This window comes from Mirounga leonina, unplaced genomic scaffold, assembly GCF_011800145.1.
Source record: "Mirounga leonina isolate KUSES-001 unplaced genomic scaffold, KU_Mleo_1.0 Mir_115, whole genome shotgun sequence".
NCBI lineage: Eukaryota > Metazoa > Chordata > Mammalia > Carnivora > Phocidae > Mirounga > Mirounga leonina.
In genome coordinates, this window is record NW_023270268.1 from 2,557,044 (window position 1) to 2,701,222 (window position 144,179).

General features: G+C 40.3%; 1 protein-coding gene and 1 pseudogene across 2 annotated transcripts; one reads left to right on the forward strand and one right to left on the reverse strand.

Annotated features, from left to right (window-relative positions):
• Positions 1–8,563, reverse strand: part of LOC117999204 — a 9,403-nt pseudogene extending 840 nt beyond the window's left edge.
• A 12,165-nt stretch (positions 8,564–20,728) lies between these two features.
• Positions 20,729–113,935, forward strand: PDCD6IP (programmed cell death 6 interacting protein). 2 transcript variants are annotated; one of them, XM_034991692.1, is made up of 18 exons: positions 20,729–21,074; positions 39,679–39,733; positions 41,403–41,472; positions 45,067–45,194; positions 47,581–47,734; positions 49,351–49,451; positions 51,913–52,044; positions 59,059–59,281; positions 60,313–60,436; positions 62,502–62,679; positions 77,735–77,846; positions 79,317–79,486; positions 88,424–88,672; positions 89,029–89,163; positions 90,782–90,876; positions 100,566–100,689; positions 109,254–109,444; positions 110,343–113,935. In XM_034991692.1, exons 1-18 carry the CDS (start codon positions 20,866–20,868, stop codon positions 110,515–110,517), a joined length of 2,625 nt encoding a protein of 874 aa, XP_034847583.1. In that variant the 5' UTR covers positions 20,729–20,865; the 3' UTR covers positions 110,518–113,935. The 2 variants fall into 2 exon arrangements, with proteins under 2 accessions (XP_034847583.1, XP_034847592.1); XM_034991701.1 differs by having other exon boundaries at positions 20,730–21,074; positions 51,928–52,044.
• The last annotated feature ends 30,244 nt before the right edge of the window (positions 113,936–144,179 follow it).

The window sequence follows — 144,179 nt, forward strand, 5'->3', positions numbered from 1 at the left end:
AGAGGTAGTTATACAAGAGGTGTAGCCACAGGGGTAGCAGAAATAAAGGTATTTTGGTTCCCTTCTGCCAGCATATCCGTAGGAACATGTTTTCCTTCTGTCGTGAGAGGCCTGTAGGCTCCACTCTCTTTTTTGACATTGGGGAACCACAGAAGTATGGAAACCCAATGTCATATTTCCTCTTTTGGTGCCAGTAATCTAATTCCATAGTTGACCAAGGAATCACAGCCATTAGGATGTGTGGTATCTACTTTACTTCCAGCCGTGTCACCTTAGATAGGTGACCAGGATTGTCCTGAGAATATAGCTGTTCTAAGGCAATCCACGTATCAACCAATCTGAACTGAGTCTATGGTTTGAGAAACATCTTTCTTGTCATTTTTTAGTATTAGCATTTTTCTCCTGCTTTATATCGAATTTCCATTGCTCTGTTACTTTTTTTTTTTTTTAAGATTTTATTTATTTGACAGAGACACAGTGAGAGAGGGAACACAAGCAGGGGGAGTGGGAGAGGGAGAAGCAGGCCTCCCGCGGAGCAGGGAGCCCGATGCGGGGCTCGATCCCAGGACTTTGGGATCATGACCTGAGCCGAAGGCAGACACCCAACGACTGAGCCACCCAGGCGCCCCGTTTGCTCTGTTACTTCTGTGTGAAAATTATGGTTTGTAATATATTGCTTTTTTTTTTTAAGACAGGGGAGAGAGAGAGGGAGAGGGAGAATTATAAGCAGGCTCCATACCCAGAAGCAGAGCTTGATGTGGGACTGAATCGCACCACCCTGAGATCATGACCCTGAGATCATGAACTGAGCCAAAATCAAGAGTCCAGTGCTTAACTGACTGAGCCACCCAGATGCCGCATATTGTTTCCTTTTTTAGTGATGAGCTATTTCTACTTCCAGACTTTGAGGGGATACAAAGAAGGGCTTTCAATAATGACAACAAAATAATTACAGCAGTAGCTAGCATTGAGTACTTACTGTGTGCCAAGGAACCTGTCAAGTATTTAACATATTTTATTTAATTTCCACAGTAACCCTTCGGGGTAGGTAGTTTTACTTACCTTTAGATGTGAAGAGTGATACTTGGAGATGTTGAATAAATGGCCCAAAGTCATGCAGATAACACATGTTGAAGTTAGAATTTAAAATTTGTTAGTCAGGTTTTATACTGCATGTTTGAGTTCCCCCACAAGTTCATTTGTTGGAACCAAATTCCCAGTGTGATGGCATTTGGAGGTGGGGCCTTTGGGAAGTAATTAGAGCATGATGGGATTAGTGCCCTTAAAGAAGAGACAGGAGAGAACTGCTTCTCTGCTTTCTACCATGTGAGGATACGGGAAGGCCATCTGCAAACTAGGAAGAGGGCCCTTACCTCACCAAGTACCAAATCAGCCCACACTTCCATGTTGGACTTTCCAGCCCTCAGAACTGTGAGGAAAAAATGTTTGTTGTTTAAGCCACCCAGTTTGTGGTATTTTTGTCATAGAAGTTGGAGTAGACTAAGACATTGGGATTCTAGACATTCTTATCCACTGGATAATACCTCAAGTAAAGAAAATCAACTTAAAACAGTGTGTGTGGTAAAATTCAATTTTTGTTGTTGTTGTTGTTGGCAGAATCTTTTCAAAACAAAACGGGCGACTGGGTGGCTCAGTCGGGTAAGTGTCTGCCTTCAGCTCAGGTCATGATTTCAGCGTTCTGGGATCAAGCATCATTGGGGAGTCTGCCTCTCCCTCTGCCTCTGCCCGCCACTCATGCTCGCTTGCTCTCTCTCTCTCAAATAAATAAACAAATCTTAAAAAAAAAAACAAAAAAAACCCAAATAAAAACTTTTGCAATCACACACAGGAGGGGTATGGGTAGGAGGAAGTGTCTGTCCATCCAGCCCCAGCCCCCAGTCCATATGGTTTTGGCAGCAACAACGGGTGTGGGGTAATAGCCCCCAAAATAAAAATGGTGTGTGTATGGGAAGGGTGCAAAAGCAGTGGGATGTGGTGGGGGGAAAGGGGCAGCCCAGGTCAGTAACTGGGAACGCTGCAGGTGGGAGGCCATTTCATAACATTTCTTATTGATTTCCCCACCGTGGACACCTTCTTTGCCCATCAACAGGACTAGCGTCTTGGCAGTCATGGTGACAGTGATGTTGAAAGTGGGGGCTCCACTGGTGCTCTTGGTACGAAGATTCAGGGTAAATGCCTGGTCGGTCCTGCAGCAGTGAGTCCCGCTTAACAGAACATTTCGGGCTCCCAAGTGTCAGCCCATTCACGAAAAACTTGACGGGTCTTTGCCAACCTGGACACCAACCTCAGCTGGCATGATGTTGACGAAGGTTTTCCTGGGAAGGCGGTCCAGACTGAGGGCGAGTCCTTAGAGGGCACGGTGGCCGCGTCCTGACAGGTCCCGCCCGCCAGGAGGTGGTGGATGAGGGGTCCCCCCCCCGCCCCGGGGGTGGTGACGGGCTGAGCTGGGGGCCTCCGCGGGCCCAGCCGCCGGGAGAGGCGGAGAACTCCGGGCCGGGTGGACCTCCGGACCGGCCCTGCTAGCTGTGCAGCAGCCCCCCCACCGCCACCGAAATCCCGTTTCTGTATGTCCTAAGCTGCTCAGCAAGGTAGAATTTTGCATTTTTATTAGTAGAGACGCTACCATTAAAAAAAAATTTTTTTTTTAAAGATTTTATTTACTTATATGTCAGAGAGAGAGAGAGAGAGAGAGCACAAGCAGGGGTTGCTACAGGCAGAGGGAGAAGCAGGCTCCCCGCTGAGCAAGGAGCCCAATGCTAACTCGATCCCAGAGTCCTGGGATCATGACCCAAGCCGAAGGCAGACGCTCAGCCAACTGAGCCACCTAGGCGTCCCAGACTACCATTTAAAACTGACAGCTATTGGGGCGCCTGGGTGGCTCAGTCGGTTAAGCCTCTGCCTTCAGCTCAAGTCATGATCCCAGGGTCCTGGGATCAAGCCCCAGGTCGAACTCCTTCCTCTGCCTCTCCCCTGGCTTGTGCTCTCTCTTCTCTCACTCTCTCAAATAAATAAATAAAATCTTAAAAAAAAATAAGAAAATTGACAGTTGTGGGCCACCTGTTTGGCTCAATCGGAAGACCATGCAAATCCTGATCTCTGGGTCCTGAGTTCAATCCTTTCTACACTAGCTATAGAAATTACTCGCTAACTAACTAACTTTAAAAAATTGACAGTTGTGTCTCTGTTAGTCGAGCTCCCCCGCTAATCCTTTGTTCTGGAAGAGGGATTCCTTTTAATTAGGTAGGAATAAGGCAAGCAGGGGAAGGGTGTAACGGGGCACTTTGTTAGGTTCTTTGGGAGAAAGTCAGCAATTTTCCAAAGACTAAGGAGACTTCTGGGAGGTCTCCTGGGAAGAAGGAAATTCTGAGAAGGAAGTGATTGAGACCCTGGCCACTTTCTTCAGGAGGGTTAGTGTTACTACAGCACCTTTGATGCCCTCAAGTGGCCCCGACCTGAGATGGCAGCAAGACACAAGGGCATACCCAGGAGAAAGTCACCATAAAGGAGAGGGGAGCTTGGACCTAACATCGCTGGCGGGGAGGACAGGCTTCCAGCTCAGTCTTTATAAATTTCCCCCTTGTGTGTCCTAGGAGAAAGAGCCCTTGGTATTTGTAACGGTGGAACTGCAGACTGTCAGAGTACTTGTTTCAATAATAGCTCCATCTTGTGAGCGTTGGTGACATAGCCGATTTTCCGTGTTTCAACAGTGACACCTTGTGGGACAGAGGTAGAAGACACTGGGGTCTGTGAGAACTAGAGCAGTTTTCTTTCATTATTTTGTACAAATAAATATACAAATAAATTTGCAATATATTTAAATTGTGCAATGTTTTGATATACATTGTGAAAGAATTCCCACCTCCCATCACTTTTGTGTGCGTGAGAACACTTAAGTTCTCCCTTAGCCAATTTCAATGACTATAGTCACCATGCTATCATTTAGATCCTCACATGTTTTTCATCTTATAACTGAAAGTTTGTACCCTTTAACCAACCTGCCCTTATCCCTCCTCTCCAGCCTCTGGCAACCACTATCCTACTATGTTTCTAATGAGTTTGACTTTTTTTGTTGTTGTTTTTTTTCCCCTCTGAATCTACATATAAATGATACAATGCAGTATTTGTCCTCCTCTGTCTGGCTTATTTCACTTAGCATAATGCCCTCCATGTTCATTCATGTTGTTGCAAATGACAGGGTTACCTTCTTTTTATGGCTGAACTTATATATACATAAAATCATATTTTCTGTCAGCAGATACTTAGGCTGTTTCCATACCATGGCTATTGTGAATAGTGCTACAATGAATAGTGGGGTACAGATATCTCTAATTATTTTGTTACTTTGGATATATAACCAGAAGTAGGATTGCTGGATCATATGGTAGTTCTATGTTTAATTTCTTTTTTTTTTTTTAAAGATTTTATTTATTTATTTGAGAGAGAGAATGAGAGACAGAGAGCACGAGAGGGAAGAGGATCAGAGGGAGAAGCAGACCCCCCGCCGAGCAGGGAGCCCGATGTGGGACTCGATCCTGGGACTCCAGGATCATGACCTGAGCTGAAGGCAGTCGCTTAACCAACTGAGCCACCCAGGTGCCCCTCTATGTTTGATTTCTTGACAAAACTTCATTCTGTATTCCAGAGTGGCTGTACCAGTTTACATTCCCACCAAATGTACAAGGGTTCCCTTTTCTCCACTTCCTTGCTAGCATTTAATATTTGTCTTTTGATAATGGCTGTTCTAACAGGTGTGAGGTGATAACTCATTGTAGTTTTGATTTGCATTTCCCTGATGATTAGTGAGCATCTTTTCTTTATAAAGATTTTATTTCTTAGAGAGAGATATATGGAGAGAGAGCTCGCACAAGCAGGGGGAGTGGCGGAGGGAGAGGGAGAGGCAGGCTCCCCGAAGAGCAGGGGGAGCCTGATGCGGGACTCCATCCCAGGACCCTGTGATCATGACCTGAGCCAAAGGCAGTCGCTTAACCCACTAAGCACCACCTAGTGAGCATCTTTTCATGTACTTGTTGGTCATTTGTATGTCTTCTTTGGAAAAATGTCTATTCAGGTCCTTTGCCTGTTTTTTTTTAATTGGGTTATTTGTTTTGTTTGTTTTTGCTTTGAGTTGATGAGTTCCTTATACATTTTGGATATTAACCCCTTATTGGACATATGGTTTGTATTTTCTCTCATTCCATAGGTTGTCTTTTTGCTGTGTTGATGGGTTTTTCTGTTTTGTTTTTTTGCTGTGCTTTTTAGTTTGATGTAGTCCCACTTCTATATTTTTACTTTTGTTGCTTTTGCTCTTGGTGTCAAGTCCAAAAAACCATTGCCAAGACTAATGTCAAGGAGCTTATCTCCTATGTTTTCTTCTAAGAGTTCTTCTTAAATTCAAGTCTTTAATCCATTTTGAGTTGATGTTTGGGTATAGTGTAAGATAGGGGTCCAGTTTTATTCTTTTGCAGGTGGATAGACACACAATTGTTCCAACACCATTTACTGAAGGGACTATCCTTTCCCCATTTTATATTCTTGGCTCCTTCATCAAAAATTAATTGACCAAATATGCATGGATTTATTTCTGAGCTCTCTATTCTATTCCATTGACCTATGTATGTTTTTATGCCAATACCACACTGGTTTGATTATTATAGCTTTGTAATATAGCTTGAAAGCAGAAAAAGTGATGCCTCCAGCTTTGTTCTTTCTCCAGATTTTTTTTTTTTTTTTTTGCTATTTGGGGTCTTTTGTAATTTCATATGAATTTTAGGATTGTTTTTCTATTTCTGTAAAAAATGCCATTGGAAGTTTGATAGGGATTGCATTCAATCTATGGATGGCTCTGAATAGTATGGACATTTTAACAATACAACTCTTCCAATCCAGGAACACAGGCTAGCTTTACATTCTTGTGTATCTTCTTCAGTTTCTTTCATCAGGGTTTCTAGTTTTGAGTGTATAGATCTTTCATCTCTTTGGTTAAATTTATTCCTAAGTATTTTATTTTATTTTTTTAAAGATTTTATTTATTTGACAGAGAGAGAGAAAGAGAGAGAGAGTGCACAAGCAGTGGGGAGCAGCAGAGGGAGAGGGAGAAGCAGATTCCCTGCTGAGCAGGGAGACCGACGCGGGGCTTGATCCCAGGACCCTGAGATCATGACCTGAGCCGAAGGCAGAGGCTTAACCTACTGAGCCATCCAGGCACCTCCAACCTGGTGCTTTTAAATTCCATAAATCAGGGGCACCTGGGTGGCTCAGTCGGTTAAGCAGCTGCCTTCGGCTCAGGTCATGATCCCAGGATCCTGGGATCGAGTCCCACATCGGGCTCCCTGCTCGATAGGGAGCCTACTTCTCCCTCTCCCTCTGCCTGCCTCTCTGCCTACTTGTGCTCTCTCTCTCTGTCAAATAAATAAATAAAAATCTTTAAAAAAAATAAACTCCATAAATCAAATTTAAAAGCAAAAAACAAACTGGGGAATAAGGTTATCATCCTTATAACTGAAGGTATTCGGAGGGTAGGAGGACCTTGACATTTACCAGACGGAGGAACTGGTCCTAAACCCCTTAGTTGTACTCTGTACCCTGCTCTCACATGTGTATTCCTCTTTGGTGCTCTCATTTCCGTGTGAACACTTGTCATGTTGCTGCTGGTCACCACCTAGAACTTCTGGACATAGTCACCATGATAGGAGGTAGCTTCTTCTTCCTGGGTCAGTAGAGGGTTCCTTCATTCTCCATTTAGTAAGAATTGGGGCAACAACAATAAAAGTGACTATGCTTTTTTCCTTAGTTTAATGGAAAAGTCCTTATGAAATTCAACCCTCACTGTTATACTCCACTTCCTAATTTTTCTCCCCTATTCTTTTCTTTTTTAAAGATTTTATTCATTTATTTGACAGAGAGAGACACAGTGAGAGAGGGAACACAAGCAGGGGGAATGGGGGAGCGAGAAGTAGGCTTCCCTCGGAGCAGGGAGCCCGATGCGGGGCTTGATGTAGGGCTCGATTTGGGGCTCGATGTGGGGCTTGATGTGGGGCTCAATCCCAGGACCCTGGGACCATGACCTGAGCCGAAGGCAGATGCTTAACAACTGAGCCACCCAGGTGCCTCCTTTTCTCCCCTATTCTTAAGCACCAATCTCTAAACAATGCTTCTTTCTCACCTCTCAAAGAAAGTCTTCATTCATTCTTTGGAACAACCTACCCCTTCCAACAGATTGGACTATACTCACAGCAGTATAGTCCTCAAAATTTGGAGCCCGTTCTGAACAGGACATTTCTCCAGAGTGACTCTCACCCTTGGTACTATTGACATTTTGAGCTGGATGAGTTTTTGTTGTGGGGCAGTGTATTGTGCGTTGTAGGTAGCGTCACTGGCTTCTAACCACTAGATGCCAGGGACATCCCTCCCCCATCATCCTCTGCCCCCTCAAATTGTGAAAACCAAAAATGTCCCCAGACATTTCTAAATGTCTCCCTCTGGGGGACAGAATTACCTCTCACTGAGAACCACTAGATCAATACCCTGGGGGAAGAGTGTGGTAAGAGCAGTAAAGTCCCCTCATAGTCCAAGTTTGGGTGGGGAACTTTGACTATCCAGGCCACAAAGAGTAGGTAGATGAGTCACTTTGTTCTGTTAAAGGTGCTGCAGGTTACTGTTGAATCATCAACTCCCAAAGACAAATACTAATATTCATAGAGTGCACCCTAACAACAAAGTAAAATATACTTTCTCATCTGCCTTATAATTTGCATGGCCACATCTCTCATAATGAGGTTAGTATTATACATTATTACTTTTAATCCACCTACCTTGCTTCCACATGTATCTTCCTTGGATCATCATCCCTGAGCAATGTTTCTTTTAATTCCTTTAGCTACTCATAGACTTGGCCCAAAGATTTGAAATTATTACTTGGAAATTTAATCTTGTAGCTTTTTTGTGATGGCAGTTGTTGTGTTATTTGGTACATGGTACATACATATTTGGTACATGGATTTTAGGTTGTCTGATACAGTTATTAAAAACTTCTACTTGTAGTCTTTAGTTACAATTTTTTTTTTTTCTGGAAAATTTTATCCTTTAGGATTATGAAGTGTCCTTAATCATATTTAAGTCTTTTTGGCTTGAATTGTCTGATGTCAAGATAACAACCTTTGCATTCTTTTTTTTTTTTTTTAAAGATTTTATTTATTTATTTGACAGAGAGAGAGAGAGAATAAGCACAAGCAGGGGGAGCTGCAGAGGGAGCGGGAGAAGTATACTCCCCACTGAGCAGGGAGCCCAACCTGGGGCTCAATCCCAGGACCCTGGGACCATGACCCCAGTTGAAGGCAGACGCTTAACCAGTTGAGCCACCCAGGACCTCAGGATCATGACCTGAGGTGAAGCAGATGCTTAAGCAACTGAGCCACCCAGGTGCCCCAACCTTTGCTTTCTTACTGTTTCCACTTGTCTGGTGTATATTTGTCTGTTCCTTTCTATTTACCCTTTCTGAACCACTTACTTTAGGTGTAACTCCTGTATGCACCACAGTGGCCATGTGTCAGTTAATGTTTACATAATGAACCATATCGAAACTTAGTGTTTTAGAACAAGAGTCATTTATTTATGATAAATGATCCTGTTCGTTGGCTGGCATACACATGTTGTCTGGGCTGGCTCAGCCAATCTCTGATGGGCTTGCTCATGTGTATGATATCAGCTGGGGTCTGGCTGGTGGCTGGTAAGATAGCCTCACTCACATGTCTGATGATTAGCAGATTGTTGGCTAGGGCTGGGAGAATGACTGGGCCATGTGTCTTTCATAATTCAGCAAGCTAGACTGCACACACAGAGGTCACAGGGTTTCAAGTGCAGCAAGAGGGGACCAGCCCTGATGAGTGAAGTGTGCATTTGCATCACAATTGCTAATGCCCACTGGCCAAAGCAATTCAAATCAACAACCCAGACTTGAGAGGTGGAGAAAAAGACTCCACCTCTTAATGGAAAGATCTATAATGTCACACTGCAAAGTCAGAGATGAAGGGAGGGGAAGAATTTGTGGCCAATTTTATAATCTATCACATTTGGGTTTTCCTTTGTGAGTCAATTAAAAGTCTTCTTCCTTCAGTGGTTGATTTAAACCCAGTTACATTTATTATATGATTGTTATGTTTGATCTCAATTTCATCATACCTTTCTGTGCTTTATTTGTTGTTATCATTATTTTTACTGTTTTTCCCCACATGGCCTACTTGCTCTTTTTAATTTTCTTTTGGTGTTTGTGGAGAGTTTATATATATATTTTAATGTTTACCTTTATACTAATGCTTTTTCTTAATTATTTGGTCTCCCTTTTCCTTACTTCCTTCTGCTATTTATCAGCTTTAACTGACATTTGATGGTATCACTTAAACATCTTTTGATTCTCATCACCCATTCACCAAATTACTTATTCTACTTTTCCTTTCTGATGTTTGCAATGTACCCTGAAATATATCCCAAAAGTAAGATAGATTAATGGATACATGGATAGAGGGATAATTAGATGTGTTTAGATAAAGATAGACACATGTGATAATAAAATGTTACTGTTAGAACCTAGGTGGTGGATATGTTGGTGTTCGCTTTAAAATTCTTTTTTTTTTTTTTTAAAGATTTTTATTTATTTATTTGACAGAGAGAGACAAAGTGAAAGGGGGAACACAAGCAGAAGGAGTGGGAGAGGGAGAAGCAGGCTTCTCGCGGAGCAGGGAGCCCGATGCGGGGCTCAATCCCAGGACACTGGGATCATGACCTGAGCCGAAGGCAGACGCTTAACGACTGAGCCACTCAGGCGCCCCCGCTTTAAAATTCTATACTGTGTTTGACATTTTATTTTATTTTTTTTAAAGATTTTATTTATTTGACAGAGAGAGACACAGTGAGAGAGGGAACACAAGCAGGGGGAGTGGGGGAGGGAGGAGCAGGCTTCCCACAGAGCAGGGAGCCCAATGTGGGGCTCGATCCCAGGACCCTGGGATCATGACCTGAGCCAAAGGCAGACGTTAAATGACTGAGCTACCCAGGCGCCCCTGAAATTTTATTTTTTTCACTTCTTAAAAAAAGATTTATTTAAGGGTGCCTGGGTGGCTCAGTTGTTAAGCAGCTGCCTTCAGTTCAGGTCATGATCACAGGGTTTCTGGATTGAGCCTCATGTCGGGCTCCCTGCTCAGCAAGGAGTCTGCTTCTCCTCCCTCTGCCTTTCCCCCTGGCTCATGCTCTACTTTTTTCTCTCTGTCAAATAAATAAAATCTTAAAAAAAAAAAAAGATTTATGTATTTGAGAGAGAAAGCGCAAACAGGCAGGGGGAGGGGCAGAGGGAGAGGGAGAGAAGCAGATTCCCTGCTGAGCCCCACGCAGGGCTCAATCCCAGGGTCCTGAAATCATGACCTGAGCTAAACCAAGAGTCTGATGCTCAACAGACTGAGTCAACCAGGTGCCCCTGAAATTTTAAATTCAAATGTTGGGGGTAAAAGAACATAGGAGGGGTGCCTGGGTGGCTCAGTCAGTTAAGCGTCTGCCTTGGGCCCAGGTCATGATCCCCAGGTTCTCGGATCAGGGCTCATATTGGGAGCCTGCTTCTCCCTTGCCCTCTGCTGCTCCCCCTACTTGTGCTGTCTCTCAAAGAAATAAATAAAATCTTTAAAAAAAAAAAAGGAATGTAGGAACCAGCCTGAAGGTGCATCCATTGACAAAATAGAGTATCAAAATACATCATGATAGGAGTAGATTACGATCTACTGAATAAAAATCCATGAGTCCATGCTGATATAAATAAATATATAACTGAATGAATAAATAAATGGGAGAAAAAGGAAAACTCTTCCTTACAAAATAATGCCAACTAATATAGGAGGAATGGTGGATAAGAAATATCCATTTTGCAACCTTACAATACACAACATGTGTATGCCAGTATTTATGGAAAATATCCATTTTGCAACCTTAAAAATAATGCCAACATAATATAGGATGAATGGTGGATAAGAAATATCCATTTTGCGGGTGCCTGGGTGGCTCAGTTGGTTAAGCGACTGCCTTCGGCTCAGGTCATGATCCTGGAGTCCCGGGATCAAGTCCCGCATGGGGCTACCTGCTCAGCAGGGAGTCTGCTTCTCCCTCTGACCCTCCTCCCTCTCATGCTCTCTGTTTCTCATTCTCTCTGTCTCAAATAAATAAAATCTTAAAAAAAAAAAAAAAAGAAATATCCATTTTGCAACCATCATAGCAATAATAGGTTCAGGCAAGAATCAAAGCATGAAAAAATAGTGGAAAAAATTTTTTTTTTTAAAGATTTTATTTATTTGACAGAGAGACACACAGCGAGAGAGGGAACACAAGCAGGGAGAGTGGGAGAGGGAGAAGCAGGCTTCCCGCCGAGCAGGGAGCCCAATGTGGGGCTTGATCCCAGGACTCTGGGATCATGACCTGAGCCGAAGGCAGACGCTTAACGACTGAGCCACCCAGGCGCCCCAGTGGAAAATGTTTAATGAGAAGCAATATATTTATACAGTCTCACAGGATATTATCGCAAATTACTTGTTCATTACAAAGAGAAAATAGTAATTTTTCCAGGAAGAAAACTGGTAGACATGACCTTAAAAAATTAGTGTTTAGGGGCACCTGGCTGCCTCAGTCAGTAGGGCATGCGACTCTTGATCTCAGGGTCGTAAGTTTGAGCCCCATGTTGGGTATAGAGATTACTTAAAAATAAAATCTTAAAAAAATAGCGTTTATATGACTGTATAGTTTGTTAATAGCATACTAGGCTATATACTAAGATTTATTTCTTTACTTGCTCAGTCTTTTTTCTTAGAGTATCACTGTCATTCTTTCCTTCTTCCTGATAATATTTTTTTCCTGAAACCTCCATCATATCAGGAAGTGTATCTAATCCCACCAATCTTTTTTTTTTCTCTTTGGGACCTTCCTTCTGGAGCCCTTCATCCTTTTGCTTTAATCTGGGCTGGCTACTTTTTAGGTCTGTTGCACAGCTGTTGTTTTAGGATTTCCCTTAACTGTTCTCCTAGACCTCTTCCTATGAACTATCTCCCAAACTGTCCTCTGTGAGGGTAGAATCAGGACCTCTGTAAGTATACACAATAGATTGGTAGGTTAGTTACAGAATTCTCTTGATTTAAATTTTGGTTGGCATACAGTGGGAACTCAGAGATATTTGCTGAATAACTTAGTATGGTCATCCAAATGTTACTGATGCTTTGTACCATGAAGCTTATAGGGTTTGTTTTTTAGCACAAGGTCATAAATATTAAATAAGCAAAGATAAATGAAATTACACGTACTCTGTATATGCATAATTTTCTTACAGAGAAACTCAAGTGTGTTTAATATGAAGAGACACTAATAACACTTACTGACTGCTCCCTGAATCTGAAACAGAGCCAACAGAGCCTCAGGGAACAGACTAAAGACACATTCTTATATAGCTGTAAAAGCAAATTAATAACAAAAGTCACGGTGAGAGGGTGAGGGTGCCCCTCTTTCACCTTGAAATACTTAAACAAATATTGGATTATACTGAAAATAAGTCTTGAAACATGCCCTCAATGTTGAGATGCTCACCAGATAATTTTCAGCTCTCTAGAAATATTTATTTCTATTCTATAAAGCATTTAAAAATAATTCTGATACTTTATTCTTAGAAGTGACTCATTTAGGAGAGACTCTGGTGGCAAGGGGCAGTAGTTATTTCAATAGCTGTGAATGGTATTAGAGAACTGGCAACTGATGGAAATATGAGCAGTAGTATATAGGATGAGAGTGGGCTTACCTAGGGAGTAATTCTAGATAAAAGGCTTAATGGTTTCCCTATTTCTCTCCTTTTTTTTTTTTTTAAGATTTTTTTATTTATTTGACAGAGAGAGACACAGTGAAAGGGGGAACACAAGCAGAGGGAGTGGGAGTGGGAGAAGCAGGCTTCCCGCGGAGCAGGGAGCCAATGCAGGGCTCAATCCCAGGACCCTGGGATCATGACCTGAGCCGAAGGCAGATGCTTAACGACTGAGCCACTCAGGCGCCCCTCCCCATTTCTCTTTAAAAATTTTGGTGCTATAATAATGAGACAGAAGAAAGAGAAATTAGGGAGTTGATCCCATTTACAATTGCACCAAAACCCATAAGATACCTAGGAATAAACCTAACGAAAGAGGCAAAGTATCTGTAGTCAGAAAACTATAGGATACTCATGAAAGAAATTGCAGAAGACACAAATAAATGGAAAAAGATTCCATGCTCATGGATTGGAAGAATAAATATTGTTAAAATGTCCATGCTACCTACAGCAATCTACACATTCAATGCAATCCCTTTCAAAATACCATCAACTTTTCAAAGAGCTGGAACAAATAATCCTAAAATTTGTATGGAACCAGAAAAGACCCCGAATAGCCAAAAGAATGTTGAAAAAGAAAACCGGGCACCTGGGTGGCTCAGTGGTTAAGCGGCTGCCTTCAGCTCAGGTCGTGATCCCAGAGTCCTGGGATCAAGTCCCACATCGGGCTCCCTGCTCAGCGGGAAGCCTGCTTCTCCCTCTCCCACTCCCCCTGCTTGTGTTCCTGCTCTTGCTGTCTCTGTCTCTGTCAAATAAATAAATAAAATCTTTAAAAAAAAAAAAGAAAGAAAAAGAAAACCAAAACTGGTGGCATCACAATTCCGGACTTCAAGCTGTATTACAAAGCTGTAATCACCAAGATAGTATGGTACTGGCACAAAAACAGAAACATAGGCCAGTGGAACAGAATAGAGACTATAGAAATGGACCCTAAACTCTATGGTTAACTAATCTTTGCAGAGCAGGAATGGATATCCAGTGGAAAAAAGACAGTCTCTTCAACAAATAGTGTTGGGAAAATTGGACAGCCACATGCAGAAGAATGAAACTGGACCATTCTCTTACACCATACACAAATACAGACTCAAAATGGATAAAAGACCTAAATGTGAGACAGGAATCCATCAAAATCCTAGAGGAGAACACAGGCAGCAACTCCTGTGACCTCAGCCACAGCAACTTCTTACTAGACACGTCTCTAGAGGCAAGGGAAACAAAGGCAAAATGAACTATTGGAACTTCATCAAGATACAAAGCTTTTGCACAGCAAAGGAAACAGTCGACAAAACCAAAAGACAACCAACTGAATGGGATAAGGTATTTGCAAATGTCTGATCAGATAAAGGGTTAATATCCAAAATCTATAAAGAACTTATCAAATTCAGCACCCAAAGTATAATCCAGTCAAGAAATGGGCAGAAGACACGAACAGACATTTCTGCAAAGAAGACATACAAATGGCTAACAGACATGAAAAAATGCTCCACATCACTGGGCATCAGGGAAATACAAATGAAAACCACAAAGAGATACCACCTCACACCGTCAAAATGGCTAAAATTAACAAGCCAGGAAACGACAGATGTTGGCGAGGATGTGGAGAAAGGGGAACCCTCTTACACTGTTGGTGGGAATGAAAGCTGGTAGAGCCACTCCAGAAAACAGTATGGAGTTTCCTCAAAAAGTTGAAAATAGAGCACTCTATGACCCAAAAATTGCACTACTGGGTATTTACCCCAAAGATACAAATGTAGTGATTCCAAAGGAGCAATTGCACCCCAATGTTTATAGCAGCAATGTCCACAATAGCCAAACTATGGAAAGAGCCAAGATGTCCATCAACAGATGAATGGATAAAGAAGATGTGGTGTGTGTGTAATGGAATATTAGCCATCAAAAAAAAAAAGAGATCTTGGCATTTGCAATGACGTGGATGGAACTAGAGGGTATTATGCTAAGGGAAATAAGTCAATCAGAGAAAGGCAATTATCATATGATCTCACTCATATGTGGAATTTAAGAAACAAAACAGAGATCATAGGGCAAGGGAGAGAAAAATAAAACAACACAAAACCAGAGAGGGATACAAACCATAAGAGACTCTTTTTTTTTTTTTTTAGAGATTTTATTTTTTTGACAGAGAGAGACACAGCAAGAGAGGGAACAAAAGCACGGGGAGTGGGAGAGGGAGAAGCAGGCTTCCCACTGAGCAGGAAGCCTGATGCGTGGCTCGATCCCAGGACCCTGGGATCATGACCTGAGCCGAACGCAGATGCTTAATGACTGAGCCACCCAGGCGCCCCCATAAGAGACTCTTAATCATAGGAAACAAACTGAGGGTTGCTGGAGGGAAAGGAAAGGAGGATGGAGTACTGGGTACTGGACATTAAGGAGGGCAAGTGATGTAATGAGCACTGGGTATTATATAAGACTGATGAATCACTGAACTCTATCTCTAAAACTAATAATATACTGTATGTTCATTGAATTTAAATAAAAAAATTTTGGTGCCATGTGGACAAAATTTACACACCCATATGTGAAAAATGACTTTTTTTTTGCATACATTTTTTACTTTTTTGGAAATTAAATATGTAAAAAGATTAAAGAGACAAATAGTTCTCTATTGCATGTTGCAAAAAACCCAGTGTCCCTGCCCCACACCATTCCCCACTTTCCATTCCTTACACAGGATGTGTCTCCCCAGGAGACATGGGGGTACCATTCTTGCTGTTCTTGATTATATTGTTTCTTTGTTTCTACTCATCTCCTTCCCTTGGGGCCCTCCCCTGTACCCTATCTATCTACCCAACGCTATGGAGTGTGGAGTAAGGAAGTGAGGACACCTCATTTACCTTCTGCCCTTCACTCTCTCTCTGACCCTTCCTTCTCAGCACCCAAAGGCCTTTCTATTTCTTATATTGCAGGAACTTTCCTTCCATCAAACCCTTGTCCTATTTACTCTCTCATTCATTTAAAGAACTCTGTATTGTGGTCTTCTGGGCTTGGATTTTATAAGCCTCTTTCCTCAACAAAGCTTGACTCCAGGGGCGCCTGGGTGGCTCAGTCGGTTAAGTGTCCCACTCTTGATTTCAGCTTAGGTCAGGTTCCTGGGATTGAGCCCATCAGGGAGTCTCCTTCTCTCCCTCTCCCTCTGCCCCTCCCCCTGCTCACTCTCTTTGTCTCTCAAATAAATAAATAAATAAATAAATAAATCTTAAAAAACAAGAACAACAGCAGCAACAACAACAACAACAACAAAGCTTGACTCCTCCAAAAATCACAAGTGCTTACTTTCAGGCTGTTGTCTCAATATGGACTTCAAAAACTCTGTTTTGAAACTTACCCATTTTCAGCGGGGTTCTATCCGTCCAAAGAGGCATTTATTTCCATTGATTCAATCAGTGGGGGTAATGATGGGCCTACCAGAACTACGGATTATCAGGGAGGAAAATCTACTGATTTAGTATCTCCCCAAACATTACACTGAGATTACTATACTCTAAGAATGTATTTTATGGAGTTTGATTACACAGATAGAAAATCAATGTTACCACTAAGTAAGTCTGGAAGCAGTGAAACTCATCCTTGGAATGCATCACTGGTGCGCCTTATTATCCAGCCCACCCCTTCTTCCTGGGCACGAAGATCACCCTTCCCAGTCCTACTGTAGGGGCCAAGTGAGAGGTTCTAGCCAGTGGAATGCAAGTGGAAGTGAAGGCTGAGGTAGTGAATAGCTGCTGCATGATGCCATAGATTTCCTATTCCCCTTTGAAAGTGGCATCTCATGTTGAGATAATTAGCTGCCTGTCTTATACAAGACTTTGTGTGCATAAGGGACAAATGTTTACTATGTTAAGATACTGAGATTTTGAAATTGTTTATTATCAGAACACAAAGCTAGCTTATCCTAATATGCCATCCTTCTTTGGCCATTGACCTATTGCCTAGTTATTATTACTTTTTTTTTTAAAGATTTTATTTATTTATTTATTTGACAGAAGAGAGACACAGTGAGAGAGGGAACACAAGCAGGGGGAATGGGAGAGGGAGAAGCAGGCTTCCCACTGAGCAGGGAGCCCACCCGATGCAGAGCTCGATCCCAGGACCCTGGGATCATGACCTGAGCCGAAGGTGACGCCTAACGACTGAGCCACCCAGGCACCGCCAGTACTGCTTTACTGATTAGTGCCTAATTAACTATACTGGCTTATTGCCAAATTAATGAGGGTATCTGTTATTGAGAAAGGTGTGTTACTATGACAGTAGAAATCTAAAATTTTTTTTTACAAGCAATGAAACCCATTTACTCATTTAAAAATATTTACTGAGTGCCTATCATGCTGGATATAACAGTATTTAAAAAAACACAATTTTGCCCTTATAGAGCTTATATTCTAGTGCGGAAGTCAGACAAAAATTCAATCAACAACCACAAAAATCCTTGCTAGTTAGGATAAGTGTTTGGAAGGCAATAAACAATGGCTGAGTTAGACATTAACAAGGGGGGAATCTAAATGGTATGATGGGGAGGAAACATTTCAACTTATATATGAATAAAGTGAGGGGGGAAGTATTCTAAGTCACATGTGGAAAGAAAGATCTTAGTGAATTCGAGAAACTGAAATAAGACCAATGTGACTTAGAGAACAAGTGGCAGAATATGAAATCGAAGAGATATGCAGAAACAGATCATGCTATGGTAAGGGGTTTGGATTTTATTTTAAGTTCCATCAGACAGGATCACCTTAATCTTCCCTTGGCCAATGCCATACAGTTAGCCACATCTATGTTCATTCCCCATCTGCTTCAACAAATGATTTATTCTACATCTTTTTGACAGTTAATTCCTCCCTTCTACCGTCCCAGTTATGGTTACCCTTTCCTGTCCTCTTTTCATGTGCTTTACTCCTCAGGATCTTCTGAAAGTACATCAGTTCTGTCAACCAACCTACAAGATACTCCATCATCTTCTGCCTTAAAAATACACCTAATCTGATCCTATCTTATCTAATTGATAGCTTCTGATCTATTTCTATTTCTTTGTGTTCCTTTATAGTCTTGGGTTTAAAAATAATTTGCACGCTGACTGCTGATTCCCAAACAAGACCTCTCTCTGAAGCTCTAATCCCATAAACCCAATTGTCAATTTATTGACTTCACTTGAATAGCTGGATACAAACACTCCCCACCCCCTGCCCCCATCAGTGGATGATACATCAGTTTTCTTCGTATCAGTAAGTGATTCTACTGGCCATTCAGAAGTTCAGGCACCCAAACCAGGAGCCTCCTTGATCACTCCCTTCTTTTCACCTTCCTATCCTGATTATCAGTAAATTCTTCAATTTGTAACTCAAAAACACATCAACTTAGCTCACTCCTGCTAATGTTAGCTTTCATGATTTCTTGCCTGGATTTCTGACATGATCTCATGACTTGCCTCCTTACTTCCACCTTGCCTTTCTTTAATGCATTCTCTGCATAGCAGCCAAGTGGCTATTTTATTTTAACCTAGAATCTTTTATTAAAAAATTAAAATTTGGTAAAATAAACTTTTATAACAAAAGTAGAATATGCGCTGTAAAAAAATTACACAGAAAAGATAGGCAAAACCCATAAATACAGAGAACTGATGGTTGTCAGGGGAGGGGTGTGGGGGATGGGCAAAATCGGGGAAGGGGAGTGGGAGACAGGCTTCCAGTTATGGAATGAATAAGTCACGGGGATAAAAGGTACAACCTAGGGGATAGAGTCAATGGTATTGTAACAGCACTGTGTGGTGACAGATGGTAGCTACACTTGTGGTGAGCATAGCATAATTTTTTTTTTTTTAAAGATTTTATTTATTTGACAGAGAGAGACACAGCGAGAGAGGGAACACAAGCAGGGGGAGTGGGAGAGGGAGAAGCAGGCTTCCCGCAGAGCAGGGAGCTCAATGCGGGACTCCATCCCAGGACCTTGGGATCATGACCTGAGCCGAAGGCATACGCTTAACGACTGAGCCACCCAGGCGCCCCGAACATAGCATAATTTGCAGACTTGTCAAATCATTATATTGTACACCTGCAACTAATGTAATATTGTGTTTAAGCTATACTTCAATAAAAAATTAATTAAAAAAACTAAGCAAAATTCAACGATTATTAAAAAAAAGGTAGGCAAAAATAAAGAAAAAAAATATATTTCCACTTCCAAAGATTACAACTGCTAACACCCTTATGGTATAATCCTAGATTTTTTTTTTTTTTGTAGTACACAAATACACATATTTTGCATCTGTAACCAAAGTGAGATACTGTAACATATATACTGTGCTGTGACTTGCTCTTTTCAGTTAATAATCTCCATTTTTCAATGGCAATACATTTTTATCTTACACTCAATCTATATTGAAATTTCTTTAACTGTCCTGAAAATGCATTTTATAAGGTGGTCTGTTCATACCAGGATTCAATCCACTCTTGGTATACCTTAAAGTTCTTTTCATACTAGCAGTGGCTTTTTTCATAACAATTCATTGTTGAAGAGATGGGGCCAGTTATTCTGCAGAATGTTCTACCTCCTGGATGTTTGGTTGCTTCCTATGGATCATTTAATTGGCTCCTTTATCCCCTGTATTTCTTCTTCTTCTTTTTTAAACATTTTATTTATTTATTTGACAGAGAGACGGAGAGCGAGCAAGAGAGTGAGAGAGAGGGAGAGCACAAGCAGGTAGAGCAGCAGGGAGAGGGAGAAGCAGGTTCCCTGTGGAGCAGGGAGCCCGAGTTGGGGCTTCATTCCAGGACCCTGGGATCATGACCAGAGCCGAAGGCAGATGCTTAACTGACTAAGCCACCTGTATTCTAATAAATTGTGTTGGATGCAAAGGTTTGATAGACTCAAGTTAAACATTTTTGCTTGGGATACATAATAGATGATATTGTATACTTCATACTACATCCCATCAAGAGATACAATATCAGATTGATGCACAGGGTGGCCTTTTAAAAATGTAAATTCTATCATGTCAATATTGCTTAAATCCCATTTATCGCTTCCTTTGCATTTATTCTATAATACAAATTCTCTAACTTGGTCTGTAAGGTTCTTAATGATTAATGCCTGCTTACTCCTCCAACTTTATTTCATTTCATTCCCCGTGTGGTTTTTAAGTTCTTGCCATGGTTTGCTTCAACTCCCAGAACAAGGGAAGTGCTTGCCTCCTAGGGCCTTTGCACTTGCACTCCCTCGGTCTGGGAGGCTCTCCCTTGCCACTCTTCTAACGTCAAGCACTTCTCAAACTGCAGGTCATTTTAAGTTAACCTTCTCAGAGACGCCTTCTCTATTTACCTTGTTTAAATCAGGTTCTTCCATGGGACCCTAATATCCTACATTCCAAGCACCCTGTTGTTTGCATGCTTTGTCCACCTTAACATCTGTGTCCTTACCTGACTGTAAGCTGCACAATGGCAGGGACTTTGCCTATAAGGCTCACAGTACACTCAGTCCTTGTATATAGCAATCCGTTGAATGAACTACCATAGGTCACAGTAACCCTGAGGCTGCAAGGTCTTGGAGGTCGCGGAAAACTCTCCTAGATGGCAGTAACAGTACTTAACCAGTTGTTCGGACGGAGGAATAGTTACTTTTAGTGAGAGCGCTCGGTCCACCCGCTACGACAGTGAGCAGAAAAGGGAGAGTTCCACTTGCGAAAAAAGCCAGCTCCTTACCACGCAGCCCAAGCGGAGCTGCCCAGGCGAGCTGCACTGGGCACCCCCCACCCCAGGGCCGACTGCCTCACGTGACTTCAGGCTGCGCGCCGAGTGCGCCTGCGCGGGAGCTCCCGGAAGTGGCCGGACCCAAAGCACCGACGGAGACCCCGTCCGTCGGCTCGTCTGTCCGCCGGTCCGCCAGCCGAGTAGTCCGCGCGCCTCGACTCTCGTCGCCGTCCCGCGGTCTGTTTGGCCCGAACGGCGGCCGAGGTCCTCACCATGGCGACGTTTATCTCGGTACAGCTGAAAAAGACCTCGGAAGTGGACCTGGCCAAGCCGCTGGTGAAGTTCATCCAGCAGACGTACCCGAGCGGCGGGGAGGAGCAGGCCCAGTACTGCCGCGCGGCGGAGGAGCTCAGCAAGCTGCGCCGCGCCGCCCTCGGCCGCCCGCTGGACAAGCACGAGGGCGCTCTCGAGACGCTCCTGAGGTGGGCCCGGGGGCGAGCGATGGGGAGGTGGTCTGCGGCCTGCCGCCCCCGCTTCTTCCTCCGCCTTTCCTGCGTCCCTCCCTCGCACCCACGGCCGGAGCCGGGCCACCCCGCCCTGGCTTGGCCGGGCGCGTAGGTGTGGTCTGCATTCCTTCCTGGTGAGCAGGAGCGGCCCCGCAGGCCACCACGCACCCTGCGCACTCGTCCTGCCGGCCCGCCCCAGCCCTTGGTCCGCTGGGACTCAGTCCCTCGTATACCTGCGAGGAGCGGTCTTGCCACATTTTCCCATAAGTAATTTTCTTCACTTTTTTGGGGTGTCTGAGACTCCACCCTTCCCCCATTTTTGCATCACCGCAAAACTTTCTTCGCCAGGTTTAGATTTCATAATAGTAGTTGCTTGAGGGAAGTGGGAGAATTGGGCCACTGGAACAAACGTCACTTGAAATTTTCACTTGAAATGAGCTATCTTCGTAAGTTCATCATAATCAAATGACGGAGAATTCCAAAGGTTCGGAGATTATTTGAAATTAAGCTTCAGTGACAGAACGTTCAAGATAGGTTGCTTAAAATCAGTTTGTTGACAAGCAGGTATGCACATAAGGGAGTGAATTTGTTATCTTGCAAATGCTTAATGAGCTCATGCTGTATTTTTTTTTTTTTAAAGATTTTATTTATTTGACAGAGAGACAGCGAGAGCAGGAACACAAGCAGGTGGAGTGGGAGAGGGAGAAGCAGGCTTCCCGCCGAGCAGGGAGCCCGATGTGGGACTCGATCCCAGGACCCGGGGATCATGACCTGAGCTGAAGGCAGACGCTTAACGACTGAGACACCCAGGCGCCCCGAGCTCATGCTGTATTTAATGAGGGTTCCGTTTGTGGTACTTTTCGGATAGGATGACAACATTTTTATAGTACTTTATAGTTAAAAATTTGCTTTTGCCTATTTGGTACCTATGAGGAACATAACTCTCCTTGTTTCAGAGAAGCCTAGATTAAACTAGTTTGTTCTGGTGTCTGAAAAGTCTAGGAATATTGCTTCTTTAGCTTTAAACATCGCTGGAGATCATCTTGTGTTGGTGATGATTCCCTTAATTTAGGTGAGCTTTGTTCCTGTATTGGGAGACATGGTCCCCCGCAGCTCTACTATGATTACAGTGGTCCGTAATACTCAGGATCTTAAATGAGAGTGCTTTTCTCCTTATCTCTGGTGAAAGTCCTTGAGAGGTCTCTGATTGGGTTGGCTTGTGCCCATTTATGATAGTGGGAAATAGGGGAAATAGGCTAATTTAATTGTCCTTGTCTGAGTCATTCTGCTGGTTTAACTTTTCCATCCCACATGGATTGGGGAAGGGCTAGTTCCCCAAAAGGAGTATACTGAATAGATTGCTCAGAGAGATTATGACCCTTTGGTGTCATTTTTAAAGATATGACTATTGGGTTGCAGAGATCATTAGTTTGATAACTTAGTATGAGCATTTTGTTAAGGTAACCTAGGAATTCTTAGTCATTTTTTAGAACTAACATACTTTAAAAAAAACTCCAAAGTGATTTTTATGTAGACAGGAATAGTATTCAGTGAGGATTTTCCATTAGTAATATTAAGAAAGCATGGATGTGGTATAACGAACACTATGGTAACAGTCTTGTTAAGTAGGTTAAATTTGGTCCCAACCCTTAAAGAGCTTGGAGTGTTCAGAGACAATTGGTGCATAGTTTTAAGACTAACAGAAAAGAGGGAATAGTGGATGGTGGTTGTGATAGGGTTCTGCTGTGAACTTTTAAAACTTCATTCATTTGTTCAATCCTTTATTCTTTTCTCAGGCATCAATGTGAGAACTATTCCTAGGTACTAGGGCTGTCCCGGAGATAGTCTCTTTGAAAGTGACCATGTTTCATCGGTCACTTCTATATTATCATCTTCTAGCCCATTCATTGAATAGCTATATATATTTTTTTCACTTGTTGCCCTTCTAGTGTGTTAGGATAAGCTAACAGATATACTATAGTCTATTTAATTTTAACATGGAGGTGTATATGAAAGTTCCTTGGGTATGTAAAAATCAAACAGTTGTGAGACGTTCATTCAATCAAGCAAGCAGAATATCTTCCTTAATTTTTAAAAAATTTTATTATTTTTTAAAAGTAGGCTCCACACCCAATGTGGGGCTCGAACTCATGACCCTGAGATCAGAGTTGCATGCTTTACCAGGTGAGCCAGCCAGGTGTCCCTGGAATATCTGCTTTAATAATCATGTTTGGGTAATTGTGTAAACTGAACATTAATTTACATGTTTTTACTGTAGTGAACTTTTATTTTTTTAAAAAGGGTTTATTTATTTATTAGAACACACGCAAGTGTGAACTGGGGGGAGGGGAGAGGGAGTGGGAGAGAATGTCTAGCAGACTCTCCCACTGAGCCAGCTGAGCTCGGAGGCAGATGCAGGGCTCATCCCATGACCCTAAGATCGTGATCTGAAATCAAGAGTTGGACGCTTAACTGACTGAACCACCCAGGTGCTCCTAACTTAATGAACTTTTTTTTTTTTAAAGATTTTTCCCATTTATTTGAAAAAGAGAAAGGGAGAACGAGAGCACAAGCAGGGGGGAGCGGCAGGGAGAGGGAGAAGCAGGCTCCCCGCTGAGCAGAGAGCCCTACTCGGGGCTTGATCCCAGGACTCTGGGATCATGACCTGAGCCGAAGGCGGATGCCCATCTGACTGAGCCACCCAGGTGCCCCACTTAATGAACTTTTAAATAAAAATTTTGAATCAGAAGGTTGGAGCTAACTTCTAAAGAATGGAAGCTTGGTAAGTACTAGTACACAGCACCATGTAGAGGTCCAGTGATGGACTTGCTTTTGTATCATTACTAACTCATAGAGCTCTATTAAAATTTCCTAAAATATACATTTATGAGTATCACTGAGAATGAACATCATCCATTACAAAGTGGCTTTAACTAAAAATTGATGAGAAGAGCTTTGGTAAACTTTAGGGTGATCAGAGAGGAACCATGCTTTTTGGGAAGGAAACTTCAGATATCAGTGTCTGTGTCTTTTGTGGCAATTAGGTTTTTTTAGAGAGAAAGCTTCCAGCCTCCTTCCATGAAAAAGCCTGGTTGTCAGCTTTTTGAAATTTGATCAAGGGGAATAGAGGTTGGGGATTTCAGCCATCCTACATGCAGTCTTTTATATTATCTGGTTTAGTGTGACACCTGTATTAGGGTTGGATTTAGCTGCATGTACGAGATCTTAAATTATCAGTGAGTTATATTATGATTGTATTCCTGTGTAAAAAGTTGGTGGATAGGTAGTTCTGGTCGTCGGGCTGGTATAGTGGGTCTGTGAAGTTCATCAGGCTCGGGTGTCTTCCAGCTATCTGCTCTGTGAAACCTAGAGTCATCATTCTCAAGGCCCAGATAGTAGTCATACCTAGGTTTCAGATAATAGGAAAGAAGAAGGGAGAAAGGAGGCAGAGGGCTCAGTTTCCAGAATATTTCCTGGAAACTGCCCCACAACACCCTGCTTATATGTTATTGGCTCTTAACGTATATCCACATCTCCTAGAAGGGTAAGATAGAAAAGGGAATTTTTATTAAGGGCAGCCATATACCCACCTGAAACCTGGGGTTCCATTAGTAAGGAAGAAGGAGAGAGAACGATGCAGGCAATTAGCACTCCCAGCCGTAGCCTCTCAGTCCGCATCTTCCTCCCCACTTAGTTGTGCTTGATCCCCACCTTAGCTGTGCTTGATATGCCTAACATTTTTCTCAGAGTAGAGGAGGTGGGAGCCTGAAGGTTTCTTCCAAAGATTTTCAACCATACCTTCTCTTCCCGGACACACACTAAATTCCTTTCTTGAGTGGTACCTTATGTTTCTCAATTCAGATCCTTTCTGGCTTCTCTGGGATGATTTGGCTTACATTTTGTTAGTTCCTCCCCTTTAGGCCGTCAGATTTTCAGCTTTCTCTTCTCTGCTTCATTCATCCACTTCTCATCTTTTAGAAAATTTCTGAAACCTCTTGTATGCTATTGTGTTGTTTCCCATTGTTTTTTCTCCTTGTGCATTTACATCTTTTAAATTTGTATTCGTTTTTTTTAGTGGAATTTTGGGAGGAAACAGAGAAGGATGTTTATTTAGATCTCTGGTTAACTGGAAGAGAGTTACTTGTATTTTTGGCTCTTCACAGTGGTTTTATCAATTTATATTCCCATCAACAGGTATATGTGAGTTTTTTATTCTTCCACATCCTTGCGGATACTTGCTAGTTAATTTAAATTATTGCTTTTTGCGAAATGATGGATGAGCGATGGTGTCTTGTTTTCAGCTGCATTGCCCTGATTTCTCTGAGGTAGAGCATCTTATATTTATTTACTGGTCACTTAGTTTCTTTTTCTGTGAATGGCTTGTTCTTTTTCTTTGCCCATTTTCTGGGTTGCTTGTTTTTGTTTTTTTTTTTTCTTACTGATTTTTAGCAGTTTTTTTAATATTTTCTGGTTATTTATCCTTTTTCCCATTATGTATATTGGAAATATTCACACCTGTGTATTGTTTCTTAATTGTGTTTATGATACCATTTGTCATACAGAAGTCCTTGCAAAATGTTTTATTTTCATAATTGGTAATTGTAATTTTTTCATATTCCTTTTTTTTTTTTTTTAAGATTTTATTTATTTATTTGACAGAGAGAGACACAGTGAAAGAGGAAACACAAGCAGGGGGAGTAGGAGAGGGGGAAGCAGGCTTCCTGCGGAGCAGGGAGCCCGATGTGGGGCTCGATGTGGGGCTCGATCCCAGGACCCTGGGATCATGACCTGAGCCGAAGGCAGATGCTTAACGACTGAGCCACCCAGGCGCCCCAGTTTTTTCTTATTCCTAATGTGCATCTGTTACATGTGATTTTCTCCCTTGATCAGATCTGCTAAGGTTTTGGAGCTACCTTTTTTTTTTTTTAAAGCAAGTCAAGGGGCGCCTGGGTGGCTCAGTCAGTTAAGTGTCTAACTTCGGCTCAGGTTATGATCTCAGGGTCCTGCGATGGAGCCCAGAGTCAGGCTCCCTGCTCAGCCTGGAGTCTACTTATCCCTCTTGCCACCCCCCCCCGCCATGCGTGCGCATGCTCTCTCTCTCTCTCTCTCTTTCAAATAAATAAAAATCTTAAGTGTATGTTTTTTGGTTTGTTTTCTGCCTTTGCCATTCACTTTTCTTTTTCCTCTTTCTGTATTGAATGATTAGCTTTCCCCCTCTTTTGTTTTTCTAATACATTTATTTTAGGACTGTATGCTTTTTCTCAGTCTGCTTTTGGCTACATCCATTGTTTTTTTTTTTTTTTCCTTAAGATTTTATTTATTTATTTGAGACAGAGAGAATGAGAGAGACAGAGAGCACATGAGAGGGGGGGAGGGTCAGAGGGAGAAGCAGACTCCCTGCCAAGCAGGGAGCCCGATGCGGGACTCGATCCAGGGACTCCAGGATCATGACCTGAGCCAAACGCAGTCACTTAACCAACTGAGCCACCCAGGCGCCCCCATTGGTTTTGATATTAGTATTTTCATTGACATTTATTTTTTTAATAGTTTGTAATTTTAGTTTTGTATTAACTTGAGTCATTTATATAGGTCTTGTAAAAATTCTAAATTTGTCATTCTCTTGTGAGTTAATGTTTAGTTTGTTGTGTTATGGTAGTATCGTTTTCATTTGTAAAATGTATAGTTGATGGAGCTAGTCTTGTAATTTCTGAATTCTTTTTTCAAACACCAGTGTTTTATAGATCAGGAAAGAAAATACTGCTGTTCCATTTTACTTCACAACTGTTGCTTACGTTCTAATTGTTAATTTGGGGGTGAAGATTATTAAGATATGAAGATTAAGATATTAAGATAATTTTAGCTAATGACATTATTACAAATTTGTTACTCAAACCGTGTGGAGGAAATAAGGATATGTAATAGTTGGCCCTTGGTCTCAAAAAGTATCTGTACTTGGCTCAGTAATTTTATTCTGCATAGATGAATAAACATAATTTCTTTCTTTTTAAGATTTTATTTTTTGAGAGAGAGCATGCACACGTGTGTACTTGTGCACAGATGAAGGGAAGGGAGAGAATCTCAAAACAGACTCTGCGCTGAGTGTGGAGCCCCACTTGGGGCTCCGTCCAATGACCCTGAGATCATGACCTGAGCTGAAACCAAGAGTCTGAAGCTTAACCAACTGAGCCAGCCAGCCTCCCTTGAATAGACATAATTTAAAGAAGATTTCAAATCTGATTTTTTTGTGTTCTATTTCTAATAAAAAAGCTTGTTAGGACTGTTTTCATTCTGTGTAACCTTAAAGGAGAATCTTCTGCCCACAGGAGGTTTAAGGCCATACAGTAGACTTTGTGGCAGAATTAGACTAAGATCTTGACCTCTTGACTCCCTGACTAGTTACTTTTTACTATACTCTGCTGCAGAATGCTTCATTAATGATTCTTCATGTGATAAATTGGGTGAAGAAAGAAGTGTGAAAATAAGGTTGCAAAAGGCTCTATTAACTCTGACCAATAAATGGTTCAGCTCTTTGGATTCTCTTGTTTCTCTCTGGTTGGTGGTCAGGAGTTGCACAGCCCTAAGTAGTGACTGGAGCTGTATAGGTTATGTGAATTTGCATTACAGTGTTGCTTTGGCTAGTGTGGATTGGTGGTTCTCAGTCTCCACATGTTCCCCCTAAACTTTAAAACTAGAATTTCTTTCTCTCTCTCTCTCTTTTTAAAAGATTTCTTTATTTATTTTAGTGGGGGGGGGGAGAGAGAGAGAGAACAGGTGCATGTGCATTAGTCAAGAAAGGGGCAGAGGGAGAGACTTAAAGCAGTCTCTCTGCAGGGAGCCTAATATGGGGCTTGATCCCATCACCCATGAGATCACAACCTGAGCCTAAACCAAGAGTTGAATGCTCAGCTGACTGAGCCATCTAGGTGCCCCTGAAACTAGAACTTCTTTTTTTTCCTTTAAACTTTTGAAAAAAGCTTTATCTTTATTTTCAAGATTCCATTTATTTGTCAAAGAGAGAGAGCAAGCGCACAAGCAGGGGGAGTGGCAGGCAGTGGGAGAAGCAGACTCGCCGCCGAGCAAGGAGCCCGATTCAGAACACGATCCCAGGGCCTCAGGATCATGACCTGAGCCGAAGGCAGACGCTTAACCGACTGAGCTACTCAGGTGTCCCTAAAACTAGAATTTCTGATGGGAGTTTATCCTATACCTGTCTTTTGTATATTCAAAGAAATGAATTCATTTCCTATGGTTCCTAACCCCCCACCGTGAACTTTTAAAAATTGAGCAATTGGATATTTGCTCTAAGGTGACTGAGTTTTATAAAATTACTGGAGAACATATAAAGGCACTTCTGAATAGTTGCAAATAATAATTTGTAGCTACCATTTATGTTACATGTAATATATATCAACACTTTTAAGTATTTAGTATGTATTGTATCATCTTTTTCCTCATGCTTAAATGAGATATCACCTCACATTAGGAAGGGTTTGGAGAGGTTATTTATAACTTGCACTCAGTCACACAGCTTTGAGTTGGTGGAGTTGGGATTCAAACTAAGGGTTGTCTGGCTTACAAGCCTGAGCTGTTGCCCACTGTGACATTGTACCTCTTAAGCATGATTAGGGTATTATAATTGACTAAAAAATTACTTATTTCTAAAATATTAAAGGTACATACAGATTCTTTGTAGTAGTATTTCCCATAGTCATAATGCATTTTTTTTTTGCCAACTCTGGTATAGGACACTGGCTTTCCTTCTTCCTACTTGTGGAAAACTTGCAGTGTAGGTCTACTTTGTTAGAGGTATAGCCTAAGCTAGAATCTGCTCATCTAGTAAATCATATTTAAATGATAGGTGGGTAGATTCTCTTGTTTCCGCTCTTGTTTCCTCTCTAGAATTTTGAGACCTGAGATTTAGGCTGAATTACAAGGAGTGGTATGATGGAAATATATAGAAAGAGTAATTCATTGTATTTGGTTCTGCAGGAATAGCATTTTAACTGCAGTTAGCAATGGCTGCTTTCCTTGAAAAGCATTGGTTGGTCTCTCTTGAGTTTACTCCATGTGAATCAGATGTTGTTGATTCCCAATGACTGCCCTCCCATAGTACTTATTTTAAATTACATAACCTGTCCTGAGACAGCTATTTTTGGGGATTCCATCATATAGCTTCTAGTCATTTAAATATAGGCTATAAATGCACTGTTTCCCCACACAATTTAAGTTTTGAGAGTTGACCCCAAAAACTTTGAATAGAGTAGGTGTAAAAAATTTAGGACATTCTGTTTAGCCTTTTTTTTTTTCCTGATCCGTTTGCAGAGGAAGTAGCTTTATCTCCTACACATTCCTTTCCTGCTTGCTTTAGAGCAGAAGTCAGCAGACTAAGGCCTGCCCAGCTGTCTATTTTTGTGTTGTCCATAGCCACCATCTAGTGGATTAGGGCTCTGAGCCTTGGAGACCTCACTGGAGTGTTCCCCTCTGCCCCATCATCCCCTTTATTCCCAGCGCCTGCCTCCCTGGCCATTGGCTGCACCTCGCTGCTGCCCAGGGTTTGCTCTGGTGCCACCTACACTTTGCAGTGAATGTAGAATCTCAGACTGGGGATTGGTGACTCAGCAAATTGCCTTGTCTCTAGCAGCTGAGCCAGCTGCCCAAGTTGAGATGGCTGGGCTCTCTGGGAGAAGAGAAGGGCGTGCTGGAATTTGGGTGTCACTGGGGCAGAGAGTGAAGCTGATTGTGTTGAGTACTATCTACCCTCCCTCCCCCCATGACGCCCTCTCCACCAGACTGGATACTGGATACTGGATACTGGATACTCTTCTTTGGAAATGGCTCCAGCTAATGACCTTGTACCTAGTGTGCTCACCATCTGAGAGGGCCTAACTTAGGTAAAAAGGATATAGGTTAGGCAGGACTTTTCTTTCTTGTTATATAAGGACCTACATTTTATCCTTGATTTTGCCTTTTGCTTGGCAAAGCCTACAATAGCCCTTCTCAGAAAAAATTTGTAAATCCCCACTCCATAGCCATATGAGCCTTCTTGCTGGCCATGAACACCCTCAGGCACACTGTTGCCTTCTGTTGCCTCAGGCCCTTGGTACTTGCTATTCTGTCCTTATGGGCATGTTCTTTAGTAGCTCCTGTTCATTATCAAAACAGAGAATCTTGGGTTTTACTTTTCAGAGATAAGAAAAAAAGTTACTTTTTTAAAAAAAGATTTTATTTATTTGACAGAGTGAGAGAGGGAACACACGCAGGTGGAGTGGGAGAGGGAGAAGCAGGCTTTCTGCTGAGCAGGGAGCCCAATGCAGGGCTCCCTGGGATCATGACCTGAGCTGAAGGCAGACGCTTAATGTCTGAGCCACCCAGGCGCCCCCCAAAAAAGTTACTTTTAAAAACCTTTGCATTTGGGACACCTGGATGGCTCAGTTGTTGGGCGTCTGCCTTCGGCTCGGGTCGTGGTCCCAGGGTCCTGGGATCGAGCCCCGCATTGGGCTCCCCGCTCTGCGGGGGGCCTGCTTCTCTCTGTCCCACTCCCCCTGCTTGTGTTCCCTCTCTTGCTGTGTCTCTCTCTGTCAAATAAAGAAATAAAATCTTTAAAAAAAAAAAACCTTTGCATTTACTGATTGATTTGTTTGAGGTAGCAATAAAATAGTGAGCAAACAGACTGAGTCTCTGCTCTCAGGGAGCTTAGAATCCTTTGAGAGAAAAGACGTTAAACATAATTCCACACTGTGCTGAGTTCTATGAAGGAAGAGTTCAGAGATCTAAGAGATTATAAAGGGAGAGGGGAACTAATTTAAAACAAGAGTTAGATAGACTGCCTGTATCACTTCTTTTTTTTTCTATATATTTTTAGAGATTTTATCTTATTTATTTTTTAAGATTTGTTTGAGAGTGAGAGGGTGTGCGTGCACATGAGTGGGGGGAGGGGCAGTGGGAGAGAATCTTTTAAGCAGGCTCCATGATGAGCAGGAAGCCCAATGCAGGGCTTGGTCCCATGACCCATAAGATCATGACCCATGAGATCATGACGTGACTGAAACCAAGAGTTGGAGGCTTAACCGACTGAGCCACCCAAGCACCCCTGCTCCACTTCTGCCACCCATGTGGAACGACGTGGTCCATGCTACCGTCATTTCTTGACTGGATTACAGTAATAGCTTCCTGACTGGTTTCTCTTCTGCTTTTGCACAAATGCAAGTCCGTTTTCCACTCAGCAGCCATGGATGGTGACTCTGTGAAAATAGGTTAGCTCATGTTACTCCTTTGTCCAAACTCTCTGATGGGTCCCCTTCCTACTCTATATAGTAGAAGCCAAAAGTCTTACAGTTGTACTCAGGGCATCATTACTACTTTGATTTCACCTCCTTCTGTTTTCTCCTGTGCTTGTTCTGTGACCTTATTGGCCTCCTTGCCATGGCAGGATATTTTCAGGCATACTCTTGTCCCAGCTTCTTGGCACTTCATCTTCCCTTGACTGGTAATGCTTTTATCTCACTTATCTGCTTGCCTCAGCACATCACCTCCTTCATGCCTTCTCTATTATTCATGATGTTTTAAATTATTAAATTTTTTACTTCTATATATAGTCAAGTGACCACATGTAGTGATTTAAGACTACAGTCTTCTCACATCACCCTGTATAACACCTTGTCCTTCTTTTTCTCCATAGCACTTATTATCTATTATACTATATTTTTCCGTTTTTTTTTTTTTTTTTTTAGATTTTATTTATTAGAGAGCACGAGCAGGGGAAGGGGCAGAAGGAGAGGGAGAAGCAGACTCCCCACTGAGCAGGGAACCTGACGACGTGGGGCTTGGTCTCAGGACCCTGGAATCATGACCTGAGCTGTAGGCAGACGCTTAACCTACTTGAGCCACCCAGGCACCACCCTTATGCTATATTTTTCTTAGCTATCTTGTCTTCCCCTCTAAAAGTAAGCTTTACAAGGGCTCAAAATTTTAAATGTTTATTTACTGCTGAATTTCTATGCCTTAGAACTGTGTTTGGTGCATAGTAAATTCTTAGTATATATTTGTTGAATGGATGAGTGAATGAATGAATGAGGGAAGACTTTTTCAAAGATTTATTCATTCATTTGAGAGAGAGGGTGCCTGAGCTGAGTGGGGGAGGGGCAGAGGGAAAGAATCTCAAGCGGACTCTCCGCTGAGTGGGGAGCCCTAAGTGTACCTTGATCTCATGACCCTGAGATCATGACCTGAGCTGAAATCAAGAGTTGGATGCTTAACCAACTGAGCCACTGAGTCGATCCGAGGGAAGACTTTTTTGATGACGTATCAGCCTGGACAAGGAAAGTGGAGAATTGTGATGGGAAAAGTTTCCAGAGAAAAAAAAATTTCCAGGGGGGAAAATACGTGAAGTCCCTAAGCCAGGGGAGAGCATAGGCTAATGACTAAAATGTGTAGTGAATATTCTCAGATGAGGCCGGAGAGTTAAATGATGGCTAGATAATGCCAGAACTTGTCAAAAATTTTGTATGTAATTTTAAGTATAGTAGGAATCCATTAAAGGGTTTAAGCATTTAATACTTTAGAGTTCTTTTTTTTTTTTTAAAGATTTTATTTATTTATCTGACAGAGGGAGAGACACAGCTAGAGAGGGAACACAAGCAGGGGGAGTGGGAGAGGGAGAAGCAGGCTTCCCGTGGAGCAGGGAGCCCGATGCGGGGCTCGATCCCAGGACCCTGGGATCATGACCTGAGCCGAAGGCAGACGCTTAATGACTGAGCCATCCAGGCGCCCCCTCAGAGTTCATTTTTTTTTTTTTTTTAAGATTTTTTATTTATTTATTTGAGAGAGAGAGAATGAGAGACAGAGAGCATGAGAGGGAGGAGGGTCAGAGGGAGAAGCAGACTCCCTGCCGAGCAGGGAGCCCGACGCGGGACTCGATCCCGGGACTCCAGGACCATGACCCGAGCCGAAGGCAGTCACTTAACCAACTGAGCCACCCAGGTGCCCAGAGTTCATTTTTTAAGTACAAGAATACTCTCCTACATAACCACAGTACAACTTTCAAAATCAGGACATTAACATTGAATATTATCATTTAATCCATAAAACACATTAAAATTTTGCTGATTCTCCCAATAATGTTGTTAGGCACTGAGTGTATGTACAGATTTGGGATCTAGTCCAGGATCCTGCGTTGGATTCAGTTGGCTCTTTAGTGTCCTTCAGTCTGGAACAGTTCTTCCATTTCTCCTTGTTTTTCACAACCTTGACATTTTTAAATTTTTTTTTAAAGATTTTTATTTATTTATTTATTTTAGATTTTATTTTATTTATTTATTTGAGAGAGAGAATGAGAGAGACAGAGAGCACATGAGAGGGGGGGAGGGTCAGAGGGAGAAGCAGGCTCCCCGCTGAGCAGGGAGCCGGATGCGGGACTCGATCCAGGGACTCCAGGATCATAACCCGAGCCGAAGGCAGTCACTTAACCAACTGAGCCACCCAGGCGCCCCACAACCTTGACATTTTTAAAGGGTACAGGCTAGTTTCTTTGTAGACTGTCCCTCAGTTAGGGTTTGTCTTATATTTTCTTGTGATTTACGCATTTTTAGGCAGTACTACCACCGAAGTACAGCTGTTTTGTGTGTGTGTGTGTGTGTGTGTGAGCGTGAGCGTGAGCGCATGTCAGGAAGAACTTGAAGTTGATTTGTCCTATGCCGTTAACGTGTAACTTTTATCACATGGTCAAGGTGATGTCTGCCAGTTTTCTTGACCTTACAGTTAATAAGTACATTGAACTAAATAATTAGGAAGTACTTTGTAGGGAGATACTTTGAGTCTTTGTAATACTGTTTCCATCAAACTTTTTTGCTTTAGCATCCATTGACGTATCTTACCTGAAATAGATACTATATTCAGAAAGGTGCCAAATGCTGATTTTTCTAACTCTGTTTTATATTCTCGTGTTATTAGTTGGCATTGTACAGTAGGGTAGTCTTTCCCTGTTCACCCATTTATTTATTTATTTATTTTTAAAAAGATTTTTATTTATTTATTGAGAGAGAGAATGATAGCATGAGAGGGAGGAGGGTCAGAGGGAGAAGCAGACTCCCTGCTGAGCAGGGAACCCAATGCAGGACTTGATCCCGGGACTCCAGGATCATGACCTTAGCCGAAGGCAGCCGCCCAACCAACTGAGCCACCCAGGCGCCCCCACCCATTTATTTTATGTGCTTCAGATTGGTGTTCTTATTTTCCTCAATGGGTTATGATTTATTATTTTATTTAAATTTTTTTTGGACTTGGCTAGCAGGAGCCCCTTAAAGCTAGTTCTTGTGTCTTTGACAAGTTCTCATTTTTTGAGTACTTCGTTAACTATCTGACATAGCAAGATGTTTTAGGCTTGAATTTTGAATTTTCTTGGTCTCAGCCAGAGCGTTATTCATCTGGGCTCTAGGTGTGCTTATTGCTACCGAGGTGTTATTGCTTCTAGGCCCTCTCAGTATATACAGTTAGGAAATACACTCACACATTTATACCTGTTTTTGTATTTCTCCACTATATTAAAAAATAAGTTCACACTGATACGTCCAATTCCAGGCAGAAGCCACAGAATTTATTCTAGCCATCTTTCTTCCCGTATTTGTAACTCCTTTCTCTGATAGTTAGAAACTTAGCCTACATTCTCTTCATTGTATTTAACTTGTTTAATTCTTTCTGTTTATAACCAAACTCATGGCCATGTCAGCCAAAAACTTTGTCTCAGATGTGTTGCCCCTCCCCCTGAAAAATTTGCCTTAGAAACAGTTACTGGAATGATAGCCCTGAGGAGGGTTGGGGTGGAGGGAGGAGATAATAGGGGAAGGAGGAAAGATTACAGGCCTGTTAGAAGGCTTGGCCTTGGATACTCCCAACCCTCCTTGCTAGCTCAAAGGTCAGCCTGATGAGGGAGAAGACTGCTTCATGTTTGATGATTGTTCTGGCTGCTGTGTGGAGAATAGATTGAGAAGAATGAGAAAGGGCACCTGGGTGGCTCAGTTGGTTGAATGTCTGCCTTGGGCTCAGGTCATGATCCTGGGGTCCAGGGATCAAGCCCTGCATTGGGCTCCTTGCTCAGCGGGGAGTGTGCTTCTCTCTCTCCCTCTGCCCCACACCCAGCCCCCCCATATGCTTTCTCTCTCAAATAAATAAAATTAAAAAAAAAAAAGAGAGGGAAGGACTCAAGCAGACAGGGAGGTTGGCTAGCAGACTTTCTGATTAGTCTACTTTAAAGGGAGGGTAGAGGTTTTTTTTGGTTTTTAGGTTTTTTTTTTTTTTTTGGCTTAAAGATTTTATTTGAGAGAGAGGGACAGAGTGAGTGTGAGCAGGGGAGGGGGAGGGGCAGGGGAAGAGGGAGAAGCAGACTCCCTGCTCAGCAGGGAACTCACTGTGGGGCTCCCCCAGGACCCCGAGATCATGACCTGAGCTGAAGGCAGACACTTAACCGACTAAGCCACCCAGGCACCCCGTTAATTAATTCCAGTATAGTTAACATACAGTGTTGTGTTAGTTTCAAGTATACAATATAGTGATTCGACATTTCTGTACATTACTCAGTGCTCATCAAGATAAGTGTACTCTTGATGGGGAAAAACTGAGAGCTTTTCCCCCAAGGTCAGGAACATGGCAAGGATGGCCACTCTCACCACTTTTATTCAACATAGTACCGGAAGTCCTAGCCACAGTAGCCTACAACAAAAAGATATAAAAGGCATCCAAATCAGTAAGGAGGAAGTAAAACTTTTAACTATTTGCAGGTGATGTGATACCATATATAGAAACCTGGAAGACTCCACCAAAAACCTGCTTATAACTGATAAACAAATTTAGTAAAATCACAGGATACAAAATCAATGTACAGAAATCTGTTGCATTTCTATACACCAATAATGAAGCAGAAGAAAGAGAAATTAAGAAAACAATCCTATTTACATTTGCACCAAAAATAATAAGATACCCAAGAATAAACCTAACCAAAAAGATGCAAGACCTGTACTCTGAAAACTGATGAGAGAAATTGAAGACGACACAAAGAAATGGGAAAAAATTCCATGTTCATGGATTGGAAGAACAAATATTGTTAAAATGTCTATACTACCCAAAGCAATCTACACATTTATTGTAACTCCTACCAAAATACCAACAGCAGTTTTCACAGAACTGGAACAAACAATCTTAAAATTTGTATGGAACCACAAAAGACCGCAAATAGCCAAGGCGATTTTGAAAAAACAAAGCAAAGCTGGAGGCATCACAATTCTGGACTTAAAGTTATATTACAAAGCGGTAATGAAGCAGTATGGTACTGGCACAAAGTAGATACATAGATCAATAGAACAGAATAGGGCGCCTGGGTGGCTCAGTCGTTAAGCGTCTGCCTTCGGCTCAGGTCATGATCCCAGGATCCTGGGATCGAGCCCCGCATCGGGCTCCCTGCTCCGCGGGAAGCCTGCTTCTCCCTCTCCCACTCCCCCTGCTTGTATTCCCTCTCTTGCTGTGTCTCTCTCTGTCAAATAAATAAAATCTTTAAAAAAAAAAAATAGAATAGAAAATTCAGAAATGAACCCACAATTATATAGTCAATCTTCGACAAGGCAGGAAAGAATATCAAATGGGAAAAAGTCTCTTCAACAGATGATGTTGGGAAAACTGGACCACTTTCTTACACCATACACAAAAATAAATTCAAAATGGATTTAAGGGGGGGGTGCCTGGGTGGTGCAGTCGGTTAAGCATCCGACACTTGGTTTCAGCTTGGTGGTGATCTTGGGGGCTCTGCGCTCAGCTTGGAGTCTGCTTGGGATTGTCTCTTCCCCTGCCCCTCCCCTCCATGTTCTCTCTCTCGCACGCTCTAAAATGGATAAATAAATCTTTAAAAAAATGGATTAAGGACCTAAATGTGGATGTGAAACCAAAAGATTCTAGAAGAGAGTTTAGGCAGTAACTTTTCTGACATTAGCCATAGCACCTTTTTTCTAGATGTCTCCTGGGGCAAGGGAAGCAAAAGCAAAAATAAATGATTGGGATTAATCAAACTAAAAAGGTTCTGCCCAGTGAAGGAAACCGTCAACAAATCTAAACGATAATTGATGGATTGGGAGAAGATACTTGCAAATGACATATCCAATGAAGGGTTAGTATGCAAAATGTATAAAGAATTCTTAACACCCCAAAAACAATCCAGTTAAAAAATGGGCAGAAGATATGGTGGTCAACAGACACATGAAAAGATACTCAACATCACACATCAAGGAAATGCAAATCAAAACTATGAGTGGGGCCTGGGTGGCTCTGTTGGTTGAGCGTCCCACTCTTGATTTTGGCTTGGGTCATGATCTTGGGGTCCTGGGATCGAGCCCTGTGACTGGCTCCCTGCTCAGTGGGAAGTTTGCTTTTCTCCTCCCTCTGCCCCTCCTCTGCTTGTGCTTGCACGTGTACGCATACTCTCTCTCAAATAATCTTTAGAAAGAAAAACTATGATGAGATACCACCTCACACCTGTTAGAATGGCTAAGATAAAAAACAAGAAACAACAAGTGTTGGTGAGGATGTGGAGAAAAAGGAACCCTTGTGTACTGTTGGTGCAAACTGGTGCAACCACTATGGAAGACAGTATGGAGGTTCCTCAAAAAATTAAAAATAGGGGTGCTTGGGTGACTCGGTTAAGCGTCCCACTCTTGATTTTGGCTCAGGTCATGAGATCAAGCCCCTTGTTGGCTCTGCACTGGGCATGGAGCCTGCTCAAGATTCTCTCTCCTGGGGCGCCTGGGTGGCTCAGTCTTTAAGCGTCTGCCTTCGGCTCAGGTCATGATCCTGGGGTCCTGGGATCGAGCCCTGCATCTGGCTCCCTGCTCCGCAGGAAGCCTGCCTCTCCCTCTCCCACTCCTCCTGCTTGTGTTCCCTCCCTTCGCTTTGTCTCTCTCTGTCAAATAAATAAAATCTTAAAAAAAAAAAAATTCTCTCTCCCTCTGCTTCTAACCCCCTCACTGAAAAAAAAAAAAAAAGACCTGTCTTAATGATGCAGTAATTCCACTACTGGTTATTTACCCAAAGAATATGAAAACACTAAAACGTTATTTACAGTAGCCAAATTATGGAAGCAGCCCAACTGTTCATCGATAGATGAATGGATAAAGAAGATATATATACACACAGACACACACACACAATGGAATATTGTTTAGCCATAAAAAAGAATGAAATCTTGCCATTTGCAACAACATGGATGGATCTAGAGGGTATAGTGGTAAGCAAAATAAGTCAGACAAACACAAATACCATATGATTTCACTTGTATGTGGAATTTGAGAATAAACGAAGAAAAGAGAGACAAACCAAAAAGTAGACTTTAACTGTAGAGAACAAACTGATGGTTACCAGAGGGTAGGTAGGTGGAGAAATGCGTGAAGTAGGTGAAGGGGATAGAGTATACTTACTTTTTTCTTTAAAGCTTTTAATTCCAGTTAACATACAGTGTTAGTTTTAGGTGTACAATACAGTGATTCAGCAATTCCATACATCACCCTGTGCTCATCATGACAAGTGCACTCCTTAATCCCCATCACCTTTGTCACCTGTCCCTCACTATCCCCCCCCAAGAAAGTGATCCAGTTTTATTCTTTTTGCATAGTTTGCAAAACTATCCAGTTTTCCTGACACCATTTGTTGAAGAAATTTTTTTTTTTTTTAAGATTGTATTTATTTGAGATAGCAAGAGAGAGAGTGAGCACAAGTAGGGGGAGGGGGAGAGGGAGAAGCAGGGAGCCTGATACATAAAGCATATCTGAAAGTTAGTAAACCTGTTTTTATTTTTTAAGATTTTATTTATTTATTTGACAGAGACAGAGATAGCGAGAGCAGGAACACAAGCCCTGGGAGTGGGAGAGGGAGAGCAGGCTTCCCGCCGAGGAGGGAACCCGATGTGGGACTCGATCCCAGGACCCTGGGATCATGACCTGAGCCGAAGGCAGACACTTAACGACTGAGCCACCCAGGCGCCCAGTAAACCTGTTTTTAAACAGCAGTTTAAGGGCACGTGGGTGGCTTGGTTGGGCATCCAACTGTTGATTTTGGCTCGGGTCATGATTTCAGGGTCACAGGATCAGGTCCTGCTTTGGGCTCTGGGCTCAGTGAGGAGTCTGCCTCCCCCTCCTCCCCCCCAGCTCACATGCACTCTCTGGAATAAATAAATCTTTAAAAAAATATCTTTTTACCAGATATGTTAATTTGTCCAATGGGTATAAACAGTTTATCTTAATAAGAAATAGTATTTTAAGAAATACATTGGTCCTGGCAGATGTTAGTTTGTTTTTAAACAATAATACTCGTTAAGTATTTTTCTTTGGTGGTGAGTATGAGTCTTTTGTTCACAGTTTTTTTATTGCATGCATTTTAGATTCTGATTTATGCATTGAAAGGTTATGTTTATTAACTTTAAAATGAATTTGATTTGTGGGCCCCTCAAAGTAAGAGTGAATAATTTTTGTGTACTCTTAAACCAGTTGTATATATATAAATGTGTATAATATTTAGCTCTGGTAATTATAAATTTTCTTCTGTTTTTTAGATATTATGATCAGATTTGTTCCATTGAACCCAAATTCCCATTCTCTGAAAATCAAGTAAGTCATTAATTTTAATTTGTTTTAAAGTTGTATAATAATGGTAAACTTTCCTCCCATACATGGTATCACTTTACTATTTTTATATTTTTATGAGACCTTTTGATACAAATTAGAAGCTTGTAAGCCCATCTGATAAAAATCAGATTGTCTTTTTGAAAAGCATCTTTGAATTCTATTCCTGTCATTGTTAGTCACTTCTGGGTTTATGTAGAGCATTGGGCTGCATTTTTTTTCCCCTGCATTTTATATCAGTATGATCTATTGACTCATTAACATAATCTATGATGTCCTTCTCTTTGGGTTTTACAGAATTAAGAAGGAAACTATAATTGAAGTATTAGTCTCAGTTTATGTGTTTTAAAATTTGACACAAATTATATTTGCATATGAAGTTGCAAGTGCTGATATGATTAGGTATTACACTACAAGAATGTCTGCTTTCTCTTAAAGGCTAGATATTGGAAATGCTGACGATTTCTTACAGTTTTGTTTGAGAGACTTGTTAAGTTTTTAGTTTGTGTGACATTTCTGAGTTTTAAAATACGTAGTTTATGAAAAATACTTTAAACATTCTTGTACTAAAGTTTTACAGGTGACATAATATGTTGAAATTTGCTTTAAAATACTCGAGGAAAAAAAAGTATATGTTTGGGGGTTAGGGGTGGGGGCAGGGAAAGTGGGGGTAGGTGAACCAAGAAGGACAAAAGGCTAAAGCTGGTGATGGCTATATGGGGTTCATTAAGTTATTCTCTCTAGTTTTGTGTCTATAGAAAATTTCTCTAATCCTGAGTTGCAAAATTTTTGTATGGGATTCCAATACATAATATAAAAGATGGTAAGTTTTTTTTAACCTTTATGTGTGGAATATTTTATTTTTTATTTTTTTAAAAGATTTTTATTTATTTATTTAACAGAGATAGAGAGCACAAGTAGGCAGAGCGGCAGACAGAGGTAGAGGGAGAAGCAGGCTCTCCGCTGAGCAGGGAGCCTGATGCGGGGCTCGATCCCAGGACGCTGAGATCATGACCTGAGCCGAAGGCAGCTGCTTAACCGACTGAGCCACCCAGGCGCCCCTATGTGTGGAATATTTTAGAAGCAGAGTGAGATGCAGTTTTTTTAATTAAGTGAACTTTTTATTTATGTATAGCATACATACAAAAGTGAATATACTTTGAGTCTTTACAAAGTGAATATACATGTATGAGCACAACCCAAATCAAGAAATAGCATTATATCATCTCATTCCCCCAAAAGTAACCCTTCTCTTACTTTGTCATCATGGACTCGTTTTTGATCTTATCTTCTGGGAAACCTGTAGTACTTTATTGCCTTTGCCTCTCTTGGCTTATTTGACAATCATTTAAGTGCCTGTTCTGTTCAAGTCATTGTATGTTGTAAATATGAGTAAGATAGTGTTTTCTGGAGAGGATAGTATATGTATAATTACTGAGGTAGAATGAGCATTGGAAATATCTTAGTGCCAGTATTTTAAGAAATAGAATTTTATGGTCCAGGAAAAGGGAAAGGAGTTAGTTGGGTAGATAGGATAATGTTTTGACAAGCTTTGGTCCTTTTCCTCATTATGGATTTTTCTTCAAAAGAGACCTAATATTTAATAAGATCCAAGAAGGTAAGATAATTTTCTGTTTTCTCTCTTTCTATGAAGATCTGTTTGACATTTACCTGGAAGGATGCTTTTGATAAAGGTTCACTTTTTGGAGGATCTGTAAAATTGGGTATGTAATTATTTTTATAAAAATGGTAAGAAACTTAGTCTAAACACTTTGTATTATTTTAGGTTCTTAAAATTGCTCTCCTAACAACTCTTCATAAATAATAAAAATTTTTACATTTTATTTTCTTTTTAACTTCAGATTTTAATGTCATTTCCAAATATTTGTAGAGAGCCTACGCCTTGCCAGGCACTGTCCTAGTTATAAAAATGAATAAGACAGTTATATTCAGTCTGGCTAGGAAGACAGCTGATCGTTCTAAAATATAGTGGGTAGTATATGGGTATATGAACAAAGTTGTGGGAGCATAGATGAAGACATAAATTCTGCTTGTTGAAAGAAAGCAATGTTCACATTAGGCTCTGAAGGATGAATTTGGTTTTCCCACCTAGAAAATAACGTTACAGGTAGAACATTATAACCAAAGGTCAGAAGAATGAAGGTTTTTTTGATCTACCAGCTTGGCAGGTTAACCTCTCTGTGCATTAATTTTCTCATCTTTGAAGTGGGGAATAAATAGTACTGTGAAATACTGTTTATCTCATTGGGTTCTTTTGTGGATTAAATGAGTGAATACATGCGAAGTCCTTAGAAGAGTATGCAATAAGTATTAGCTGCGATGAATAATAGTAACATGTTTTATTATAAATAATTACATGTAATGTATTATTTATAGAATGCATTATAGTGTATATTGTATATAATAATATACAGTATAAATTATATGTAATGCATATTAATACAATTATTGTTAAGTCTCGAAACCATAGGTTGAATGGAGGATTATGGAGGGTGAAGACATTGGAAAGTAGATTATGAAGAGTTGGAAATACACTCTGAATTTGTATTCAGGTTTATTGAGTATTTATTACACCTAGGCACTGTGGAAGGGGCTTCACACATATTATCTTACTGAATTCCCCAAAAGCCCAATGAAGAAAGGCACTATTATTACCAGTTGAACACACTGGTTTAGAAAGATTAAGTGACTTTCTAAGGTCATAAAGCAAGGATTTAATAAAGTGGGATGTGATCCCTGAAAGCCTAACTCTAGAGGTTAAAGGAGACAGACCAGTGAAGAGACTGGTGAGGGTTGATGAGATTAGACAAGGGGTGGTATATATGGGTCAGAGAAGGAGTGGGTCTGAGTGACATTTCAGAGTGGAAACTAACTGGATCTGCCGACTCTCAGAAAAGAGTAGTAGTTGAGGGTTGACTCTCAGATTTATAACTTGGTTTGACTTGTTGGATATTTATTCCTTCCAATAGACAAGTTGAGTTTGACTTTCCTGTGTTATGTCTGGGGAGACATTTTTCTTTGGCATTTGGAAAGTGGATTTAAAACTCAAAAGTGGTAGAGACATAGATTTGGGAACAATTATCATTAAATGATGATAAATCTATCTCCTCTGGTAATCTGTAGATTGGGAAAAGTGTGAAAGCCAGAGGTAGGGAATATAACATTCCAGGGAAACGGGAAAAGGTTCCTGGGAATGAGGATGAGACAAAGCTTTCAGATCTCAGAGGAACCAGGGGAAAAAAGAGACACGGAATTGAGTGCCAGGAGGGTTTCAGAGATCACATAGTCCAGTGGTTCCTGAACCTGGCTGCACATTAGAATTACCTGGGGAAAATGTGAAAGGTACAGATGTAAAGATACAGAATGTCAGATGTGATAGGACGAATTTTCAGGGTGGGCCACTGGAATTAGTATCTTTGAAAATACCTCCAGATGACTCTCATATTCATTCAGGTTGGAACATCATTGACAGAGTTACTGTGGCAGAGGTCAAGTCATGTAAAGTTGGAGAAGTCACTGGATTCAGCAATGAAAGAAGTTTCATTAGGGGCATGCTGAAGAAGCCAAATTGCATTGGGTTGAGGGGTGGACCAGAAGTGAGGAAATGGAAACAGCAAATATGGGTTGCTCATTTCAGAAAATTTGCAGTAAAGATTTAAGGACAAGGGAGCATTATGCAGAGAGGGAGACCAGGTCAAGAAAAAGGATTTTTAATGCCATTGATAAGTTGAGAATTAAGGAGCAGATGGCAGAACTAGGAGATATTAAGTGAGATAGATTAAGTGACAAACCAAGTTCCTGGAAGAAGTGGGAAGCAAAAAACTTAGCATAAATAAAGAAAGAGGTGGTTCACCAAGGCACTTCTCGTAGCAAATACTGGGAATTAAGTGTCCTTCAGTAACGTCTTATTTAAATAAAGCATGGGCTACCTACTCATTAGAATATTGTGTAATTTTAGGATTCTAAGAATGAGAGTGCAAATATATTTTTGTTCACATGTAATGCTTTGTTCTGTTTCTCAGTGCATGTAGACGTTTTGTTTATACTATATTATAGTCTTTTAAGTGTGCAATAGCATTATGTCTAAAAAAACACTGTATATAACTTAATATAAAACTTTGTTGCTAAAAAATGTTAACCATCATTTGAGCTTTCAGTGACTTGTAATCACTGATCACAGATCACCCTAGTAAATATAATAATAATCATGATGAAAAAATTTGAAATATTGTGAGAATTACCAAAATGTGACACAGAGCTACTAAATGAGCAAATGCTGTTGGAAAAATGGCACTGATGTACTTGCTTGATGCCACTAACTCTGAATTTGTAAAAGAAATGCAGTTATCTGCAAAGCCCAATAAAGTGAAGCACGATAAAATGAGGTATGCCTGTAAGTTTGCTTTTTGTGATCAGTGTACTTCACTTAGCATAATGTCCTCAAGGTTCATCCATTGTGTAGCACGTGACAGGATTTCCTTCATTTTTAAGGCTGAATGATACTCCATTATATGTATATACCACATTTTATCTTTTCATCCATTAGTGGACACTTAGGTTTCTTCTACCTTTTGCCTATGATCATGGGTGTATAAATATCTTTTTGTGACTGTTCTCAGTTCTTTGGGTATATACCCAGAAGTGGAATTTTTGGATCATATGGGAATTTTATTTCTAATTTTTTGAGGAACTGCCATACTGTTTTTCACAGCAGCTGCAATGTTTTACAGTCCCACCAACAGTTCGTTTTTCCACATGTCTGCCAACAATTGTTATTTTGTGTTGTTGCTGTTCTTGATGGTAGCTATCCCAGTGGATGTGAAGTGTGTAGTTTCTTGACCAGAGTTGTATTTTAACCACATTATCTGCTAGTCTTCTGAGAGATGTATTAGCATAAGGAAGTGAGACTTGGAGGTGCTTGCATTGGGTTAGGTTTGTAGTAGTGAAGAACTGGCTTGAATGTGGTGAGAAGATACAATTTTGAGAGAGGTGATGAGAAAACGGAAATAATTTATTTGAATTTAAGTGAGAATTGACACGAGATGACTTTTCATTTGGAACCTGACTAACAGCATTGTGGACATAAAGGGAAGGAAAGAATAATGATCTTTTGAATTTTAGATGATGGGAATATTGCTATGGAAATAAATGCCTGGCAGGGCAGCATTAGAAATAATGGGCACTATTTTGGGTGAGAAAATAGGTTTGGAAACTTGTTTGTGAGAGCCAATCTCTGAAACATTCATTTTCTTTAGAAAAATAAACTGATAAAATTTTTCCTTCTTAATTTTTTACAGCTCTTGCAAGCTTAGGATATGAAAAGAGCTGTGTGTTGTTCAATTGTGCAGCCTTAGCTAGCCAGATTGCAGCAGAACAGAACCTGGATAATGATGAAGGATTGAAAATCGCTGCTAAGCATTACCAGGTAACCACATAATGATCAACGCTCAGTTGGATTAAATTGAAAATAATTTGTATTTAGGTTTATAGATGTTTCTTTATACACAGATGTTTTCTTGAAAAGTACTTTTTAATGAATTGATTAATACTTTTGAATTTTGATAAACTTCGTACCTGTAGACCAGCACTGTTTTTCCTCACCATTGTATACCCAGCACCTAGCACAGTGCCTGGCACATAATAAAGGCTCAGTAAATGTTAGGAGAACAAATGATTGAATGTTTGAGGTGAAGTTCTTCGTAAATCGCATTTAAATAATTGACCTCATTTAAAAATTTTGTACAGTTGACCCTTGAACAGTGTGGGGGTTAGGGATGTTAACCCCCTGCACAGTTGAAAATATACTGTAACTTTTGACTCCCCTAGAACTTAGCTACTAATAGCCTACTGTTGACCAGAAGCCTTACCCATAAAATAAACAAATAACACATATTTTGTATGTTACATGTATTTTATATTGGACTCTTACAATAAAGTAAGCTAGAGAAAAGAAATGTTATTAAGAAGTACGTAAGAGAAAATACATTTATACCGTATGGTATTTATTGAAAAAAAATCCCGTGTAAGTGGATCTGCGTACTTCAAACCTCTGTTGTTCAAGGGTCAAATGTACATTATTTTATTTTATTTTTTTTTTTAAAGATTTTATTTATTTATTTGAGAGAGAGAGAATGAGAAACAGAGCATGAGAGGGAGGAGGGTCAGAGGGAGAAGCAGACTCCCTGCCGAGCAGGGAGCCCGATGCGGGACTTGATCCTGGGACTCCAGGATCATGACCTGAGCCGAAGGCAGTCGCTTAACCAACTGAGCCACCCAGGCGCCCATGTACATTATTTTAATATATTTTTTTTCTTAGAGTGAGACATATCTAAAATTTCACCATTGTCACAAAAATTAAGACCTAAGAAAATTTTAACTCTGAGACTTGGAGAGGTCATATTTAAATGTGGTCAGATATGTAATGTTCTTAAGTTGGCTACATTTAGATTTTAGATATTATCACTTAATAATATGGCATATTGTGGCAGTATATTATTTACTTTTTGTTTTAACTTAAAGAATAAACGATTGCTGCTAAGGTGATATATATTTTCATGTTTTATATTATGTTGTAATTTACAAAGTGTGCTCATGTACATGATTTTACTCTCATATAAGCCTTGTAATGCATGTTACATAATGTCATTCTCATTTTATACACAAGGAGACTAACAGGTCGGAGTGTTGATAACTGGTCCATTGGGGTTTCAGTTCTGATTCCAAATTTTAATGGAATTCCAAATGGTGCTTCCAGTGTCTTCCTTGGTTCTGGAATTTGCTTGTCCTAGAGGTGGAGTCTGATTTTTTTCCCATTATTTAAGTTTATGAGTGAGGTGAAGAATGCTCTTCTAAGAAAGTGAGGGGAACATACATATTAAGTGAACAAGGTGCTCCAAATTGTGGCTTGCCATGCAGTTTTGAATGGGCATGGATGACAAACGTGATGTATATCCCTTTTCTTTTTGAGGCTATAGAGGGCCGATATTTTAAAATGTGAAAATGAAGTAAATTTAATTATTTACTTTTATATTAACTGTAACTCATTTAATTGGCATGTGATATCGTAGAGGGCATTCTTAGTTACTGAGAACATTCCATCTTGTGAGTCCCTTCTGCGATTCACAGCAGGTCACCTAGTGTGATGGAAAGGGAGAGGTGATAGGCTGTTTGCCACCAAGAAATTGTGTGCCCTTGGCTATGTTCTTAAATAGCCTCTGTGGGCCTCCAGTTCCAAGATTTGTGAGAGAGACTGGGTCCTTTGCTGTTCTAATCTGTGATTCTCTTAGTATGTTGAGCAAGGTCAGGTCATCACCTCTTGCAGATGCTCTAATTTTACGATACTTCCTGATTACAGAAAACACGATTTTCTTTTCTTTTCTTTTTTTTTTTTAAAGATTTTATTTATTTATTTGACAGAGACACAGCGAGAGAGGGAACACAAGCAGGGGCGAGTGAGAGAGGGAGAAGCAGGCTTCCTGCGGAGCAGGGAGCCTGATGCGGGGCTCGATCCCAGGACCCTGGGATCATGACCTGAGCCGAAGGCAGACGCTCAACGACTGAGCCACCCAGGCGCCCCTGCTGTAGTGTACTTTTAATCTTTATTAAATCTTCTGTTAACTGTATAGCATTTTAGAAAAATACCCTTATTGTCTGTAGGTCAGATGGTTTTAGAACTGTAACAGTACAAAAATTTAAAAATAGTAACTGTTCAACTAAATTAACATTTGAAATGATTTGTGTGTAACAGTAGAAAATTAAGTCTTGGCTGAGTTCTGTAGATTTTAAAGAAGTTCTTTTTTTCTTCCCTCTAGTTTGCTAGTGGTGCCTTTTTACATATTAAAGAGACAGTTTTATCTGCCTTAAATCGAGAGCCTACTGTGGACATATCTCCAGATACTGTTGGGACCCTCAGTCTTATTATGTTGGCACAGGCCCAAGAAGTATTTTTTTTAAAAGCCACAAGAGGTAATTCTAATTTTTCCTCCTTTTTGTTGCATGTAAAAAGAAGTAATAAGCTTTTAAAATAGGAAGGTGATTAGAATATAATATATTCAATGTAGAGCTTTCCTTTTTGAACTTGACACATGGGTTACTGAAAATTTTCTGCTTTCCTTTTCTGAAATTAAGGTGGTACAAATAAACATTTATGAATGTAGACTGTGTTTGAAGCATTTTATGAAATAGATAGCTATTGTCTTAAAACACTAAACTCTGGAATAGTATTTATGTAGGTTTGTAATGGGTCAAAAATTCATTCATTCAACATATATTTATTGGGTACCTACTGTGTGCCAGTCACTGCTCTAGGCTCTAGATAGAGGTTGCAGACAAGCAAGATTCTTATTTTCAGCAAGCTTACATTTTTAGCGTGGGGAAGATGATAAGCAAGAAACTAAGTAGCCGAGGTGATTTTATTTTTTTGTTTTTATTTATTTTTTTACCATTTTATTTATTTGATAGCACAATTAGGCAGAGTGACAGGCAGAGGTAGAGGGAGAAGCAGGTTCTCCGCTGAGCAGGGAGCCCAATGCGGGGCTCGATCCCAGCACCCTGGGATCATGACCTGAGCCGAAGGCAACCATTTAACTGAGCCACCCAGGCGCCCTGCCAAGGTGATTTTAAAGAGAGGTAATTGGTATAAAGAAAATAAGAGAGATTATGTGATAATGCCTGGTGGCCTGGCTCTGGGTAAGAATATAGGGGGAGTCTTGCTAATTTTAGATTCATTAGTCAAGAAGAGTTTCTTTGAAGAGATCTCCTCTAAACTAGATGTAATTAATAAGAAGGAGAATCTAGGCAGAGTCCCTGGCCCTGTGAATGAGGCAATAAAAACAATTCTTAGAAGGCATGTAAGTTGGTATGAGAGATTGGGATATGGTCTGAATATGAAAGTGCAGAGAATTGAAAATAAGAGAGCATTCATCTTGTGGAAGCAAAATGAACTGGAATAGTTTTTTTTTTCTTTTAAAATAACAGCTTATAATAAGATAGAATTCATATGTAATAAAATTTACCCTTTTGAAATTTACAATTCTTTGTTTTTTAGTATATTCAGAGTTTTGAAACCATCAGCACTATCCCTTATTTTATTTTATTTACTTATTTATTTTTTTAAAGATTTATTTGACAGAGAGAGACACAGCGAGAGAGGGAACACAAGCAGGGGGAGTGGGAGAGGGAGAAGCAGGCTTCCTGCTGAACAGGGAGCCCGATGTGGGGCTCGAACCCAGGACCCTGGGATCATGACCTGAGCTGAAGGCAGATGCTTAACGACTGAGCCACCCAGGCGCCCCCGCACTATCCCTTATTTTAGAACATTATCGTCACCCCAAAAACAAACTCCAACCCCCTCACCATTCCCCTTTTTTCCCAGCCCCTGGCAACCACTAATCTATTTTCTGACTCTGGATTTGCCTGTGAATTGGTTAAATTTTATGTGGAAGAATTGATTTCATCAATAAGGATTTTTTTTAGACAAATGTACAAACTTGTGATCTCAGTGTTTATACTAAGTTATCATGATATATCAGATTATTTTATATTTATTTTAATTATAATGGTCATTTAATATTTTATTCCAGATAAAATGAAAGATGCCATCATAGCTAAATTGGCTAATCAGGCTGCAGATTACTTTGGTGATGCTTTTAAACAATGTCAGTACAAAGATACTCTCCCCAAGGTCAGTTATTGTTTTTGTAAACACTTGGTTATTTTGCATGTGGAAATACTTGGATGTTTTTGTGTATTAAGAAGGTGCGTTGAAAATTATGTTTCATAAAAAAACTTGAAATTTTAGGAGAGGCATTTGGAGAATATGCAGAAGTAATTTTTTTATTTAGGATGCATGAAAAATTCTTTTATATTTAGGGGATGCCTTTGTCTCTACTCTTTACTAAATTTGTTTTCCCAAGCTAAAACTCTTTCTGGAAATTTTTGAACCTCTGTTTCCAGTAATTTTACCACATGAAGGCATTGTGTAGTTCTAATTCATTGGTGATTGGTACAAGCATGAATACTTGAGCATGTTGATTAATCACACTTTTAATTATTGTCCTGTTTTCTTAAAGATGAGTCTTAAAGCACAAAAACACATAAAGACAAAAGGAAAAGAAAACAAATTCATCTAATATTTTGATTAGAATTAAGTTTTGCCAACAGGGATAGAAAATTGGGTTGCTATTGTACAGCTAAGGGAAAACAACCATCTTTTTTTTTTTTTTTAAAGATTTTTATTTTATTTTATTTATTTATTTGACAGAGAGAGAGCACAGATAGAGTGGCAGGCAGAGGGAGAGGGAGAAGCAGGCTCTCCGCTGAGCAGTAAGCCCGATGCGGGGCTTGATCCCAGCACCCTGGGATCATGACCTGAGCTGAAGGCAGACGCTCAACCGACTGAGCCACTCAGGCGCCCCAGGAAAACAACCATCTTAAACCACACATCACATTTTAATGTAAACTCCGAAGTGGCATTTGAAAAGACTAGTCAGTGATGATCATTTGTAAATGACAAAGCAGATGATTAGGCTAACAAGTAAACTCAGAATGGTTAAAAAAGGGAGTTTACAGATTGAGTGAAATGTTGTATGTTTCAACTACTCTTTCAGAAATGTTCAGGTAATTAGTTTTATCTGTATAATAGCATATGGTTTTTTTTACATGATCTTTTTGTAGGAGAATTTATTGACTTATAAGTCATTCCGGAATCTTTGTAAATTATGAAATTGCAGACAATTTTGTAGTGAAGTAAAAAAGCATGTAAATATGTCAACAGCACAAATTAGTCGGAGAATTAGGAATTCATGTGAAGGAATTCCTGGAGATTTAAAATACACCAAGAGATCAGTAGAAATTTGCCCAGGACTCTTGGATGTTAATGCTGTTACTCCTGAAAAGAGCCTTGGGATCGTCTCTCACCTTTTTTTCATCTAAAAGACCTCATGTTCAGCTGCACAGTGTACCGTTACATCCTGTTGGGCCATTAGTTCAGTCGTGTCACGGAGAGAAGAATGTCACCTTCAAAGACTTGGAAACTACCTCTGCAGCATTTCTGGTATTCCTTGAAAATCTCCTGTTTAAATACCAAGTTGCTCCAGCCTTACCTTGAGAACTGGCATGAGTACAGTTTGAGATTTAGATGTCTTTTTTGCCTTTTAACTAATAAAGCTCATAAGGTATTTTCATATTCTAGTTATAAAACTGGAATATCTGCAAGTAGTGATCCAGGAAGCTAGGAAATTATTCACTGGGAGACAGGAAGGCATATCAGGTAGTACTTGAGTTTTTGATTGTCTTATTTTTTTTGTCTAGACCGTGATTGCCTAGTAAATTTCTTGGATTTCATACGTCATGTACTTCCTAAAAATAGTGAGGTTGCAGGCTAGGATTTGACATTTTTGGAAGAGCATCTACTGATATAAGTGCTTCTCTGGTTCATGTGTTTGGATCTTTTAAAACTAATTTTGACGGAATTTTCTTCAAAACAAATTAGGGCAAAAATAACACTTTATCATGTTAAATATTAATTTTAGTGCATTTGTCTGTTTGCTATGTGTTTTTGAGTATATGATCTGAATGTTAGTGTTTATACTAAATTTTTATATGGCTAGAAATCATCTTTATTAAAAAGTCTCAGGATTTAAATGTAAGTGGGAACTTAATTTACTGTCTTTTGTCTTTTAAACATGATGAAACAGTCAGCTATAGAGCATTTTCATTAGTATATGTGAGTAATGGTGGTTTAGTTAACTCTTAAGGGCTGGGTAAGGACTCATAAGAAAGCTTCTAAAGCCCTGTGCCTGGTATTCCTCTGTGAATGTCTGTTTTCCTTCTCTTTCTAATACATGCTTTCCTTTCTTCTTTGTAAACAAAATGTTGACTTCATGGCTCAATTGAAGACAAATTTAAATTGGCTTCACTTAACAGTTCAAAAAAAAAACCCCTTAATTTTAATTGGAAGAAAAAATTGAATTCATTGAATTCAGTTCCTGCAAAATCATGTGGTCTTCTCTGTTTACACCTAATGACTAACCTATCTCTAAACCATTAATGGGGTGATTCTAATTTCCGTCTCCTTTTCCTTTTTCTTCCTGCATCCCATGTTGTTTGTGGTGGTTTGTGTGGTTGGACTCTCCCCTGGTCAGTATTTTTATTTCCAGGAGGTGTTCCCTGTCTTGGCTGCAAAGCACTGTATCATGCAGGCCAATGCTGAGTACCACCAGTCTATCCTGGCAAAACAGCAGAAGAAATTTGGAGAAGAGATTGCAAGGTTACAGGTGAGTCTCTTGGAAATAAATATTTAAGTAACTTGGCTCTCTATTTTTTTCCTTAGTGAGATTCCCAAGTTTGCTCATAAAAACCTTTCCCACTCATTGCCCCTATCAAGAGAAAAGTGATTGTTTTTATCTTTAGGATTTACCTGCTGGGTGCTTTTTGAAGATTTTACTTATTCATTTGAGAGAGAGCATGAGTGGGGGAGAGGGGCAGAGGGGCAGAGGAAGAGGGAGAAGCAGACTCCCCACCGAGCAGGGATCCAGAGATCATGACCTGAGCTGAAGGCAGACACTTAATGGATTGAGCCACCCAGGTGTCCCACCATGTTTTTTTTTTTTTTTCTTTTTTCGACTTTATTTATTTATTTATTTATTTTAGAGAGGGAAGGGGAGGGAGAGAATCCCAAGCAGACTCCTCACTGATTGTGGAGCCCAATGCAGGACTGGATCCCATAACCCCAAGATCATGACTTGAGCCGAGACCAAGAGTTGGACACTCAACTGACTGAGCCACCCAGGCGCCCTATTCATGTTTGTTTTAATATAAAATAATCTCAATTACCATGCTTCAGAATGGTTGTGCAGTACTTAACTTGTGGCCTGACCTTTGAATTGGGACATACAGTTCCACAGCTTGAGAAGGACAGTGGTAATACAGCTGACCCTTGAACAACACAGGTTTAAACTGTATGGGTCCATTTAAACACAGATATTTTATAGTACTGTAAGTGTATTGTCTCTTCTCTGTGATTTTTTTTTTTTAAAGATTTATTTATTTTGGAGGGGCAGAGGGAGAGACAGAGACAGAATCTCCAGCAGACTTCCCGCTGAGTGTGGAGCCCAGATGTGGGGCTCCATCTCCAACCCTGAGATCATGACCTTAGCCAAAGTCAAGAGTCAGAGGCTTAACTGACTGGGACACTCAGGGGCCCCTCTGTGATTTTGTTAGTGATGTTTTCTTTTCTCTAGCTTACTTTATTGTAAGAGTACAATATAAAATACATGTGACATACAAAATATGTGTTATTTATTTTATGGGTAAGGCTTCTGGTCAACCGTAGGCTATTAGTAGTTAAGCTCTTGGGGAGTCAAAAGTTATAGTGGATTTTTGACTGTGTTGCAGGGTATTTGCCACTGACCTCTGTGTTGTACAGGATCAACTGTATATATAAATAGATTTTGTATACAGCAGAGTATCTTCTGTGCAGTTGTTCATACTGTCAGCATTGGGGCTGTTAGAAACTTGTTGTGACATCTGGGTCAATTTCACAGCAGAGGCAAGGGCTATTTATATGAGTTGTTTGTATTTTGAGTATTGGTGAACAGAGGGTAGGAAGAGGACTGTTAGGGAACTTTATATATGGACTGGATATTAGAAGATATTCTGCACATATCATTTGGGAAGTTCAGATTAGTCTTTTCATGGGGCAAGAAACCCAAGTCTTTTTTTTTCTTTTTTAAAGATTGATTTATTTATTTGAGAGAGAGAGTGCACTAGAGTGAGAGAGCAAGCATGAGTGTGGGTCAGAGGGAGAGGGAGAAGCAGGCTCCTTGCTGAGCAGGGCTCAATCCCAGGACCCTGAGATTATGGCCTGAGCCAAAGGCAGATGCTTAACTGACAGAGCCACCCAGGTGCCCTGAAACTGAAGTAATAAAAAAGAAAATGTATGCTTATTCTTCACACGGACAAAATCAGAGAGACGTATACTTCCTAATAAAATACAGATATTCAAACATAATCTCCTTTGTCCAGAGTTTACTTTGATTACAGTAACTTATATTTTTACATAAAAATGCTTCTTTTTTTTTTTTTTTTAATATTTTATTTATTTATTTGACAGAGAGACAGCAAGAGAGGGAACACAAGCAGGGGTAGTGGGAGAGGGAGAAGCAGGCCTCCCGCGGAGCAGGGAGCCCGATGCGGGGCTCGATCCCAGGACCCCGGAATCATGTCCTGAGCCGAAGGCAGACGCTTAACGACTGAGCCACCCAGGCGCCCCACATAAAAATGCTTCTTGAAAAAGTGGTTTCTATGGGAAGGATTTTTTTCAGGCTAACATATTTGGAAGTCTGAGACCAGGGTGTCAGTGTGGTTAGGTTCTGGTGAGAGCTCTCTTCTTGGCTTGCAGACTGTTGGCCATCTTCTCTCTGTGTCCTTCCATCGAATGGGGGGGGGCAGCGCATGTTCTCTGGTTCATCCTCTGAAAGGGCACTAATCCCATCATGAGGACTTTGCCCTCATGGCCTCATCTAAACATAATCTTCCAAAAGTCCCATCTCCAAGTACCATTACTTTGAGGGTTAGAGCGTCAACATATGAATTTTGAGGGCAGGGTGAAGAGTTTAGTCCATAGCAACAGGTATACCTTAAATTTCTAGAAATAAAAGGATTGCTGATATAAAAGTATAATACATCTATAATTTGTTATATATTATACTTGGATCTTTGATCCACTTCGAATTTATCCTGATATGTGAAGTATAGATCTAGTTTTTCTTTTTCCAAATGACTTATCCCCAAACCATTTATTACAGTGACTTTCTTATTCCACTGATTTGAGATTCTGGCTTTATCACACACTAAATGTGTCTTATATATTTGGGTCTGTTTCTAAACTTTTTATTCTGTTTCACTGGCTTATCTGTTCATGTTCCAGTTCCATACCATTTTAGTCATGGACTCTTTAGAGTGTTTTAATGCCTGATAGGTATCATCATCTCTCATTTTTAAATTTTCCTGATTGTTCTTTTTGTTTATGCTTCTATTTGAATTTTCTTTTATTTAAATATTTATTATGGAAAATTTGAAAAAAATATATAAAGTAATGAGTCATTAAATATCCATTGCCCAGCTCCATTGATTATCAGTATTTTGCTATTTGTGTTTCGTTTATTTCCCTTACCCTCTTATTTTTTTGGAGTATTTCACATATTTCATCCTTAAGTACTTTACTATGTATCTCTAATAGATAAGTCTTAAAAAAACAAAATGAAACCTTAAAGCTACAATGTCATCCCACCCAGCAAAATTAATACTGATTAATAATATAGTAATGTAATATTTTTTTTAAAGATTTTATTTATGTATTTAACAGAGAGAGACACAACGAGAGAGGGAACACAAGCAGTATTCATAGACTGAGGGTTTGAACTCACAAGGAGTGGGAGAGGGAGACTCAGGCTTCCCGCTGAGCAGGGAGCCAGATGTGGGGCTGGATCCCAGGACCCCGAGATCATGACCTGAGCCGAAGGCAGACTCTTAACGACTGAGCCACCCAGGCGCCCCACTAGTAATGTGATATTATCCAAACCTAGTATAGTTTTCCCGGATTTTTTCTATACTGTTTTTTCACAGTTGGTCTGTGCAAATCTCATAGAAGGTCTTCACACTGCATTTGGTTGATGTGTCTTACAAATCTTTAATTTGTAAATGGCCTCCCTCTCTCTGACTGCCATATTGAATTTCCCTCACTTTCTTGTTTTGTATGTTTCTTAAACGATGTCTGTGATGTCTATTATCCCTTTTTTGTTACTTGTGTAAATATTTCAGTCTTTTCAAAAATGATTTTGAGTTTTTCTTCATTTTCTTGCCTGAGTTCTGTTCTGTTCCTGTTCCACATTCTCTTGCTATCTGCTATTCACCCACTGTTGTCTCAGCCATCTGGTCCTCTGTTCATATTTTGTGTTCTTTTTTTTAATTAAAGATTTTTATTTATTTGAGACACAGAGATACAGAGAGAGAGAGAGCATGAGCAGGGGGAGAGGCAGAGGGAGAAGGAGAAGCAGGCTCCCCGCTGAGCCAGGAGCCCGATTTGGGGCTCCATCCCAGGACCCTGGGATCATGACCTGAGCCGAAGGCAGATGCTTAGCCATCTGAGCCACCCAGGTGCCCCATATTTTGTGTTCTTTTGATACTATGATTATACTGTTAAGTTTTTTTAGTTTATTTTAGTTTTTTCAGCATGCTGTTTTCATCTGTTTTGTGACAACATTTCTTTGGTGAATGTTCGTTACCTTTTGAAAAGTTAGTTATATGCTCATTTTCATCCTTTTCCTCTTGGTTTCTTTGTGTTGAGGCAGATGGGATGCCGTATCAGATACTTGTATTTGAATGAGATTGATTTTAATAGAAGAATAGCAAGAGGCTCCTGAGTGGGGGAATGGTGCCTGATAGTGTTCCAAGCCTCTTTGTGTAAGGGCCCCCTCCTTAGCTTCGCTTCTTTGGCTCTCAAAGCCTAGTCTGGTTGAGGAAGGACTCTTACCTCGGGATCTGTGTTTCGCTGAATTCCTCACAGCCTTTGCTTTGCAGGGTGGTGCGTCTGCTTTGAGAGTTTATTTTGTTGGCCTTTTCTGAGTGCTCACCCCCTTTCTTCTTTCTCCCCGCTTTTCACTCCTCTTGTCTGCTTCCCCCAGCCTCTCTGCCTTTGATTAATCTGCCTCTTGCTCTCAGCAGTTCCCTCTTGGGATGAGGCCCCTCAGCGCTTCGGGTTTTTCCTGTGACCCCCTGGTGGCTGACATGGGCCATTTGGCTTTACCTTTATCACCTGTTGGCACTTGTTACCTCATTCCATTTTCATCGTTTTCAGATTTGCTTAAAGTCGGTTCCACTCATTGGCGGGGGGGGCCTTAGCAGTCCCTTTTTATTCCAGTGTGTTCATTATATCTTATGGCTCTAGTACTAACTTTGCTATTTGGCCACGTATTTACAAATAAAATGTGAAAAGTGATTTAAATTTGTACATTTCTGTCTCCTAGTTTACATTGAAGATGTAGCTTTTGTTTTGCTCTATTGATTTTGCATCTAAGCTTCCTCTGTCATTATTTACAATAGTTTAGTTGACTTTTTTTAGGTTTTCCTGGTATACAAATACATCACCTGTAAATGATCATTTTTTCTGTTTTCTAAATTTTATATGTCTGATTTCATTTTTTTGTCTAGTTGTTTTGACATATTCTATGATTGTTGATACTGTTTTATTTTGACTCTAGGAATGTTTCTTACATTTTTCTGCTAAGTATGTTAGCTTTGGGGGTTAAAACTTTATCATGTTAAGGAATTGGGTATCTATTTTGATTTTACTAAGATTTTCAAAAATATCAGTGGTGAATATTGAATATTATCAAATGCTTTTTCAACATCTATGGAGATAATCTGATTTTTTAAAATTTAAATTTATTATTTGGAGAATTACATAAGTAGGTATTCTTGAACCATTCTGTATTTCTATAATTTTGGTGTTTCATACTTGCTTTATCTCCTGTGGCTACTATATATACATGTTCTCTGTATGTCTGAGGATATTATATATTCTCTAATTGTGGAGTCCAAGGTTCTTAATGTCTGGTAAATCAAACTCATTAATTGTGTTTTTCAAGTCTTCTATAATCTTACAATTTTTTTTGTTTACTTGGTCTGTCATGTTTGACAGAAGTGTTAAAATCTTCCACTCTAATAAGGGGTAGATTTATCAGTTTCTCATTATAATTGTTTATATACATAGAGACTTATTAAATGTAAAATATAAGAAGTTTTATGTCTTTCTGGCAAATTGGCAGTTGGTAAGCATTGAGTACTGAATTTATCCCTAATGATGCTTTTGGCTTTATTGCCTATTTTATCTGATGTTACTAATAATGAAACCACCTAAGTAATGCAATTTGAGCCCTAAATTTATGTGGGGCATATGCTCATCTTATGAATTATGAGGGTAGACCTTTTTAAAAAAAAAATTCCTATCGATGCTGAGATAACATGCTTCTTTGTTGACTTCCTGTGTTGGCTGGGTAATTTTTTTATGATTCATCCTTTCACTGTTGAAGTAGCTCTTTAAGGTTCCTGCCTCGATGTGAGGTGGTGAGGGGAATGTTTCTCAGTAGATAGATATGTCTCTGTGTTTCAAGACCCCTGTCTCAGGTCTCCATGAGAGCTTTACATTTTTTTTTTTTTTTAAGATTTTATTTATTTATTTGACAGAGAGAGACAGCGAGAGAGGGAACACAAGCAGGGGGAGTGGGAGAGAGAGAAGCAGGCTTCCCACGGAGCAGGGAGCCCGATGCGGGGCTCGATCCCAGGACCCTGGGATTATGACCTGAGCCGAAGGCAGACGCTTAACGACTGAGCCACCCAGGCGCCCCGAGAGCTTTAAATTTATGTGAGGCATATGCTCATCTTATGAATTGTGAGGGTAGACCTTTTTAAAAAAAAATATTCCTATTGATGCTGAGATAACATGCTTCGTTGTGTGTGTGTGTGTGTGTGTGTGTGTGATTTATTTATTGAGAAAGAGAGAGAGAAATAGTGCATGCACAAGCTGGGAGAGGGGCAGAAGGGGAGGGAGAGGAAGAGAGGGTGAGAAGCAGTATTTCCTGCTGCGCGTGGAGCCTGATGCGGGGCTCAATCCCACCACTGTGAGATCACCACCTGAGCTGAAAACAGGATTCGGATGCTTAACTTATTGGGCCACCCAGGCACTTTTATTTAAATTTTTTAATTTTTTTTAAAGATTTTTTTTATTTATTTGACAGAGACAGACATATCCAGAGAGGGAACACAGGCAGGGGGAGTGGGAGAAGCAGGCTTCCCATGGAGCAGGGAGCCCGATGTGGGGCTCGATCCCAGGACCCTGGGATCATGCATTACCTGAGCCAAAGGCAGACGCTTAACAACTGAGCCACCCAGGTGCCCCCAGGCACTCCACTTTTAATGTGTTTTAATTGCTAGTCCTTTGAGTTACAGAAATATTTGACAGCCAGCCTCCCTCAGTGTCAGTTTATACTTACTGGCCCATGGATTTCTTTAACTTTCTTGGTAATTCACTTACGTGTTTAGAGGGATGCCTGCTAGGTTTATTCTTTATTTTTGATATTTTGGTATTTTGTGATGGGATAATTTCTAGGTTATTCTGTTGACCACAATCCTGGAAATGCAAGTCCTCAAAGATTGTTTTGAAAAACCAATGCTTAGGTCCTTGGTTGAGAAAAAGAAAAAAAAATTTTTTTTTAACATTTTCTCTTTAGCATGCAGCAGAATTGATTAAAACAGTGGCATCTCGCTATGATGAATATGTCAATGTGAAAGATTTTTCTGACAAAATCGGCCGTGCCCTTACTGCAGCAAGGAAGGATAATGACTTCATTTATCATGATCGAGTTCCAGACCTTAAAGATCTAGACCCTATTGGCAAAGCCACACTTGTGAAATCTACCCCAGTCAGTGTACCCATCAGCCAGAAATTCACTGGTATGTCAAGTATTCAGATACACTTTAATCTTACTCATCTTTTCCCCAGTTTAATCTGTTTTTTTTTTTTGTAGCTAAAATCATATAACTGCGGTTGTATGCTTTGAATATGATTTGAATTCATGTTAATGAATATGAATAAATATGAAGTGTTTTATCTATAGTGAAATTTCAAGATGGAAAGTAAATGGTAATAAAGTATATGCATACAGCAGAGTCAGAGAATTTGAAACTGTGTTTGAGTAATGATAGACTTTAAGCATTTGTCATTTTGTTCACATTTGTTATATTATTTAAGATTCTGCCATTAAAAATGAACATTCATAAATATGACTTTAAACATATAAACTTACGGAGTTACGGTTGTATGAGATAAACGTTATCCTTGGATATTGTAGATATAGTCAATGTATAGTAGTCTCTAGCTGAGATCCCAAGAATAATACTCTGATTTATTGGGAAAGGGTGATTATCTTACATGTTTCTATTTAGCAAACAAGATGTATTTACCACGTGCCAGGGACTCTTTTAAGTACAGGCAGTAGCTCAGAATCCATATTCTTACAGTAGTCCCATGAGATAGGTACTATTATTATCCCCATTTGACTGATGAGGTTATTGATGCACAGAGTGCTTAAGTAATTTGCCCAATGTTGCAGAGCTAGAAAGTGGTGGAAGGAACTAGAAATCAAACCATGGCACTCTAGGCTTAATCAGTTTAATGAACAAATGAACAGTGTATTTTCTTATGCCTAAGTCTTCTTTACCAAAGATCTTTTTATGTTAATGACAAACACATCTTAAAAAGTTAAGAAAATTAAGTTCAAAGAAAAAGAAAGCTTTCATTGTCATTGTCCTTGAATATAATGATGTAAAAATTCTCTTCATTATTGTACTTTTAATAGTGATTTGGTTTTGATTTTTAAATATTTGTAGACTTTTTATGTGAATATTGGAAAGGGAATATGAGCATTCACTCTACAGATGGAGTTTTGTCTTGAAATTTTGTCAATTTTTATGCCTCATGTTAGATTTGTTTGAGAACATGGTTCCTGTGTCAGTGCAGCAGTCATTGGCCGCCTATAATCAGAGGAAAGCCGACTTGGTTAACAGATCAATTGCTCAAATGAGAGAAGCCACCACTTTGGCAAATGGGTAGGTAGAGCTTAACTTTCATAAATGTATCTTTAAAGTTCTAATGTTTTCTGTTTGATTGTTCTATAACTAAATAGTTTATGAACACTTTAGTTTTCTGAGTCGGAGCTGAATGTCAAGAATATGTGAAATAGCAAATACACACACATACGTACTTCTTGTGGATATTATATTTATTAAGCCCTAGCAAATGTATTTGGGATAAGTTTGATTACTGAAACAAAGTGAGAATTTTTGACTACTAATTTGCATTTTCGGGGATATTTATTTGAGGGAAACGAGAAGTAGAAATGAACTTGTAAGATACATGGTATATTCAGTATTCTGAACCAATTTTTGTTTCTGGTGGATTAAGGCTAAAAAAATAATTCGTTGGTTTTTAAAATATCTTAAGTATAATTTTCAATAAAATGCAACAGAATACACCTATTTTAAGTGTATAGTTCAGTTCTTTCTGATAAATGTTCATACCCATGTAACCACCACCACCATGATCAAGATAGAGAACATTTCCATCTCCCTAAAAAATTGATGCCTCTTTCACTTTAGTCCTTCTTCCCTGGCCCTTAGCCACTGTTGTCTGCTCCCTGTCACTCTAGGTTGGTTTTACTTTTTATACAGTTCGATATAAATGTAATTATTATAGCATGTGTATTACATTATATGTACATTACTGTATACAGTACATTGTAGTATTGCTACAGTATATGTAGTACGCAGCACAGTACATACAGCACCGTATATAGTCAAAATGCGTTGGACTGCTTTCACTTAGCATGTTTTTGAGATTCATCTATTTTGTATCAGTTTGATCCTCTTTATTACTGAGCAGTATTTCATTTTATGGTTAAATAGCAGTTTGTTAGCCCATTGTTGGTGGACATTTCAGTTGCTCTGAGCATGATGCACAAATCTTTGTGTGGACATGTTTTATTTCTCCTGGGTAAAAGCTAGGCTTAGAATTGCTGAGTTGTGTGGTTGGTGTATGCTTAACTTCATGCAGAATAGCCAGATTGTTTTCCAAAGTGGTTATTCCAGTTCATATTCCCACCCATGCTTTTTGGGGACTCTGTACCCTCAGCAGCACTTAGTATTGTCAGTCTTTTCGCTTTTATTCATTTTAGTGTGTGTGTAGCAGTATCACATTGTGGCTTAATTTGCATTCCTGTGATTACTACTGGTGTTGAGTAACTCTTCATGTGCTTATTAGCCATTTATATATCCTATGTGAAGTGTCCGTTGAAATTTTTTGCTCATTTTTTTAAATTGAGTTTTTCGTGTTCTTTATGTATTTTAGAGCAAGTCCTTTGTTAGATATATGTCATTGAGATTTTTCTTTTTTTTTTTTTTAAGATTTTATTTATTTATTGCTCAGCAGGGAGAGAGAAAGAGAGCAAGCAAGAGTGGGGTGGGGGGGCTGCAGAGGGAGAAGCAGGCTCCCTGCTGAGCAAGGAGCCTGATGCAAGGCAGACACTTAACTGACTGAGCCACCCACAATTCACCCCTGAATTTTGACTTTTAATTACTTAGACTGAGAGAAGTTAAGTTTGAGCTGTGAGCCCAAGGTAGCTAGTATTCTTTAATGTATATTTCTTACTTTTTTTTTTTTTTTTAAAGATTTTATTTATTCATTTGACAGAGAGAGACACAGCGAGAAAGGGAACACAAGCAGGGGGAGTGGGAGAGGGAGAAGCAGGCTTCCCGGCGAGCAGGGAGCCTGACATGGGGCTCGATCCCGGGACCCTGGGATCATGACCTGAGCTGAAGGCAGACGCATAATGATTGAGCCACCCAGACGCCTCACTTTTTTGGTTTTCAATTCTGAACTGTGAACTTAATTTTTTAATAGTTTTGTTTTAATTTTATCAATCACTGATTTTCTGGGTTTTTTTTTTTTTATTGTTTTGTTTTGTTTCTTTTTTTTCCCCCTTTATCTTTGTTCTGTTTTTCCATTGGTGAGGGTAATCACTTTTTTGGGGTGCTAACTATTGATTAGGATATATAGGAGATTAATGTTTTAAAGATGACTTAGACCTCTAGATGACACAGTATCTCATTTTTTCAGGGTGTTAGCTTCCCTTAATCTTCCAGCAGCAATTGAAGATATATCTGGAGATACTGTACCTCAGTCTATATTGACTAAGTCCACGTCTGTGATTGAACAGGGAGGCATCCAGACTGTTGATCAGTTGATCAAAGAGCTACCTGAACTGCTACAGAGAAATAGAGAAATCCTAGATGAGGTATGTGTTAAGAGATTTGTTTTTTCAAGTAAAAACTGTTTTACCCCTTGGTGTCCAGCAGAGATTAGGACTGGATGCTTTCTTCTGTTGGGTTTTGTAGGGTAATACTCACCATCCTGATGAACTTAATGTGGCCCAGAGCTGCCTTTCAGCTTCAAGAGGAATTCTGATTGAATGATAATAGGTTCATACATGTCTTAAGGGTATATAAATGCACATTAATGAAACTCATGTGACCATGATGTACTATTGATATACCATGAGAAATTACTGTCATACAAACTGTTCAGAGCCTTCATAACTAATGATTTCTTTTCTATGAAAGATTGGATTTCTTGGTAAATGTGGAATCAGACTAAGGAAGTTAGGCCATCAAATATTTTATAAGCCCACTGCTTCCATCTTCTAGTAGAGAGGGCATTTTATCAATAGGAATGGAACACTAAAGTTTTTTGGCTAAAGTCAACTGTTTGACAGTGTTATTTTTTATTGTGCCTTCACCTCTTTCCCCTCATTAATTCATTTCTTCCTTTAATGATAAATATATTCAAAATGGTTATATTGACTTTTGCCAGTTTAGGAGTCATGTCTTTTAGGTAACTTCTGTTGTCAGTGCTTTAATCTATGATATTTTAATTTTTCAGTTAATTTTCAGGGGATATTATATTTACATCATTTCCAAGTACTTTGGGACAGGGGTAGAGTACTTAAGTACTCTGTGCAGTCAGAAAGCTGAGTATAACTTTTGATTCCCCCAAACATAGCTACTCATAGCCTACTGTTGACTTTGGAAACCTCACTGGTCACATAAACAGTTGATTTAACACATATTTTGTATGTTATTATATACTGTATTCTTAGAGTAAAGTAAGCTAGGAAAAGGAAATGTTACTAAAATCAAAGAAAATCATAAAATTCATAGATTTATAATACTGTACTATAAAAAAATCCACTTGTAGGTGGACCTACAAAGTTCAGACCTGTATTATTCAAGGGTCATCTGTATTTAAGACAGTGTGAACCTTGGGGATGAGAATATTTACCTCTTGGGTTTTTTTTTTTTAAAGGATCACCCTTTAAAAGGATCATTGCGATTATACTAAATGATACGGTGATGGTGGTGGTGGCATATTGGCTATTGAAAAAGGTCAGGAAACTTAAATGAAAACTTACTGCAGTATTGGCCTGGGGAATCTGATTCATGAGGGGTTCTACATTAAGTACACCATCAGTGTTACCAACCTCATCTATGTAGATGTCGTCAATAATCAGAAAATTGAAAGCAAATAGAATTGATGTTTTATATCAGTACCAAAGCCTTGCTGTGCTGAGCTTGCTAGACAAGCAGAATCTCAGACCCCATCTCAGACCTTCTGAATCAGGAGTTGCATTTAACAAGATCCCAGGGTGATTTGTGTGCCCATTAGTATTTGACAGACACTGCTCTTAAGGTCATAGACTTTATTCAAGAGAATGCTTTATAGTCCTTTAAAATTTGTTGATTATTGGGTCAAGCAAGCTTGTTATCTGGTGTTGCACTTGAAAGGATGTTAGAATAGTAGATAGACAAAGGGAGAAAAAAGTGGAGAGTGTTGTTTAAGATCACATGTACGTGATAGCAGCAAGAAGTAATTGTCTTGATAGGGAGAAGACAAACCCTGGAAAATGCAGTATGTGTAGCAAGTCAGATAGCAGTCACAATAATGAGCCATTATTGAATATTGGAGTTATATTTGAACTCGATCCCCAGTTTTCTTAGCTGTGGCCCTGGGCAGATTACGTAACATCTTCATGTTTCAGTTTACTTACTGAAAAAAACGGGATAATAGTATTTATCACATAAGATAGCTGTGAAGCGAGATCAAGTATGTGCCTGCTAGTAGTAGTTATTTAAATATTACTATATTTCCTTGATTTTAAGATGTAATTGATTAGAAGATGCATATTTGATTTTGTTTTTTTTTTAAAGATTTTTATTTATTTATTTGAGAGAGAGAGAGAATGAGAGAAAGAGAGCATGAGAGGGAGGAGGGTCAGAGGGAGAAGCAGACTCCCCGCCGAGCAGGGAGCCTGATGGGGGACTTGATCCCGGGACTCCAGGATCATGACCTGAGCCGAAGGCAGTCGCTTAACCAACTGAGCCACCCAGGTGCCCCATATTTGATTTTGAAACAAGTTTTATGGAAAAAGAACATTGCCTATTGAAATACTATATATCAGTTGTGAGGAGCATCTTCATTAGAAATATTAATGTGTAAAAAGTTTATCTTATAATTAAAAATTGGCATTATTAGTGTGTATGGTATATGTCTGTTGTCTGCCTATCTTAATATGAGGTACTTTTGCTTATCTTCTTTGATGTTTCTACCAGCCTTTTGAAGTAGTCACTATTACTCTGTCAACTGTACTTGGAGAGTCTCATTTTAAGTAAGTTGTGAGTTGAGAGAAGTAAGGTTGTGAAGCTGGTTCTCTTTTTGAGTGTTCATTTCTCTCTGGTAGCTTTTAGAAATTAGGCTTGATTTTCAGAAATTTTGAAGTATCCACTATTTATTTTTTAAATAATAAATTTATCTTTGCTAGGGACCTGTCAGGTCCTTTAACTTTTGATCCCTGCCCGTGGATTCTGTTTCTTTAGTTACTTCTTTTTCTCTACCCTCTCCTAATGAATTTCTGTCAGATGGTTGGTGGTTCTTTTGATGATGATCAATTTTCATATCATTCAACATTTCTTCTGCCTTTTCTCTTTGTGCTCTCATTCTTTCTGGGAGACTGCCTCAGGCCGGCCGTCCAGCTCAGTAATTGGTTAGTTAGTGTGCTTTTTGTGCTTTTCAGCCACCCTATAGAGTTGTTCTGTTTTTTATTTTATTGATACCTCTTGTTTTCAACATACCTAATTGTTTTAAAAAATCCCCTGTATTTTTATTTCACAACTGCATGTCTGTTTGTTTTTGAGGTAAAATTTGCATAACATAAAATTCATCATTTTAACCTCTTTACAGTATACACGACAGTGGCTCTTAGTATGTTTGCAGTGTTGTGCAGTCACCAACACTGTCTAATTTCAGAGTCTTTCCATCACCCCCAAGGAAACTCCATTCTCATTAGCAGTCAGTATTCATTCCCCCTTGGCCCTGCTCAGCCACTACTCTGATTCTGTCTCTGTGGATTTGCTTATTTTGGACATTTCATATAAATGGAATCATAAACAGTATGTGCACTCTCACCTTCTGTCACTTAGAATAATGTTTCCAGGTTCCTCCATGTTGTAGCACCAGCACTTCATTTCTTCTTGCGGCTAACACTTCATTGTGTGGAGGTATCACATTTTGTTTATATATTCATCAGTAATAGATATTGGGATGTTTTGCTTTTTTTGGTTATTAATAATGCTATTTGTGAACAAGTTTTTTTTTTTTATTAAGCACCTGTTTTAAATTCTCTTGCGTATATACAGATGAGTGGAGTCTTTGAGTCATACAGGAATTTAATGTTCAACTATTTGAGGAACTACCAAACTGTTTTCCAGAGCAGTGGCACCATTTTACATTCTTAGCAGCAGTGTGTAAAGGTTCCAGTTTCTTTATATCCTTTCTGACCCTTAAATTGTTCTTTTTTTTTTTTAATTTTATTTATTTGTCAGAGAAAGAGAGCGCACAAGCAGGGGGAGCAGCAGGCAGAGGGAGAGGGAGAAACAGGCTCCCCACTGAGCAGGGAGCCTGATGCGGGGCTCCCTCCCAGGACCCTGGGATCATGACCTGAGCTGAAGGCAGACACTTAACCGACTGAGCCACCCAGGCGCCCCTAATGGTTCTGTTTTTTAATTATAGCCATCCTTGTGGGTATGAAGTGGTATCTCATTGTGCTTTTGATGTAACCTTTATATATAAAAAATCCTAAAGTTAATAGTTTGATAGTGATTGGACTGAAAGTTTAGACCAACCTGGGGAGTATTGCCAATCTTTACAATATTAAATCTTCCAATCCATGAATATGGACAGAATGTCTTTCCATTTAGTTAGGTCTTCTTTAATTCCTTTCATCAGTGTTTTGTAGCTTTTTTTTTTTTTTTAAATTTTATTTTAAGTCACCATTACCTCATTAGTTTTTGATGTAGTGTTCCATGATTCATTGTTTGCATATAACACCCAGTGCTCCATACAATACGTGCCCTCCTTAATACCCATCACGGGGCTAACCCATCCTCCCACCCCCTCTCCCCTCTAAAACCCACAGTTTGTTTCTCAGAATCCATAGTCTCTCATGGTTCTTCTCTCCCTCCGATTTCCCCCCCCTTCATTTTTCCCTTCCTACTTTTTTTTTTAAAAACATATAATGTATTATTTGTTTCAGAGGTACAGGTCTGTGATTCATCAGTCTTACACAATTCACAGTGTTCACCATAGCACATACTCTCCCCAGTGTCCATCACCCAGCCACCCCATCCCTCCCACCCCCCACCGCTCCAGCAACCCTCAGATTGTTTCCTGAGATTAAGAGTGTCTTATGGTTTGTCTCCCTCTCTGGTTTCATCTTGTTTCATTTTTTCCTCCCTTCCCCTATGATCCTCTGTCTTGTTTCTCAAATTCCTCATATCAGTGAGATCATGATAATTGTTTTTCTCTGATTGACTTATTTTGCTTAGCATAATACGCTCTGGTTCCATCCATGTTGTTGCAAATGGCAAGATTTCTTTTTTTTTTTATGGCTGCTTAATATTCCCTTGTATATATATACCACATCTTTATCCATTCATCTGTTAATGGACTTCTTGGCTCTTTCCATAGTTTGGTTATTGTGGACATTGCTGCTATAAACATTGGGGTGCATGTACCCCTTTGGATCACTAAATTTGTATCTTTGTGGTAAATACCCAGTAGTGCAATTGCTGGGTTGTAGGGGAGCTCTATTTTCGAGTTTTTGAGGAACCTCCATACTGTTTTCTAGAGTGGCTGCACCAGCTTGCATTCCTACCAACAGTGTAGAAGGGTTCCCCTTTCTCTGCATCCTCACCAACATCTGTCCTTTCCTGACTTATTAATTTTAGCCATTCTGACTGGTGTGAAGTGGTATCTCACTGAGGTTTTGATTTGGATTTCCCTGATGCCGAGCGATGTGGAGCACTTTTTCATGTGTCTGTTGGCCATTTGGATGTCTTTGCAGAAATGTCTGTTCATGTCTTCTGCCCGTTTCTTGACTGGATTATTTGTTCTTCGGGTGTTGAGTTTTTAAGTTCTTTTTAGATTTTGGATACTAGCCCTTTATCTGACATGTCATTTGCAAATATCTTCTCCCATCCTGTCGGTTGTCTTTTGGTTTTGTTGACTGTTTCCTTTGCTGTGCAAAAGCTTTTTATCTTGATGAAGTTCCAGTAGTTCATTTTTGCCCTTGCTTCCCTTGCCTTTGGCGATGTTTCTAGGAAGAAGTTGCTGTGGCTGAGGTTGAAGAGGTTGCTGCCCGTGTTCTCTAGGATTTTGATGGATTCCTGTCTCACATTTAGGTCTTTCATTCATTTTGAGTCTATTTTTGTGTGTGGTGTAAGGAAATGGTCCAGTTTCATTCTTCTGCATGTGGCTGTCCAATTTTCCCAACACCATTTGTTGAAGAGACTGTCTTTTCTCCATTGGACATTCTTTCCTGCTTTGACGAAGATTAGTTGACCATAGAGTTGAGGGTCCATTTCTGGGCTCCCTATTCTGTTCCATTGATCTATGTGTCTGTTGTTGTGCCAGTACCATACTGTCTTGATGATGACAGCTTTGTAATAGAGCTGGAAGTCTGGAATTGTGATGCCACCAGCTTTGCTTTTCTTTTTCAACATTCCTCTGGCTATTCGGGGTCTTTTCTGGTTCCATACAAATTTTAGGATTATTTGTTCCATTTCTTTGAAAAAAGTGGATGGTATTTTGATGGGGATTACATTGAATGTGTAGATTGCTCTAGGCAGCACTGACATCTTCACAATATTTGTTCTTCCAATCCATGAGCATGGAACGTTTTTCCATTTCTTTGTGTCTTCCTCAATTTCTTTCATGAGTATTCTATAGTTTTCTGAGTACAGATCCTTTGCCTCTTTGGTTAGATTTATTCCGAGGTATCTTACGGTTTTGGGTGCAATTGTAAATGGGATCGACTCCTTAATATCTCTTTCTTCTGTCTTGTTGGTGTATAGAAATGCCACTGACTTCTGTGGATTGATTTTATATCCTGCCACTTGACTGAATTCCTGTATGAGTTCTAGCAGTTTTGGGGTGGAGTCTTTTGGGTTTTCCACATAAAGTATCATATCATCTGCAAAGAGTGAGGGTTTGACTTCTTCTCTGCCGATTTGGATGCCTTTTATTTCTTTTTGTTGTCTGATTGCTGTGGCTAGGACTTCTAGTACTATGTGGAATAGCGGTAGTGATAGTGGACATCCCTGCCATGTTCCTGACCTTAGGGGAAAAGCTCTCAGTTTTTACCCATTGAGAATGATACTCGCTGTGGGTTTTTCATAGATGGCTTTTATGATATTGAGGTATGTACCCTCTATCCCTACACTATGAAGAGTTTTAATCAAGAAAGGATGCTGTACTTTGTCAAATGCTTTTTCTGCGTCTATTGAGAGGATCATATGGTTCTTGTTCTTTCTTTTATTAATGTATTGTATCACATTGATTGATTTGCGGATGTTGAACCAACCTCGCAGCCCAGGAATAAATTGTGCACTTGGTCGTGATGAATAATACTTTTAATGTACTGTTGAATCCTATTGGCTAGTATTTTGGTGAGAATTTTTGCACCCATGTTCTTCAGGGATATTGGTCTGTAGTTCTCCTTTTTGATGGGGTCTTTGGTTTTGGGATCAAGGTAATGCTGGCCTCATAAAATGAGTTTGGAAGTTTTCCTTCCATTTCTATTTTTTGGAACAGTTTCAGAAGCATAGGTATTAATTCTTCTTTAAATGTTTGGTAGAATTCCCCTGGGAAGCCATCTGGCCCTGGGCTCTTGTTTGTTGGGAGATTTTTGATGACTGCTTCCATTTCCTTACTGGTTATGGGTCTGTTCAGGTTTTCTGTTTCTTCCTGGTTCAGTTTTGGTAGTTTATAGGTCTCTAGGAATGCATCCATTTCTTCCAGATTGTCTAATTTGTTGGCATATAGTTGCTCATGATATGTTCTTATAGTTGTTTATATTTCTTTGGTGTTGGTTGTGATCCCTCCTCTTTCATGCATGATTTTATTTATTTGGGTGGTTTCTCTTTTCTTTTTGCTAAGTCTGGCCAGGGGTTTATCAATCTTATAAATTCTTTCAAAGAACCAGCTTCTAGTTTCGTTGATCTGTTCTACTGTTCTTTTGGTATCTATTTCATTGATTTGTGCTCTGCTCTTTATTATTTCTCTTCTCCTGCTGGGCTTAGGCTTTATTTGCTGTTCTTTCTCCAGCTCCTTTAGGTGTAGGGTTAGGTTGTGTATTTGAGACCTTTCTTTTGTCTTGAGAAAGGCTTGTATTGCTATATACTTTCTTCTTAGGACTGCCTTTGCTGCATCCCAAAGATTTTGAACAGTTGTGTTTTCATTTTCATTGGTTTCCATGAATTTTTTAAATTCTTCTTTAATTTCCTGGTTGACCCATTCATTCTTTAGTAGGATGCTCTTCAGCCTCCACGTAATTCTTTCCGACTTTCCTCTTGTGATTGAGTTCTAGTTTCAAAGCATTGTGGTCCAAAAATATGCAGGGAATGATCCCAGTCTTTTGGTACCGGTTGAGACCTGATTTGTGACCTAGGATGTGATCTATTCTGGAGAATGTTCCATGGGCACTAGAGAAGAATGTGTATTCTGTTGCTTTGGGATGGAATGTTCTGCATATATCTGTGAAGTCCCATCTGGTCCAGTGTGTCATTTAAAGCCTTTATTTCCTTGTTGATCTTTTGCTTAGATGATCTGTCCGTTTCCATGAAGGGAGTGTTAAAGTCCCCTACTATTATTGTATTGTTGTCAATGTGTTTCTTTGATTTTGTTAGTAATTGGCTTATATGACTGGCTGCTCCCATGTTAGGGGCATAGATATTTACAATTGTTAGATCTTCTTGTTGGATAGACCCTTTAAGTAGGATATAGTGCCCTTCCTCTTTTCTTATTATAGTCTTTGGTTTAAAATCTAATTTGTCTGATATAAGGATTGCCACCCCAGCTTTCTTTTGGTGTCCATTAGCATGGTAAATCATCTTCCACCCCCTCACTTTCAATCTGGGGGTGTCTTTGGGTCTACAATGAGTCTCTTGCAGACAGCATATCGATGGGTCTTGTTTTTTTAGCCAGTCGGATACCCCGTGTCTTTTGATTGGGGCATTTAGCCCATTACATTGAGGGTAACTATTGAAAGATAGGAATTTAGTGCCATTGTATTGCCTGTAAGGTGACTGTTACTGTATATGGTCTGTGTTCCTTTCTGGTCTATGTTACTTTTAGGCTCTCTCTTTGCTTAGAGGACCCCTTTCAATATTTCTTGTAGGGCTGGTTTTGTGTTTGCAAATTCCTTTAGTTTCTGTTTGTCCTAGAAGCTTTTTAACTCTCCTTCTATTTTCAATGACAGCCTAGCTGGATAGAGTATTCTTGGCTGCATATTTTTCTCATTTAGTGCTCTGAATATATCCTGCCAGTCCTTTCTGGCCTGCCAGGTCTCTCTGCATAGGTCTGCTGCCAATCTCATGTTTCTACTGTTGTAGGTTATAGACCTCTTGTCCTGAGCTGCTTTCGGGATTTTCTCTTTGTCTCTGAGACTTGTAAGTTTTACTATTAGATGTCGGGGTGTTGACCTATTTGTACTGATTTTGAGGGGGGGGTTCTCTGTGCCTCCTAGATTTTGATGCCTGTTTCCTTCCCCAAATTAGGGAAGTTCTCCACTATAATTTGCTCCAATATACCTTCTGCCCCTCTCTTTCTTCTTCTGGGATCTCAATTATTCTAATACTGTTTCGTCTTATGGTATCACTTACCTCTGGAATTCTGCCCTCGTGATCCAGTTATCTCTCTTTTCTCAGCTTCTTTATTCTCCATCATTTGTTCTTCTATATCACTAATGCTCTCTTCTGCACCATTTATCCTAGCAGTTAGAGCCTCCATTTTTGATTGCACCTCAATAGCCTTTTTGATTTCAACTTGGTTAGATTTTAGTTCTTTTATTTCTCCAGAAAGGGTATCCCTAGTATCTTCCATGCTTTTTTCAAGCCCAGCTAGTATCTTTATAATCATCATTCTGAACTCTAGTTCCAACATCTTACTAATGTCCATATTGATAAGGTCCCTGGCAGTCGGTACTGCCTCTTGTTCTTTTTTTTGAGGTCAGTTTTTCAGTCTTGTCATTTTGTCCAGAGGAGAATAGATGAATGAGAGAACAAAATGCTAAGAGGGTAACAACGACCCCAGAAAAATATACACTAAACAAATCAGAAGAGACCCAAAACCGGGGGGGCGGGGGGGGAGAAAGGGAAAAAAAAAGAATATGATCAGGCTGGTGAATAGATCTGTGCCACCACACACTAGATATTGGGTGTATTTTAGTCTTTTAGAAGAAACTGCCTCCCAAAATTTTAAGGAAAGAAAAACTTATATATGTACAAAAATAAGGGTAAATACGATGAAGGGATGGAATATGACTGTAGAGATGGAAATTATAAAAGATTTTATAAAAGGAATTGATAAGTTGGTTGAATAAAGAAAGAAGAAAAATTTTAAAAAAACAAAAATAAAGGGGAGAGAATGTGATCAGGCAGGAGACTAGAACAAAGCCTTACACTAGAGATTTAAGGTATATTTTGGTCTGTTAGGAGAAACTGTATCCCAAAATTTTAAAGAGAGAACAACTTATATATATATATACAAAAAATAAGGTTAACTACAGTGAAGGGATAGACTATGACTCTAAAAATGAAAATATAAAAAAATTAAAAAGAAAGGAATTGATAAGATGGTTAAAAATGGGAAAAAGAAAAATTAAAAAAATAGAAAAAAAATTAAGAAAATTAAAAAAATTAACTTTGAAAGACTAAAGAATCATGGGGAAAAAAGCTATGAATTCTGTGTGCTGTATTCCCCTAGTGCTGGTGTTCTCCCATTCTCACTGATTGGTAAACTTGGTCTTGGCTGGCTGTTCTAGCTGATCTGGGGGAGAGGCCTGTCGCAGCGATTCCCAAATGTCTTTGCCGGAGGTGGAATTGCCCTGCCCTTGCTGGGTCCAGGCTAAGTAATCTGCTCAGGTTTGCTCCCGGGAGCTTTTGTTCTCTGCAAGCTTTCCGTACAGCTTTGGAGGACGAGAGTGAAATAGAGGCCTCCCAATCTCTGCCCCGGAGGAGCCGAGAACTCGGGGCCCCACTCCTCAGTGAGCCCCCAGAGAAGAGCAGTCAATCACTCCCATCTCCCCAGTCTCCAGCTGCACTCCGTGCTCACCCGGCCTGTGACTGAGCATTTCTGTCTCTAGCACACGACCCTGTGTGGAGTCTCCAAACCCAGTAGAGTCCTGTGGTGCGCTCCCGCGCCGCTCCTCCTTGGGGAGGAAGGGGAGTCTCCCCGGATCTGCCGCTTGTTGGGTCCCTGCTGGAGGAGCAGTGGCCCGACTGTGTCTTGGATCATGGTTTATGGCAACCCCGATCTGAGAGCCCACTCCTCGGTTCTGTCTCTGCAGCCGGCTTCCCCGCTCCGATCCCTGGGAGCTCTGCCACACTCAGGCACCCCCGGTCTTTCTGTGACCCCGAGGGTCCTGAGACCACACTGTCCTAGCGAGGGTTCCACCCCTTGCTTGGCCACTGGAGCGACGTCACTCAGTGGAGCTGACTTCTAAAAGTTCCGATTTTGTGCTCCCCTGCTCTATTACTTGCCAGTAGCGGCTGACGGAGGCTCCCTCCCCAGCTGTCTGTCTTCCTGAATGTCGCCTCAGATTCACTTCTCTGCTCGTCCTACCTTCCAGAAAGTGGTTGCTTTTCTGTTCGTAGAGTTGCTGCTCTTCTTTCCTTCGATTTCCTGTTGAGTTTGTAGGTGTTCAGAATGGTTTGATACCTATAGCTGAATTCCTGGGACCAGACGAAATTTAGGTCTCCTACTCCTCTGCCGTTGTGCCCCTCCCAGTGTTTTTTAGCTTTTAATGTACAAGTCTTGCATCTCCTTGGTTAAATTTATTCCTAAATATTTTATTCTTTTTGATGCTATTATAGATGGAATTGTCTTAATTTCCTTTTTGCAATGTTTGTTGCTAGAGTATAGAGTATAGATTTTGTATGTTGATTTTGTATTCTGTAACTTTACTAAATTTATTATCTCTAATGGTTATTTTGTGAATTCCTTAGGATTTTCTTTATATAAGGTCATGTAATCTGCAAGTGGAGATAGTTTTACTTCTTCCCTTTTGGATGCCTTTTTATTTCTTTTTCTAGCTTAATTGCCCTGGCCAGTACAGGGTTGAATAGAAGTGGTGAGAGCAGATGTTCTTCTCTTATCCCTGATCTTAGGGAAAGGCTTCCTGACTTTAGCTGTGTGATGGTAGCTGTGGGTTTTTCATTGATGTCCTTTATGAGGTTGAGGAAGTTCTTTTCTATTCCTAGTTTGTTGAGTTTCTTTTTTTTTTAAATCATAAAAGGGCATTGGATTTTGTCAAATATTTTTTCTGCATCTTGACATGGTCTTATATTTTTTTCCTTCCTTTTGCTAATACGGAATAATACATTAATTGGTTTTTAGATGTGAACCATCCTTGCATTCTTATATTCTACTTGGTCATGATATATAATCCTTTTTTTTTTTTTTAAGAGAGCGCTTGCATGTGCAAGTGGGGTGCGGAGGGGCAGGAGGTAAGGGAGAGAGAGAGAATCTTAGGCAGGCTCCATGCCCAGTGCAGAGCCTGATGCTGGGCCTCGATCTCATGACCCTGAGATCATGACCTGAGCTGAAATCAAGAGTTGGATGCTTCACTGACTGAGCAGCCCAGGTGCCCTGGTTTATAATCCTTTTAATTTGTTGCTAGATTTGTTTTGGTAGTAGTTTCTTGAGCATTTTGCATGTGTATTTATATATTTGGTCCGTAGTTTTCTTGTAATGTTTTTGACTTTCAACTTATGTACCGTTATGGCTGTGTCTTTTGTAAATAGCATGTAGCAAAAGTTTTCTTCTTAATTTTGTTTGACATCCTTTATCTGTGTCTGTGGAGGGTTAAGTCCATTTATATTAACTGATTATTCATATTATTCATTTTCTACTATATTTTGTCATTTCTACTTGTCTCCTTTTCTTTCCTTATATTTCCTTCTCTTTTTTCTGCCCCACCCCATCTCCACTTTTTCCTGGCTGTATTTAGTAGTTCCTCTCTTTCTTTCTTTTTTCTAAACTCGCATGGAAGTTGTTTACTCTTAATTTTCTTCTTTAATGTTTATTATGTTGTGTCTGGGTATGGATTTTCTTTAATTTAAATTGCTTGATACTGATACTTTATTGGAGCCAGTGATGTTGAGGAATTGTTATCTTTCATCCATCCTGGAAAATTCTTAGTTTTCATTTTCTGGAATATTTCTTTTTCCCTATTGTCATTAAGTAACTCTTTCTGGGTTGCTGATTATATTTAAGTTGACTCTTCTTAACTTTCTTTCCTTTTTCTTTTTTCTTTTTCTTTTTTTTTAAAGATCTTATTTATTTGAGAGAGAGAGAGTGGGGAGGGGCAGAGGGAGAAACATACTCCCCTCTGAGCACAGAGTCCGAAACGGGGCTGGATCCCGGGACCCTGAGACCATGACCTGAGCTGAAATCAAGAGTTGGATTCTTAACCGACTGAGCCACCCAGGCGCCCCTAACTTTATTTTCCATGTCTCTTTTTTTTTTTTTTTAAATTTTTTATTTATTTGCGAGAGAGAGAATGAGCGACAGAGAGCATGAGAGGGAGGAGGGTCAGAAGGAGAAGCAGACTCCCTGCCGAGCAGGGAGCCCGATGCAGGACTCGATCCCGGGACTCCAGGATCATGACCTGAGCCGAAGGCAGTCACTCAACCAACTGAGCCACCCAGGCGCCCCTATTTTCCATGTCTCTTAAGCCTTCTTATTTTCTGTTGCTCTGTGCTTTATTGTGTGTAGTTTCTTCCAATCTATTTTCCAGTTCACTGATCCTTTCCTTAGCAGCTTTTAAGTAGTCATTAGCTTTCTAATTTTAGAAATTCTAATTTAGTCCTTTTTTCAGTTGTTCCTATTCTCTTTCTCCTGTGTCATATTTCTTATTTTTCTCTTATTCTAAAAACATATTAAATATATTTTATATTCTTTATCTTAGAATTCCAGTATCTCTGGTCTTCATGGTTTGGTTCTGTGATTTGTTCCTTTTGCTGATTCTTGCTCATAATGGTTTGTTTCCTCTTGAGTTTGGTGTTTTTTTTGTATGTGTTTGTTCTTGTTTTTAAATTTTAAAACTTTTAATTTTGAATAATTTTAGACTTAACAAAAACGTTGCAGATTTGGTGCAAAGTTTTTTACCAAGATTTCCTTACAGTTAAAATCTTATGTAGCCATAGTGCTTTTGTTAAAACTAAGAAATTAACATTGGTACAGTATTATATTACTCAGATTTCAGTGTCCTTCTATTTCAAAATCCAGTCCAAAATACCTCCATTGCATTTAATGATTCCGTGATTTTTTTTTTATTATGAATTCACATTTCCTGGAACTTTATATGTGGGAATTCTTTGAGGTTTGGGTTTTAAAGTGAATTCTTCTAGTGAATTTTTATTTTTTATTTTATTTATTTTTTTGTAGTTAACCTTTTTGTCAGAAGTACATCTTAGGGCTTTGTGTCACACAGGTAGTATGATTTCCAGGCCTAAGTACAGGCTTTTGATTAGGAATCTTTTTTTTTTTTTAAAGATTTTTTATTTATTTGACAGAGACACAGCGAGAGAGGGAACACAAGCAGGGAGTAGTGGGAGAGGGAGAAGCAGGCCTCCCGCGGAGCAGAGAGCCTGATGCGGGGCTCGATCCCAGGACCCTGGGATCATGACCCGAGCTGAAGGCAGCTGCTTAACGACTGAGCCACCCAGGCGCCCCTTGATTAGGAATCTTAGGTGATACTTCTTTTCTTTTCGAATTTAGAGCCAACACAAGTAAGTTTCCTTTGTCAGGCGGTCTTCCTTTTTAAAAATTCATCCAGTGAGTGTCACCCATTTGGAAGTATCCCAGTCTAAGGAGGGTAGTGCTTTTGATGTGACTTCTGCTCATAGCAGCCCCACCTGTGTTTCCTTGTGTCCTGCTCCCGATCCCTCACATCCACACTCTAAGCCAGTACTGAGCTGTATAGTTGGTGAACTATGGACAGTGGACCAATTCTGGCTTGTGACCTATTTCCATATGACTCACTAGTTGAAGATGATTTTTATCTTTTTTTTAGAGGGTTGTAAACAAAAAAAATGTGACCGAGATGGTCCACAAAGGCCCACAAAACCTAAAATATTTACTCTAGTGTTGACAGAAAAGTTCGCAGACCTCTGCTCTAAGATGCCAGGTACCAGTGCTCTAGCACTTGTTTCTACTGGTAGATTATTAGCAGTTTCTTGTGTTTCTGGCCCCCTATTGTTCTGTCTTCTCAGATATACATTCCAAGGTCATTTTGTATGTGTTACTTACTATTTTGTTGTACTGAGATAGAAGTCTAAATCTTTGATTTTCATGTGGATAAATTAATGTCTTTCTCTTTGTTTTGTTTATGGCATCTAAGGTCTAAAGACTTTCTATTTATTTTAATCTTAAAAAGAATCTTTCTTTACAGTAGTCTTGGTGTATGGATATACATAATCTCTTAGTTTTTCTTCCTTTTTAATTTACTGAGTAAGGTAATGGCTAACCTAGCCTTAAATTTTATAAGACTTTGTTAAATGTGTTATAACTTGGATTTGTGCAAGAAAAATTGTAATACCATTTTATATTCCAGCCAGTAAAGTAGGGGTATTCCCATCCATTAATTCTCACCTGTATTGAGTCTGATCACTTAAAAAATGCTTTAATTTTTTTATACCAGAAATGATTTCATTGTTACTTTGTTTCCTTTTTAAAAGTCATTAAGATTGTTGGATGAAGAAGAAGCAACTGACAATGATTTAAGAGCAAAATTCAAGGAACGCTGGCAAAGGACACCATCTAATGAACTCTATAAGCCTTTAAGAGCAGGTAAAAATGTGTATAAATGGCTTTCACTTGAATAAATTACCAATTTTTTTTTTAAGATTTTATTTTTAAGTAATCTTTATACTGAACTCACAATCCTGAGATCATAAGTTTCATGCTCCACTGACTGAGTCATCCAGGTGCCCATATAAATTCCCAATTTGGATCCACAATTTTGCTTGATTAAATTAGGGTCAGTTGTAAACTTTTTACTGAAACTGCTATTGTGAAAACATAGGTGTTTTTCCTCAGTTCAGTGTAAGATAAAAAATAACAGGTAATTCGTGTTCATTATAAGAAGTTCAAACTCTTAAAAACTCTAAAAAATTGTTTTGTTTTTTTTTAAAGATTTAGCTCATGGTAGGGGTATGTATGCAGAGGGAGAGGGAGAGAATCTCAAGCAGACTCCTGATGAGCACAGAGCCTGACCTGGGGCTCAATCTCATGACTGAGATCATGACCCGATCCGAAATCAAGAGTTGGACATCCGACTGGCTGAGCCACCCAAGTTGCCCCCAGAATTCTTAAAAATAATAAAGTAAAAATGAAAATGATTCTGTAACTCTCTTTTCCTAGTCCAAGTCTTTTTTTTTTTTTTAGAGCATCTGTATAACCACTAGATATCACGGGTTCCAGGAACTGCTATTAAGCTGTATGCATAAATAAATGAGATCAGTTTTTTTAAAGATTTTATTTATTAGAGAGAAAGTGAGAGAATGTGCAAGCTGGGGAAGGGTAGAGAGAATCTCAAGAAGATTCCCCACTGAACGTGGTGTGTGATATAGGGCTTGATCTCACGACCTTGAGATTGTAACCTGAGCCGAAACCAAGAGTTGGACACTCAACTGACTGAGCCACTCAGGCACCCCTAAATGAGATCATATTATATATATATATATGTATGGTTTTGTAATTTCATTTCACTTAGTAGTGGATGGTCAAAGGTGAGTTTTCCAGTTAAATTGAAGTCAGATTATTATTTTTTAAGACTTTAATTATTAAGATTTGTGTTTGCTAAGATAAGTGTCTTTATGGTAGCTAGACTATTATTTATTTATTATTATATAATTAATACTATTGACATTTTTTCTAAAAATGTATCTGTTGTTCTTTTAAGTCAAGTTGAAGCAGTGATCTTTGAGAAGGGAATACTTTTTAAGTAAGTTGTAACAATTTTTGGAGTGAATGATTTCTTTCTATATTAATGAATTGTAGGAAATGATTAGACTAATGTCAATTAGCTTTTATTTGGTGGATAGTAACCACAAATGTATTTTAAGGTATACCTGTGCTTTGCCAGAAACAAAAATGCCAAGAGTGACAGGGAGCTCAATTTCTGTTATATAATGAATCAGGGCCCATAGAAGAGGGGAAAAAAGTAAAGTTGGAGAGCAGAACTAAAAGTATAACCAGCTTATAAATGTTACTGTGAAAGTCACTGCTGTACTCTGGTAACATTTTTTTCCCCCACAGAGGGAACCAACTTCAGAGCAGTTTTGGATAAAGCTGTGCAAGCAGATGGGCAAGTGAAAGAGCGTTATCAATCTCACCGTGACACCATTGCACTTCTCTGTAAGCCGGAGCCTGAGCTGAATGCTGCAATCCCTTCTGCTAACCCAGCGAAGACCATGCAGGGTAGTGAGGTAAGCAGATGCATTTTGATGTGGGTGGTCATCTGCTTATGAAAACTATGTTCAAGCCATTATGAACACAATTAATTGCCAATTTCTTACTGCCATCTTTTCAAAAATGCAGACGTAAATTGAGGTTGTTACATTTGGAGTAGCATGATATATACACTGTAATTACATTAGTTAAAATATTACTATCTTGTAATAATAATTTCTATTTATTGAATGTTTCCTTGAGCTTGGTACTATATTCTAGATACTTTATAAGTTCAGTATTTAATTCAGGCTTTATAAAAGGGAGAGGCTTGGAAGCTTAGAAACTTCCCTGAAGTGGAAGGACTGGATTTGACCAGATGCTCTTCTGACCATAAATTCTTTGTTGTTTGTTACATCATTCTCTACCACCGTCCACTGTATTCTACTGGAACTATCTCTAAAGGGAAAATCAACCAGCTGTGCATGTTAATAAGTGGGTAACATCATTATAGCATTTCTATTTGTGATAGGAAGGGGAAAATCAATAGTGGGACATGTGAGTCAGTAAGTCCAAAGGTGCAAATACGCTTTAGTGGCTGATCACTGTAGGAGATGTAATGGAATAAGAGATCCTGAATGAGGTGCATAGGAAAATAAGCCAAAGGGCAAGCTATGTTTGCTGAAAACTTCTTGAAAAAGGTGAATTTCCTGGGATAGTAGGTCTCAAAAGTTATCAGTGTTGTGTCTTGTCTTTCTACAGAAACATTTCATGTATTTATTCAACCAAGACTTTGGATACCTACTCTGTAAGGCATTAGGCTAGGTACTTTGAAAAATCAACAAATGAACCATACACAGCCTTTACCCTCAATTTATGGTCCAGTGTGGGAAGATTAGACCTATACAAAGAGACCTGTAATACAGGGTAGACAAGTGTTGTGACTATAGAAAGTAGGCTGTGAGGATTTAGATGACGAAGCACTTAAATTCCAGTATTTTGGAGCTTCTCTCTTAAGAGGCTTCTTAAGAGATTGGCACAGGATGAGAACAGAGTAGACAGGCAAAGTGAACACATACAAAATCTGAGTAGGATCAAGTGAGCTACCAGAGGTTCAGTGGAAAAGAGCCCCTGCAGTGAAGACTGCATAGCTGAATGGGCACAGAATCCAGATCTCTAAAGGTAGGGGGAACCTGATGGAACAAAGGATATCAGTTAGATGCTTTAAAGAAATGGGGGGAAGGAAGAAGGAAGGTGATTAGATTAATTTGTGAGGAACAGAGTCTGCAGACCCACAGAACAGCAACAGTCTGGCCCTTTTTTTATCTTAGGATAAAAAAATCCCTGCTTAGTATCCTGTTCTCTCTCTCATTTTTAAATAAGTAGTCTTGGGGCGCCTGGGTGGCTCGTTGTTGAGCATCTGCCTTCGGCTCAGGTCATGACCCTGGGGTCCTGGGATCGAGCCCCACATCGGGCTCCCTGCTCGCCGGGAAGCCTGCTTCTCCCTCTCCCACCTCCCCCTGCTTGTGTTCCCTTTCTCGCTATCTCTCTCTGTGAAATAAATAAATAAAATCTTTAAAAAAATAAAAAAATAAAAATAAAAAAGTAGTCTCAAAAAAAAAAAAAAGTAGTCTCTATACCCAACATGGGGCTTGAACTTACAACCCCTAGATCAAGAGTCGCATGCTCTACTGATTAAGCTAGCCAGTCACCCCCTCTCCTTTTTCTTTTTGGCGTCTTGTACGTGACTCAGAACTTATATGGCTTTTGTCCTTTGATTCGCCTGCTTTCAGTAGAAGAGCAAAAATGGTTTCTGCTGAGCAAAATCAGAATTAGCATTCACTACTTTGTTACTTAATACAGTTGTAGTCACAGCTGCTTTTGTTAATTCATAATGGTATTACATAGGGGAAGAAAACATTTATAGTCAATATGAAGTTATTTTACTGAAGCTAGATTTTCTAGATAGAAGCGACCAAAAAATTTTCATTGCTCTATATATTCATTCATCATGTGCTTTTATCAAAAGACTAATTAATATCATATGTTTATTAAAGCTGTTTCAGGTAATTGTCATAGTTGTTGATGACACATTTTAGCCAGAGTTTTTTTATGATAAAAGCATAGTCATTTGAATTCTGATTATTAAAGTGAATACAAAGTACATGTTTTATTAAGAAGTCTGATCTTAATGGTAGGGCTCTTTTTTTTGAATTGTGAAGGGGCCTACTATTTATCTTTGGTCTCTTTAGGAATCTGTTTTTACATATTGAGATACTCTGAAAAATGTTGCAAGTATGGATAATTTGTATTTAAAGATTCTTTTTTAAATACTTAGGACCATTGCTTGTGATTGTACACCTCTGATCAGCAGGGGTATGGAATCTAGTCTACACTTGGCCAGACAAGCCTTGGCCCTAGTGTAGGGCTGAGTCTGCCCACAGGAAGGGGCATCTTTTTTTTTTTTTTTTTTTTTTGGTACAAAAGTGATATCCATTTATACTCATAGTATTGCATCTGTCTGGGGAGACGAAGGGGGAGGGGGTCCCTTTGGGAAAAAATCTCCATATCCTCAGAGATAGTGCATAATATAGTACTGTCCAAAGCTGTGTGCCTTTTTAGGCCTTGCTTTTTTCTGGTTCACACAAAGTCATCTTCTAGACTAGTGGGTGATCTGCAAATGTGGCTTCTACTCTTTGTTTTTCATAACAGGAAGCGTCTAGACAGGAGTCAAGGTTGACTGGCATCTCTTCATTCATTTGTTCATCAAACATTTGTTGAAGGCCTACTGTATGCCAGGAACTATGGCACCATGGTCCCTAACAGAGAGAGGTGGAAAACTCTAGGTTAGCTTTAGTGTAGGTTAAGTGTGGTCAGGTTCCCACTGTTCTGTTGAGATATTCTCATGTCTGCCTTTTCTGAAAATAAAATAGCAGGGACTGAAAAGTAAAGCTGAAAATCTCATTGAGAGTATTTGTTCTGTGCCTAATTGTGTTTGGTGCTGTTAGATGCTACAGAGAGCTTTATCATCTAAATGGGGCGGGCAAGTGATGGCCTGTGGGCTAAATCCAGCCTGCCTCCTGTTTTTGTATGGCCTATGAGCCAAGAATGCCTTTTACATTTTTAAATGGTTGAAAAAAGTCAAAGTAATAATGTTTTATGACATGTGAACATTATATGAAATTCAGATTTTAGTATCCATAAATAAACTTCTGTTGGAGCATAGTTATACTCCTTTACATTTCGTCTATGGCTGCTTTCACACTAGAAAGGCAGAGTTGAATAGTTGCAACAGAGACTGGCTCACAAAGCCAAAAATATTTTCTGTCTCTTGTTTTTTCCCCTTCTGTTTGGTTCTTTACAGGAAAAGTTTGTAGCTCTTGGTCTTAAAGGTGAAGTACAGACAGCTGAGGTGATCTCATTCCTGCCTTTCTGTTTGACCTCATCTCCCTCCCTTCTGTCTTTTTTTACTGTGTTTCTGCCACACTAGGGCCCCCCCCCCCTTTTTTTTTCCTTTTCCCTTTGAACATGGGAAGCTTGTTCCTGCCTTAGGACTTTAACATTTGCTTTCCTTCTGTTGGGGTCTTTCTTTCAAGGCTACTGCTTCTTTTTTCATTAAAGCCCCAGATGTCACCCTTTCCCTTTTTTTGTCATTGGCTACTGTATTGCTCTTTTTTGTGTGTGTGTTTAATTCTCCCCTCCCTTCCCCTGTCCCCCACATGAAGGACTCTGCTTCTGTTAATAGTTGTATTTTGGAGCTAGAGCAGTACCCAGCATGTAAGGATTCAAAAAGTGTTGATGGAATGATAACTACTGGCAGCCTAATTTAATAAAGGGATGCAGTTAATTGCAGTTGAAAGCTAATTGGAGCTGTTTTTATTTATTTTATTATTTATTTTTAAGATTTTATTAATTTATTTGACAGAGAGAGACACGGCGAGAGAAGGAACATAAGCAGGGGAAGTGGGAGAGGGAGTAGCAGGCTTCCCACTGAGCAGGGAGCCCGATGTGGGGCTCGATCCCAGAACCCTGGGGTCATGACCTGAGCTGAAGGCAGACGCTTAACGACTGAACCACCCAGGCGCCCCTTGGAGCTGTTTTTAAAACATAGAAATAAACACCACAGGATTCTAATTATTATTTAAAAAAAAAATTTTTTTTTTTTTAAGATTTTATTTATTTATTTGACAGAGAGAGACCAGCGAGAGAGGGAACACAAGCAGGGGGAGGGGGAGAGGGAGAAGCAGGCTCCCTGCAGAGCAGGGAGCCCAATGCGGGGCTCGATCCCAGGACCCTGGGATCATGACCTGAGCCGAAGGCAGATGCTTAACGACTGAGCCACCCAGGCGCCCCTATTTTTAAAATTTTTTAATTGAGGTATAATTGACATACAACATTTTATTAGTTTCGGGTGTGCAACATAATTCAGTATTTGTATATATTGTGAAATGATCACAATAAATCTAATTAATATTAGTTATCACATGTAGTTACAGAATTTGTTTTCTTGTGATGAGAACTTTTAAGATTTTACTCTTAGTGGGGCGCCTGGGTGGCTCAGTCGTTAAGCATCTGCCTTTGGCTCAGGTCATGATCCCAGAGTCCTGGGATCGAGCCCCGCATTGGGCTCCCTGCTCAGCGGGAAGCCTGCTTCTCCCTCTCCCATTCCCCCTGGTTGGTTCCCTCTCTGGCTGTGTCTCTTTCTGTCAAATAAATAAATAATTAAAAAAAAAAAAAGATTTTACTCTTAGCGACTTTCAAATATGCAATGTATTATTATTATTTTTTAGAGGATTTCATTTATTTGAGAGAGAGAGAGGGAGCACAAGCAGGGGCAGGGGGAGGGGCAGAGGGAGAGGGAGAAGCAGACTCCCTGTTGGGCAGGGAGCCTGACATGGGGCTTGATCCCAGGACCCTGGGATCATGACCTGAGCTGGAGGTAGACACTTAACCTAAGCTGCCCAGGCGCCCCACAGTATAGTATTATTAAGTATAGTTACCATGCTGTACATTATATCCTCATGACTTAATGTATTTAATTAATCGAAGTTTGTACCTTTAGACTACCTTCATCTGTTTTGCCCACCTACATCCCCTACCTCAGGCAGCCATCAGTCTGTTCTCTGTATCTGTGCGCTTGGTTTTCTTTTAGATTCCACATATATATGAGATCATACAGTATTTGTCTTTCTCTGACTTATTCATTTATCATAACGCCCTCAAGGTGCATTCATGTCACAAATGGCAAAACTTCATTCTTTTTTTATAGCTGAATATTCCTCTGTGTGTGTGCGTGTGTGTGTGTGTGTGTATACCACATCTTTATTCATTTATCCATTGATGGACATTTAGGTTTCCATATCTTGGCTGTTTTAAATAATGCTGCAGTGAACATGGGGGTGCAGAGGGATTCTAATTATTTCTATACTTTAACTTGATAACACATTAAGCCTCAAACTTGAGTGGATAAGAAACTGTAGGCATTGGCTTACTTTTCTTATTATTTTGGTCATTCATTTGAGGAAGCAGTTTAATTTATTTTCTGCTGTAGTCACTCTGTTAAAATAAGGCCATATCATGCAATCTAAAATATGGTTAAACTAGTATATATGACAGTTTGAAAAAAAAAAAAAAGATGCTTGACATACAAGGACTCTTTGTGTGGTGGTCTAAAAGTTCATTTATAAATTGGTTGTTTCAAATGGCATTATTTTTCCAGAGACTTAGAATCATAGCATTTTGGAATAGAATAGGACTTACTAAATACGTATTTGGTCCTTTTTTTTTTTTTTTTATCACTGATTAGAAAACTGACTATCATAAAAGTTAGGAAGTTAGCTTTTCTACATGGTGGAGCTGGTATTAGAACTTGTGGTTCTACAAATTCTTTTGGGGTTCTCTTCCCACGTTACTCTGCTGCCCTGTGTGTGGTTAGTTCTTCACTGAAGAGGAGGTTTTATTCTTGTGAACCATGTCTGTCTTCTCATATTACTTATTAACTAATTTGGGGTACTGTCACCACAATTTTGACCCATCATTTGTTGAGAGGATCTTAGTTGCTATACTCTGGAAGAAGCATCCAATCTGTTTCTAGATAATAGTGTTATAGCGTCCCTGACTTTCAGCTTTGTTTAGTAGACTAGTTTTTTTTTTTTTTAAACCAGTTCTGCATATTCCTGTTTCTCCCCCAGTTTTCTTTTATTTGACTATTTTATGTTTTTCTTTCTAGCCTTTTTTGGGACATAACTGAGAGAAAGATAAAAGGTGGCATTTTTCTTATAGCTAAACAACCTTCACAGAGTCACAGTCATGGTTGAGGTTCCATTATCAGTTTAAATATGACAAAAGATAATATTATCACAACCTTTTAAAATTATATCATGTTGCACCCACCCTACAAAATGTGTGACATAATTACAGAAATAGTTACCATTCAGAACAAATAATTACAGTTTAGCAATCTGCTCCTCATTGTTCCTCTCTTTTTGTCTTAATGCTTAGATGCCTAAGCCTCTTCAGTGTATAGCGTACCCAAAGTATAGAATTAAACCATAAAACCTAACTACCAATTAATAATAATGACTATTACTGATTGAGTGCTTACCCTGTGTTAGAAGTTATATTGAGCACTTGGTATGAATTATTTCAGGCTTCACAACAGTTCTGGGATAGGTACTATTACTCTTGTTTTGCAGATAATGAAATTGAGTTTTCCAGGTAGTAAAGTATCCTTGGTTACACAGTAACTAAGTCTTAATATGTCCATTAAGGGAATATAGTTAGGGATGAAATATTTTTTTGTACGTAATTATGTTTTACTTTGATGGATAACTAGGTACTTGTATTTATTTATTCAAGTTTTGATTTAATTTTGTGTTTTGAATATGTAAAAAATATTCATGATTCAAAAGGTGCATGCAGAGAAATCTCATCTCTGTTCTTTCCACATTGTTCCTATCCACTTTCTATAAGCAACCTTATTTATTCGTTTCTGGTTTGTCCTTCGTGCTTTTGTTTTTATAAAAAAATACATATGCCCACATACATACATAATACATTATGTGTGTATGTCTATTTCTGATTTCCCTTCTCTCTTACTCGGAATGCAATATGCTGTACCTATGTGCCTTTTATTTTCATTTAACAATATGTCCTGGAAGTCATTTGGAAACAAGATTTTTAGGCACATTGTTGAAATCAGATTCCACTAAATCCCTGAAACAGACTTGCCGTCTCCCTCTAGCTGTGATTTTTTTTTCTCTTCTTCCTTCCATTGGAAGTGTTTGGGGCTTGCGGCTTCTCTGACCTCTGGGAGTCACATTTCTTTCCACTACTGTGAATGTTGAAAGACGCTGAATTTAAGATAGGACACTTAACAGATATGGGTGGTAAACGGAGGCCAAATATAGAAGAAATTTTAGACTTTTCCTTGGGTCTTTAGTCTTCGCAAAGGAAGGTAATTCTGGACACTTGTCAAGGAGTTAGCTAGGGCTGTGGCATGAAAAGTAGGACAGAAATGCTTAAAAACAGGCAGTAGGTGGGGAGATCCATTGGATTTGGAAATGCCATGGTAAGATGAAAGACAGGGATGTAGATGGGGTTTATGGGTGTCCCCTTCTTCCTTTGTCTCTCCCCCACTTTACTTTCTCTGGGCATCATGGGGGCAAGCACAGTAGGGGGATTGGGGCTGGTGCTCTCCTGGGTGGCCCTAGCAAGAGTGCAAAGAGATGTGAGTGAAAGGGGGCAGCTTGTAAGTGGCATCAGAGGGCACTTGGGCTCTGTGACACTGTTACTCTGTAGGGTTGTTTGTGAATCATGTGGGTGTTAGAGAATGCCTGGGCTGAATCCAATGCAAAATTCTTTTTTTTTTTTTTAAGGATTGTATTTATTTATTTGTCAGAGAGAGAGAGGGAGAGAGAGAGCATGCACAAGCAGGGGAGTGGCAAGTAGAGGGAGAAACAGGCTCCCTGCTGAGCAGGGAACCCAATGTGGGACTCGGTCCCAGGACCCTGGGATCATGACCTGAGCCGAAAGTGGACGTTTAACTGGCTGAGCCACCCAGGCATCCCTTTCTTTAAAGATTTTATTTATTTATTAGAGCACAAGCAGGGGGAAGGGCAAAGGGAGAGGGAGAAGCAGATGTAGGGAGCCAGATGCGGGGCTCAATCCCAGGACCCTGGGATCATGACCTGAGCTGAAGGCAGACGCTTAACTGCCTGAGCCACCCAGGCACCCCCCGATGGAAAACTCTTAATGATATGAACAGATGTACAAGATCCCTCTCTTCTCTCTCTCTCTCCCAGTATATAAAATAAACACATGGTTTATAGCTTTTTGTCTGTATCTCTGGCTCTCTTTCTTTATCTAAGATGCTCTCTCCATATATATATATCTGTGTCTCTGTTCTATCTACATGTCTGTCTATATCTCTCTCTCTACCTCTCAATCTCTCTATGTCAGCAAAATAGGGTATCTCTTTGGCAAAAACATACCTTCCTCTACCTTGGAGCCATGACAGGGACAGGGTTAGTATAGAGTAGTTAAGAGATTGATTTTGGAGTTAGGCAGACTTAGGTCTCATATTTTATGTTACTTAATTTTTTAGGTTACTTAATTTTTCTGAGACTCAGTTTCTGCAACTGTGGAATAGAAGTAATAAATATATACCCAATGGGATTTTGGAAGGATTACATTAAATTATATTTGTGAAGTGTTTAGGACAGTCCCTGGCACATAGTAAATGTTCAGTAAATCATTGTGCTCACTACTGTTACCATTATTGCTGCCTCCTCTTATAAGCTGAGTCCACTAAAGGCACAGTATCTCTAAGTAAACCTGATGTACAATTGATGCTTGGCTGTCTGAGAAATCAACCAACTCTGAGTGAACCTTTGTATATAATTCCCTTCTAGAAATTGGCTTCTGGGTTTTTTTTGCATTAAACGAAGGGGTTTTGTTTTGTTTTAATTGTTCAGGTTGTAAATGTCTTAAAATCCTTATTGTCAAATCTTGATGAAGTAAAGAAGGAAAGAGAAGGGCTTGAGAATGACCTGAAATCAGTGAATTTTGACATGACAAGCAAATTTTTGACTGCTTTGGCTCAAGATGGTGTCATAAATGAAGAAGCTCTTTCTGTTACTGAACTGGATCGAATCTATGGAGGTCTTACGACTAAAGTCCAAGATTCTCTAAAGAAACAGGAAGAACTTCTTAGAAATATTCAGGTAAAGTTTATATGCTTTAGTAAGATTTATGTTTAAAGAAAATCACAGAAAGGATAAACCTGGACTAAATCTGTATCTGTTTAGTAGGATTGTGTTTTTTGCAAGTTGCTACATAATAATAGAAATCTGTAATCATTATTGGTTATGTTTTGATAACCCACTGAATTTGTGGTATTTTTACTTTAAGATGTAAAGTACTGTGTTATCACAAAAGAAATATTAGGTAAATTTCTAGAAATTCCGGCATATAATCATATATGATTTTCATATGTAGTTGGCAAAGTAGCAATAAAAATGTTACAAGCTATATTAATTTGATAAATAAGTGTAAATACATAAATCTTTCTTTTAACAAGGTCTCACACCAGGAGTTTTCAAAAATGAAGCAATCTAATAATGAAGCTAATTTAAGAGAAGAAGTTTTGAAGAATTTAGCTACTGCCTATGACAACTTTGTTGAACTTGTAGCTAATTTGAAGGAGGGCACAAAGGTATGATGTACAAAAGAAATAATAGTTCACCAGTACAGATGTGAAACTATAGTTTGAGAAGTTAATTGTGTTTCCAGTTGTACCAAATTATTCTTGAACTTCCTAGCTTTAGTGACTTTTTACTGAGAGGCTTCTTGTAAGCGAGAGAAAGCTTAAAGGTGGCGATACTTCATGGGAATGAAGAATGAATTGTATATTTCACCAGGCAGAAAGAGGGTGTAGGAATTTCAGGTAAAAGAAATTAGCACAGAGATGTCAAAAGCTAGTGACACCTTTTGGGGAGAAAGAAAAGAAAGTAAGTTGACTAATTAAAAAAAAATTTTTTTTTTTTAAGATTTTATTTATTTATTTGAGAGAGAGGGAAAGAGAGCTTGCTCAAAGTGGAGCAGTGGGGAAGGGTTGAAGGGAAGGGAGAGGGACAAGCAGACTCTGTGCTGAGCATGAAGCCCAACATGGTGGGGGCTCAGTCTCACGACCCTGAGATCATGACCGAAGCTGAAATCAAGAGCTGGATGCTTAACTGACTGAACCATCCAGGTGCCCTGAAAGTTGACTAATTTGAGTGAATTATGAGGGAACAGGATTAGTTGAAGCTGATCTGTGGTGGGAAAGGGAGGAGAGGGTATGGCTTTTATATTCTGTGCTGATGGTGCTGATGGATAATGATAGATTTGTGATCTGCCTGAGTCTCAGGGTGCTTACTAAATATATTATTTTTTTGCTTTTCCTTTACATAGCTTAGGGAAATGATTATATTTGTTTTTACCAATGACTTTCCTTTTGAGGGAGCAAGTGATTTTTAAGTTTTTCAGGTACATGTTACCTTGTGGTGTTTTAACTCCATAATGATCATTGAATAAAGTTATCTTGATACAAATGCAGTGGATATAATGTAAAACCCTCTGAAGGAGGGGGTAGAAATACTACAAAGCCTTGGAAATAGAAGAGTAAGACACCATTTTAATTTGATTTAAAATGCTCTGTTGAAATAGATAAGCTGAGAAAACTCAGAGGGCCTTTGGAGACACTTCTAAGGGTTTCTGAAGTGATGCCTATATTTCTGAAGTGAATGTGCAAATCTAATCCTTCCATTTAAATAGGTTTCATACGTTTATTAAGTAACTGACTTTTTTCTAGGAATTGGGAACATACTCGTGATCATGAAACTTATGACTTGTTCCATTTAATTTTTGATGGCAAGTGTTCTATAAAAATGATTTTGTTATTTTTATTTTCTCTAGTTAGGTCATAATTTAGTATAAGTTGTTGAACCTCAGTGGTATGACTGTCTCGGGCAGAGGATTTTAGTTCTTTAGCTTTAACGATTATTGACAAATGAGCTTTAGATTGTTTTCCTCTTTAGATTAAAATTTTCATTCTGGGGGTGCCTGGGTGGCTCAGTCGTTAAGCATCTGCCTTCGGCTCAGGTCATGATCCCAGGGTCCTGGGATCGAGCCCCGCATCGGGCTCCCTGCTCCGCGGGAAGCCTGCTTCTCCCTCTCCCCCTCTCCCTGCTTGTGTTCCCTCTCTCGCTGTGTCTCTGTCAAATAAATAAATAAAATCTTTAAAAAAAAAAAATTTCATTCTGGTTTATTACTTGTTTCTTCTTTGCTTACAGTTTTACAATGAGCTGACTGAAATCTTGGTCAGGTTCCAGAACAAATGCAGTGATATAGTGTTTGCACGGAAGACAGAAAGAGATGAACTCTTAAAGTAAGTTTATTTTGTGTATCAAATTGTATTTTTCTTTTGAAAAGTTGTATGTGGAGACTTTGGGGTGAACTTGGCAGTATGAGATAGCACTTTCTTTCCTTTCCTTTTGGACATTTACAAAGCAACAAGCAAGCTGCATGATCTGAGAATAAAAGATGAAAAGGAGCAGAAACTCCAGGTGTCGGAAGCACAGTGATGTTACTGAAATGCTAACACAACAGTTCAGGGTGGCATATCTCAGAATGCTAATAAACATAAGTAGTTTACCTTGAAATGACAAATAGGTTCCTTCCATGTAAAACTAGAGGTACAGAATATGGGGAAGACAGGTGAATAGCTTAGAAAACATCAGCTACTGCCCTTCTGAAGGAGCCTGCTGAGAATGCTGGACCAGTAGCATAGGACTCATTCTATGCTGAGTGACTGGTAGAGTTGACATAGCATTGGTACAAAGATACAGTGTTTATTAAAAATGGTGAAAAAAAGAACAAAATTTAATAAAACCTATTAGATGGAGAATATTCACCAGAATAATATTGTCACAGAACAGATGAAAATTCTGAATGAACATTTCATTATGAATTAAGAAAAAAAAAAAAGAAAAGGGTTACGAAGCAATAACCCTGAGGAACACCATACACAGAAATGCCAGAACTCAAGGAAGATGGTGAGAAGACAGGACATGATAAAATGTGAGGTTTTAGGATTCCAGGAAACAAGTAGAAGAGAGAACAAAACCATCACAGAAACCATACGAAATGGGAAAGAGTAAAAAGGAGAATAGATAGTGAAGACGACACAGGAGCACAGAGTAGAAAAGAGGAAATCAAAGAAAATGAAACCAAAGTAAAAAAAGAATTAAAAAGGATTAGACAGAAGATGGGCAAAGAAGATCCAAATATGCAAAATTGAATTCCCCTGAAAGAAGAGAAACCAAAACCATGAACAGAACAAATATTTAACAATATTACTCAAGAATATTTTCCTAAAATAAGTGAAAGCTTGTTGAAAAGGTATATCTTATGGTCAGGAAAAATGAACAAGAACTGTCAACACCAAGGCATATAAATTATTAGCTTTAAAAGATAATAGCAGAGGGGCGCCTGGGTGGCTCAGTTGGTTAAGCGACTGCCTTCGGCTCGGGTCATGATCCTGGAGTCCCGGGATCGAGTCCCCCATCGGGCTCCCTGCTCAGCGGGGAGTCTGCTTCTCCCTCTGCTTGTGCTCTCTCTCTCTGACAAATAAGTAAATAAAATCTTTAAAAAAAAAAAAAATAGCAGAATCCTTTAGGCAATTGGGCAAAAAGATCCAGTCCATTTATAAAAAGGTGAAAAAGTTTAGCTCATAGCACTGCATGCTAGAAGAAAGTAGAGTGATTGCTTCCGGAACTCAAGGAAAGCAAATATGAGCCAAGGATTTTATATCCAAACTGTCCTTCAGGTATATACAGGAGCATATATTCATTAGTAATGAACATAAAGAACTCAGAGACTATTAATATTCATGAGTCTTTCTGGAACCCTTCAGCCAACCCGACCATTTTTCACTCCCCTGTTCACATTTAAACTGTTTTTCATAGAAGTTGTTGGAGAAATTATCAAAGAGCTGCCTCCCTCCACCTCCCAAGAAAGAGCAATGTTGTTTTTACAGTTTTTCTACTAAACCTTTAAAAAGCAAATAAAATACTTTTAAAATGGTTTTAGAGGTTAAAAAAAAAACCCTCCAAATTAGTTTTACTGGTAAGAACATCTGACAAAGATTAAGACAAACCAGTCTTCAGACCAGTTTCATTTATGAATATGGATGCAAAAGTCCTGAATAAAATACTTAACCATTGATACTAGTATGTTAGAAAAAGAACCGTGAACAAGGGGGACGGGGTGGTTATTCCAGTAATGCAGTGATTGGTAAGGGGAAGAAGATTCTTTTCATAGGTGAGGAAAAAGCAATTGAGACAGTAAGTCTTCTATTGTGGTTAATATACACAATGGAATATTACTCAGCCATCAGAAAAGCTACTGTTTACATCGACGTGGATGAAACTGGAGGGTATTATGCTAAGTGAAATAAGTCAGTCAGATAAAGACGATTATCGTATGGTTTCAGTAATATGTGTAATATAAGAAATAATGCAGAGGGTCATAGGGGAAGGGAGGGAAAACTGGGAAGAAATCAGAGAGGGAGACAAACCATGAGAGACTCTTGACTGTGGGAAACAAACTGCGGATAGGGAGGTGAGTGGGGGGATGGGGTAACTGGGTGATGGACATTTAGGAGGGCATGTGATGTAATATGATATGATGAGCACTGGGTGTTACACACTAATGAATTATTGAACATTATATCAAAAACTAATATGTTGTTAGCTAGTTGAATTTAAATAAAAAAAGAAAAGTCTTTTGATATTCAGTAAAATAGGAGTAGGTGGATACTTCTATAACACTGTGTGTGTGTGTGTACGGATCTGTTTATATCTGCACAAAACTTTAACATCATGGTTAATGAAAAGCAAGGACAAAATGCCCACTATCAACACTATTATCTAATACCATATTGGCAGTACCAGCCAGCACAATTTTAGACAAAAGAATAAAATTAGAAATATAAAAATTGAAAAGTTAACATTTTCACTATTTATAAGACTTTATGATTGTACAACTTGAAAATCCAAGAGAATCAACCCCAAAACTCTGCAAATAGTAGAATTATTACTGAAGACAATGGATTTAAAGATAATTTATAGAAATCGGTAGCTTTCATATAAATAAATATGGGAGATATAATGGAGGAAAAGACGTCACTTGCAATAGCAACTAAAACCATAAAATACATAGGAATAAATTTGCCGTCTCTGAGACCTGTATGTAGAAAATTTTGAAACGCTGTTCAAGGGCACAGAGGAGGACTTGAATTTGAAATATGTGTCATGTTTTTGGGTAGGATGACTCAACTTCGTAAAGATGTCATTTCTTACACATTCAACATAATTTGATTTCAAATAAATAAATAGATTTTAATTTTAAAACTAGACAGGTTGATTCTAAAGCTCAGCTAGAAAAACTGTCAAATTATTAGCCAGGAAAACAGAATAAAAAGAAAAGTAAGGGAAACTAGTTCTATCAGATATTAACATATGTAATATTGTGTTTAATCAAAACACAGTGGTACTGGTACATGATTAGTGGTACTGGTACATGATTAGACAGACCAAAGACCAAATAGAAAATAGAAATAGACTCTAATACATTATGAATTTAGTGTAAAAAAGATCCTAAGCCAATCAGAAGATGTTAGAGACAACTGCCTCGTCATTTAGAAAACCAAGTTTTTATACCAGAATAAATTCCAGGTGGATCAAACTTGAAATGTGTAGGATAAAATGTAATGTTTAAAATAGAATATGAGAGAATTCCTTTATAAAGCTGAAATGGGAAGAGTCTTTCTTACTCTGACTTAAAATCTAGAAGCCATATTTATAAAAGGAAAAGTTCATCATAACATAGGCTGAGTCTTTATGTAATAAACTGGGGGAAAATATTTGAAGCCTACTCACAAAGGTGAAAGGCAAATTTACTCGTTTATGAGGAACTCCTAGATACTACTGAGGAAGAGAAAAACTCAATGGAAAAGTTGGCAAAGGCTGTGAACAGAAATTTTGCAGATGAAGAAATGTAAGTGGTTCTTAAGCATTTATGAAAAAATACTTGTCTGGGAGACACCTGGCTGGGCTCAGTAGGTAGAGCACACAACTTTTGATCTTGGGGTTGTGAGTTCAAGCCCCACTTGGCCTAGAGCTTACCTAAAAAAAATAAATAAATAAACTAGAAACCTGTCCTCATTCGATAACAAGGAAATACAAATTAAAACTACTCTGAAATAACATTTCTCAGGTTGGCAAAAATCTGGAAGTTTGAAAAGATGCTTTGTTGGCACATGTAGGGGAACAGGTCTCATTCTGTGGCTATGAATGCATGTTGGTGCAATCCTTGTGTGGGGCAGTTTTGCTCCAAAGGTCTGGATTACAAATCCACACATCTTTTAATCCAGCTAGTGTGGTTTTGAAATTTTATTCAGAGTATGTGTTAGCATATGCTAGAAATGACATATTTATGAACTAATTCATTTCTGAGTTGCTTGTAGCAGTAAAAGAAACAAATCAAATATCCAGGGCTGGTGAAATAAATAAAGCTACATCTGTACAGCTTTTTTTTTTTTTTTTTTTTTAAGAGCAGCTATTAAAGGATGCTTTCTCTTTATTGATATGGAGAGATTTTGAAGATAGTTATGGTAAGGAAAAAAGGTACAGAACAGTGTAAAGTATGCTTTTTGTGTAAAAAGGGAGAAAATAAAATGTAGATTTGAATTGGTTTATGTGTCAGGAGATTCTGGACAGGTTCATAAGAATAGTGTGTATCTGGGTGTGAGTGATGGAGAGGGAACTTGCAGATAGGGATCTTTCACTCACTTTTTAGTTTTTGAAGCAAGTGAACACATTACCTTTTCAGAAAGTTACGTGAAATTAATTAATGGGACTTCATATGTTTTTATAGCCACATCCCAATAGTCTGATTTTTATTTTTCAGACTGTACAGCTGGCTTTTCAGATTCATTCCCTACTGCCCACGGTTTTTTTTTTTTTTTTTTTTTGAGCTGCAGAACCCTGTGCTCAAGCTTAGTCTTACAGAGAAGCCTGGTTTGTAAAACAGATAAAGATGGATCTGGCTCAGAGGCAAGCGGGCAGGGGCTTGGAGCAGGACCTTTTCCACCTCCTCCCTTTTCTTTAAGCAAGCAGCTGCCATTGAGACGACTGTGCAGGACCCTTAAATTCTGTAGCTCAGGACCAAGTGAGAGCCAGAGAAGGTTTCTTTTCTTTCTTTTTTCTTTTTAAATTTTATTTATTTGACACAGAGCAAGCGAGAGAGCACAAGCAGGGGGAGTGGTAGGCAGAGGGAGAGGGAGAAACAGTCTCCCTGCCAAGCAGAGAGCCCAGTACGGGACTTGATCCCAGGACCCTGGAATCATGACCCGAGCTGAAGGCAGCTGCCCAACCAACTGAGCCACCCGGGCACCCCCCAAAAAAGGTTTCTAAGTTTAAATTGAAGGTTGGTGAACTAAGTGCCCAGGTTAAGTTGAGCCTGCTGCTTAATTTTGTAAAGTCAAGTTTTACCGGAACACAGCCATGTTCTTCATGCTGTACGTATTATCTATGGCTGGCTTTGCACTAAAAACAGCAGTCTTGAGTGTTTGTGACAGAGACCTTATATCCTGCAAAGCCTAAAATATTTGCTGTCAGGCTCTTTACACAAAAAATTTTGCCAACCCCTAGTTGAAATCATTTTGTTGCCTGTGATAATTTACTTTCTAGTAACTTTCTAGTTTTTCCACTTAAATCTTTAGTGTAAAATAGGTTAACATAACTATTTTTAGAATTGTGTAGTATAATACAGGCTCATGGCTTAGGAAGAAATTTGGGGATATTTTTGTTTTCAGATATTTCATATTTCAAATCTCTAGCTTGAAAATTAGGTTTATTACTATTTGCATGTGTATTTCTATATTTATACTATAAACAAAATCAGTTTTGAGACATTCATCAACTTGTCAAGTGGTTTTAGTTTGGTGATTAAAAGGTACATGAAGGATGGAAAGGTAGGCCAGATAGACATACATTAGCTTTTAAAAATCTGAGGGTTTACTTTGTTAAAATCACTCTTAATACCAAGGGCCTAAATTCCTTAAAACATGTTTACTGACCATAAAATAAAAACAAAACATAAGTATACATAAGGGGCGCCTGGGTGGCTCAGTGGGTTGAGCGTCTGCCTTCCGCTCAGGTTGTGATTCCAGGGTCTTGGGGTCGAGCCCCAGGTCAGCTCCCTGTTCAAAGGGTCATCTACTTCTCTCTGTCCCTCTGCCGCTCCCCCTGCTTATGCTCTCTCTCGCTCCCTCTCTCTCTCAAATAAAATCTTTAAGAAAATATACATAAGTGTACATCTTACTGAATTTTCACAAACTGAATACAGTCATGCATTGAACAGTTGGGTCAGTTCACAGAACATTCTCAGCACCACAGAAGGATCATCCATGCATCTACTCAGTCATTAACCGCTTTCCCCAGGGCAACCATTATCCTTACTGTGAGAGTGTGGACTAGGTTCTCCTGTTTTGCACTGTATATCCGTGGAATCACATGTACTCTTTTGTAACTGGTTTACAGTCAGCATTGTATTTGTGAGGCTCATCCATACAGTTGTGTGTAATTGTAGATCTTTAATTTTCATAATTGGGTATATTTCATTGTGTGAATATGTTATGTATGTATGCTTCTGTTGTTGCGTATTTGAGTAGTGTGTAGTTTTGGCCACTATATTATGACTAGTGTGAGCATGAATATTCTAAAACATAATTCTGCAGTTTTGCTGGTAGCAGTAAAAGAATAGAAACAAACCAAATGTCCAGGGCTGGTGAAATAAAGCTTCGTCCATATGGTGAAAGTACTATGCAGCCACATATGCAATTTAAAATATCTAGTAGCCACATTTTAAAAGTTAAATTTTCAAAAATATATCTTGTTGGGGCACCTCTGTAGCTAAGTTCGTTAAACATCTCCCTTGGGCTTAGGTCATGATCCTGGGGTCCTGGGATTGAGCCCCACATCGGGTTCCTTGATCGGCGGGGAGCCTGCTTCTCCCTCTTCCTCTGCCTGCCGCTCCCCCTGCTGTGTGCACTCTCTCTCATTTTCTCTCTCTGTCAAATAAATAAATAAAATCTGAAGAAAAAAAAAAAAACCAAAAACAAAAATATATTTTGTTTAGGCTGGTAGATCCAAAGTATTATAATTTAAACATATAATCATAAAAGTTATGTATGACATATTTTACTTTTTTTCAGAGTAGTCTTAGAAATTTGGTTTGTAATTTCCGCTTACAGCACATCTCAGATCACACTAGTCAGATTTCAGGTGTTTAATAGCCATATGGGCTAGTTCTAGATCCTGCTTTTGGTGAGCAGATATATGCAGTGCTGTTGGATATATATCTAATAGTGAAATTGCTTGGTGAGAGGGTATATGTATATTGAGCTTTAGTTGAAACTGTTGGTTTTCCAAAGTGGTTGTACTAATTTATATTTCTACTAGCAGGGTATGAGAGTTGGTTGCTCTGTATTTTTGCCATTAGCTGTTCTGGTGGATATGTAGTGTTATTTCATTGTGGTTTTAATTTTCATTTTCCTCATGACTAGTATGTCTTCTTTATATTAAGTGTGCAAAAAGAATAAATATTTTACTCTGAAGTTTACCTTCTTTTCACTAATGATTTAAAACTAAAGTCAGTAATGATGGTTGTTGGCATTGAAATACTGGTGGGATTTTATTTCTTATGTTCTTGCTTTTTTATGTTATTAGTCTCATGATTTAATAGCTTTGATTTATATAATTACTAGTAAGTGGCTAGGAAATTCTTAGTTGTCCTGTAAGTGTGTTATTCATTGCAACCATCTCTGGAGTTTATCAAAGATAAAAAAAAGTATTATGTTAAGGCTTTATAATATAATTACATATGTTAGCTATTGCATTTGTAATATACTCAAATATCTAATTAATTGTAATTATATAAACCATTATAATAAATGAAGTATTAAATATTACATATAATTAAATATACTTAGTATATATGAAATACACACATAAATATTTCAAAATATCTGACCTTTTTGGATTTTAATGTTGATTAAAAACTTCTAATTTATGTTGTAAACAGTTATTACAAACTTACAAACACTAAGAAGTATTTTTTTTTTTTTTAAAGATTTTATTTATTTACTAGAGAGAGATCACAGAGGGAGAGGGAGGTGGGTTGGGGGTGGGGGGAGAAACAGACTCGCCACTGAGTGGAGAGCCTGATGCGGGGCTTGATCCCATGACCCTGGGATCATAACCTGAGCTGAAGGCAGACGTTTAACCGACTGAGCCACCCAGGTGCCCTGTATTTTTGGTTTCTTGATGAATGTGTATTAGATTTCTTTATATAGAGAGTGACTAATTTATCTTCCAACTGGGACCCTTTTTTGAGAATGAAAGTGTGGTTGGGGTGACTCTGGGAGTTGCAGTTAATTGTTACGTCAGGACAACAGGTGCTGTTGCAAACATGCTGGGGCTTGCCATATTTACTTCTCTGTGTATATGACTCGGTGCAGGTAGAAGTTGATCAATACCATGTGTTTCATAGAGTGCATTTTACGTTAGGGTTTTGGTGAGTTGAGATTTTGGGATGGATTCCAATTTACTGTTGGAGAGGACCTTAAATTATTTTCCTAAATTTTAATACTTATATTTTAATAGTCCTTTCAACAATCTATCATGCATTTATCTTATAGATTTCAAGGTATCTTTTAACATAAAATATCTCAGTGCCGCATTTCTTTGAATATCTTCAGAAAATTTTCATCAAGAAATTTGCATAATGGTTTGAACAGGTTAGCTTTCTCACCTGTTGTTTTCTGTAAACACTGGTACGAAACAGCTAGCTGACTGTGAGCAGTTGTGGTTACGAGTTTCCCATCTAGGGGATGACTTAATAGAGAGTCTTATAGGACTGCCTGCCCAGTTTGACATGTTCCTTACTCTAGCTATAACTGTGATCTCTGATCTTTTCCTAGTCTTCAGAAATAGAAAAAGAGCTAACTTCATTTCATTAAATAGTAGAAAAAAAGATTTAAGTTAGTTCTAGTTAAGAACAAAAATGTATATTTTAAAATATCATCATTGTTCTGAGTTTATTTTCTGTTTCATATATGAAGAGAAGAAAAATTTTAAAAAGACCTGGTATTCACCTCACACCAGTCAGAATGGCTAAAATTAACAAGTCAGGAAATGACAGATGTTGGTGAGGATGCAGAGAAAGGGGGAACCCTCTTACACTGTTGGTGGGAATGCAAACTGGTACAGCCTGGAAATGCAACCTGGTACCGCCACTCCGGAAAACAGTACGGAGGTTCCTCAAAATGTCGAAAATAGAGCTATCCTATGACCCAGCAATTATACTACTAGGTATTTATCCTAGATACAAATGTAGTGATCTGAAGGGGGCACCAGCACCCCAATGTTTATAGCAGCAGTGCCCACAATAGCCAAACTATGGAAAGAGCCCAGATGTCTATCGATGGATGAATGGATAAAGAAGATGTGGTATATATATACAATGGAATATTATGCAGCCATCAAAAAATGAAATCTTGGCATTTGCAATGACGTGGATGGAACTACAGGGTATTATGCTAAGTGAAATAAGTCAATCAGAGAAAGACAATTATCATATCTCACTCATGTGAAATTTAAACAAAACAGAGGATCATAGGGGAAGGGAGGGAAAAATAAAACAAGATGAAATCAGAGAGGGAGGCAAACCATAAGGGACTCGTAATCATAGGAAACAAACTGAGGGTTACTAGTGGGGGGGGTGGGATAACTTGGGTGATGGACACTACAGAGGGCACATGATGTAATGAGCACTGGGTATTACACAAGACTGATGAATCACTGCACTCTACCCCTGATGCTAATAATATACTATATGTTAATTAATGGAATTTAAATAAAAAAAATTAAACTATGAAAAAAAAGACTTGTTATTTTCTATGTGTTGTTTTTTTAAGTTATGTTAATTCCTAACATTTTTGTCTTTAAAAAGGGACTTGCAGCAAAGCATTGCCAGGGAACCTAGTGCTCCTTCAATTCCTACACCTGCATATCAGTCTTCTCCAGCTGGGGGACATGCACCAGCCCCTCCAACGCCAGCACCAAGAACCATGCCGGTCAGTAAGCAACCATGTTTTTTTTTTTTTTTTTAAAGATTTTATTTATTTATTTGAGAGAGAGAATGAGATAGAGCATGAGAGTGGGAAGGGTCAGAGGGAGAAGCAGACTCCCCGCTGAGCAGGGAGCCCGATGCGGGACTCGATCCCGGGACTCCAGGATCATGACCTGAGCCGAAGGCAGTCGCTTAACCAACTGAGCCACCCAGGCGCCCGCAACCATGTTTTTTTAAAAAAATATTTATTTATTTGACAGAGAAACAGCGAGAGAGGGAACACAAGCAGGGGGAATGGGAGAAGGAGAAGCAGGCTTCCCACTGAGCAGGGAGCCCTATGTGGGGCTCAATCCCAGGACCCTGGGACCATTACCTGAGCCAAAGGCAGCTGCGTAACGACTGAGCCACCCAGGTGCCCCGCAACCACGATTTTTAAATGGAAGTTTTACATTAGTGACTGCTTGCTTGTCGTAAAGGATAAAACAGTCTTTACATTGTAAAGATCTGGTGGTTATCAGTTTTCATCAGGTGACCACCCTTTTGATGTTTTACAATACAAAGAATTCAGCATCACTCATGAATTCTTGCCAGAAAAGGTTTAACTTAAATCTAATCAAGTCTTAGAACCAAATCTCAGTTTATAGCAAATACAGTGTTATAAAACAAGAAATTAAATTGTGCCATTAGGAAACAATTGGACAAATCCAGAACTGGAACATTCTGTGAGACACTTTGTCTTTTCTAAAAGTGAATGTCATGGAAAGAAAAAAAAAGTAGGTGTGGGGCATTCTGGTTTAAAAGAGAGGAAAGAGGAGGAGGAGCAAGATGGCGGAGGAGTAGGAGACCTAAATTTTGTCTGGTCCCAGAAATTCAGCTACTCAATAGGAGATCGAAGAAAAGAATAGCAGCAGCTCTCTGAACAGAAAAGTGACCACTTTCTGGAAGGTAGGACGTGCGGAGAAGTGAATCTGAGACGATATTCGGGAGGATAGACGGCGGAGGAGGGGGCCTCCGTCGGCCACTTCTGGCAAGTGATAGAGCCGTGGAGCACAAAATTGGAACTTTTAGAAGTCGGCTCTGCTGAGGGACGTCGCTCCAGTGGCGCTCCAGGCTCGTGGGACAGTGTGGTCTCAGGACCCTCAGGGTCACAAAGACCGGGGGTGCCTGAGTGCGGCAGAGCTCCCAGGTATTGGAGCGGGTAAGCCAGCTGCAGAGACAGAGCCGAGGAGCGGGCTCTCAGCTCGGGGTTGCCATAAACCGTGATCCGTGGCACAGTTGGGTCACTGCTCCTCCAGCAGGGACCCAACAAGCAGCAGATCCGGGGAGACTCCCCTTCCTACCCCAGGAGGAGCGGCGCGGGAGCGCACTGCAGGCATCTGCTGGGTTTGGAGACTCTACATGGGGTTGGGTGCCAGAGATGGAAACACTCGGTCACAGGCTGGGTGAGCACGGAGTGCAGCCGGAGACCAGGGAGACGGGAGTGATTGACTGCTTTTCTCTGGGGGCACACTGAGGAGTGGGGCCCCGACTTCTTGGCTCCTCCAGGGCACAGATTGGGAGGCCTCCGTTTTCACTCTCGTCCTTCAGAGCTGTACGGAAAGCTTGCAGAGAACAAAAGCTCCCGGGAGCAAACCTGAGCAGATTATTTAGCCCAGACCAGGCAAGGATGGGGCAATTCCGCCTCCAGCAAAGACATTTGGGAACCATGGCAACAGGCCTCTCCCCCCCTCTCCCCCAGAAGATCAGCAAGAACAGCCAGCCAAGACCAAGTTTACTGATCAATGAGAACAGCAGAACACCAGTGCTAGGGGAATACTGCACACAGAATTCATGGCTTTTTTACCATGATTCTTTAGTCTTTCAAAGTTAATTTTTAAAATTTTCTTTATTTTTTTAAAAAATTTTTCTTTTTCCCTTTTTTAACCAACATCTTATCAATTCTTTTTTTTTAATTTTTAAAAAATTTTATTTTTAGAGTCATAGTCTATCCCTTCATTGTAGTTTACCTTATTTTTTGTATATATGTAAGTTTTCTCTTTAAAATTTCGGGATACAGTTTCTCCTAACAGACCAAAATATACCTTAAATCTCTAGTGTATGGCTTTGTTCTAGTCTCCTGCCTGATCACATTCTCTCCCCTTTTTTATTTTGTTTTTAAAAATTTTTTCTTCTTTCTTTATTCAACCAACTTATCAATTCTTTTTATAAAATCTTTTATCATTTCCATCTTTACAGTCATATTCCATCCCTTCATCGTATTTACCCTTATTTTTGTACATATATAAGTTTTTCTTTCCTTAAAATTTTGGGAGGCAGTTTCTTCTAAAAGACTAAAATACACCCAATATCTAGTGTGTGGTGGCACAGATCTATTCACCAGCCTGATCATATTCTTTTTTTTTCCCTTTCTCCCCCCCCGCCCCCCCGGTTTTGGGTCTCTTCTGATTTGTTTAGTGTATATTTTTCTGGGGTCGTTGTTACCCTCTTAGCATTTTGTTCTCTCATTCATCTATTCTCCTCTGGACAAAATGACAAGACTGAAAAACTGACCTCAAAAAAAAGAACAAGAGGCAGTACCGACTGCCAGGGACCTTATCAATATGGACATTAGTAAGATGTTGGAACTAGAGTTCAGAATGATGATTATAAAGATACTAGCTGGGCTTGAAAAAAGCATGGAAGATACTAGGGATACCCTTTCTGGAGAAATAAAAGAACTAAAATCTAACCAAGTTGAAATCAAAAAGGCTATTGAGGTGCAATCAAAAATGGAGGCTCTAACTGCTAGGATAAATGGTGCAGAAGAGAGCATTAGTGATATAGAAGAACAAATGATGGAGAATAAAGAAGCTGAGAAAAGAGAGATAACTGGATCACGAGGGCAGAATTCCAGAGGTAAGTGATACCATAAGACGAAACAGTATTAGAATAATTGAGATCCCAGAAGAAGAAAGAGAGGGGCAGAAGGTATATTGGAGCAAATTATAGTGGAGAACTTCCCTAATTTGGGGAAGGAAACAGGCATCAAAATCTAGGAGGCACAGAGAACCCCCCCTCAAAATCAGTACAAATAGGTCAACACCCCGACATCTAATAGTAAAACTTACAAGTCTCAGAGACAAAGAGAAAATCCCGAAAGCAGCTCAGGACAAGAGGTCTATAACCTACAACAGTAGAAACATGAGATTGGCAGCAGACCTATGCAGAGAGACCTGGCAGGCCAGAAAGGACTGGCAGGATATATTCAGAGCACTAAATGAGAAAAATATGCAGCCAAGAATACTCTATCCAGCTAGGCTGTCATTGAAAATAGAAGGAGAGTTAAAAAGCTTCTAGGACAAACAGAAACTAAAGGAATTTGCAAACACAAAACCAGCCCTACAAGAAATATTGAAAGGGGTCCTCTAAGCAAAGAGAGAGCCTAAAAGTAACATAGACCAGAAAGGAACACAGACCATATACAGTAACAGTCACCTTACAGGCAATACAATGGCACTAAATTCCTATCTTTCAATAGTTACCCTCAATGTAATGGGCTAAATGCCCCAATCAAAAGACACGGGGTATCCGACTGGCTAAAAAAACAAGACCCATCGATATGCTGTCTGCAAGAGACTCATTGTAGACCCAAAGACACCCCCAGATTGAAAGTGAGGGGGTGGAAGATGATTTACCATGCTAATGGACACCAAAAGAAAGCTGGGGTGGCAATCCTTATATCAGACAAATTAGATTTTAAACCAAAGACTATAATAAGAAAAGAGGAAGGGCACTATATCCTACTTAAAGGGTCTATCCAACAAGAAGATCTAACAATTGTAAATATCTATGCCCCTAACATGGGAGCAGCCAGTCATATAAGCCAATTACTAACAAAATCAAAGAAACACATTGACAACAATACAATAATAGTAGGGGACTTTAACACTCCCTTCATGGAAACGGACAGATCATCTAAGCAAAAGATCAACAAGGAAATAAAGGCTTTAAATGACACACTGGACCAGATGGGACTTCACAGATATATGCAGAACATTCCATCCCAAAGCAACAGAATACACATTCTTCTCTAGTGCCCATGGAACATTCTCCAGAATAGATCACATCCTAGGTCACAAATCAGGTCTCAACCGGTACCAAAAGACTGGGATCATTCCCTGCATATTTTTGGACCACAATGCTTTGAAACTAGAACTCAATCACAAGAGGAAAGTCGGAAAGAATTACGTGGAGGCTGAAGAGCATCCTACTAAAGAATGAATGGGTCAACCAGGAAATTAAAGAAGAATTTAAAAAATTCATGGAAACCAATGAAAATGAAAACACAACTGTTCAAAATCTTTGGGATGCAGCAAAGGCAGTCCTAAGAAGAAAGTATATAGCAATACAAGCCTTTCTCAAGACAAAAGAAAGGTCTCAAATACACAACCTAACCCTACACCTAAAGGAGCTGGAGAAAGAACAGCAAATAAAGCCTAAGCCCAGCAGGAGAAGAGAAATAATAAAGAGCAGAGCACAAATCAATGAAATAGATACCAAAAGAACAGTAGAACAGATCAACGAAACTAGAAGCTGGTTCTTTGAAAGAATTTATAAGATTGATAAACCCCTGGCCAGACTTAGCAAAAAGAAAAGAGAAACCACCCAAATAAATAAAATCATGCATGAAAGAGGAGGGATCACAACCAACACCAAAGAAATATAAACAACTATAAGAACATATCATGAGCAACTATATGCCAACAAATTAGACAATCTGGAAGAAATGGATGCATTCCTAGAGACCTATAAACTACCAAAACTGAACCAGGAAGAAATAGAAAACCTGAACAGACCCATAACCAGTAAGGAAATGGAAGCAGTCATCAAAAATCTCCCAACAAACAAGAGCCCAGGGCCAGATGGCTTCCCAGGGGAATTCTACCAAACATTTAAAGAAGAATTAATACCTATGCTTCTGAAACTGTTCCAAAAAATAGAAATGGAAGGAAAACTTCCAAACTCATTTTATGAGGCCAGCATTACCTTGATCCCAAAACCAAAGACCCCATCAAAAAGGAGAACTACAGACCAATATCCCTGAAGAACATGGGTGCAAAAATTCTCACCAAAATACTAGCCAATAGGATTCAACAGTACATTAAAAGTATTATTCATCACGACCAAGTGCACAATTTATTCCTGGGCTGCGAGGTTGGTTCAACATCCGCAAATCAATCAATGTGATACAATACATTAATAAAGAACAAGAACCATATGATCCTCTCAATAGACGCAGAAAAAGCATTTGACAAAGTACAGCATCCTTTCTTGATTAAAACTCTTCATAGTGTAGGGATAGAGGGTACATACCTCAATATCATAAAAGCCATCTATGAAAAACCCACAGCGAGTATCATTCTCAATGGGTAAAAACTGAGAGCTTTTCCCCTAAGGTCAGGAACATGGCAGGGATGTCCACTATCACTACCGCTATTCCACATAGTACTAGAAGTCCTAGCCACAGCAATCAGACAACAAAAAGAAATAAAAGGCATCCAAATCGGCAGAGAAGAAGTCAAACCCTCACTCTTTGCAGATGATATGATACTTTATGTGGAAAACCCAAAAGACTCCACCCCAAAACTGCTAGAACTCATACAGGAATTCAGTCAAGTGGCAGGATATAAAATCAATCCACAGAAGTCAGTGGCATTTCTATACACCAACAAGACAGAAGAAAGAGAAATTAAGGAGTCGATCCCATTTACAATTGCACCCAAAACCGTAAGATACCTCGGAATAAATCTAACCAAAGAGGCAAAGGATCTGTACTCAGAAAACTATAGAATACTCATGAAAGAAATTGAGGAAGACACAAAGAAATGGAAAAACGTTCCATGCTCATGGATTGGAAGAACAAATATTGTGAAGATGTCAGTGCTGCCTAGAGCAATCTACACATTTAATGCAATCCCTATCAAAATACCATCCACTTTTTTCAAAGAAATGGAACAAATAATCCTAAAATTTGTATGGAACCAGAAAAGACCCCGAATAGCCAGAGGAATGTTGAAAAAGAAAAGCAAAGCTGGTGGCATCACAATTCCAGACTTCCAGCTCTATTACAAAGCTGTCATCATCAAGACAGTATGGTACTGGCACAACAACAGACACATAGATCAATGGAACAGAATAGGGAGCCCAGAAATGGACCCTCAACTCTATGGTCAACTAATCTTCGTCAAAGCAGGAAAGAATGTCCAATGGAGAAAAGACAGTCTCTTCAACAAATGGTGTTGGGAAAATTGGACAGCCACATGCAGAAGAACGAAACTGGACCATTTCCTTACACCACACACAAAAATAGACTCAAAATGGATGAAAGACCTAAATGTGAGACAGGAATCCATCAAAATCCTAGAGAACACGGGCAGCAACCTCTTCAACCTCAGCCGCAGCAACTTCTTCCTAGAAACATCGCCAAAGGCAAGGGAAATAAGGGCAAAAATGAACTACTGGGACTTCATCAAGATAAAAAACTTTCTCACAGCAAAGGAAACAGTCAACAAAACCAAAAGACAACCGACAGAATGGGAGAAGATATTTGCAAATGACATATCAGATAAAGGGCTAGTATCCAAAATCTATAAAGAACTCATCAAACTCAACACCCAAACGACAAAGAATCCAATCAAGAAATGGGCAGAAGACATGAACAGACATTTTTCCAAAGACTTCCAGATGGCCAACAGACACATGAAAAAGTGCTCCACATCGCTCGGCATCAGGGAAATCCAAATCTAAACCTCAGTGAGCTACCACCTCACAGCAGTCAGAATGGCTAAAATTAATAAGTCAGGAAACGACAGATGTTGGTGAGGATGCAATGAAAGGGGAACATTTCTACACTGTTGGTGGGAATGCAAGCTGGTGCAGGCACTCTGGAAAACCGTATGGAGGTTCCTCAAAAAGTTGAAAATATAGTTCCCCTACGACCCAGCAATTGCACTATTGGGTATTTACCACAAAGATACAAATTTAGTGATCTGATGGGGTATGTGCACCCCATATGTGCACAATAGCCAAATAATGGAAAGAGCCACGAAGTCCATCAACAAATGAATGGGTAAGGAAGTTGTGGTGTATATATATAAGGGAATATTATGCAGCCATAAAAAACCACAAAATCTTGCCATTTGCAACGACATGGATGGAACTAGAGGGTATTATGCTAAGCGAAATAGGTCAGTCAGAGAAAGACAATTATCATATGATCTCACTGATATGAGGAATTTGAGAAAGAAGACAGAGGATCATAGGGGAAAGGACGAAAAAGTGAAACAAGATGAAACCAGATAGGGAGCCAAAGCATAAGACACTCTTAATCAGTAAACAAACTGAGGGTTGCTGGAGTGGTGGGGGGTGGGAGGGATGTGGTGGCTGGGTGATGGACACTGGGGAGAGTATGTGCTACAGTGAGCGCTGTGAATTGTGTTAAGACTGATGAATCACAGACCTGTACCTCTGAAACAAATAATACATTATATGTTTTTAAAAAAAAAAGTAGGAAGGGAACAATGAAGGGGGGGAAATCGGAGGGGGAGACAAACCATGAGAAACTATGGACTCTGAGAAACAAACTGAGGTTCTAGAGGGGAGGGTGTGTGGGGGGATGGGTTTGCCCGGTGATGGGTATTAAGGAGGGCACGTATTGCATGAAGCAGTGGGTGTTACACAGAAACAATGAATCATGGAACACTACATCAAAAACTAGTGTTGTAATGTATGGTGAATAACAGAACATAATAAAATAAAATTAGAAAAATAAAAGAGAGGAAAGATTCATAATAATAATGCAATACATGAACCTCGATTGGATCTTGGTTCATAAAAACTCCTTTAAGGGCTTTTTTTGGTGATAAATAGGGAAACTTGAATATGGAGTGGATACTCATTGACATTAGGAAATAATTGTTTATTTCCTTAGGGTGAAGTGATATTGTGATTATGTAGGAGAGTATTAGGACTTGTATGCTACAGTCTTTCGGGCTGGTGTCATGAAGTTTGCAATTGCCTCTCACATGGTTCTGCAAATATTTAGATAAATAAATATATGGATATAGCTATATAGATAAAGCAGATATGGTCAAATGTTAATAAATACTAAATTTAATTGGTAAATATGTGCTTGTTTATTATACTATTCTCATAAGTTTTCAGGTATTTGAAAATGTTTGCATAAAATGTGTTGTGGCCAGGAGAGATCACAGTAGTAAACTGTACCTGACTTGCTCCTTCCTCCCTTCTCAAATGTCTAACCATTGATGGGAGCAGTAATGAGCTACAGTAAGTGATTAAGTATTAGGCGTCAGGAATAGAGCAGTAGCTGTGCAGTTTCCGTGAATTGGAGAATTATTCCTCAACTATGATACATTTCTAGAGCAGTAAGTCAACATTTAAAAATGGAAATTAGAAATATATTTGGTTGAATTGTAGAGTTTCTCATATGCCCTCATTTATTTTAACTGACAGTAATTTGACAGAAACACGAAACATTTTGTAGTCAGTGTTGACTTTTTCTTACAGCCTGCTAAGCCCCAACCCCCAGCCCGGCCTCCACCTCCTGTGCTTCCAGCAAATCGAGCTCCTCCTGCTACTGCTCCAGCTGCCGTGGGGACTGGCACCGCCCCGCCTGCTCCATCACACGCTCCTGGTTCAGCAGCCCCGCCCCCCCAGGCCCAGGGACCCCCATATCCTACCTATCCAGGATATCCCGGGTAAGGCTGCAACTGAGTATCTGAATGAATTGGCTAATGTTTCTAGCTCCGGTTATCCTTTTAAAAACAGGGTTATACTTTCTCTGAAGCTACATTGTCAGCTTACACAGAAATGAAAATAATGTTATAGGTCCTTATTTGAGCAGTTGAATGGCTCTTTCCTGGCTTATTTATGTTTTTAGTTTTTGATGCTGGGTTCATCTTAAATAGATCTCGTCTGGATGGAACGTAGAGTGTGTTTCCTTGGTCGTCTTTATTTTGGTGATAAACGGATAGGCATTTTTCTGAACTTAGCAAGACTGATAAAGCCTTGTTTATGTACCTGTACTTTGAAATATTGGCATTCTGACAGGCTGTTGAACACGACTCTAATTATGGCCTGTGCTTTCTTAAAGAACAGCTTTCTTTGTGATAATTTTTAGTCTTAAAAATCGAGACATTTGACTGCCTCTTAAGATGTGCTCCAAAGTTTGCTTTGTAAGTACATCCCGTTTTCCAAATATTAAAACTTCGTTAACGGCGAATTTAGGTGCGTTAACAGTGAGTATTGAATCTTGTGAATTAGGAATGTACTTAGCACATTAAGATGAAAGGTCTCCATTTTTATTCCTTGTTAATAGTTGAATATTTAGTCTTATTTCTGTCAACAGTATTATTTTCTGGATAGTATTAAACACTCAATATTCTTTTATCTCAAATATTAACAGGATAGGAACACTTTTTTCTAATAAGTACCTGGAAATAGCTGTTTTTTTCTCTCTGCTGTTCTCTGCTAGACTGAGAAAGAGAGAAAAATGACTTTCTTGAAAAAACTTGGTTTTAGAGTAATTGTTACGTTTCATTTTCCAGTATTTGATTTACCAATCCTTTTTTTGTTTGTTTGTTTTCTTTTCATCAGGTATTGCCAAATGCCCATGCCCATGGGCTATAATCCTTACGCATACGGCCAGTATAATATGCCATATCCGCCCGTGTATCACCAGAGCCCTGGACAGGCTCCATACCCAGGACCCCAGCAGCCTTCATACCCCTTCCCTCAGCCCCCACAGCAGTCTTACTATCCACAGCAGTAAAATGTCAGCTCAGAAGCTCAGCTGGTTCAGTTCAAAGGGAAAGAAGTACCAACACTGCAGTAAATGTACTAAACTCTGTGCTCTGGTTAATATAACCTACTCTGTTGTACTGAACACAGTGTATAATTTCTGTCTGTGGCTGAAAGCTAAAAATTGTGCCCCAGTTCTACATTTGATTGCACATTGAGAGATGCTGCTGTTGCAGTACAAACACTATAATAGGTATACTAGGACTTGAAATAAATTACATTTCAGTTCATAAAAGTTGAAAATGAGAAATTAAACCCACAAGTGAAACGTTTGAAATTATTATACTCATGTCTACATAAGACGTGGCTGGGATATCAGATAATTATAATGGTGGTTTAAGTACTGATATTCAAGAAAACTAAGTTTTCTTTCTCTTTTGGTTTATCAGTTTGGTTTAATTTCCATTATACTATTTTGCATAATCAAAGCATTGTAAATCTTATAATTTAAAAATAAATTACTTAAGAACAGTTGTCATTGTTATGTTTTGTCATTGATTCTCATTACTGTCTAATTTCTTTCTGGTATTAGTCTCTCATTTTATATGTACGTAAAAACAGATAACTATGTTTAAGTGCATGATTAGTGCAACAAGTTTTAATAGTCAGGTTTTTAGGAAAACCAAAAGAATAGTACCGTAATTTATCTTTCATATGCTGATTAGTAAATTAATTTTGACATTTATTTTGAAAAGTCCTATAATGTGGAAGAAACACAATTGCTACCAAAGATTCTTCAAATAAATATACAAATAAATATCTATATTTAAAGTTTTATTATTAGCCTCTCCAAGAAATTGATACAAATTCTGATAATCCCTTTTTTTCATAAACTGGTTAAAATAAATACATATCATTGACAGTACTGTCTAATGTAATGGAATCATTTAAAGAAAATTTACTGTACCCTTCTATTCCTTTTTTCCACCTTACTGTCTTAACTTAGTAACATTTAATGTACAATGTATATGAATAGATCTAAGCCCTTTCATTTTTATGCTCCTAAAAAATCAGACTATTTTATAATTCAGGGAGCATACAAAACAGTTGTTGGGAGCATATGCCAATTCTGGAGTAGGCTGTATATTTAATATTAAGCTGTGCTGTTAGGATAATTAATCACTGTAGAAACCTCAGTAAAAAGAGTGAGACATGCATCATGGAGTGAGTAAATGAGAAAGGAATGAGTTGTCTAACAGTGGGATCTGTTTTGTGTGAGGTTCATTTCTGAACACATCAGGCATATGAGCAGATTTCCAATGAATCTGTTTACATTTATTTTTTAAGTTTTGATGCTCACCTTTTCTTGCATTATTGTTACATTTAAATGATACTGTCATTTGGTCCACTGTTCTTTTCATTGACAGTTTGGGTTTATATTTTAAATGTTGGACTGAAGGTGTGAATGTAAAAGGAAGTGCATTGGTTAAAAAAATACATGTACATTAAAAAAATCTTACTCTGTTATTGTATGTAGAAAACATGAAGGCATGTTACTTTAATATAAATGACCTTTCCATGGAATATTGAAATTGGTTTAAAGTCCAATAGTTAAAAAAACCTTGGCAAAAGTAGTTTTTCACATATCATAACTAAATTTTATTAATGTGGAATCATCAAAATATGACATAGGCTTGTTTGACTCTTATGTAAAAGGCATTAAAGTTCTACATTCTTATTACTCATGGTATCCTATACTAACATGAGGTACTCAGTGAGAGTTAAGGGTATTCCACATTGCTAGTTTATTCTTAATGCAGAAAACAAACAAACAAATTGGCCTGAATATTCTCTTGGGGAAAGAAGGCACTAAGAAGAGTAAGAGCATCACAGGGGCAAAAGAGGTTACAAGGCCACTTAGCCCATTCCCTGTGCTAAGCCAGGCCTGCTCCCAGAGAGCCACAGGAAAATTGTTCAGAAACTGTTAGAAAGGAGGCTCCAAGCCCCAAGTGGCAGCCTCTTCCAGCAAGCCTGACTCGCTCAAAGCCTTTTTTTATGCAGTAATGCAGACCCATTCCTTTGGTCAGTTCACTCATCCTTTAGGTAATTGAGGATGCTCTTTTTGGCCGCCCGTGTCTGGGTACAGATGACCAAGTTTCTGCAGCCCTTCATTGCTGGGGCTGTCTTCATAGCCTTTCTAATTTCATTAGGGTAGCTCATGGAAAGAAGTTTCTGTTACATTTATTTTGCATTCTAACAAACAAGGAAGCCCCACTGGGATTATTTTTGTTACCAAACTTTTTTGTCCTTCGCTTAACTTCCTGGATTCCACAAAATACCCTAAAAAGTTGTTTTGGACAATGCTATTTTTCTAGAGGTAGGAAAGTGTCAGCTCTGGTTCAGGTATGTTGTTACTCTGTTTGTAATTGGGCTTTTTGATTGTTTTCCTAAACTAAAGAAACCATTCCCAGACCATTTATGTTTGGGTTTGGAATACTGTTTTTAAATGGACTGCAAGTAATGAAGCTCTGCATGGAGGAGCTAGTCAGAAGTGGGGAAAAGCCTCACTTCTCTTATTTCTTGTTCCTAATTGGAGACAAATGGCTTGACTTCTCAGTCTGGTGTAAAGTATTGGTCTACTCCTATGTCCTTTGGTCTTTATTCTCAGTTAAGAAAAACAGTCCTATGTCACTGCAAACCAGTCTTTTGTGAGACATTCCTGTACCCATACCCCCAGCTTCTTGGCAATTTATAATCTCTCATTCCCCAAATGTAAGTAGTTAACAGAAAAAAAGAACAAGATTTCACAGAACCTTCTGTCCCTGACACTCTGTCCCAGTCAGCACCCTTTCTAGTTAAAACAGATTTTAAAAATGTTTTCCATTAGAGCTTTACAAAGGTTGCAAAAGTGCTTTATACACATTTTCTAATTTCATAAATGTGATAAAATGCAGTTTGTTAAGTAGGTTTCAGTTTGCTAATGGGAACTTTTTCTTTTAATGATCAGTGTATCTTGAAGAACCTTGCTACAACCTAGTGGCATCTCTTTCTCTTTGTAAACACTTCTGCAATTATTAGTTGATTCACAGTACAGTAGAACAGGATACAAAGTAGGGAAAAACTGCTATAGTGTTGCAATTACTAGTTTAAAAATAGACTGTAGAACTAAATGGTTGATTATAAGATTTACATGGAAGCGCTAAGAAGGAAAAATTATATTTTTAAAGAAAAAGAGAATATTCAGGCTTTATTTCTGGTATGAAGTTTATATTTTTTAAAAAAAATCCTGTATTATCACACCAGAGATTTTAGATTCTTTTCTGGTTACAAACATTGCTGGTAGTTGGATTATATTTTTATTGTATTCATTTCTCTTAGGGGGAAAATTGTAAAGCAACAAAAAGGTTCCAGATGAATGTATCCTAGAAATAAAAGTTGAAAGATTCTTACTTCCTTGGAGTATGAATTCTTATTTGAAGTGTTTATCCTTCAGCTTTATAGTTTCTGCAGTTTATTTGATAAATGGTGGTTTGGGAAATAAGAAAATACCACTTTGACTAAATGCATGAGACAGTGTTTAAATGTTTTCTTACAGCAGTCAGCCCCATACTTGATCATGGATGGACCATGTTACTTGTGATTTGCCCCAGTTCTTTAAGATGAGGAATCTTTTCAAGTAATTTTTTTGGGGGGGGGTTAGTTTTTGGAAGTGTGTGGTGTGTTAGTTGGTTAGGAAAGGGGAGATGGTGAAATGTGTTCATCCTTTAAAACATGTATTTTCTTTCTCCTTCCATGTTTTAAGGTCAGATGCAACTGTTTTATTATGTAGCTCACAATGCACAATTTATCAAAAAATGAGTCGATGCTGTATGTCTTCCAAATTTGTTGAAGCTGAACAGGCTGGCTCCAAGAGTCAATCAATATAGTCTGGATCCCTATTATATAAATTTTAAATATATCAGTTGGGCATAGTTAAATCTCACTTTTGTTTTCACTTATCTGGCATCTGGGTTGGAGAGCACAGAGTTCACACTAGGGGCTTGGACACCTAGATGTCTGCAGTGAGAGGCCAGTGGGGGGTCTCAGGGCCCCTGCCTGGTGTTTGGGTTGTGCTGCAGCTGAAAGGGAAAGGAGCAGCTCCATGTGCTTGGGTGGCTTTAGCATTTACTACAGCATGGCATGTGGGGCTGGCTTAGGAACTGCGGGAAGCAGGCGGGTTCAACTTGTGCCCAGAGCCTGTGCACCGGAGAGCCTCAGGCCACTGCCAACCAATGTCCCCATTGGCTGACAGGCTTGCCTTTGTAGATAATCAGTCCAGGCATATCTAGGAGTCTGCCTTAGCATCTTGCCTACAAGGGACCCTGGCTTCTGTCAGTTCTGTGGCTCCTGATATTCTTCCTTCTTCTTGTTTAAAAGTTGCTTAGTCCCTTTCAACTAACGAACACCCAAGTGGTACAGGTGATTAGGCTCATGTCTGCTACCGTTTTATTTCTTCTTGAGTTTTCCTGTTTTTTTAACTTTCTTTACATATTTTGAAGTCATGTGATTCATATTCATGTTAATAAGGTCTATTGTGAACATGAAATGACTGTTCCTTTTCCACTTTGTAATATATTTTGTTATTAAAATTGCCACCATGGTTTTCTTTTTGGATGCATTAGCAAAATTTCTAAATTGTGTGTGCTTGCCTTAGTTTTAGGTGTTTAGATTTAGTTATTGAACCCAATCAGATTTTTTGTTTTTTGGATAATCTAATAGGAAAGTTTTATTTTCAGCTTTGTTAAAAATTACAATTATATGATCTTTTGATGATTTTGTGTGGTCTATTTTGTCTTCTCTGTTTACTTGTCTTCCATTGCTTGGATTTGTTTTCTTTCTTCTAGTTATTTGGAACATTAATACTTTTATTTTTTTACCCCCCATCCTTAGCCGAATAGTGTCTTTTTTAAAAAAGAAATATTTTTGTAAACAGGGTTTAGACTTATATTATTGTTAATGCACTATTATTCTTACAGTAGGCATCCTCTCTGGATTATAATAATTGGCCTTTGCTTGCAGTTTGTTTTTGTTTCTCTTCAGTTTTACATTACTCAATTGACAAAATATATAAACATGGAAGAGCTGGGTCTCCTCCCTTTTTCCTTCTTGGGGTGGCCTTTGAGCATTCAGGATGTGTGGTCTTGGCTCTCTTATGTCAAATCCCCTAGCGCCTCCAGTCTTGTGGCTTCTCTGATACCAGTTAAGCACCAGTGATTCCAGACAAGGGACCCCCCTGAAGGGCCAATGCCTTCTTTTTGTACCAGAACCTGGAAGAAGGAATAAAGAAGAACCTTCACCCCTTCAACCTTCACCACCCACCACAATAGACTGGGCTGCACAATGTGTTCTTTTAAAATTCAGTATACTTTTTGAATAAGTATACACACATGTTATAAATTACAAAAGGTAAGAAAAGTCATCATGTGATAAAAAAGTGTCTCTTATCCAATTCCCTTCCTCGGAGACAGTCTCTGCTACCAGCATGCACAGAGTTCATTCAGATTGTCTTTAGGTTTATCAAGTCCCAGCAGCAGATGTGATGTGACCTTCTGTGGAAGGGATGCAGTGAACTGTGACAGTTGGATCTAAAACCAAAACTGCCCTGGCTTTCCTTCTTTCATAAAGACCAAAGACTGCATTTTTAGCCGGAAACGTCACAGACTTCATTCGAAGTGCAGGTACACCTGGCATTATTTGCACTAATGACATGTGTTGAATGATCACTAATCTCTAATCCCACTATGCTTTATGAGTTTTCATAATTACCCAGAGTAGGTCTCGTAATTTTTGACAATATTTACATTTCAGACTGATACTTAGTTTTTCAGCAAGAAAACTTTTTAAGATTGGATCATAGAAAATAAACTGCACCTAAGAGAGAGAACAGAGCATAAGCACATTTAATTTTACATCGTGGTAGGCAGAATAATGGCCTCTCAAACACGTCTTTGTCTTATTCCCCGGGACCCATGAGTGTTTCAGGCTGCATAGCAGGAGAATTAGGGTTGTAGGTTGAAGGTTGCTACTCTGCTGACCTTAAAATAGGTAGTTTATCCTAAATTACTGGTGGTGGGTCCAGCGTCATCACAGGCTGCCTTAAAAGTGGGAGAGGGAGACAGACAAGGGAGAAATGGACAGCGGCCTGAGAAGGACTCGGCTCCATTAACACCGCTGGCTTTGAAAATGGAGCCACGGGACCATGAGCCCAGGACAGCAGCGCCTCTAGAAACAGGGCAAGGGGCGGAAACAGATTCTCCCCTGGAGCCTTCTCCCCTGGAGCCAACAAAGGGAACACTGTTTCCGCCAGCACCTCGCTTGTAGCTCAGTGGGACTTATTTTGGACTTCTGATCTCCAGAACTGTAAGATTATTAGTTTGTGTTGTTTTAAGTCACTAAATTTGTGGTCGTTTATTACAGCAGCAACATAAGGGGAATTATACTCAGTTTGGTTTATTAACAGGTAGTTTCCTCATTGGGCTCCCTGGGTTATACTGAATATATGACATGCCCTAGCTTCTCTCGTGAGCAGAAAGGTGGAGATTTACAACACAGGACGTACAGGTCCAACTGTCCAACACCAAAAACAAATAAAACGAACAACCTGGGTTTCTTACTTGCCTTTTAGCAACACGTTGTAGTTGTTTGTTGAAAGGCAGACATGCTGTATTGGGAAGAGAAGCTGAGGTAAATAGACCTTTAGTGAGAGGGTTTATATTTTTCTGGCGAGGAGTTAGATTGTGTTTACTGCTTTCTGTAGGTTTGTAAGCTTCAGTTCCCTCTAATGTCGTTTTTTGTTTCTTTTACTGTCTTTTGTTTCCCTAGGAACTCCTTAAGTAGAATCTGGGCCTCCCAGTCCTTCCGACTGTAGTCCTCTAATTATCCGGGGGCCGTGCTGCTGGGGTGGTCAGGCTGCAGGCAGGAGAAGTGTGGGCTCTAACTTTTACCAGTGCCTCCCAGTGCTCCCCCACGCCTGACGAGACAGGAAGGCTAGAGGACACAGGAATGGGGCATTGCCCTTTCCCCCAGCTGGTTTGGCTCTGGTGAAGTGGCTCCCCCTGAGGGCAGGCAGAGAACAGCACAGTCCTTTGGTTCCTCTCCTTTTCCCCAGCTGGAAGTCAGAGGAGATTTTCTCAATCTTCCCCATGGAAACCTGGTGGGGTTCCTGGAGCCAAAACTCATGAAAGAGGGGGTCCATCCATCTAAGCCTGGCCCCCAGAAGTTTTTAACTCTTGCGCTAGTCCGCACTCTGTTTCAGTGTTTCATCCATTCCTGTTTATTTTCCTCCCAGATCCTGGGAAGCGGTGATTTCCTGCCTTTGCCTGTGTCTCCAGTTTGGGGCATGTCTGGGTCCCCTGTGACCTCAGTGCTCTGATGGCTCTAAAAAGAATGGTCAGTTTTCAGTTTGTTTGGCCTTTTTCTTGTTGCGCATGTGGAGTGGTCACATGTCAGAGCAGAAACCGGAGATCAAATGAACTTTCTGATATAAACTCGAGCCTGGGGTGCCTGGGTGCCTCAGTCGGTGAAGAGGCTGGTTCCTGATTTTGGCTCCGGTCATGATTTCAGGGTTCTGAGATTGAGCTTTGCATAGGGCTCTGCGCTCAGTAGATTGAGATCCTCTCCCTCTCCCTCTGCCTCTCCTCCCACTCGGGTATGTGTGTGTGTGTGCGGGCGCACTCTTAAAAAAAAGAAAACTCAAGCCTTTCTTAAACTTAGAGAATGATCTCTCTTCCTTGTGCTTTTTGATTGCCCTCTGGAATTCCTCCCCTTCCCCCCTTATGTTTTCTGTGTACCTACCATATATTCAATAATATTAGCCATTATTTTTTTTTACCCATTATTTTAATCTTCAAACTATTTCTTTCTCAATTCTGGGAGACTTTCTTGAAATGGTTTTCCCTCCCTCCCCTCTATTTTTAAAGTAGGCTTCATACCCAGTGTGGAGCCCAACATGGGGCTGGAACCCATAATCGTGAGATTAAGACCTGAGCTGAGATCAAGAGTCAGACACTCAACCAGCTGAGCCTCCCAGGTGCCCCGAAATGTTTTTTTTTTTTTTTTTAAGATTTTATTTATTTATTAGAGAGAGACAGAGCATGAACAGGGGGAGGGGCAGAGGAAGAAAGAGAAGCAGATTCTCTGCTGAGCAGGGAGCCCATCGCAGGACTTGATCCCAGGACCCTGAGATCATGACCTGAGCCGAAGGCAGACGCTTAACTGAGTAAGCCACCCAGGTGACCCCGAAATGTTTTTTGTATTTGTCATAAGGAATTGGCTCACATATTTATGGAGGCCGAGCAGTTCCAAGATCTGCGGTCTCCAGTCCTGAGAACCAGGAAAGCTAATGATACGAATTCCAGTTCAGGAGAAGACATGCCTGACTCCGAGAACATCAGGCAGAGAGCAGATTCTCTCTGGCTCAGCCTTTTGTTCTCTTCAGGCTTTCAGTGGATTCCATGAAGCCTGCCCACATTTGGGAGGGCAGTCTGCTGATTCAAGTGTTAACGTCACCCAGAAACACCCTCACGGGCACACCCAGAATAATGTTCAATTCAATCTGGGCGGCCCCTGGCCCAGTCTGGTCGACAGGTAACATTAGCTGTCACAGACTTCTGAATTAGAAGTTACCGGAATTCATTTTTCTGCAGCATTTACTCTTCCACACACCACCTCCAAAGCATCTTTAATTTGGCTGCCGCAGACACATTTTGTTGCTGTTCTTACCAATCTCACATTGCCCTTCACAGCCAGCCACCGCTGTGTTTCACTGCTGTCAACGGTGGTTACTGTTTCCTGTAGTGGTGCCTTGCTCGCCATCGACTCCACACTTCAAGTTCTAGGCGCTCTGCTGCGTCTTTAAATAATAATGCGTTACGCTTCCTAAGAACCCCATGGGAGTGATATTCTTTTGATTCACACTCCAAACGGAGGAGTCACTGGTTGTAGGTAAGTTGAGGCACTTGCCCGCGGTCACCTGGCTGCCTCGTAGGTGAGCTGGGGCTCGGGTCTCTCTCACCGCTTGGCCTCTGACGACAAGCATCACTTCCTCTTCTATGCTGCTGTTGCCACAGCCGCGCCAAAAATAGCTAACGTTTACTGAGTGTCCGTCACGTTCCAGGTCCTCTTCTAGACATTCAGAATCCACTAACTTACCTGAGCGGCCACTTAGGAGGTGGCCACTGGCTGCCCCCGGCTTGCAGGAGGGGCGGAGACAAGGCTCAGAGAGACTGAGTCCCGGGGGGCTGGCACGTCATGGAGCTGAGCCCTCATCGAGATGAGAAGTTAAGGAGTTTCTACGGTCTCCCCTGCTGCTCGGAGTGTGTGTTTTATAAGAGGGCACGCGCTCCCATTCCTTACATGCGTCTCTCTCTTTACCCATTCATTTTCTTCTCCCTAGTAAGTCAACGTTATATGTTGAGAGACTACTTATTGTTCTAGGTCCTGGGATACAACTGTGCCCCTAAGGAATTTCTATTCCCGGAGAGAGCGAGTTGACCTGGGAACAATGGTGGGTTTGAGGTGGGTGTTGCATTAAGGTGTGAATTTGTGCGAGGGTGCTCTCCATGTTTTGCTCCCTGTTTTCAGCTCCAGCCAGATAGCCAAGCCCTTTATTCCTGCCGCAGGGATTGTATGCTGCGTGGGGTGCAGACTCCCCCTGGTGTCTCTGGGAGCAGGAGTTGAAGGAAGTGGCAAAATCTCAGAGAGGATCGCTCTTCGGTGTAGAGGGATCGCAGCCTTCCCAGAAGGGCTCTCACTCTACGTGAAGTGGGGCCTCCATGAGGCTGGGCAGCATGGCATGGGGATCCTGGACCTGGCACCACCTTGGGCATTTGTATGGGGAGCCAGTAATGGCTGAGACTGAATTTCTCATCCGCCTGTGGGATTGGCTTCACTGAATAATGGATGTTTCTTGTGCACCTGGAACGGTGAGCTGCAGTTCATAGCCACCTACTACAGCATCTGGGCCATCCCTGGGGTAGCGAAGAAAGTTTGTGCTGTGCACGTCCGCACTCATGGTCTGATGACAGCACTGTATTTGTTTTGATGGTTTGGCTGAGATCCCGCTGGAGAATTGGCAAGCAGAAATGAGGGGGCTCTCAGAGTCTCTGCTGGGTACCGGATGAGACAGTTCAAAAGACTAAATGTTTTTGTGCACTGGTTAGGTATGGGGTCTGGGAGAGTGGAGAGGAGGTAAATCACATATGTGGCAAGGTTGAAGAGATTGATTTTTCTCATCCCCAGCAGGCAGTGCCCTGTGCCTGGAAGGTAGGTACCTGGATCCTAACATGGCCCTAGCCTGGTCATACCATTAAGGCCTAAGGCCAAGCAGTTGCCCATATTGTGGGGATACCTATTTTGCTGTGGTAGAAATGAGTCCACTAGAAACCATGGGTGTTTTGGGGAGATAAAAGCTCTGACTCGGTCCCAGGGGAACAGTCTTTGAGCCTTACTGGGGCCCATTTCTGAGGTGCAGCAGATGGGTGGCTGAGAGACTGTGAAATCCCAAGGGTGAGATCCTCAGGCCTCCAGGGCTCTTCGAGCAAAGGTTCAGTTGCTGAGCCCTGCTCCTTAGAGCCAGAGCAGGCTTTCAGGGGGCTGCAACCCTCAAGAGCATACAGCTGGCTGTTGAAAGGGGCCTCACCTACAGGTGAGGAGAGAGGGGGTAGAAGGCCTTTCCTTGGAGAGTTCTGGACTTTACAAGAAAGGCCTGTACATTCACAGTAGGTGTTGACAGACTTGTGTGGCATATCCCATCCCAAGTTCTACCTGACAGACCCTCACCTCATACCTCCCAGCCCCTGATGCCATAAAGACTGGGTACTAGTGGGTGAAGGGAACCAGTCAAAGAGGCTGGTTTTGGTGGCTCCAGGTCCTCATAGAGTAGGCCAACAAATGGGAATGTGCTTCAGCCTCCTGAGAAATGGGTTGTGGAGCCTGAATCCCGGGTGAGGGTGACCGTCAGTCTGCCATTGGTGGGATGGCCTGGATGCTCTGGGGAGAGACCTGCTCAGGAGGGAAGGTGAGGTGAGCCAGGTGGACCCGTCCTCAGAAAAGGTGGTCCTGAAGAGGCACTGCATGCCCATATGGGGTATTTCACAGGGTTTTCAGCCATAGAGAGAAATTGTAGTTAGTGAAGTGTCTGAGGAGGACTTGGAGTGGGATTCAGCGTAGGTGTACTGTAGCCAGTCGGATACCACTGGTGTTCCTTCCAATGCTGTCTCGATGAGTGAGAGAGACTTCCCCTCACTCGTGTGTGTGTGTGTGTGTGTGGGTTGCGGGGGGGAGGTGGTGGTGCTGGTTGGGAGACAAAGGCAATGTGTGGGAAGTTCCAGAGGTGAGAAAGGGCAGCAGGTGAGAGACCTCACCTTGCAATAAAAGGCCCCAAGAGGGTTGTAGGCAGAGGAGTGATGTGGTCAGAAGTTTAGACAACCCAGTGGGGAGAAGGGACACAGGTAGACTTGCTGTGGAATTGCTTGGTAGATTAGAGGCTTGTGGAAAGTGGGTCGGGTGCTCTAGCCAGGAGGTCCCTGGTTGCCATGTTGTGTGGGTCATTCTCCTTGGCATGGGGCCCTCCGCTGACCTAAGTCCTGCTCCCATGTTGCCTTTCCCAGAAGCACGGATGGGACCGAGGTTTGCCCTGTGTACTGGCTTCCCTTTCAATTTATCATTCCAAGTAGTAGCTATCACGGGGGTCCTTTGGTCAGGGGTCCTTCCCACTGAGGCAGCTGTTGAGGCAACAAATCAGTTACACCGGCCCCCTCCCTCTGAGAGAGGGTTCTAAATAGGCCTTGGCGTGTGGACACCACAGCTGGCCTAACCCAAGCTTTCCCCTGTCGCCATGCAAACCAGGCCTGCCACCATTGTGGGGTTAAAGCAGCTGAGTCCCATCTATGGATACCCTCACTGATTATACAGTGATTAGGGGTCACATTTAGAAGGTCAGGATGTGCAAGATTGGACAAAAGAACATGACATTGAATGGAGTTGCATCTCCCCTGGAACCCACAAGCAGCAGGGTTGGTAGAAGGGAAAAAATGGACTATTAAAGCAGCAGATTAAATTACTAACAGGCAAAATCACCTTGGCCAGGTGGACTAAAGTCCAGTTTCAAGCTTTAATACATTTGAATGGTCGACCAGTAGGGCCTTGTGCCCCATATGCCGACCCCTGCTGAGGCGACCAACACCGTGAAGGTATGGAAGTTGAGGGAGACAGCCATTGCCCTGACTCTCACCGAGGATGCTGTGCTGCTGAGAACACCCATTCCGACTGGGAAAGGTCTTATCTCCTGGAATGTGCAAGGGGATGTCCCGCCAGGATGGGTGAGGTACTTTGCACCCTTGGGAGAGAGGGAACTTCTCCATCTCCACTGGGATCCTGTTGTCTTGCTGTAGCCAGATCTGTTGAAACCTACTATACGTGGAATGCACCACGCACCATTACAGAGGGGAGAGGGTGGGGGTCCCAGTCTGGCATATCCTGCCCCGGCCCACCTCCTCAGGCCTGACAGGGCTGCCTCTCTGGCCAACATGGATGGTATGCACAACCTGATCGAGTTTCCAAAGCTGCCAACCTCCTTCTCCTGCAGGCCAGATGGGTGTTCTGTTTTCCACCGATAACAATTGTTTGGCCGCTGTCTTTGTTGCCTCCATTGGCCTAGAAGCCTTTATAGCACAAATAGAAGCCCTTGCTAAATTCACCCAGTAAGTCTTAAATGAAAGCCAACAAAACCTCTCTCTCTCTCTTTTTTTTTTTCATTCTCTTTATTCATGTTGGAATTTATTTCAAAGCACACTTTAATTCTGATCCCCAGGAACATGAAGATGTTGGAACTCCAGAGATTAAATTTAACTTTTTTCATAGTACTCTACCCCTTGCTTCAAGGTTTTGGCTCATCTGGCCAAGCTAAACTACTGGTTAAACTCCAGACATGAAACAAGATTGCTGCTTTTAGGCTGGTCCTAAGTGAGCAGCACCATGGTGCAATCCACTGGCGCTCTCATTATTTTTTTTTTATTCTGAAAAAAAGATTTGTACAAGATTTTTCTCAGTAATGAAAAAGAACCAAGAGAGCGCTAACTATTGATGAAATTTTTTTCCTCTAGCACGACTCACTATTTCTGGATGTTTATTATGAAAAGAGTGTTCCTTCAAATAAGAGAAGGGTCTACCCTACTCCAGGTTGACCTCATCTAAGTGATTACATATGCAGAGACCCTGTTTCCAAATAAGATCATACCCTGAGGTTCCAGGAAGCGCATCTTTAAGGGGGGGCTGGGTGGGGGAGGGGGACACAATTCAGCCTACTACAAGAAAACCTCTCTTTACTGAACACTGAAATGTCTTTAACAAGAAAAGCTGTCTCCAAAATAGGACGGCCTTGGACATTATTGCTGCCTCGCAAGAAGGCAGCTGTGCTGTTAGCCCAACAGAATGTTGTGTTCATACCTGATGAGTCTGCTCATATTTTCTTTACTAAATTACATGAGGACACAAGTGAATGCCCTGAGGGATTGGACTCCCCCCACCTCCCACCCTTACACTTAGGGGACTTAATAAATCAGTGGTTCGGATCATAGAGCTCTTGATGGAAAGAACTGTTCCTTGTTTGGGGGAATCATTATTTTACTCTGGGTTTTCTTACATGTGCCTATATTGTTGCTACGGTATCTGCCTACACTGCAGCCTGAGGGCCACCAAACCAGCCATTTCCACGCTAATGAAACTCCTTGCAACCGCTCAGGGCCCATTGTGGAGTAAGGGGGATCGTGGGATTGGAAGAGCGGGTCACGAGAGGTAAAATTTTGGAGGAGGTCATCCAGTTGACCCATGAACTGGACAGGGCAATCAGAAGCTCCTCACCCCCTCCTCTGTCCTTGAAATGTACGTTCTGCCCACTTTTCTGACCGTGGGAGCCATTTTCAAGGATGCAGCCTTGAGAGGGCAGTGTGTTTTTGAGACCCTCCGGATGGTATATGTGGCTGACCTGTTAAGGTCTCTCTATAAACCTTAAGATTCTGGCAGTGGGTGTGGAGATCCACTCACCTTGCAGCTGCCCAAGACAAGCCTCGTAAATTCCCTTGCTTGTTACACCTGCCACCTGCCAATCTGGAGTGGCCCGCCGGCCTCTTTGGTCTCTCCCTGCCCTCTGAGTACAGGGGGTCGGTTTCAGATCCCACCCAGGAAGCTCCTGGCTTTACAAACCAACAGGGATTGAAGACTTGGTAGTAAGAACTGGACTGACCTGGGCTCCAGTCCTGGCCTTACGACTAACCAGCTGTGTAATTCTGAGCAAGACACTTCTGCTGTCAGCCTCCATTTCCTCGGTGAAACAGGTAATAATCCCTTCCTCAGAATGGCAGAATGCCTGAAAGACTGGCCCCCGGTAGATGCTCCAACACTTGGCTGTTTTAATTATTACTAGTGTTAGGAGTTAGTTGGACAGTTAGGTAGTCAGGGCCAGGGTCCCCAACAAGAAAATATGGAGTCAGGACAGCTAAAATAAAACAGCACTAACATCCTGTTTTGCAGCTTAGACAGGAGCGCACTAGCGTTCTGCTTTGCTGCCTTTGCAGAAATGACTTCTGCAAAACATCCTAAAATAAGGCCATAACCCACAAAGCGTTTGTCGCTATCATGGGCAAGGGGCAGTTAACACATAGCCCCCAGATGTCAGCAAAAAAACCCATCAGCATGATGACATTAACCTAATAGGTAGATAATGTGACCAAAGTCCTGACTGGCACGACTCCCCACACCCTGGTTGCTTAAGATATTTCCGCAAAAGAGCTCATAAAAACTCCTAAACTTGGAAACTCCGGGGGCAACCCACTCGGGCCCCCCTCCCCCTCCAAGAGCTTTGCTCTGCTGCCCACCACTCTTCATCTGGCCTACTCTTCTTTCTTCCAAGCGGCGTGACGAAGAACCGCGGGCACTTAAGGCAGAGAAACCCTGCATCGCCTGCACAGGCAAACTTCCCCTAACTGGGGAGAACTGGGTTGGGATTGCTGACCTTGCTACGACTCCTGGCTTACCTCTACTTTATCTTGCTTCCTTTCCCTGCACGTTTAGGCCAGGATGGGTCAGAGCTCGTGTTCCTGGCTTTAAGATCAGTGTCGTTTCTGGTACATTAAAGGTGTTGGATTGGCCCCTTTATTCAGATCCCTGAGTTCTCACACACCCTGGAGATAACAATAGCATTTTTGCCCCCGAGGAACACTACAAATTGGTAACCTTGCATCCTGTGGAGAAGCTGCTCACTGAATAGATTAAGCTAGGTTAGAATAGCTGGGCTCCACAGACCCCTTGGGGTCTGTGGATGGGTTCAGGAGACCCATGTACTAGAATGGGGGAACGATTGGAGCTTGATCTCTAACTGAAATACAGAATTTCCTTCAATTATAAATGGGAGTAGAAGGTCAAATACTGACCTTTGTAGTAGTATCGGAACCCGTGACTTTGTCACTTCTGGAAATCCTCGCTGTCTGCGTATCGCATCACAGTTGTCCCTGATATCTCAAAATGTCATTTGTTCTCATCACTATTTTTTATTTACGGTAATAAGGCTTTGTTATTTATTGTGTTAAAGAAGCACGTATATTTATATAGCCCCCATTTATTTAATAATTGGGCGGGTAAATCTAGATATAATTGGTTTTCCTTATAATTCTATGTATTTTACCTATGAATTTGGGAAAAGGTCCCTTGGCTTTACCTGCCAGTATGGTTTATGGCACAGAAGCTTTACTGAATTTCAAGCAGTGAAAAACTTTCTGGGTAAGAGCAGCGGTTTCCAGTTGCACCACAAGAGGGAAATATTTCCCCACTAATGGTTTAAAAGAGCACAGCAGGGAATTTTCTGTACTCCTTTTTAACTCTTATTCTAAAATTGGTTCAAGTTTTCTTCTTTACTGTTAGCAGTGTAACTGGGTTCCTGTCATGAGGCTCTGTAGCTGACACCTTGCCAAGAGCTGAAGCATTCTTGTTCTGTGAATCCAGGCAGATGTGCTATGAACAAGCGAGTCTCCCAGGCCTGGATGAGAACTGAAGTTTAATGCCCACTCGCGTTGGCTGTCTTCCCAGCCCTCCCCCTCACCCCCGCAAGCCCCCAGCTTGTTAAGCAGACAGTATACTCGGTTTGTTACTCTAGTAGGTACAGAGCCTCTATCAGAAACGGGGCATAAAGTTTGCCACGCGATCAACGGCTGTTAGGAGAAGGTGTTGTGTTTGTGCGGGAGGGAGGAGGCGACAGACTTTAACAGGCAGAGAAAGACCATGATCCTATAACACAAATCCGAGGCCCCCGCCAGGCCGGCCACTCGCTGATGCAGCGGCTGCCTCCAGGGCTGATTTTAATGGGAACGATTTCACACGCTCCTTGTCCTTTGGCCACATCAGCCCATAGGTCACTGCGTATATTCAAGGGCTCAGGGTGGAGATCTAGAGTGTCTAATTGCAAAGGGCAGCAGCCTCTTTCGCAAGTCAGCATCGAACCAAGGAACAGCTCTGCAAACCCTCACCCGCGCGAACTGCGTCCCTGTGGGTGGGGTTGGTTGCCGCTCTGCGGTTAGCTCTGGATCCCACCTCCCGCGGTGACTCTAAAAGTAACATTTGCGGCAAGACCTGCTTCTCTGACCTTTGAGGATTGTTGGCCTTTGCGTTTGCAGTTTTAATTACGGGCAGTACTGTTTCATTCCCTCATTCATGCGTGCATGCGCGCATTCATCCACTGAGGACGCCATCTCCTGAAAGCGGCCCTTACAGGCGCTGTCCTGGGTGCTGGGGCCACAGGCGAGGTTCCCCTCCCCCACAACGCGGTGTCTCTGTAGTGCGCCCCGGGGCGCTTGGCGCATGTAGGGGAAATGCGACCATTCTGAATACGGGTCTTTCTTTTCTTTTCTTTTTTTAAAGATTTTATTTATTTGTCAGAGAAAGAGAGAGCGCACAAGCTGGGGGAGAAGCAGGCTTCCCGCTGAGCAGGGAGCCCGATGCAAGGCTCCATCCAGGACCCTGGGATCATGACCTGAGCCGAAAGCAGACGCTTAACGACTGAGCCACCTGAATAGGGGCTTTTCATACATGTCTGCTGCATGACCAGCAGGCAAGATGTTGATCTGCTCTGAGCCTCAGTTTCCTCAAATATAAAATGAGAGTAATACTATCTACCTCATGAGAGTATTGTGAGAATTAAGAAAACAAAGCGAGTACAGTTAGCCCTGTGCCTGGCTGTTGTTACTAAGGATCAGAGCTCTGTTCCCAGAGCCTGTGATGTTCCCGGGGCGAGTATGAACAGCCAAGAGTGGGGGCTGTGGCAGTATTCTGCTTTGTTTATGACATGGTACCTCCAATAAGCTAGGGAACTTAATGAATGCTTTTCATGAAAGTGCCATAGGTTTATTTTGTGCAGTGACAGTGTGACAAAGTGGTCAAGAGCGTGGGCTCTGGAGCTGGGTGGCCTGGGCTAAGTCCCAGGGCTGACACTTATTAGCTGCAAGACTTGAGCGAGTAACTGAGCCCCTCTGTGCATGGGTTTCCCCATGATTACAATAGGACTAGTGGCGAATTTGCACATGAAAAGCACTTAGAGTGGTCCCTGGAAGCATTCACAATGATGAGCTATTATTATTTTGGTATTGCCCAAGGCAACTTGTTAAATGTATTCTGATGACAAAGTTAAAGGGTTGTGAAATCTACAACACAGTCGAGACTAAGGGTCTCATGTCCCTGGACCCTGTATCCTTGATATTCTGTGGTGAGTGGTAGCAGTGGATGAGCAATGGTGGGGTGGTATCGCATAAGGTCATGGAGAGGACGTGACCATGGGTTGGCGGGCGAGCTGCCCGTGGGCGATCAGAGACTCCTCACCCCTCCCTGTCCTTGGAGTATACCATCAGCCCACCTTGTCCACGGTGGGGGCTGTTTTCAAGGACGCAGCCCTGATAGAGCACTGTATTTTTGAGACCTTCTGGATGGATACATGGCTGAGCCCCGTTAAGGCCTCTCTAGAAACCTTAAGCTTCTGGTCGCAGGTGTGAGGGTCTACTCATCCCCTGGCTGCCCAAGACAAGCCTCATAAGTTTCCTTGCTTGTCAGACTTGCCACCTGCCAATCTGTAGTGGCTGGCCTCTTTGTTCAGTCTCTCCCTGCTTTGTATGCAGGGGTGGACTGCGAGCCATCATGTGGGGGTGAGGGTGGTGGATGATGGTGGATGGGTGTTGTGGGGAGTGACGGTGGGTAGTTGCTGGTAGTCGAGGTGAGGGGGTGATGATGGAGCAATTGGGCAGTGGTAGGGGGGCACTAGGAAGACTAGGTGGTGAGGTAGGAGGACAGACCCTTCTCTGACTCCTTGGAGGCCGTCCATGCGTGGCTAACATCAGGAACTAGCTGTGTCCCTGACTATGCTCCCAGAGGGACCCATCCTGGGTGTGTTCGAAGCACAAGCAGCAAGATCAATGCTGGCATGTGATGTAAGAACTTGTTTCATTCATTTTTGGATGCTTTATTTTATAGTCTCACTTCCTCCACCATTTTTTCCCCCTGAGAACCACAAGCATTTTAAAGATATTGTATAAATGTTTCTTATAATATCCCTTTGATTTTGGGGTCAAATAAAAGGACTCCCCTTTAGGGGTGACAGGTCACATGTTTCTTAAACTACTGAGAAGTGGCATCTGGTTTACAAGTCTTCTTGTGGCTGGCAGAATTAATTTGTGTTGAAAAAATGGGACCATGTTGTTACATTCCAACCTCCCCTCAACTATGGAAAAAGAGAGAAGAAAATATCTTTCTTTCCTTTGATTTCAGAGTCCTGCTGGGCACCTTGTCTCCCGTGTATTTGTCTGTGAGCCCAATTCCTTCCTGATGAGAGCAGGGTCCTGGGTTGGGAGCTGAGGCTGCAGCAGGAGTGAGGACATGGGGGTCCTGGGATGGGGTTAGGGGTGCTGAAGCTGCAGCAGGAGTGAGGACACGGGGTTAGAGGCGAAGTTTTCATTTGAAACTTGGGTGAGTGAGTGGTGCGTGCACTGCCCTTGCCAACTAAGGAACCATTTTGGACAGAAAAGAAAACAATGGGGACACCTGGGTGGCTCAGTAGGTTGGGTGTCTGCCTGTCATGATCCCGGGCTCCTGGGATCGAGCCCCGTATCGGGCGCCCTGATTAGCGGTGGGGAGCCTGCTTCTCCCTCTCCCTCTGCCCCTCCCCCTGCTCGTGCTCTCTCTCTCTCATAAATAAATAAAATCTTGAAAAAAAAAACCTTAAAAAAAAAGAACACAACCATAACAACCAAACCTGATATTTTCGACCACTTAAAAAAAATTGCTCCCAACTCCCAATAAAGCTGGGAATCATGACATTTTCCCTGGAAAGAGCAGCCGCCATTTCTCGCAGAGTGCCTGTGGCCTGTGGCGCGGGGGGTGGGGGTGGGGGCGCGCGTGCGGACAGGCGGTGTCCGGAGGCGCAAACTCGGCTTGCCTCCAGGCTGCTGTGTTCCAGCTCAAGAAGAAACAAAAGGGGACACTTCAGGACACGCTTATCTCCACAAAGGCTGCTTCCGCAAACTGCTAATTGTGCATGTTAAACAGGAACCAGAGGCTCCGGGCAACCTCTCCGACTCCTCTTTGCAGATGTTTTATGGAGGTGATTTAAACCTTAGGACTCTTCGTTTCCTCCCTCTGGTGAAGGATCTGGGTGTTATCAACTCATTAACTCGTGTTCCCGTTATTTGCCTGCTGTTGCAGTCCTTGCTTTCAATAAAGTGGCATAGCACCGTCGGGAGATGCTAAAGTCACAGAGGTGGCCCCGATGGATGATCAACAGTGATGGCAATTTGGCCAATTTAAGAACAGCACGGAAGGCAAAAATGAGAAGCAGTAGCTGAAGTGCTGATGAAGAGCGAGTTTCTCATTGTCCCGTCCTGTAGCTCCACGTGAGACGGGGGCTAAGAAGGACGAGGGGTTAGGAGCAATTTGGTGCTTGGTACGGAGTTTCTCAGGGGCTTATCTGTGCCGCTCTGGGGTGTGGAGTCTCGGGATATTTATTCGACTGCCATCCCAGTGGCCTGCTCAGGGAATAAACAGTCTTATGGGAGAGATAGAGGGACAGTTACAGCAAGAAGGGCAACACAGGAAGAAATGTCGCAACAGGGTGTTGTTCTGAATAGGGTTGGGGGATGCTGGAAGTCTACACAGGTAACACAGAAATACATGAGGGATACGTTTTGTTCTGCTGGATTGGAGAAGGTCAGAGAGGAAAGGATGGTCAATGGCCACCTGCCAGGAACACACGTGTAGTTAAAGTTGGGTTCGTAATTTGCTGCACAAAAGGAGAACACACATGACGGACAAGCATGGAGTGTCTGGGTAAGAGGGGGCTCAGAGGGACCTAATAGAGGATCTGGGCTTGTGTTTGGTGATTTGAGTACAAGGAAATGAGGGATGTTTTCTGGAATGGTGGTGTTAGAAAGCAGGGCAATTTGGTAACTGTGCATCTTAATACTTTTGATCTAGGAAGTGGGAGGAATGGAATGGGGTTAGAGATATCACTGGAAAAGAAGCAATAGAGATTCATGTTGGGGTGCCTGCATGGCTCAGTTGATTAAGCATCTGCCTTCGGCTCAGGTCATGATCCCAGCCTCCTGGGATTGAGTCCTGCATCAGGCTCCCTGCTCAGCAGGGAATCTGCTTTTCTCTCTCCCTCTGCCCCTTCCCCTGCTCATGCTCATACTCTCTCTCTCAAATAAAATCTTAAAAAAAATAGAGACTCATATTAGCCTAGGAAGGGGATGTTTTGTCATTCTTGTGGTTGCACAGTGTCTTCGTTTATCTCTGCTCAGGGATGATTAGAGAGTGGTATTGTTTTTGTCTTGTTGGAGTTCTCCACTGATGTTGATATTCTGTGAAATTGCTTTTTCATCAGGGGAACATCACAGCCTAGTTGGTAAAACTAGGCCAACTACTGGATAACATCTCTCAGGGCTGCTTTTCTCAAAATGCTTGATTTGGGCACTGAAAGATGAATAGGAGTTTCCCAGATCAAAAAGGGAAGGTATCGTTGGCAGAGGGGGTATAGCTGGAGAAGAGAGAGGGAGGCATTGAATATCACAAGAGGCTGAGGACACTGTGAGTAGCTCAGGATGCTGGAAGTGAGGGTGTGTGTGGAGAACCAGAGAGGAATGCCGAAGAAGAGTCAGACAAGGCCAGATGTGGAAGACCTGTGGGTCTGGCTAAGGAGCTCAGACTATATCTTTGGCCATCTTAATCTGAGTGCTCAACTCAGAGCAGCTGGCCAAGAGATGTTTGTTGAATTGGGGTGGACTTGATTTTCCTTGTGCACATTCTTCTCTCTCCCACACCATTTATTACCATCAGAGCCAAAAAGAAGATACCTGAAGAAGGGATATCCTTCTAGGAGTACGGATACCCTTTTCTTACAGTAACTCGTAGAATACTATCATCACAGAGCTGGAAGCACTCTCCTTTTGCAAAGGGGGACCTGAAGCCTGACGTGGTAAAATACTTGCTAAAGGTTCCACAGCAAACCATGAAAGAATGAGGATTTGAACTCACATGCTTCCTTGTCTCTGCTCTTGTCAGTACAGCAACCCATGCCTCAGTCAGGCAGAACTTTCCTAAATTAATGCTTACACAACTCTAATAAGTCTTGGGGCTCCCCATGGCTCAGTCACTGCAGAGACCCTCCCTTCCCCCAATACACAAGAGCAAAATCCAGTAGCCAGAAGTAATTAAGAAGGAATTCCATTCCTTACGTGACTCTGTTAAAGAACTTGAAGGAGACATGATTCATGAGCTATAGTAACACTTCTCAAAGGCTCTTTCCTCCACTCTGCTCAGCTTCTCCAGATGTTCTCTTGTGCCAACACCCAAACTACTTCTCTAACCACAGTCTGGAGCTGCATCTTTTCTGGCTCCTTCCTTCTTCTTGTCTAGTTCTCTATTAAATCAATGGCCTGGCCTCTCTGCGCATAGCCTCCTTGCCTTCTTCCTGTCTCTCAGGACCCATCCCTCCTCTGACATCAGTCAGGGCTGTGTCTGGTTGCATGTTGCAGAAACCTCATTACAGTGGTTAAAACAAGTAAGAGGTATGTTTTTTCTCCCCAGGCAAGAAGTCCATAGGAAGGTGCTCCATGGCTGGTTCAGCAACTCCTTCTGCTTTTCTGCTCTGCCATTTATGATATATAGCTTTCTTCTTCCTTCTCATAGATGCATGCTCTATCTTTAGGCATCATATTTACATTTAAGGCCAGACAAGGAAGAATAGCCAAAGGCAAAAGACATGTGCCTGCTGAATACTTCTTTTTATCAGGAAAACAGTTGATTGATTTCCCAGAAGCCACATCCTGTAGATTTCTACTTACATCTCATTGGCCAGAAATGGTCACATGGTCATCACTAGCTGCAAGGGTACCCGGGAAGGTAAGTATAATTGGTCACCTTGCAACACTGAAACAATAATCAAGGTCATGTTAATAAAAAAGGGAAGAATAGACATTGGGTAAGAGGCTGGCAATGTCTGGCATACTCATCTTTTAGATTTTGCATCACAAAAGGCTTGGGGACTGATCTGACAAAAACAGAGCTCTTCTCCATGTTGAGAAGGGAGTAAGAAGCTGATGAGGCAAAGTTATTCACAAGTGAATTAATATTTGCTTAAATGAGTATGATCCATTCCAGAGTGCATTGATTTGTTTTCATTTTGCAAATTTTTAACCTGTAAAAATAAGTTGGAAATCTAAATAGACAATATTTGTCTATAGGCAATTTTTTTTTCTTAATGCATTATACCCAACATTTGGCTTTACTCTGAGAGACCTCAATTCCGAAAAGCCAAGTTTCCAAATACAGTCTACAAGTTTCCAAAAACAACAAATATAGTTGTTTTTCTCTTATTATGCACTAAAATAAAATAATTACAGAGAATAAAATCACCAAGCTCTTAGAACTGTAATTTCAATTCTCATCTTTGTCAGGGTACAAACAGGCATTTAAGTTTATTACAGTGGGTATATTCCATTTGGTAGTGATCTGTTCTTTTCTATTGAACATTATTTTATAAACATGATTTTATGGCTGACAGTTCAACATAGTTATTTTAGCAAAAATATAATATGCAGATATGCTATAGATGACTTAGGCATTCCCCTTTGGTCAGAAACATTTTTTAAAATATTTAACAACTGATATGTCATTAACATTAAGCAATCAGAATAGACCAGTCTATAGAAGCAGAGCAAGTCCTGGAGGTCCCCGCTGGACCAAGCATCAACTCTTTTGTTGTTGGAATGTAGAGCAGTCCAGGGGTCCATTTGTTAATGGTGGGGGATTAGTTAGTGAATATTTACTAACTGATACAGAAGAACTCTAACAATTTAATAACAAGTCTTATCAGTTAGCTTATGCTGTGTAACAAACTTAAAAAAAATGCATTTAGCTCATTCTGTGCATTGGTAATTTGTGATGGGGTCAGGTGAGTGATTTTTCTGGTCTTGACTAGGTCAATCATGTGTCGTCTGTGGTCTCCTGCTGGACAGTTAGATAATCTGTTCTGGGTGTTGCAAGGTTACCTGGCATGATGGGGGTGACTTGGACATGTATATTTTATCCTCCAAAAGGCTAGCCTGGGTTTTTCACATGGCTGGCTGGAATTCTAAGAAAACAAGCAACTTTTTGATTTGGATTTTGTTTTTGATTTTCCATTTTGTGCTATCTCTGTCTCCTTTCAAAAAATAGTTTATTTGAGCCAAAACCAAAACCAGAACAATTCACCTGTTGCCCCTCCCCCCACCTCTGGCAATAACCAATTGTTCTCTGTATCTATGAGCTAGGTTATATATATATTTAGCTTCCACATATAAGAAAGATCATATGGTATTTTTCTTTCTCTGTCTGACATATTTCATTTAGTTTAGTGTCTTTAAGTTCTATCCACATGGTCACAAATGGCAAGATTTCATTTTTAATGGTTGAATAATATTCCATTGTGTGTATATGTGTATATGTGGTATACATATCACATCTTCTTTATCTATTCATCCACTGATGGACACTTAGTAGTTTCCATATGCTGGCTATTGTAAATAATGCTGCAATGAACATGGAAGCGCTTACGTCTTTTTTTTTTTTAAAGATTTTATTTATTTAATTTTTTAAAAAAGATTTTATTTACTTATTTGATAGAGAGAGACAAAGCAAGAGAGGGAACACTAGCAGAAGGAGTGGGAGAAGGAGAAGCAGGGTTCCCACTGAGTGGGGAGCCTGATGTGGGACTCGATCCCAGGACCCTGGGATCATGACCTGAGCCGAAGGCAGATGCTTAACGACTGAGCCACCCAGGTGCCCAGATTTTATTTATTTATTTGACAGAGAGAGAGACAGCGAGAGAGGGAACACAAGCAGGGGGAGTGGGAGAGGGAGAAGCAGGCTTTCCTCTGAGCAGAGAGCCCAATGCGGAGCTCAATCCCAGGACCTTGGGATCATGACCTGAGCCGAAGGCAGACACTTAATGACTGAACCACCCAGGTGCCCCTGCATATGTCTTTTTGAATTAGTGTTTTGGTTTTCGTTGGATAAATATCCAGAGGTAGAGTTGCTGGATCATATATGATAGTTCTATTTTTAATTTTTTGAGGAACTTTCATACTATTTTCCATACTGGCTACACCAATCTACTTTCCCACCAACTGTGCACAAGGGTTCCCATTTCCCACATCCTTGCCAACACTTGTTATTTCTAGCTTTTTTGATAAAAGCTCTTCCAACAGGTATGAGGTGGTATCTCATTGTGGTTTTGCATTTCCCTGATGATTAATAATGTAGGCATCTTTTCACATACCTGTTGGCCATCTGTTTGTCTTCTTTGGAAAAATGTCTATTCAGATCTTCTGCCAATTTTTAATCTTTTTTATTTTTAAAAATTTTAAAAAAGATTTTATTTATTTGAGAGAAAGAGAGAGAGAGAGAGCATGAGCAGGGGGAGGGGCAGAGGGAGAGGGAGAAGCATTCCCTCTGAGTGTGGAGCCCAACACGGGACTCCATCCCAGAACTGTGAGATCATGACCTGAGCCTAAGGCAGATGCTTAACTGACTGAGACACCCAGGCACCCTTGTATCTGCAACTTTAATAAAGTTTGTTATCAGTTCTAACAGTTTTCTTTTTTTTTTTTAAAGATTTTATTTATTTATTTATTTGAGAGGGAGAGAATGAGAGAGAGCGAGTACATGAGAGGGGGGAGGGTCAGAGGGAGAAGCAGACTTCCTGCCAAGCAGGGAGCCCGATGCGGGACTTGATCCAGGGACTCCAGGATCATGACCTGAGCCGAAGGCAGTCGCTTAACCAACTGAGCCACCCAGGCGCCCTCTAACAGTTTTCTGATGGACTCTTTAGGGTTCTCTATATATCATCTGCAAATAGTAACAGTGTTCCTTCTTCCTTCCCAATTTGGGTGCCTTGCATTTCTTTTTTCTTTTTCTTTTTTTATTTTATTTTAAAAAGATTTTATTTATTTATTTGACAGAGAGAGACATAGCAAGAAAGGGAACACAAGCAGGGGGAGTGGGAGAGGAGAGAAGCAGGCTTCCTGCCGAGCAGAAAGCCCGATGCAGGGCTCAATCCCAGGATCCTGGGATCATGACCTGAGCCAAAGGCAGACGCTTAACAACTGAGCCACCCAGGCGCCCCGTATTTCTCTTTTCTTATTCAATTTTTATGGCTGGGATTTCCAATATTATCTTGAATAAGAGTGTGAGAATGGGCATCCTTGTCTTGTTCCTCATCTTAAAGAGGAAACGTTTTTAGCTTTTCCCCATTGAGTATGATATTAGCTGTGGGCTTGTTGTAAACAGGCTTTATTATGTTGATGTACGTTCCCTCTATACCTGCTTTATTGAGAGTTTTTGCCATAAATGGTTGTTGAATTTTGTCAAAGGCTTTAACTGCATCTATTGAGTTGATGATGTAATTTTTGTTTTTCATTATATTAATGTGATTACATTGACTGCTTTGCCGAGGTTGAGACACAATGAAGAGCTGAGGCAATGTTGGGCAAGATTTACCTACACAAAGCCATTCCTTCAAGATTGGGAGAGGTGTTTTTTTCATGTATTGTATAAAAACCAACACAGAGAGTCAAGCAAAGTGAAGAAACAGAGGAATATGTTCCAATGAAAGAACAAGGTAAAACCTCAGAAAAAAAAGCATAAATGTAATAGAGATAAGTAATTTACCTGAGAAAAGTTCAAAGTAATGTCATAAGATGCTCACCACATGGGAAGGAAGAATGGATGAACACAATAAGAGTTTCAACAAAGAGATAGAAAATATAGGAAAGTACCAAAAAGAAGTCAGATGGTTGAAGGATATAGTAACTGAATTGAAAAAATACACTAGAGTGTTCAACAGCAGACTGGATGAAGCAGAAGAAAGGATCAGTCAACTCAAAGACAAGACAGTGGAAGTCACCTAACCATAGGAGCAAAAAGAAAAAAGGGTGAAAAAAGTGAAGATAAGCTTTAAAAGACTTATAGGACAACAACAAATGGAATAATATTCCCATCAAAGGGCTCCCAGATCAGCTCTTGTTGAAGCAGCCTATTATATTTTTAATAGCTCCCAGTAGCTGAGGATGTGCTACAACATTGTTTTATTTAAAAAAAAAAAAAAAAAAAGCCTACCCCTCAAGCCATGGTCATAATGATTAGCTAATAGGTATTCTTCACAGATGGTCTGAACCCCTGGCTCTGTTGCCCTGGGGGTGGGAGCTATTTAAACAATCTTTCTTCACTGGTTACAGTCCTGTGAGGCCTGCAGGTGTAAGCCCCACTGACCACTAAAGCCACACAATATAGAGGTGTCTCCAGATGGCAGTTGCAAAAATCAGGGTGCCAGACAGGGGTATGACCTCCTTTCTGGGTGACACCAATCATTACAGTTTCATGTAATGGAATCCAAACTCCCTTGGCCTTCAGAGCCAGGCAATCAGGAGGTGTCCCCTAGGTTGGAGCTGTAAAAATCAGGGCACCAGCTGCATGTAAAAGCTCTCTTCTGGGAGATACTCGTTCTGTAACATGTCAAAGGGAGCATGAAGATAGTACTTGCCAGTCTCCATTTCTGGAGACTATTCCAGCAGGCTCCTGTGTATGTCTTAAAAGTTGAGATGATCAACATGGGATTTGAACCCTTTGCTCCTCTGGGAGAAGCTCTGGGGTTTTGAGTTTCCTCCCAGTTGTAGGATACTGTGTCAGGGGTGGAGTTTATGGTGAGATTGTGTTCCAGCTTCCATTTCCACTTCCTTGTGGTTTTCTTTTTTGCCCAATGTGTATTTGTCACTCAGCCAAACTTCAGTGTTTTTTTTTTTTTTTTTTTCTTAAAGGAAATTGCATCAGAGATGCCTGGGTGCCTCAGTCGTTAAGCATCTGCCTTTGGCTCAGGTCATGATCTCAGGGTCCTGGGATCGAGCCCCACATTGGGCTCCCTGCTCAGCAGGAAGCCTATTTCTCCCTCTCACATTCCCCCAGTTTGTGTTCTCTCTCTTGCTGTCTCTCTAAAAAAAAAAAAAAAAGGAAATTGCATCATATGGAGCTGCAGACTCAGTGTGTTGGTGGGAGGACATGAGTTCAGGGTCTTCTTACATCGCCATCTTGAATGGAAACAAAAATATTACAAGGAATAATAAAATGTCAGGACAACCATATTTTCAGAAGTAAAAGCAAACCTCAGAACCAAACTCTGATATGACATACATGTTTGAACTACTACAGAGGGGATTAATAGCAATGCTTAATATTAAAGTTAAAGATGTTAAAGTCTTTAATGTAAAATGCAGACAACATGCAAGATCAGAGAGGTAATTTTGGCAGTTATAAAAATAATAAGAAAGACACTTAGAAATCAAAAGTACAGAAATATAAAACAGAATGCCTTCAACAGGCTCATCACCAAGCCTGACACAGTTGAAGAAAGAAATAGAGCTTGAACTGGCTAATGCAAATCAAAGTGAGATGCAGAGAAATATGTGAAAAAAAAAAATAGCACAATCTCCAGGAGGTGGCGTAACAACCAACACCATAACATTCGCATAATTGGAATCCCAGAAGAAGTAAAAGGGAAGGAGGCAGAAGAAATAATGGGTGAGAATTTTTCAAAATAGTGGTAGGTGTTACCCAAATGATCAATGAATCTCATAAAATGTTTAGCAAGCTAAATACACACACACATACACGCAGACATTTCATATACAAACTGCAGAAACTAAGAGAAAGTTAGGAATGAAGCCAGAGGGAGGTAAAAAAAAATCATGTAACCTAGAGAAGAAAAAGACTAAGAATTACAGCAATCTTTTCCTCAAAACCATACAAGCAAAAAGAAAAGGGAGTAAAATGGAGTGACACATTTAAATTGTTGAAAAGAAAAAAAAGTAAAGCCAGAATTCTATTTCTAGCAAAAATATCTGTTGTATTAGTCAACGTTCTCCAGAGAAGCAGAACCAACAGGTATGTGTGCATGTGTGTGCACATGCATGCATGTGTGTGTGTGCATGCACACAGACATACATAGCACAGGATAGTCTCTTAAATAAATGGTGCTGGGAAAACTGGACAGCCACATGCAAAGGAATGAAACTGGACCACTATTTTACACCATACACAAAATCAACTCAAAATGGATTAATTAGTTGAATGTAAGACCGGAAGCCATAAAACTTCTAGAAGAAAACATAGGCAGCAAGCTCCTTGACATCAGTCTTGGTGATGAGTTTTTGGATTGGACACCAGAAGCAAAGGCAATAAAAGCAAAAATAAACAAGTGGGACTGTATCAGACTAAAAAGATCTGCACAACAAAGGAAACCATTCACAAATGAAAAGGCAACCTACAGAATGGGTGAAAATATTTGCAAATTATACATTTGATAAAGGCTTAATATCCAAAATATATGAAGAACTCATACAACTCAATAACAAAAGCAAACAAATGAACAAACAATCTGATTAAAAAATAGGCAGAGGAACTGAACAGAAAATTTCCAAAGACATACAGATGGCCAACAAGTACATGAAAAGGTGCTCAACATCACTAATCACTAGGGAAATGCAAATCAAAACCACAGTGAGATATCACCTCACACCTGTTAGAATGGCTATTCATCCAAAAGATAAGAGCTAACAAGTGTTGAGGATGTGGAGAAGAGGAAACCCCTGTGCACTGGTGGTGGGAATGTAAACTGGTACCACTATGGGAAACAGTATGGAGACTCCTCAGAAAAATTCAAAATAGAGTTACCATATGATCCAGCAATCCCATCTCTAGGTACATATTGAAAGGAGAGGAAAAGAGGATCTGGAGGAGATCACTGCATTTTTATGCTCATTGCAGCATTATTCATAATAGTCTAGATATGGAAACAACCCAAGTTGCTATCAATGAATGAATGGATAAGGAAGATGTGGTATATATCTACAATGGAATATTGCTCAGCCTTGAGAAAGAAGACATCCTGCGATTTGCAACAACATGGATGGACCTTAAGGGCGTAAGCCAGATGGAGCAAGGGAAATAGTGCATGGTATCACTTACATGTGAAATCTAAAAAAAAAACAAAGTCCAGCTCATAGAAACAGAGCGTAGAAAAGTAGTTGCCAGGGACAGGGGGGAAGGTGAGAGAAATAAGGAGAGGTCGGTAAAAGGGTACAGATTTTCAGCTCTAAGATGTTTAAGGTTTGAGGATAGAATGTAAAGCATGGCAGCTATAGTTGATATCCCTGTATTGTATAATTGAAATTTGCTAAGAGAGTAGAACTTAAATGTTCTCACACACACAAAATGTGAGGTGATGGATGTGTTCATTAACTAGATAGAAGGATCCTTTCACACACACACATACATCAGCTTGATGCCAGATCTGTGTTCGGTAACTCTTCTCACAGGTGTGTAAATTTTGAGGCTTGAGAAAGGAGCATGGAACTCTTACACATATGCCTCAACTCAAGACAGGTCTTGGGTTTCATGGATTAGCCATATATTAAGATACACAATTATTCCCTCAATCTGAGGACACAGGGACATCCAAACATGTCTGAGAGTTCTCACAGAAGCTCTAGAGACAGAGCAGGTGAATCATGACCTCTCTACATGAGCTATTTATTAATATGAAATCATAATTTCTATTTCTCTTACAATCCATCCATTTGAATTGTGAAGAATAAATAGAATGATATAAATGTTAGACCAAGATAAAAATTAGCCTAAAATTGTTGAGGAAAACTCAAATGGTGGTCCATGAGATGGCTAAAATTGAGGCGGAACAAAATTATGAAGGGAAATGCCTCCTACATGCTAAAAATAAAGGTTTTCTCCCTTTAAAAACTGTTATTTCTCTCTTTAAAATAACCATCTTAAAAAAAAAAAAAGACATGCAAGGAATTCTGCCACACTTAAATGCCCAAAGCAAATCCCAAGGTCAGACTCAAGGAAAAAGAAGAAGACTCTACCTCTCGATGGAAGGTGCTGCAAAATAATAATGAAAAGAGGTATCTATACAGGGAAGAGAAGAATTTGAGCCCTTTTTGCAGCAAACTACCATGCTGTTGTATACCAGAATGGTTAGCTATCAGCTCAGTTAAGCATTTATAATTTGCATTTTTGGGGACATTATATATACCACTGCTAAGAACATCACCTTCTTGATGATCTTACCATTCTTGGCATTAGAAAAATACTTTCAAAGTGAACAGGGTTGGGGGATCTTCACTCGTTCACTCACTCATTTATGCAGCATCCCACTGCACTAGGTGGAGGGCTAGCAGAAGCAGCAGAGACATTTGTTTGTAGGCCAGCAGGAAAGACACACAGCTGTGAACAGCACAATGTGGAATGTGGTTGCTGCTTTGGTAGTGGTGTGTGGGAGGGATCTGGGGCATGAACATGCGGCCCAGAGGGAGGGATGTGGGTGGGGAATGTGTGCTCACGTGTGATGTGTAAGGCAAGGCAGCCGAAGGGCAATGGCTGGGTTTAGATTTGAAAAATGAGTTAGCAGCACATCAGTTGTGGTGAAGAGTGAATTCCAATGAGCACAGGCATTTCTTCCCAGATAATGAGGGTACTCTGGGCCAGGGAGCAAGCCAAGGCGAGACCAGGGTGAAAAGCAGGGCGGAGTCCTAAGTGCCTTTGACCTTTGTCATGAGGGCAATGCAGGACCACTGATGACAGACAGATCGTGTTCTTGGGAAGAATCCTCAGAATCGTTACTGAAGATGGTGGCTCTTTGATTTCCTGTCGTTGGGAACAGGTTCTTGGCCTCGAACCAGAGGAAGAGTTGCTTTTCTTCTCTGAACACGCTGGAGGCAATCAACTTGGCCTTACCTCACATCTTCCATCGAAGTAAGGTCTAGGTGGATCAAAGATTTAAGTATTGAAAAAAATTAAGTCATAAAGTATTACTAGAGAATATGAGAATTGTTTTAATCTCAAAATGGGTGAGACTTTCTAAGAATGGTGCAAACTCAGAAGTCACAGTAAAAGAGATCAGTGTATTTGACTCCATAAAACAAAAAGAAAAAAAAGAAGCATGTGCATTGCAAAAGACACCATATGCAAAGTAAAAAAACAACAACCACAAATTAGGAAAAAAACCCATTTGTGATGTGGCAGGCCTGCTCTCTGGTTGCTTAGTTTTCCCAACATCATTTTGTTGAAGACATCATTTTTCTTGCTGATTCAAAACATCTTTATCATACATTAAGTCTTTATTTATATACACCTCACATGTATTCATGGATCTTTTGGCTTTAAATTCTGTTCCTTTGATCTGTCTGTCTATCCTTTCATGCACCAGTACATTATTATTTTAATTCCTATAGTATTGTAATATATCTTTATATTTGGCTGTCTTCTTACATTGCTTTTAAAAAAAGACTTTTCTTGGAGAATTGTGTGTGTGTGTGTGTGTGTGTGTGTTTTAATTTTGTATGAGGCACTTCCTATTTAAGAATATGGTACACCTCCTATTAAAAAAGTCTTTTTGGGGGGGCACCTGGGTGGCTCAGTCAGTTAAGCGTCTGATTCTTGATCTCAGCTCAGGTCTTTATCTCAGCTCAGAGTTCAAGCCCTGCGTTGGGCTCCACGCAGGGCATGGAACATACTAAAAAAAAAAAAAAAAAGTCTTTTTTTTTGTCTGCATCCCTCAGGGTGGTTTAAATTTTCTTCACATAGATTTTTGCACATGTTGGGCTATTTCTATATATTTTATCCTTTTGTTATTACACGTGAGATTTTTCTTTCCTGATACCTTCTAACTGGCTAATATTAAATTCTCTATATTAATTTTGTATCTATTCAACCTACTAAAGTTTTTATTTGCAATAGATTTATACTGTATAGATTCATTCTCATTTCATAGATATTTGCAGTAGATTTTCATATAATCTTCTTGGAATTTTACTAGTTGATAATCATACCAACTAAAATAGTGATAACTTAGCTTCCATTTAAAATTTTTTTTGTATCTAACACCATTTCTGTTTATTGTTGATTCTCTTTGGTTAGTATTTCCAAAACCATGTTAAAAAATAAGAGTGATGGTGGGTATTTTGTTTTGTCCCTGACTTTAATGGGAGTTTCTTGTGTTTTCCCATTAATCATGAGGCTGGTTTAAAAAAATCGAGATAGATATATTTATTACATTAAGGACACACCCATCATTAGTAGCTTCTGTGATAGCCAATTAATTTGGCTAGCCAAGTATCTGCATGTTCCTTTTTCCTTATGTAGAACATACTCATCCATCCCCTGAAGGGAACAGAGTCCCATTTGGGTCCTGCATCTGGGTCAAAGGCCAAGATCTCGGGGTAATGCACAGTTCTGTCCATCAGATCACAATAGGCTTTACTTGATCTGGTGGTCTTTAAACTAAAAGGAAAATGATCTAATCACAACATGGCCAATATATATGACTCAGTGGACACAGGACAATCACAACCCAAACTCCATCTTGAAAAGGGAAAGTTGGAAATTCTGTAGACATTGGTCCATGAGGGCAAATAGTTTCTTTTCTGGCTGTAGATCACATTTCCTGGTGAGTCCATTCAGGTCACCTGCTTCTGTTCTCTGGGGAGAATGCCTTTGTTCACTGTGTCTGCTGAAGTCCCCCAGCTCTGCTTGTGGGAGATTTCTCCCTTGTATTTTATTCTTTCGGGCCATAAAAGTACTAGACTCCCAGTCAACGTAGATTGCTCGCCACAGATAGAAAGTCCCTCTCCTAGCCGAATTATGTCCCCTTCCATGTCTGTTTGTGACTGTCTCTAGACAGAGTTAATCTCTCTTGTAACTTTGGGTGAAAGAGAAAGAAAGGCAGCTGATACCCGCCCCCCCTCCAAATTTGGAAATTTCCCCAACACTTCATCTTCACTGGCAGGTTATTTGTCCTCCACTGATGATGGTCTAACTAAGAGCTTTGTACAGAATAACTAGGATCAGCAGATGACCAGCCTGTGATACCATGTTTTGTGGAAGGTGTTAGGGTTTGCTATGCATGTCTTATGCAACCATGTCCCAATGTAAAAAATGGCCCATAGCAATTGTAATATGCTCTCAGTTGTGAGATGCAAATCACTTTCAGAGATGTTAAAATGGGCAAAAAATGTGCATTTT

What these genes read in the sequence shown, in the direction of transcription:
- PDCD6IP (XM_034991692.1), top strand. Translation starts at nt 20,866, where the DNA reads ATGGCGACGTTTATCTCGGTACAGCTGAAAAAGACCTCGGAAGTGGAC. An exon ending in TCCCATTCTCTGAAAATCAA is followed by an intron (nt 39,734 to 41,402) that starts GTAAGTCATTAA and finishes CTTTCTATGAAG; the next exon opens with ATCTGTTTGACATTTACCTG. An exon ending in AAGAGATTGCAAGGTTACAG is followed by an intron (nt 52,045 to 59,058) that starts GTGAGTCTCTTG and finishes TTTTCTCTTTAG; the next exon opens with CATGCAGCAGAATTGATTAA.